This window comes from Pseudophryne corroboree, chromosome 11, assembly GCF_028390025.1.
Source record: "Pseudophryne corroboree isolate aPseCor3 chromosome 11, aPseCor3.hap2, whole genome shotgun sequence".
Lineage (NCBI taxonomy): Eukaryota > Metazoa > Chordata > Amphibia > Anura > Myobatrachidae > Pseudophryne > Pseudophryne corroboree.
Window position 1 is genome coordinate 25,071,878 of NC_086454.1, and position 144,179 is coordinate 25,216,056.

The 144,179-nt window shown below is 47.9% G+C and overlaps 2 protein-coding genes across 2 annotated transcripts in view; both read right to left on the bottom strand.

The window, feature by feature from the left end:
* The window catches only part of PRMT3 (protein arginine methyltransferase 3), a 251,556-nt gene extending 225,142 nt beyond the window's left edge, over positions 1-26,414 (bottom strand). Inside the window, exons 1-3 of the mRNA XM_063946376.1 lie at positions 26,149-26,414; positions 21,967-22,078; positions 6,173-6,255 (exon numbers count right to left, since the gene is read on the bottom strand). Of these exons, the coding sequence (XP_063802446.1) occupies positions 6,173-6,255; positions 21,967-22,078; positions 26,149-26,170 (217 nt within the window). The 5' untranslated portion in view covers positions 26,171-26,414. The remainder of the gene's footprint in view (positions 1-6,172; positions 6,256-21,966; positions 22,079-26,148) is intronic.
* A 23,301-nt stretch (positions 26,415-49,715) lies between these two features.
* HTATIP2 (HIV-1 Tat interactive protein 2) lies at positions 49,716-114,816 on the bottom strand. Its single transcript, XM_063946377.1, has 6 exons — positions 114,616-114,816; positions 62,623-62,812; positions 62,288-62,395; positions 54,320-54,457; positions 53,517-53,578; positions 49,716-51,317 (listed from the first exon to the last, which is right to left on the bottom strand). The coding sequence occupies exons 1-6, from the start codon at positions 114,726-114,728 to the stop codon at positions 51,092-51,094; spliced, it is 837 nt and encodes a 278-aa protein (XP_063802447.1). The 5' UTR covers positions 114,729-114,816; the 3' UTR covers positions 49,716-51,091.
* Positions 114,817-144,179: the final 29,363 nt, after the last annotated feature.

Consider the following 144,179-nt stretch of genomic DNA (forward strand, 5'->3'; position numbering starts at 1 on the left):
TGGGGATTATACCAAAGCTCCCAAACGGGCGGGAGAGTGCGGATGACTCTGCAGCACCAAATGAGAGAACTCCAGGTCCTCCTCAGCCAGGGTATCAAATTTGTAGAATTTTACAAACGTATTTGCTCCTGACCAAGTAGCTGCTCGGCAAAGTTGTAAAGCGGAGACCCCTCGGGCAGCCGCCCAAGATGAGCCCACCTTCCTTGTGGAATGGGCTTTTACAGATTTTTGGCTGTGGCAGGCCTGCCACAGAATGTGCAAGCTGAATTGTACTACAAATCCAACGAGCAATAGTCTGCTTAGAAGCAGGAGCACCCAGCTTGTTGGGTGCATACAGAATAAACAACGAGTCAGATTTTCTGACTCCAGCCGTCCTGGAAACCTATATTTCCAGGGCTCTGACAACGTCTAGCAACTTGGAGTCCTCCAAGTCCCTAGTAGCCGCAGGCACCACAATAGGTTGATTCAGGTGAAACGCTGAAAACCACCTTAGGGAGAAACTGAGGACAAGTCCTCAATTCCGCCCTGTCCGAATGGAAAATCAGATGAGGGCTTTTACAGGATAAAGCCGCCAATTCTGACACGCACCTGGCCCAGGCCAGGGCTAACAGCATGACCACTTTCCATGTGAGATATTTTAACTCCACATATTTAAGTGGTTCAAACCAATGTGACTTTTGGAACCCAAAAACTACATTTAGATCCCAAGGTGCCACTGGAGGCACAAAAGGAGGCTGTATATACAGTACCCCTTTCACAAACGCCTGAACTTCAGGGACTGAAGCTAGTTCTTTTTGGAAGAAAATTGACAGGGCCGAAATTTGAACTTTAATGGACCCCCATTTCAGGCCCATAGACACTCCTGTTTGCAGGAAATGTAGGAATCGACCTAGTTGAAAATTCCTCCGTCGGGGCCTTACTGGCCTCGCACAACACAACATATTTTCGCCAAATGCGGTGATAATGTTTTGCGGTTATATCTTTCCTGGCTTTGATCAGGATAGGGATGACTTCATCCGGAATGCCTTTTTCCTTCAGGATCCGGCGTTCAACCGCCCTGCCGTTAAACGCAGCCGCGGTAAGTCTTGGAACAGACAGGGTCCTTGCTGGAGCAGGTCCCTTCTTAGAGGTAGAGGCCACGGATCCTCCGTGAGCATCTCTTGAAGTTCCGGTTACCAAGTCCTTCTTGGCCAATCCGGAGCCACGAATATAGTGCTTACTCCTCTCCATCTTATAATTCTCAGTACCTTGGTTATGAGAGGCAGAGGAGGGAACACATACACTGACTGGTACACCCACTGTGTTACCAGAGCGTCTACAGCTATTGCCTGAGGGTCCCTTGACCTGGCGCAATACTTGTCGAGTTTTATAAACATGTGGAAGACTTCTGGGTGAAGTCCCCACTCTCCCGGGTGGAGGTCGTGTCTGCTGAGGAAGTCTGCTTCCCAGTTGTCCACTCCCGGAATGAATACTGCTGACAGTGCTATCACATGATTTTCCGCCCAGCGAAGAATCCTTGCAGCTTCTGCCATTGCCCTTCTGCTTCTTGTGTCACCCTGTCTGTTTACGTGGGTGACTGCCGTGATGTTGTCCGAATGGATCAACTCTGGGTGACCTTGAAGCAGAGGTCTTGTTGAGCTTAGAGCATTGTAAATGGCCCTTAGCTTCAGGATATTTATGTGAAGTGATGTCTCAAGGCTTGACCATAAGCTCTGGAAATTCCTTCCCTGTGTGACTGCTCCCCAGCCTCGCAGGCTGGCATCCGTGGTCACCAGGACCCAGCCCTGAATGTGCGGCCCTCTAGAAGATGAGCACTCTGCAACCACCACAGGAGAGACACCCTTGGGCTTGGTGACAGGGTTATCCGCTGATGCATCTGAAGATGCGACCGACCATTTGTCCAGCAGGTCCCACTGGAAAGTTCTTGCGTGGAATCTGCCGCATGGGATTGCTTCATAGGAAGCCACCATTTTTCCCAGAACCATCTCATTGATGTACTGAGACTTGGCTCGGTTATAGGAGGTTCCCGACTAGCTCGGATAACTCCCTGACTTTCTCCTCCGGGAGAAACACCTTTTTCTGAACTGTGTCCAGGATCATCCCTAAGAACAGAAGACGAGTCGTCGGAATCAGCTGCGATTTTGGAATATTGAGAATCCAATCGTGCTGCCGCAACACTACCTGAGATAGTGCTACACCGACCTCCAACTGTTCCTTGGATCTTACCCTTATCAGGGAATCGTCCAAGTAAGGGATAACTAAAATTCCCTTCCTTCGAAGGAGTATCATCATTTCGGCCATTACCTTGGTAAAGACCCGGGGTGCCGTGGACCATCCATACGGCAGCGTCTGAAACTGATAGTGACAGTTCTGTACCATAAACCTGAGGTACCCTTGGTGAGAAGGGTAAATTTGGACATGAAGGTAAGCATCCTTGAGGTCCCGAGACATCATGTAGTCCTCTTCTTCCAGGTTCGCAATCACTGCTCTGAGTGACTCAATCTTGAATTTGAACCTCTGTATGTAAGTGTTCAAAGATTTTAGATTTAGAATCGGTCTCACCGAGCCGTCCGGCTTCGGTACCACAACAGTGTGGAATAATACCCCGTTCCCTGTTGCAGGAGGGGTACCTTGATTATCACCTGCTGGGAATACAGCTTGTGAATGGCTTCCAAAACTGTCTCCCTGTCAGAAGGAGACATCGGTAAAGCCAACTTTAGGAAACGGCGAGGGGGAGACGTCTCGAATTCCAATTTGTACCCCTGAGATATCACCTGAATGATCCAGGGGTCTACTTGCGAGTGAGCCCACTGCGCGCTGAAAATCATTGAGACGGGCCCCCACCGTGCCTGATTCTGCTTGTAAAGCCCCAGCGTCATACTGAGGGCTTGGCAGAGGCGGGAGAGGGTTTCTGTTCCTGGGAACTGGCTGATTTCTGCAGCCTTTTTCCTCTCCCTCTGTCACGGGGCAGAAATGAGGAACCTTTTGCCCGCTTGCCCACGAAAAGACTGCGCCTGATAATACGGCGTCTTCTCATGTTGAGAGGCAACCTGGGGTACAAACGTGGATTTCCCAGCTGTTGCCGTGGCCACCAGGTCTGAAAGACCGACCCCAAATAACTCCTCCCCTTAATAAGGCAATACTTCCAAATGCCGTTTGGAATCCGCATCACCTGACCACTGTCGTGTCCATAACCCTCTACTGGTAGAAATGGACAACGCACTTAGACTTGATGCCAGTCGGCAAATATTCCGCTGTGCATCACGCATATATAGAAATGCATCTTTTAAATGCTCTATAGGCAATAATATACTGTCCCTATCTAGGGTATCAATATTTTCAGTCAGGGAATCCGACCACGCCAACCCAGCACTGCACATCCAGGCTGAGGCGATTGCTGGTCGCAGTATAACACCAGTATGTGTGTAAATACCTTTTAGGATGCCCTCCTGCTTTCTATCAGCAGGATCCTTAAGGGCGGCCATCTCAGGAGAGGGTAGAGCCCTTGTTCTTACAAGCGTGTGAGCGCTTTATCCACCCTATGGGGTGTTTCCCAACGCACCCTAACCTCTGGCGGGAAAGGATATAATGCCAATAACATTTTAGAAATTATCAGTTGTTATCGGGGGAAAACCACGCATCATCACACACCTCATTTAATTTCTCAGATTCAGGAAAACTACAGGTAGTTTTTCCTCACCGAACATAATACCCCTTTTTGGTGGTACTCGTATTATCAGAAATGTGTAAAACATTTTTCATTGCCTCAATCATGTAACGTGTGGCCCTACTGGAAGTCACATTTGTCTCTTCACCGTCGACACTGGAGTCAGTATCCGTGTCGGCGTCTATATCTGCCATCTGAGATAACGGCCGCTTTAGAGCCCCTGACGGCCTATGAGACGTCTGGACAGGCACAAGCTGAGTAGCCGGCTGTCTCATGTCAACCACTGTCTTTTATACAGAGCTGACACTGTTACGTAATTCCTTCCAACAGTTCATCCACTCAGGTGTCGACCCCCTAGGGGGTGACATCACTATTACAGGCAATCTGCTCCGTCTCCACATCATTTTTCTCCTCATACATGTCGACACAAACGTACCGACATCCAGCACACACACAGGGAATGCTCTGATAGAGGACAGGACCCCACTAGCCCTTTGGGGAGACAGAGGGAGAGTTTGCCAGCACACACCAGAGCGCTATATATATATACAGGGATAACCTTATATAAGTGTTTTTCCCCTTATAGCTGCTGTATCTTTAATACTGCGCGTAATTAGTGCCCCCCCTCTCTTTTTTAACCCTTTCTGTAGTGTAGTGACTGCAGGGGAGAGCCAGGGAGCTTCCCTCCAACGGAGCTGTGAGGGAAAATGGCGCCAGTGTGCTGAGGAGATAAGGCCGCCGATAAGGGGGCGGAGCCTATCTCCCGTTTTTCTATGTATTCTGGCAGGGGTTAAATTCATCCATATAGCCCAGGAGCTATATGTGATGCATTTTTTGCCATCCAAGGTGTTTTATTGCGTCTCAGGGCGCCCCCCCCCCAGCGCCCTGCACCCTCAGTGACCGGAGTGTGAAGTGTGCTGAGAGCAATGGCGCACAGCTGCAGTGCTGTGCGCTACCTTGTTGAAGACAGGACGTCTTCTGCCGCCGATTTTCCGGACCTCTTCTGCCTTCTGGCTCTGTAAGGGGGCCGGCGGCGCGGCTCTGGAACCCATCCATGGCTGGGCCTGTGATCGTCCCTCTGGAGCTAATGTCCAGTAGCCTAAGAAGCCCAATCCACTCTGCACGCAGGTGAGTTCGCTTCTTCTCCCCTTAGTCCCTCGATGCAGTGAGCCTGTTGCCAGCAGGTCTCACTGAAAATAAAAAACCTAAAACTAAACTTTTCACTAAGCAGCTCAGGAGAGCCACCTAGTGTGCACCCTTCTCGTTCGGGCACAAAAATCTAACTGAGGCTTGGAGGAGGGTCATAGGGGGAGGAGCCAGTGCACACCAGGTAGTTCTAAAGCTTTACTTTTGTGCCCAGTCTCCTGCGGAGCCGCTATCCCCCTGGTCCTTACGGAGTCCCCAGCATCCACTTAGGACGTTAGAGAAAGGGGTATTACACCTATAGTATAGTACATAGGTTCTCAAACTCGGTCCTCAGGACCCCACACAGTGCATGTTTTGCAGGTAACCCAGCAGGTGCACAGGTGTATTAATTACTCAATGACACATTGTAAAAGGTCCCCAGGTGGAGCTAATTATTTCACTTGTGATTCTGTGAGGAGACCTGGAAAACATGCGCCGTGTGGGGTCCCGAGGACAGAGTTTGAGAACCTGTGGTATAGTATATATAGGGGGATATCCAATTATCCCCGGTAAAACATCGGGTCCAAAAAAAAGCAATTTTCTGACGTTTTTCTGACTTTTTTTCCCGATGTTTCACCAATTATTTTTTTTTACAGGCTATCCAGATTGATCGCCTGTAAAAAAAAAAAAAAAAAACCTTTCTCCCGATAACACACAGGTTCAGTGAAACCTGTGTGTTTTCGTGTGAAACAGCCCCGTTTTCAGACTTCAACGGGGCTGTTTCCGGGGATTCTGCTTCGCCTGCCGGAAGCAGGTGAAACAAAATCCCCGATAAGCCGCGGCACGATTAGAGAGCCCCCGGCGGGACAATTAGCCCTGGTAAATTACCGGGGCTAATTGGATATCCCCCCTAGTATTTACCGGCCATGCAGAGTCAGTTTGCATGGCCATTTAGATACACACATGGGGTCTTTATGCAGAACAAACTGTTATCAAGACAGTTGTACACATTAACAAAACAAAAATATATAATATCTGACTGTTTCTATACATAAGCACTGGGAGGAGCACTGCTACAGGTGTAACGAGGAGGGCAGAGGCAGGGACAGCAAAACTACAGAGGAAAATGGTGAATTAATTTTAGAGTATTTAAGACATGCGGCTAAATGTAACACCTCCGAGTTCCGGATGTGCGGGACTTTTGTGAGAGTCTGTCCATTTGTATAAACCAGCAATCATTTGAAAATGATTGCTTCTTTAAAAAAAATGGACAGACTCACACAAAATTCCCACACCTCCGGAACTCTATTACACATAGCCGATGTGTGCCAAATTACAGAAACCCCCTTTTAACCAGACACAAAACCTAACACAGCGTACCGTGATCTGTGATGACCTTGTTGATGTTAAACTGATGCTGGGAGCTGCAGTGGCTATACGTCTCTTCCGCAGAACTGTATATCCTGAGACAGAAAGAGAGGATTGGGATTACTCAGTATATATACAGTACTGTGCAAAAGTTTTAGGCAGGTGTGGAAAATATGCTGCAAAGAAGAATGCATTAAAAAAAGTGTTACTAGTTTCTTTTTATCAGTTAACAAAATGCAAAGTGAATGAACAAAAGAGAAATCTAAATCAAATCCATATTTGGTGTGACCGCCCTTTGCCTAAAAAGCAGTATCAATTCTTCTAGGTACACTTGCACACAGTTTTTGAAAAAAAAAACTTGGCATGGAGGTTGTTCCAAACGGGATGTAGTTAATATAGGTAGTTAATATCCCAGCGGTCAGAATACCAACGCCAGGATCCCAACCGCCGAAAATGGCGACAGCTGCGCCAGGGCTATTCCCACACGTGGGTGTCCACGACACTCATAGACTGGGAACAGAACCTGTGGCAAGCGCAGCGAGCCCGCAAGGGGCTTTCTAGCGCTCGCCCCGCTGCCGTCATTCCGGTGGCCGGGTTCCCGGTGTCTGTATTTTGACCTCCGGGAACCCGGCCGCCGGGATTCCATCCCCAACCCGTTCCAAACATCTTGGAGAGCTAACCACAGATCCTCTGTGGATGTAGGCTTGTCTCTTCATGTAATCCCAGACATTCTCAATGATGTTGAGAACAGGGCTCTGTGGGGGCCATATCACTTCCAGAACTCCTTGTTCTTCTTTACGCTGAAGATAGTTCATAATGACATTGGCTGTATGTTTGGGGTTGTTGTCCTGGTGCAGAATAATTTGGAGCCAGTCAGACGCCTCCCTGATGGTATTGCATGATGGATAAGCACATGCCTGCATTTCTCAGCATTGAAGACACCATTAATCCTGACTAAATCCCCAACTCCATTTGCTGAAATGCAGCCCCAGACATGCAAGTGTCAAAGTCGAAAAATATCATAATGCATATGCCTTGTACTAACCCCATGCACATGCCCGCTGCTCGTGCACTCAGTCCGCCGTGCGTGCACATATCCGCAATTTGCGTAAGATCGTTCCGGCGATCATTCGCATGATATGGGTATTTACGGTAGAGTTTGTGAGCGTGTAGCGTGTTATTAAAACATAGCATATTTAACCCAAATAGCGTATATTGTAGATATAGTTCCCCTAGACTAGGGGTGGGCAAAATACGGCCCGCGGGCCGGATGCGGCCCGCAAACTGATCCTGCCCGGCCCACTGCCTCCCACCAGCGAGCAATGACAAGCGGCCTGAACGGCTGAGCTGCTTGTCATTGCTCTGAGCTGCAGTACCTCCAAGCTGCCAGCGGCGCCTCTCTCCCCTGCTGCTGCGTTGTAGCAGCCTCCTCCTTCCTCCAGAGTCCCCAGTGACAACGGCTGGGTTCATCCGAAAAGGGGCGGAGCTATGTGCAGAGGAGGGGCGGGGCTACACGGGACACCAGGGGGCGGAGCTACACGGGACAAGAGCCTGACTTGTACAGTATAGATCCATCCTTCCTGCCACTGCCAGCCAGATCAGTAAAGTTAATGGGAAAAGTGAGTGAGTGAGAGAAAGAAAGGGGGGGGGGGGGGTGTGTGTGTGTGTGTGTGTGTGTGTGTGTGTGTGTGTGTGTGTGTGTGTGTGTGTGTATATTTGTGTGTGCGGGCAGTGGCGTCAGTCTGTTTTTAGGTTTGGGGGAGAGATCTTTAGCTCTCGCTGTACCAACCCCTCCCGTGTTCTGTCACCATGTCACCCCCCCCCCCCCGTGTTCTGTCACTGTGTCACACCCACCGTGTTCTGTCACCGCGTCACACCCCCCGTGTTCTGTCACCGCGTCACACCCCCCGTGTTCTGTCACCGCGTCACCCCCACCGTGTTCTGTCACCGTGTCACCCCCACCATGTTCTGTCACCGTGACACACACCCCATGTTCTGTCACCGTGTCACCCCCACCGTGTTCTGTCACCGTGTCACACAACCCGTGTCCTGTCACTGTCACCCCCCCTCCCCGTGTTCTGTCACTGTGTCACACCTTTCCCCAGGGGCCATAAGGCACTGGATAATTTGTTTGCTGCACAATAATTATCCTAAATAAAATGTTAATGTGTAAAAGGGGGCTCTACCTGCTGTAATGTGCAAAAGGGGCTCTACCTTCCATACTGTGTAAAAGGGGCTCTATCTGGTGTAATGTGTGTAAGTGGCGCTGTGTGGCGCAATTTGAATAATGGAGACTATTGTGCAGCCTAATATGAATCTGTATTATTTTTTGCCCACACCCCTTCCACATGAAGCACGCCCCTATATTTTTGGCAAGTGGGGGGAGCTGCTATTTTGTATGTGGCCCTCGGATACTGACAGGAAATGTGAAATGGCCCCTCAGCTGAAATAATTGCCCACCCCTGCCCTAGACCATGTCAGCGAGTATTGATAGTTTAAACAGTTCCTGGACAGAGAGATTCCTCTTTGCATGATAGGAAGGGTCAGATAAAGGTTGGAAGGTGATGTCTAGTATCCAGCTGTAGGGTATTTTGAGAGTAACATTCCGGTGTTAGTTAGAGAAAGATCGCTTGCTCCTGCGTATAGTTATGTACAAAAGTAGATTATGAACATTAACTGTATTTGCTGTAAATTACACATGCGGCGGGAATCCGGAGGATACCACCCACAAGAGCAGTTGGAAGGGACATCGCCCACCTTTTCAAATCCACCTATGACCTTTACTGTAATGTGGAGACAGATCTCTGTGTCCAATGAACAATGAGATTACAGTGACCATTGTATTGTGTATGCATGTTGTGTATAAAAGGACCATTGTTGCCTGGCCGGTCAGAGGACTCTAAACGCTATCTGTATGACCAGCGGAGGACCGGATTCGGGTTGCGCTTGCGAATATTCTCACGTACGTACATTCTCTGTAGCCATTATTCTGTTTAGATTTACTTGTTAGCCTGTAGTGTATAAATTGTATTGTTTTATCTTTTGGAATCAATCCACGGTGGCCTTAGAACCCTGTGGTTTCAACTACAAAACAGTGTTGTGTTTTCACTTTCCTGCATGGGCTTTAAAGTAGTTTAACCTGTTTAAGGTGTATAAGCATGGTTAAGGTGTACGCACTGCGGATACTTTGTATCACCAGCGCTACTTAAGGTTTAAAAGGTATAACATCGTTGCAGTACTTTGCTGCCAAAGGTTTAAAGTGTAAGCATATCATTACATTGCATCATTAACAAGGTTTAAAGGTTATCAATTGTGTGTGCGCTCGCTGTGTGTACTCCGTACACTCAGCACAGCGTGCGTACGCCAAGTGCGTACCACGTTACGGACTCTGTACGCAAATAGCGTACAAAGTACGTAGCACGTGCACGTAGTCTAGCGGCTCAACGGTAATAGTGTACAAAGGGGTATAGCTTTGCGGTCTAAGATAATATCGACATTATCAATTGAGGGCTCGTCCGGTTCCTTCTCATACCCGCAGCCTAGCAGAGTTTTCGCAGACTTTATCTATCAGCAAAGGGCGGAGTATCCCCTGTGAACCTTCTCTTGGTCAGGGGATATAAGTGCTGATTAGATAAGCGTCTGCCCTGCACGGTTTGAAGGGATGCTGGAGGGATCCGTAAGGTAAGAACGCAAAAGCTTTTTTTTTTTCTTTTTTAAATCTGTAAATTTCTGTTTTGGCGCCAAATGCGCACGCAACACACGCATACATCTGTATTTTGTACTTTGCATATCTGCTTACACCGTTGCCATAATCACTGATTACTAGGTTTATTTTGACCTATACTGGAAAATTTGTTGCTATTTAGTTAACATATAGAGTTAATATTTAAGGGAGTAAGTGTAAGACGCACACGCAGCCTGGCCTAGTTGTAAAGGTTTATACAGTAGAAACTGTGTGTGTGTTTAGTAAGTGATTATAGTTAAATATCGCTTACATTTATAGAAGTGTGGGATTTGTAGTACTGCGGACGTACGGCCTTTGTACACGTGTATCGGACAGCGTTCGGGACTGCGTACGCAACGTAAAGGCCTACACACATGGCGTGTTTACGCAACGTGCGTACAGGTACGCCCACTAAATACAAATCACACAATAGCATTGTTTTAGTTTAGGCGATACGGTAGCCACGCGAAAATAGCACAAATTTGTTCAGTTTCCAATATTTAGTTTAAAAGAACCTTCTCTTACTGTGTCACCTCTGGGACTAGGCTGTTTTATCTGAATGAAAGTTAATTTTCTGTACAGAAAAATCAAAGTGTATATGAGTGAACGATCGTGAGTGTGCAAATAAAGGTTTTGTGAACCCAGAATTCGGGATCCCGTAGGAGACCACATCAGGTGAGTGGACACTTGGTGGCGTGGGAGTGGCTTTCTCACGTTATTGATTAAGGTATAAAGGAGCAATTAGTATAACAGCAGACCAAGAGGTCAGCGAAGTCAGAAATCCGCTAAGTCAAGCGAAGCTCTGAATACCGTGGCCTGAAAAAGGTCAGCGGTGAGAGCGCAGCCCCGGGGGTTAGCGTAGTACCCATATAGGCCTGTTCTGAAAAGCTCCGGCTGAGGTTTCGCAGCCTGAAAAACTATTCCATTGGTCGTATAGCTGATAAGTAAGTTACTTATCCGCCGTGCGATTGTACCGCGCGTTAGTTTGTGCAATAGTTAGTTCAACTTGATACCCATTACGCCATTTGCGTAAAATCGCGGGATCATAGACGCTAATTGTACACGCAACGTGATTTGTGTAACAGTTTTTTATTTTAAGGGAGTTTCGCTGGTCACTCAGGAAATCTCCAACGACTGATATTTACTGGGATGGGTAAGTCACTCCCACACACTCTCAGTAAATAGAGGTTACGTAGGGCCCCAGGTTGGGTACGACCAGTGCAGCGGACAGTACTCAGGTGTATTGGCCAACGTGGGCGTGAGTGGGTGAGAGCGCTCTGAGAACTTTCACCGTCGCCTTACCTCTGAGTAATTTGGTTTTTGTAGGAATTAGCTGAGAAGGCAATACCTGCAAAGAATGGGGGCCAGTTGCTCAAGTAAGGGACGATCAACCAGGGTTCAGGTTGATATTCCGCGGCCCAAAGGGTCGGCGAGGTACATAATGTGTGAGAAATATGGATCACACGCAGAGGTTTTATGCAATGAATGGGAACGTATGACTGCGGAAGATAGGGAACCGTTCCCTAGGGTAGGCAGTTTTAGTCCTGAGGTGTTGCAAAATTTAAGGAGAAGGATATGTCTAATAAAATCCAGAAAACAAAGGATTAGACATTATGATTGTTTACATTTATGGCAACAGGAGGGTGATATGCAAAGGGGATTAGCTCAAGCGGCTGGTTCCAACCCTAGCAGGAAACTGATAGCAACTGCACCACCACCACCGTACATTACAGGAGAGAAAGTGGCTACAGAGAATGGTATACTAATATATGATAAGAGTGAACTTAATAAATGTATTAATACTAACCCGTGCAAGTTGTATCCCATCTTAAACTTCCTTCAGGACTGCGACCAAGAAGATGAGCCCAGTACGATATCGGCACTCTCTCTAGCAGCCACCATACAAGACACCCAAGTGGGCACGGCCCAACCAGTAAGAGCAGTAGCAAAGGCCCCTAGCGGAGGGACAGGTGAGGTCGTGTCCACAGGTAAGTACGGTACAGTACATTATGCAGAGACAATTGCCCCTCACATTGTAGAAGCAACCCAGAATGATGTAATTGAACTGAATCCTGTCAGGGTGATCGCAGTCCCCAATGGGAAGACTGACGCTCTGGGAATCACTCCCGTCAGGAACATTGCTATGCATTGCCCCTGGTCCCGGACAGAATGGAGGACAATTATGTCTGAATTTCCCGATCCCAGGAAAAATCTAGCCGCATGTCAGAGGTTTATTAGAGAACTAGGTAACGACACCGAACCCAATAACAAAGATTGGCGGACAGTGCTACGGGCATGCTTGCCCTCTAATATTGACCCTGTGAAATTCATTGCTGACTGTAGATTAGATGCAGAGGTACCTCTCACTGATGAATACAATCAGGAGAACGTAAAACAGATCAATATGCAGTTAGGAGTATATTTCCCAACTGTTGTCAAGTGGAATAAAATCTTCTCCATTAGACGAAAAGAAGGTGAAACGGCTTCTGACTATTTCCATCGAGCACTGCAGGAAATGGCTAGAAACACTGGGGTCGCGGACATTAAGGAAAATGTGCATCATAGGGAGGTAGCTGTGTCCGTATTAATGGACGGCTTAAAGGAAACGTTCAGAACAAGGGTACAAACCACTCAACCAAGTTGGAGAGGTATCTCGGTGGCTGCATTAAGAGAGTCCGCTATTGAGCATGATCGGAACATCATTAGGCACAGGGAGTCACAGGGGGATAAGCTGATGACAGTAAGTATAAAAGCCCTGACAACGAAGCCACATCAGCCTAAACCCCAGACCCCTGATGGTAAGTCGTATGTGGTAAAATGTTATAAATGTCAGAAGGAAGGACATTACGCACGGAACTGTAATTTTAAAGACCCACATAAGGTATATCAACCTCCTAGACCAGAACATGACTCACAGTATGACACACGTAATTGGGATCAGGGACCGCAGAGGAGGAATTACGAGCCACATGCAGGGGAAACAAGGAGGTACCCACCTAGGAAGGACTGGCAAACCTCTGAAAATTTTCAGTTACCCCCCTCACATATTGTAGCTGCCACCGCGCTGCGGGAGGGTCACAACTTACAATAGGGGTTGGGCCACACCTGTAGTTTGCAGCCAGTGAAGTTGATTGCTAGCCTTGGAAATGAACCCAAGGTCACAGTTGATGTAGCTGGTAGATCACTACCTTTCCTTGTAGATACAGGGGCGGCCAGGTCAGTGTTAAATTCAACGGTAGGTATGAAAACCACGGGTAAAACAATTTCAGCAATGGGGGTAACAGGAGTAGTGCAGCACTATCCTTTAAGTAAACCAGCAGAGATTACGATAGGGCCTTTGCAGACCAAGCACTCCTTTTTGCTAGCTGCATCGGCTCCGACTAATCTACTCGTGAGAGATTTATTGTGCAAGATGAGGTGTGTCATATATTGTACTCCTGAGGGTGTCTTCTTAGATATACCCGAGAATCACGTTCAGGAAGTGCAGGATATGTTAGACACTCCACAAAGGTTAATGTCACACTCTGCTGTTATAGACAGGTGTCCATCCAAGGTAGAGGAAATGATCTCCCAGATACCGGAGTCCCTCTGGACCAAAGATGGACAAGACACTGGATTGATGGCAAATGTAGCTCCTGTAGTGGTACAAGTAAAAGATGGTAGGATAGCTCCAAAAATCCCACAGTATCCTCTGAAGCCAGAGGTGGAATTAGGAGTGTACCCAGTCATAGAGCGCTTGCTACAAAAGGGCATCCTAGTTAGGACGTCCAGCACTGCCAATAGTCCCATCTTCCCTGTGAAAAAGAGTGGGGGGAGGGGTTACAGGCTAGTGCAGGATCTAAGGGGGATAAACAAGATAGTTGAGAGCCAATTCTCCGTAGTGCCAAATCCAGCTGTCATCCTCATGCAAATTCCTCCTACTGCAAAGTTTTTCACTGTCATTGACCTCTGTTCTGCTTTCTTTTCAGTCCCTCTGCACCCTGACAGCCAATACTTGTTTGCATTTACATACAGAGGAGTACAGTACACCTGGACTCGCTTACCCCAAGGTTTCATTGACAGCCCAAGTATTTTCTCCCAGGCTTTGCATGACTGTTTACAATCCTTTCAACCTGAGAGCGGATCAGTATTAATACAGTATGTAGATGACTTACTGCTGTGTTCTGACTCACTCGAATCGTCCTTGAGAGACACGAAACAGCTTCTGTTTCACCTTTCTAATACGAGACACAAGGTTTCAAGGGATAAGTTACAGTTGTGTCAAACCAAAGTGAAATACTTGGGACATTGCTTAACACAAGGACTGAGACACCTCACCGCTGATAGAATGCAGGCGATTCGCGACATGACTCTGCCACAAACCCAGCAACAGATCCGCACTTTGCTAGGAATGTGTGGGTACTGCCGAAACTGGATCCCAGGGTTCTCCATACTGGCTTTACCTTTGCAAGAGATGGTCTTGTCAAACAAACCAGATCGGATTTCGCACACAGATGAGTCCGAACTGGCATTTGAGAGACTCAAACAGTGCCTATCACAGGCACCAGCATTAGGTATGCCAGATTATGGGAAACCCTTTGAATTGTACGGTACGGAGAGTGCTGGGTGTGCGGCAGGTGTTTTAACCCAGAGACATGGTGATGCCAGCAGGCCGGTAGCCTACTACAGTGCACAGTTGGACACCGTAGCACGGTCTCTCCCCACATGCTTGCGAAGTGTTGCAGCAATAGCATTGCTAGTGAGTAAAAGCGAAGATGTAGTGTTAGGACACAACCTGACCATCCATACACCTCATGCAGTGTCAGCCTTACTGAATTCTGCCCAAACCAGACACGTCTCATCAGCACGGTTTACAAGGTGGGAATTAGCACTAATGGCCCCTGTAAACATCACCATAAGGAGATGCAGCGCACTAAATCCTGCAACGTATCTCCCAGGTGTGCCTGGACAGGCACAAAGGGTGGAGGATGAGAGTGATGGTGAAGGAGGATTTAGTATAGACACTGACACACATAATTGTATGGAATATTTGAACCAAACTTTCACTGCAAGGCCCGACATTAGTGACAACCCACTGGAAGGCGTAGATTTTACTTTTTACACTGACGGTAGTTGCCACAGACAGACTGACTCGGGAGACTTGTGTACTGGATACGCAGTCGTAGATGACAAAGGTATCATAGAAGCCGAACCCCTGGGCCCACCACACTCAGCACAAGTTGCTGAGCTGGTCGCCCTAACCAGAGCGTGTGAATTGGCTAAGGGTAGGTCAGCCAATATCTACACGGATTCTAGGTATGCCTTTGGAGTAGTGCATGATTTCGGGGCCCTATGGCGCCTCAGAAATTTCATGACGGCAGCTGGCACACCCGTGGCGCATGCGACCCACATCAAAAGACTTCTAACAGCGATACAGGAACCTGACAGAGTGGCTGTTATCAAGTGCAAAGCCCACACGTACAGTCAAGACCCAGTGTCACTTGGTAACCGCCGGGCAGACGAAGCTGCTAAATCAGCAGCCAGCACCCCCATACAGACAGATATCACACAACTGATGGTATTCAATACCGTCAACACACAAAAACTAAGTGAAATGCAAAATTTGTGTTCTCCACAGGAAAAGGCAGTCTGGAGGTCAAAGGGGTATGGCCAGGAGTCTTCAGGACTCTGGACAGGGTAAGCCAGTAGCTCCCAGAGCATACCTTCCAAGTTTAGCTGAGGCGGCACATGGTCTGACTCATCTGGGCAAAGAGGGAATGTGTAAGCTGGTAAGAGCCTACTGGTGCGCGCCAGGATTCTCTTCTCATGCGGGTAAGAGAGCAATGACATGTGTTACCTGCTTGAGGAAGAATATTGGAAAGTCAATACCAACAGAACCATCCCATATCCCGCCAACAGACGGCCCTTTTCAGGTAATACAAATTGATTTCACACAGTTGCCACCCTGCAGAAATTTAAAGTATGTGTTGGTTTGTATTGATGTGTTTTCAAATTGGGTAGAAGCATTCCCCGCTACCACAAATACTGCTACATTTACTGCAAAGAAAATTGTGCAGGAATTTGTGTGCAGATATGGTATCCCTAGGATAATTGAAAGTGATAGGGGTACCCATTTTACAGGTGAAGTCTTTCAGGTTATGTGCAAACTAATGGGCATACTCCGTACCGCCCACAGGCGAGTGCGAAAGTGGAAAGAGTAAACAGCACTATTAAGAACAAGCTGAGCAAGGTGATGGCTGAAACTGGATTGTTGTGGCCAGAAGCTTTGCCACTTGTATTGTACAGCATCAGAACCACTCCCAGGTCCCCTCTTAACCTATCACCCTTTGAGATTCTTTTTGGTCGACAACCCCATGTAATGATTGACCCCCAGGATGATTTGAAATGCAATAATGAAGTAACTGTAAAATATTTGGTTAAGATGAGCAAGCAGTTGAGGAATCAAAACAGCAATCTAAAGCTAGCGATTCCTGACCTGCCAGACAGTAATTGTCATGACATTGAACCTGGGGATTATGTAATGATTCGAAATTTTCTACGCTCAGGTTGCCTTATTGACCGGTGGGAAGGACCGTACCAAGTCTTACTAACCAGCACGACAGCATTGAAGGTTGCCGAGAGAGAGACTTGGGTCCACTCGTCCCACTGTAAGAAGGTCGCTGACCCAGAGAAAGCCCGTGACAAAGAGCAGTGTGTGGAGGAAATCGTATCACTGGAGTGCCTGTTCCGGGAAGGTTGAGAGGCAGGACTGTTGTCACGGCACCTGAGCACAAAGAACTACAAGACCAGAGGCGGTTGTCGCACCAAATTTCTTTTTCCTTTTTATTATTCTCTCCATCTCCCATTACCCTCCTTTCCCCCTTCCTTGCTCCTTTTTCTCTCCCCTTAGCAAGATGGACTTACCCCAAGAGACTGCATTCCGGGTTTTCCTGTTGACCCTGTTGTTGACCAGAGCAGTCTGTTTCGGTGAGAGTACCAGAGAGGTCGAGAAAGGATCTGGAATGGGTTCTGATGGCAAGGACGGATTGATAGAATTCCAAGAGCAACACATTCACCGAGCAAAGGCGAGTATCAGAAAATGATCTGGTAGTCACGAAACTAGGAGGCATTGTGAAGGGTTATTGGCTGAGGAAAATTGTATTTGTAGAAACTGTGAAAACATAGTTGAGGACGGGTGCATCCAGAGATGTCAGTCCAGCCTTAATATCAACATGGACCGTCATCCATTGAGCGACTATCACTCATTAATGGGTAAGGTTTTAAACCAAACAGAATGCTGGGTGTGCTCACAAGTACCTCAAGGCCAGAGCAAGTCAGGACTAGTACCGTATCCCTTAACAATAGATGAGGTACTTGAATTAAGGGGTGGGAGACCGGTGGACAAGAAATTTAATATTTCTAGGCCCTCTAGTATGAAGCTCCACCAATATCATGTGGATAGATCCTTAGTATGTTTCAACATTTCCAATCCCCGAAAGCCGGGAAATTGGGAAGTGACATGGAATAACCAAACCATGGCATTTTCACACAGAGCCGATAGAATGCCCGTATACTCAGAACTTATACGCCAAATAGCCGACGGTGGAAGATATTTTCGGTATAGGTATACTCTAGGAAGTAGAACCATGCGGGTTGGAGAAGTATCTCCAGGGTACTGTGCGCATATCATACAGCCTGATACGTGTACTGAACAGATGAGAGACTTAGGGATAGGATTTTTCACCTGGAAGGTTTGCAATATGGTAATGTCATATTCTGTCCCATATGTTCTCCCCGATGATGCATATTTCATATGCGGGAGGAAGGCGTATAAGTGGCTTGCCCCAAACTCAGAGGGATTGTGTTACATTGGAAGAGTGTTGCCAGAAGTAATGACCATAACCCATAATAAGATGAAAGACGTTCACCGCAATGCTCAAGCTCCTTACACTCATACTCATTATGAACACATCGTTAAGAGACACCTTATAGATAGGACAGAGCACGCAGCCTCTGATTTGATCCACGAATCCACCGGGATTCAATTCCTACTCGCGTTAGATATCACCCGTACCGCCAGAGGAATTATAAATTTTAGGTATATTCATGCGCTAGCGAACCTGATAGACAATATCACCGAGATGTATGATGACACCTTCAGGTATACTGGGAGGGAATTGCAAGCTTACAAAACGGAACTGATCCAGCACAGGATGGTTCTCAATTACATCACAGCGGTGACAGGCGGGTATTGTGTCACCCTAGCAACTCAGTATGGTGTGAAGTGCTGCACGTACATTACAAACAGCACTGATGACCCCACCGAGGTCATAGATCAAAAGATGGACGTTATCTTGCAATTAAAATGGGAGTTCCGAAGGAGACACAACCTTACCCTTACTGCTGTGAGTAATGAACTGACCGGCTGGGTCTCATGGTTGAACCCACACAATTGGTTCTCTGGTTTAGGAGAATGGGCTCAAAATGTTATCGTGAGTGTAGGAAAGTTTCTCCTTTGTATCCTGGGAGTTGTCATAATGATTGGTTTGATATTTAGATGTGTTCGATTTTTAACGCAGCGCAAGCGCAGTACCAAAGTGATGAGTTTGAGGAGCGGGGGCATTGTTACACAAACTAGTTTAATTTATGACCCATCAATTGAGACAATGTTGTGATAAAATGTGATTCCACGGTCCGTTTCTTTCACCCGTTTATCCTTTGTTTTTCTCCCAAGCAAAAATACATCAATTCGGAAGAAGACTTTGATGGACATTCTACAGACTTTGATGGACATTCTAAAGACTTTTAAAGACTTTTTATGGACACTTGAAAGACTTTGATTACCACCCACAGCAAGGATACACCCATCCGGACAAGACTTCAACCAACACCCAAGGACGATTGCACACATTATGTGAATATATTTGTGATATGTTTCTTATCTTCATCTCTACAATCTTCAGGTAGTATCACACATAGTCGACAGGTGATATCCACATATTAGCATTCACATGTTTTTCCCCCTCCATGTATCATCAACTAAATGTGCACCTCATTTGTTGGAACAAGAAGCCGAAAAGAGCTCGGTAGTGTTTGTTGGCCCACTTACAGACCCTTAATACGGGATAAGAAGGATTTAATGTATACTTCGCAATACCTCGAAGCTTATCTAGAACATGTACGGCACGATGATACATGCCCCTCAGACATGAAGTTCATACATGCATGCTTTTACTATCCCACTAGGTCATCCATTTCCTGCCTACTCCTCTCTTCCTACCACCCAATCATTTATAGGTATTGTATTGTATTGTATATTTTTCTGTTTAATGTTTAGATAGTGGCAGTTATTGTTGACTGCCAAAGGGTGGACTGTCAAAGTCGAAAAATATCATAATGCATATGCCTTGTACATGCCCGCTGCTCGTGCACTCAGTCCGCCGTGCGTGCACATATCCGCAATTTGCGTAAGATCGCTCCGGCGATCATGCGCATGATATGGGTATTTACGGCGGAGTTTGTGAGCGTGTAGCGTGTTATTAGAACATAGCATATTTAACCCAAATAGCGTATATTGTAGATATAGTTCCCCTAGACCATGTCAGAGAGTATTGATAGTTTAAACAGTTCCTGGAAAGAGAGATTCCTCTTTGCATGATAGGAAGGGTCAGATAAAGGTTGGAAGGTGATGTCTAGTATCCAGCTGTAGGGTATTTTGAGAGTAACATTCCGGTGTTAGTTAGAGAAAGATCGCTTGCTCCTGCGTATAGTTATGTACAAAAGTAGATTATGAACATTAACTGTATTTACTGTAAATTACATATGCGGCGGGAATCCGGAGGATACCACCCACAAGAGCAGTTGGAAGGGACATCGCCCACCTTTTCAAATCCACCTATGACCTTTACTGTAATGTGGAGACAGATCTCTGTGTCCAATGAACAATGAGATTACAGTGACCATTGTATTGTGTATGCATGTTGTGTATAAAAGGACCATTGTTGCCTGGCCGGTCAGAGGACTCTAAACGCTATCTGTATGACCAGCGGAGGACCGGATTCGGGTTGCGCTTGCGAATATTCTCACGTACGTACATTCTCTGTAGCCATTATTCTGTTTAGATTTACTTGTTAGCCTGTAGTGTATAAATTGTATTGTTTTATCTTTTGGAATCAATCCACGGTGGCCTTAGAACCCTGTGGTTTCAACTACAAAACAGTGTTGTGTTTTCAGTTTCCTGCATGGGCTTTAAAGTAGTTTAACCTGTTTAAGGTGTATAAGCATTGTTAAGGTGTACGCACTGCGGATACTTTGTATCGCCAGCGCTACTTAAGGTTTAAAGGTATAACATCGTTGCAGTACTTTGCTGCCAAAGGTTTAAAGTATAAGCATATCATTACATTGTATCATTAACAAGGTTTAAAGGTTATTAATTGTGTGTGCGCTCGCTGTGTGTACTCCGTACACTCAGCGCAGCGTGCGTACGCCAAGTGCGTACCACGTGCAGGACTCTGTACGCAAATAGCGTACAAAGTGCGTAGCACGTGCACGTAGTCTAGCGGCCATAGCGCCTCAACGGTAATAGTGTACAAAGGGGTATAGCTTTGCGGTCTAAGATAATATCGACATTATCACAAGGAACCTCCACCATGCTTCACTGTTGCCTGCAGTGGATGTAGTTACATTGCCGGAGAAGGGATCCTGTCGGTCAGTATAACGACGCCAGAATCCTGACCACTGACAGTGCCGCCAACCGGAACCCAGGCTAACAGGGGCTATTCCTACTAGTGGGTGTCCATGACACCTAGAGAGTGGGAATAGAACCACTAGAGAGCACAGTGAGCCACCGAGCCCGCAGTGTGGCGAGTGCCGCGAGCCCGCAAGGGACTTCGTTGTGCTCGCCCGCCTAACGGAATTCTAGCGGCCGGGATCCTGGCATCGGTATACTGACCGCCGGGATCCCGGCCGCCAGCATCCTATATCCAGCGCGCCTGCGGACACTCATTATTTTACCGCTTTCCAGCCCTTCGGCAAACAAACTGCCTTTTGTTACAGCCAAACACAATTTGACGCATCACTCCAGAGGACCTGCTGCTTTTTTCTGCACCCCAGTTCCTGTGTTTTCGTGCATAGTTAAGTCGCTTGGCCTTGCTTCCACATGGAAGATATGGCTTTTTGACCACAATTCTTCCATGAAGACCACTTCTGGCCTGACTTCTCCAAACAGTAGATGGGTGTACCTGGGTCTCACTGGTTTCTGTCAGTTCTGAGCTGACGGCACTGCTGCACATCTTCCGATTTCGAAGGGAAGTAAGCATGATGTGTCCTTTATCTGATGCACTAATGAGCCCTACACAAAGCGCGATGTGCCGCCGAGGTGCCCGACAGCCCATACGGCCGACGGACGACTCGGCGTCTAATATGAACGACATTGTCCATACTGGCATGCATGTATAAACGAGCCGGCACCAATGACGAAAGAGAGCGCAGGGCCGCGCATCGTTGGTGAATACACACTGGACGATATGAACGAGTTCTCGTTCAAACGTTCAGTTGGATCTTTAAGTGTGTAGGGCCTATATGTTTCCTTGGCCAACCTCAACGTTGCCTGTTTCTTTGTGCTTCAATGCTGAGATACTGTATATAGGCAGGTACTTACCCATCATGCAGTACCGTACTGTACCGGCCACAAAGGTACAGTTGGAGGGTATGGATATGGCCACATCTTCGAGTCTGTCTGGGATAATATGAAGACACACAAGGATTTAAGCAAGCTACATCCACAGAAGATTTGTGGTTAGGATTCAAGGATGATTGGAACAACCTCCCTGTGGAGTTCCTTCAAAAACTGTGTGCAAGTGTACCTAGGAGAATTGATGCTGTTTTGAAGTCAAGCGGTGGTCACGCCAAATATAGATTTGATTTAGATTTATGTTCACTCCCTTTGTATATTTATAAAAAATAAACTAGTAACACTTCTATGTGTGAAAGCATTCTTACTCTGCAGCATTTTTTCCACACCTGCCTAAAACTTTTGCACAGTACTGTAGGTTACATGTCCCATCTGATGACACCAGGCCCTAAGTGATTCCAGGACAAATACCTCTCACAGAACAGGCAGCGGACCTCTCTTTTAACATCGTCATCTTCCCAAGCATCATCATCCTCGCACTCCACCAATTCCGGGACATCATCAAACTCTTCATCCTCAAAAGCTGACAAAACAAAACACTCTCTGTATAACACTCGTCTGACGGAGGGCGGAGACGGTCCCTGGGTACAGCACCCGTCTGATGGAGGGGGGAGACGGTCCCTGGGTACAGCACCCGTCTGACAGGGGGGAAGACGGTCCCTAGGTACAGCACCCGTCTGACAGGGGGGAAGACGGTCTCGGTGTACAACACCCGTGGGGGGACGGTCTCGGTGTACAACACCCGTGGGGGGACGGTCTCGGTGTACAACACCCGTGGGGGGACGGTCTCGGTGTACAACACCCGTGGGGGGACGGTCTCGGTGTACAACACCCGTGTGACGGAGGGGGACAGTCTCTCTGTATAAGGGTAAGGGGACACGGTCTGTGCATATAACACCAGTGTGACAGGAGGTACAGGGTCTCTCGGTATAAGGGTAAGGGGAGATGGTCTCTCTGTATACCAGCTGTGTGACAGGGGGAGACAGTCTCTGTGTATACCAGCTGTGTGACAGGGGGAGACAGTCTCTGTGTATAACACCTGTGTGACGGAAGGCAGACAGTCTGTGTATAACACCCGTGTGACGGAAGGCAGACAGTCTCTGTGTATAACACCCGTGTGACAGAGGGAGACTGTCTCTGTGCATAACACCCGTGTGATGGAAGGGACACAGTCTCTGTGCATAACACCCGTGTGACGGAAGGGAGGCAGTCTCTGTGCATAACACCCGTGTGACGGAAGGGAGGCAGTCTCTGTGCATAACACCCGTGTGACAGAAGGGAGGCAGTCTCTGTGCATAACACCCGTGTGACGGTAGGGAGGCAGTCTCTGTGCATAACACCCGTGTGACGGAAGGGGGACAGTCTCTGTGGACAGTCTCTGTGCATAACACCCATGTGACGGAAGGGGGACAGTCTCTGTGTATAACACCCGTGTGACGGAAGGGGAACAGTCTCTGTGGACAGTCTCTGTGCATAACACCCGTGTGACGGAAGGGAGACGGTCTCTGTGCATAACACTCGTGTGATGGGGGAGAGAGTCTCTGTGTATAACACCCGTGTGTCGAAGGGGGACAGTCTCTGTGTATAACACCCGTGTGTCGATGGGGGACAGTCTCTGTGTATAACACCCGTGTGTCGATGGGGGACAGTCTCTGTGTATAACACCCGTGTGTCGATGGGGGACAGTCTCTGTGTATAACACCCGTGTGATGGGGGAGACAGTCTCTGTGTATAACACCCGTGTGATGGGGGAGACAGTCTCTGTGTATAACACCCGTGTGATGGGGGAGACAGTCTCTGTGTATAACACCCGTGTGATGGGGGAGACAGTCTCTGTGTATAACACCCGTGTGATGGGGGAGACAGTCTCTGTGTATAACACCCGTGTGATGGGGGAGACAGTCTCTGTGTATAACACCCGTGTGATGGGGGAGACAGTCTCTGTGTATAACACCCGTGTGATGGGGGAGACAGTCTCTGTGTATAACACCCGTGTGATGGGGGAGACAGTCTCTGTGTATAACACCCGTGTGATGGGGGAGACAGTCTCTGTGTATAACACCCGTGTGATGGGGGAGACAGTCTCTGTGTATAACACCCGTGTGATGGGGGAGACAGTCTCTGTGTATAACACCCGTGTGATGGGGGAGACAGTCTCTGTGTATAACACCCGTGTGATGGGGGAGACAGTCTCTGTGTATAACACCCGTGTGATGGGGGAGACAGTCTCTGTGTATAACACCCGTGTGATGGGGGAGACAGTCTCTGTGTATAACACCCGTGTGATGGGGGAGACAGTCTCTGTGTATAACACCCGTGTGATGGGGGAGACAGTCTCTGTGTATAACACCCGTGTGATGGGGGAGACAGTCTCTGTGTATAACACCCGTGTGATGGGGGAGACAGTCTCTGTGTATAACACCCGTGTGATGGGGGAGACAGTCTCTGTGTATAACACCCGTGTGATGGGGGAGACAGTCTCTGTGTATAACACCCGTGTGATGGGGGAGACAGTCTCTGTGTATAACACCCGTGTGATGGGGGAGAGAGTCTCTGTGTATAACACCCGTATGATGGGGGAGAGAGTCTCTGTGTATAACACCCGTGTGTCGGAGGGGACAGTCTCTGTGTATAACACCCGTGTGACCGGGGGAGACGGTCTCTGTGTATAACACGGTCTCTCTGCCTAAGGGTAAGGGGAGATGGTCTCTCTGTATAAGGGTAAGGGGAGATGGTCTCTGTATAAGGGTAAGGGGAGATGGTCTCTGTATAAGGGTAAGGGGAGATGGTCTCTGTATAAGGGTAAGGGGAGATGGTCTCTGTGTATAACACCCGTGTGGCAGGGAGAGAGAGAGGTGGGCGGCCTGTGTGTATAAGGAGAGACTGTCTCTGTATATAACACCCGTGTGACAGGGAAGGGAGGTGTGCGGCCTGTGTGTATAAGGAGAGACTGTCTCTGTGTATAACACCCGTGCAGCAGGGAGAGAGAGAGAGGAGGGCGGCCTGTGTGTACAAGGAGAGACTGTCTCTGTGTATAACACCCGTGTGACAGGGAAGGGAGGTGGGCGGCCTGTGTGTATAAGGAGAGACTGTCTCTGTGTATAACACCCGTGCAGCAGGGAGAGAGAGAGGAGGGCGGCCTGTGTGTATAAGGAGAGACTGTCTCTGTGTATAACACCCGTGTGACAGGGAAGGGAGGTGGGCGGCCTGTGTGTATAAGGAGAGACTGTCTCTGTGTATAACACCCGTGTAGCAGGGAGAGAGAGAGGTGGGCGGCCTGTGTGTATAAGGAGAGACTGTCTCTGTATATAACACCCGTGTAGCAGGGAGAGAGAGAGGTGGGCGGCCTCTGTGTATAAGGAGAGACTGTCTCTGTGTATAACACCCGTGTGACAGGGAAGGGAGGTGGGCGGCCTGTGTGTATAAGGAGAGACTGTCTCTGTATATAACACCCGTGTAGCAGGGAGAGAGAGAGGTGGGCGGCCTGTGTGTATAAGGAGAGACTGTCTCTGTGTATAACACCCGTGTGACAGGGAAGGGAGGTGGGCGGCCTGTGTGTATAAGGAGAGACTGTCTCTGTATATAACACCCGTGTAGCAGGGAGAGAGAGGTGGGCGGCCTGTGTGTATAAGGAGAGACTGTCTCTGTGTATAACACCCGTGTAGCAGGGAGAGAGAGAGGTGGGCGGCCTGTGTGTATAAGGAGAGACTGTCTCTGTGTATAACACCCGTGTGACAGGGAAGGGAGGTGGGCGGCCTGTGTGTATAAGGAGAGACTGTCTCTGTGTATAACACCCGTGCAGCAGGGAGAGAGAGAGAGAGGAGGGCGGCCTGTGTGTATAAGGAGAGACTGTCTCTGTGTATAACACCCGTGTAGCAGGGAGAGAGAGGTGGGCGGCCTGTGTGTATAAGGAGAGACTGTCTCTGTGTATAACACCCGTGTAGCAGGGAGAGAGAGAGGTGGGCGGCCTGTGTGTATAAGGAGAGACTGTCTCTGTGTATAACACCCGTGTGACAGGGAAGGGAGGTGGGCGGCCTGTGTGTATAAGGAGAGACTGTCTCTGTGTATAACACCCGTGCAGCAGGGAGAGAGAGAGGAGGGCGGCCTGTGTGTACAAGGAGAGACTGTCTCTGTGTATAACACCCGTGTGACAGGGAAGGGAGGTGGGCGGCCTGTGTGTATAAGGAGAGACTGTCTCTGTGTATAACACCCGTGTGACAGGGAAGGGAGGTGGGCGGCCTGTGTGTATAAGGAGAGACTGTCTCTGTGTATAACACCCGTGTAGCAGGGAGAGAGAGGTGGGCGGCCTGTGTGTATAAGGAGAGACTGTCTCTGTGTATAACACCCGTGTGACAGGGAAGGGAGGTGGGCGGCCTGTGTGTATAAGGAGAGACTGTCTCTGTGTATAACACATGGATGAACACCAGAATGACATCACCACTGGGTATCATGCTATTGCGGCACTACAAGTCCCAGCCTGCCCACGTGCTGGAGGCACAGTCTGCATGTCCTCTGCACCCTTGTACCCCGGATGACAAGCATTCCAGCCTCCGCCCCATACCTCGCCGAACACCCCGGCATCACATCACTCACATGGGTCCGTGTACTGCGCCATGTTCCCGGTGACACGCAAAGACTGTCAGCCCATCAACATCCGGGACCCTGGCACTCCATTGAGCAGCGGACACGCCCACCGAGTGAGGGATTGTGGGGGAGCGCTGGGTGTGTTGTCATGGAGACCAGTGCTGCTGTCAGTCCTCTCCCTCATCTATATTAATTATACTACGTTATTATATCACACCTCAGTCATATCACACCCCAGTGTCCTCCCTATACAGCCAATACACCTCCCCTGTGCCTTCCTGCCCCCCAGCTGCTCTCAGTCCTCTCCTGCATCTATATTATATACTACATCTTATTATATCACACCTCAGTCATATCACACCCCAGTGTCCTCCCTGTACAGCTAATACCCCTCGCCCTGTGCCTTCCTGCCCCCCAGCTGCTCTCAGTCCTCTCCTGCATCTATATTATATACTACATCTTATTATATCACACCTCAGTCATATCACACCCCAGTGTCCTCCCTGTACAGCTAATACCCCTCCCCCTGTGCCTTCCTGCCCCCCAGCTGCTGTCAGTCCTCTCCTGCATCTATATTATATACTACATCTTATTATATCACACCTCAGTCATATCACACCCCAGTGTCCTCCCTGTACAGCTAATACCCCTCCCCCTGTGCCTTCCTGCCCCCCAGCTGCTGTCATTCCTCTCCCTCATCTATATTATATACTACATCTTATTATATGACACCTCAGTCATATCACACCCCAGTGTCCTCCCTATACAGCCAATACCCCTCCCCCTGTGCCTTCCTGCCCCCCAGCTGCTCTCAGTCCTCTCCTGCATCTATATTATATACATCTTATTATATCACACCTCAGTCATATCACACCCCAGTGTCCTCCCTATACAGCTAATACCCCTCCCCCTGTGCCTTCCTGCCCCCAGCTGCTGTCAGTCCTCTCCTGCATCTATATTATATACTACATCTTATTATATCACACCTCAGTCATATCACACCCCAGTGTCCTCCCTCTATACAGCCAGAGTGGGAGATTGTGGACTGCATTTGGAACCACCCCCCTCTAGAAATCCTGCAGTTGCCTCTGCTATGCCCCGCCTGCAGACTCAGTTTAGAAAATGTGCCAGGGGAGCCGGGTGCATTCTGTTGCTCTCCAGAGGGTTTTCTTCAGAACTTTTATTTAGTTTTTTATTTTCAGGTAGTCCTGGCTGGCAACCAGTCTACCTGCGTCGTGGGACTTAGGGGGGAAACCGAACCAACCTCCCTAGGGTTAATTGTTCATAATTCCCGCTGACAGGACATTAAGCTTCTGAGGCTCTGTTTCACATACCACACTGTGGGCGGGATGTACTAAAGGGAAAATGCGGAAAAAAAAAAAGTTTTCAGGGGTTTTATTGCATTTTCGTATGTACTAACATCCGACTGCCGTGTTTTCGCCGCACAGGGTATCGCCATCTATAGAAGCCTATGGGCTTCTTATTGCCGGCCGCCGCAACCCGCCGCCCCCCGCCGCAGATTCCCCTCCCCCCCCCCCCCCCCCCCCCGGCATACCTTTCTCCAGGACGCCTGGTCCCGGAAGGTAATCTCCTCCTTCCCCTAGCAACGCAGACAGAGGTCCTTCCGGCTGCAGGGAGGAAGAGGCGCCAGGGACAGCCTGCTGCCTTGTTCCCTGCATCTGAGGAGAGCCCACGGAGGTGACAGAGACCCCTCGCACACCACCTTACAGGTATCGCGGGGGGCCTCCGTCACCGCATTGTGATGTTGATCGCATATGTTAGTACTGGTGATGAGCGGGTTCGGATCCTCGGGATCCGAACCCGCCCGAACTTCACCTTTTTTTCCACGGGTCCGAGCAACTCGGATCCTCCCGCCTTGCTCAGTTAACCCGAGCGCGCCCGAACGTCATCATCCCGCAGTCGGATTCTCGCGAGATTCGTATTTTATATAAGGAGCCGCACGTCGCCGCCATTTTTCACTCGTGCATTGGAGATGATCGTGAGAGGACGTGGCTGGCGTCCTCTCAGTTTCTATATTCAGTGGGCTGCAAATATCTGCTCAGTGTGCTGCAAATATCTGTGCTCAGTGTGCTGCAAATATCTGTGCTCAGTGTGCTGCAAGTGCAAATATCTACGTTCTCTGGCTGAAAAACGCTCCATATCTGTGCTGCATTGTAGTATATAGTAGAAGGACAGTGCAGAATTTTGCTGACCACCAGTATAACTATATATATAGCAGTACGGTACAGTAGTCCACTGCTCTACCTCTGTGTCGTCAAGTATACTATCCCATCCATACCTGTGGTGCATTTCAGTTTTGCACAGTTTGCTGACCACCAGTATATATAATATATAGCAGTACGGTACAGAAGGCCACTGCTCTATCTACCTCTGTGTCGTCAAGTATACTATCCCATCCATACCTGTGGTGCATTTCAGTTTTGCACAGTTTGCTGACCACCAGTATATATAATATATAGCAGTACGGTACAGAAGGCCACTGCTCTACCTACCTCTGTGTCGTCAAGTATACTATCCATCCATACCTGTGGTGCATTTCAGTTTTGCACAGTTTGCTGACCACCAGTATATATAATATATAGCAGTACGGTACAGTAGGCCACTGCTCTACCTACCTCTGTGTCGTGAAGTATACTATCCATCCATACCTGTGGTGCATTTCAGTTTTGCACAGTTTGCTGACCACCAGTATATATAATATATAGCAGTACGGTACAGAAGGCCACTGCTCTACCTACCTCTGTGTCGTCAAGTATACTATCCATCCATACCTGTGGTGCATTTCAGTTTTGCACAGTTTGCTGACCACCAGTATATAATATATAGCATTAAGGTACAGAAGGCCACTGCTGTACCTACCTCTGTGTCGTCAAGTATACTATCCATCCATACCTGTGGTGCATTTCAGTTTTGCACAGTTTGCTGACCACCAGTATATATAATATATAGCAGTACGGTACAGTAGGCCACTGCTCTGCCTACCTCTGTGTCGTGAAGTATACTATCCATCCATACCTGTGGTGCATTTCAGTTTTGCACAGTTTGCTGACCACCAGTATATATAATATATAGCAGTACGGTACAGAAGGCCACTGCTCTACCTACCTCTGTGTCGTCAAGTATACTATCCATCCATACCTGTGGTGCATTTCAGTTTTGCACAGTCTGCTGACCACCAGTATATATAATATATAGCAGTACGGTACAGTAGGCCACTGCTCTACCTACCTCTGTGTCGTCAAGTATACTATCCATGCATACCTGTGGTGCATTTCAGTTTTGCACAGTTTGCTGACCACCAGTATATATAATATATAGCAGTACGGTACAGTAGGCCACTGCTCTACCTACCTCTATGTCGTCAAGTATACTATCCATCCATACCTGTGGTGCATTTCAGTTTTGCACAGTTTGCTGACCACCAGTATATATAATATATAGCAGTACGGTACAGTAGGCCACTGCTCTACGTACCTCTGTGTCGTCAAGTATACTATCCATCCATACCTGTGGTGCATTTCAGTTTTGCACAGTTTGCTGACCACCAGTATATATAATATATAGCAGTACGGTACAGTAGGCCACTGCTCTACCTACCTCTGTGTCATCAAGTATACTATCCATCCATACCTGTGGTGCATTTCAGTTTTGCACAGTTTGCTGACCACCAGTATATATAATATATAGCAGTACTTCCAGAAAATGTGGAGAAGATGATGTTCATCAAAATGAATTATAATCAATTCCTCCGTGGAGACATTCACCAGCAATTGCCTCCTGAAAATACACAGGGACCTGAGATGGAGGATTCCAGTGGGGACGAATTAATAATCTGTGAGGAGGGGGATGTACACAGTGAAAGGGGTGAGGAAGAGGAGGAGGTGGACATCTTGCCTCTGTAGAGCCAGTTTGTGCAAGGAGAGATTGATTGCTTATTTTTTTGGTGGGGGCCCAAACCAACCAGTCATTTCAGTCACAGTCGTGTAGCAGACCCTGTCGCTGAAATGATGGGTTTGTTAAAGTGTGCATGTCCTGTTTATACAACATAAGGGTGGGTGGGAGGGCCCAAGGACAATTCCATCTTGCACCTCTTTTTTCTTTCATTTTTCTTTGCATCATGTGCTGTTTGGGGACTATTTTTGGAAGTGCCATCCTGTCTGACACTGCAGTGCCACTCCTAGATGGGCCAGTTGTTTGTGTCGGCCACTTGGGTCGCTTAGCTTAGACACACAACTACCTCATTGCGCCTCTTTTTTTCTTTGCATCATGTGCTGTTTGGGGACTATTTTTTTGAAGTGCCATCCTGTCTGACACTGCAGTGCCACCCCTAGATGGGCCAGGTGTTTGTGTCGGCCACTTGGGTCGCTTAGCTTAGTCACACAGCTACCTCATTGCGCCTCTTTTTTTCTTTGCATCATGTGATGTTTGGGGACTATATTTTGAAGTGCCATCCTGTCTGACACTGCAGTGCCACTCCTAGATGGGCCAGGTGTTTGTGTCGGCCACTTGGGTCGCTTAGCTTAGTCATCCAGTGACCTCGGTGCAAATTTTAGGACTAAAAATAATATTGTGAGGTGTTCCGAATAGACTGAAAATGAGTGGAAATTAACTAATGCAGAGGGCTGACCACTGTTTCTGGCTAAAGGATATATTTGGTAACTAATGCAGAGGGCTGACCACTGTTTCTAGCTAAAGGATATATTTGGTAACTAATGCAGAGGGCTGACCACTGTTTCTAGCTAAAGGATATATTTGATAACTAATGCAGAGGGCTGACCACTGTTTCTAGCTAAAGGATATATTTGGTAAATTGTTAAGTGGATTAATATCTGTAGTCAGCAAAAACTTTGTAATTGACTGTGTTTAGTGATCTCACATTTGGTAGTGATTAACACCTTTTGGAGGAGGGTTGCTGTGTGGGGGAGGGGGTTGTAATCACAAGGAGCTTGTGTTTGTAGACTTACTTAACCAGTACAGCATAGGACGCCAGGCCTATTAGGACGCTGCAGTGGCTAGTTATTAAGTGGCAGCTAATATCAATAGCAGTGTTATACCTGTGTTAAACAGAAGGCAAACAAACTAATAAGATAACAAACGACTGCATTACAACCTAAATACTCTGGAACTTTATGTGGCCTCTCCTCGCCTCAAACATGAGAACACCAAGACCAGGCTTACCACCTCTCTGGCTGAGAACATCAAGTCTGCCCCTGGGCCTAACCATCAAGATGAACAGGGAACTGTGGGGGAAGAGGACCAGGATCAGCAGGGACATCACCATTGCGTCTGAGTATGCCCCCCACATTCTTCTTCCCACCCGTACTAAGATCTGATCAAAATGTTATCCCACTCCTACTTCTGCCACTAGTTACCTGCTATTTTTTGTTTTGTTTTGTTTTTTCCTCTTCATTGCTCGCTTCCACCCCACCATGTGTTTTCCTGTAATGTTTACATCCACTGATTGCACACCTTTCCATTGTGCCCTACATGCAGGGTACATCATACTGCTACATAAGCATCAGTTTTCCAATATATGAACTTGGCCTTGTATGGCTCACCTTCCACAGTGTAACCTTCAAAGTGCGCCCAACATGGCTGCCCCATATGGTACACTTGTGGATGGGATGAAAAATACATGGACCTTGTGGTTTTGTTGGAACCCTACTCTAAACTGTAGGACTCTGAAATCACCCCCATTTTGTGTCATCTCTTCTAGGGGTAGACTATTCCACCCTGGGTAATCCTACGCGGAGCGCTCAAGATGGCTGCTGCACTTGGTACCTGTGAGGGTAGAATACACACCCTTGGAAGTTATTACCCAAAATACCTATACCAATCCTGCATTATGCTTTCTGTGTGCTTAAGGTTATTCTTTTATGTCTGTGTTGCTTGTCTATTGTTGTATTACTTAAATCCTCTGTATCATGTGTATTGTTTTTGATGTCTGTAAAGCGCCTTGAGTCCTGTTGGAGAAAGAGCGCTATATAAATAAAATTATTATTATTATTATTATTGAGGTTAATAATACTATGGGATCAAAATGACCACCAAATTCTATGATTTAAGCTGTTTTTGAGTTTTTTTTGTAAAAAAACACCCAAATCCAAAACACACCCGAATCCGACAAAAAATTTTCAGGGAGGTTTTGCCAAAACGCGTCCGAATCCAAAACACGGCCGCGGAACCGAATCCAAAACCAAAACCCGAAAAATTTCCGGTGCACATCACTAGTTAGTACATATGTGATCAACATCGCTGCGAGGGGCGGCGATGTATGTTACTACATCTCGACCTGTGAGCTCACAGGCCAACAGCACGCCGCCACCCTCTAACATGCTGAATATGACGACCAATGCGGTGTTTTCACCGGGGTCCCAGTTAGCGGGTCCCCAGTGTCATGTGGCGGCTGAAGGGCGCGGCGGTCACGGGCTGCGAGCTGCGGTGCCCGCCTCAGACCCCAAGACTGGCAATTTCAAGAGGGTGAGATGCTTCCTTATATATACACTAAATGTGTTTGTAAAAAGGTTATAGCCAGTATAAATAACAGGATGGGACTGCATACCATTGAAGGGGCGGGGCTTCCCTGAGAGCGGGACCAGCGGCTGAAAGGCGCCATTTCCAGCTGCTGCTGACTGAAAGGTTGCACGAGAGAGCTCCTCTACAGACCTTGCCGAACACCTATAGTACTGGTACCAGGGGGTTATAGAGAAGGGGGATCATATCAGCGGTGATTCATTGCTTCAACTACTATAGATAGATAGATAAGATATATACATACATATATTATTTCTAGGGGAGTACTGCTTGCCTGGATATTGTGTGCAGGTCCAATTCCTCTCTGTGTCACTCCAGTAGGGCTGTCTGGGGTGCGGGTGCTGTCTCACTGTTTGTGTTGTCACTGCACTGTATTTGTCATAACTCTGTGTGTTTCTGCAATAACATGTCTGGGAAAAAGGCTGTGTGTCCTTCATGTAATACTAAGTTTACTCCCTCCCCAGATGGGTCTCTTCTGTGTAATCAATATTCCATACCCTCTAAGGGTAGTAGTATGCAGGAACCAGAATGGTTAGAATCAGTCAAGAGCATGATTCGTAACATTAATACAGAGTTGTCCATGGCTAGACAAGAACGACAGTCCCTAAAACAGATGGTAGATAATAAGAATTTACTTACCGATAATTCTATTTCTCATAGTCCGTAGTGGATGCTGGGGACTCCGAAAGGACCATGGGGAATAGCGGCTCCGCAGGAGACTGGGCACAAAGTAAAAGCTTTAGGACTAGCTGGTGTGCACTGGCTCCTCCCCCTATGACCCTCCTCCAAGCCTCAGTTAGGATACTGTGCCCGGACGAGCGTACACAATAAGGAAGGATTTTGAATCCCGGGTAAGACTCATACCAGCCACACCAATCACACCGTACAACTTGTGATCTGAACCCAGTTAACAGCATGATAACAGAAGGAGCCTCTGAAAAGATGGCTCACAACAACAATAACCCGATTTTTGTAACAATAACTATGTACAAGTAATGCAGACAATCCGCACTTGGGATGGGCGCCCAGCATCCACTACGGACTATGAGAAATAGAATTATCGGTAAGTAAATTCTTATTTTCTCTAACGTCCTAGTGGATGCTGGGGACTCCGAAAGGACCATGGGGATTATACCAAAGCTCCCAAACGGGCGGGAGAGTGCGGATGACTCTGCAGCACCGAATGAGAGAACTCCAGGTCCTCCTCAGCCAGGGTATCAAATTTGTAGAATTTAGCAAACGTGTTTGCCCCTGACCAAGTAGCTGCTCGGCAAAGTTGTAAAGCCGAGACCCCTCGGGCAGCCGCCCAAGATGAGCCCACTTTCCGTGTGGAATGGGCTTTTACAGATTTTGGCTGTGGCAGGCCTGCCACAGAATGTGCAAGCTGAATTGTACTACAAATCCAACGAGCAATCGTCTGCTTAGAAGCAGGAGCACCCAGCTTGTTGGGTGCATACAGGATAAACAGCAAGTCAGATTTTCTGACTCCAGCCGTCCTGGAAACATATATTTTCAGGGCCCTGACTACGTCCAGCAACTTGGAATCCTCCAAGTCCCTAGTAGCCGCAGGCACCACAATAGGTTGGTTTAAGTGAAATGCTGAAACCACCTTAGGGAGAAATTGAGGACGAGTCCTCAATTCTGCCCTGTCCGTATGAAAAATTAGGTAAGGGCTTTTATAGGATAAAGCCGCCAATTCTGATACACGCCTGGCTGAAGCCAGGGCTAACAGCATTACCACTTTCCATGTGAGATATTTCAAGTCCACAGTGGTGAGTGGTTCAAACCAATGTGATTTTAGGAATCCCAACACTACATTGAGATCCCAAGGTGCCACTGGAGGCACAAAAGGAGGCTGTATATGCAGTACTCCCTTGACAAACGTCTGAACTTCAGGAACAGAAGCTAGTTCTTTTTGGAAGAATATCGACAGGGCCGAAATTTGAACCTTAATGGACCCTAATTTGAGGCCCATAGACAGTCCTGTTTGCAGGAAATGCAGGAATCGACCCAGTTGAAATTCCTCCGTAGGGGCCTTCCTGGCCTCGCACCACGCAACATATTTACGCCAAATACGGTGATAATGTTGTACGGTTACATCCTTCCTGGCTTTGATCAGGGTAGGGATGACTTCATCCGGAATGCCTTTTTCCTTCAGGATCCGGCGTTCAACCGCCATGCCGTCAAACGCAGTCGCGGTAAGTCTTGGAACAGACATGGTCCCTGCTGGAGCAGGTCCTGTCTTAGAGGTAGAGGCCACGGGTCTTCCGTGAGCATCTCTTGAATTTCCGGGTACCAAGTCCTTCTTGGCCAATCCGGAGCCACGAGTATAGTCTTTACTCCTCTCCTTCTTATGATTCTCAGTACTTTTGGTATGAGAGGAAGAGGAGGGAACACATACACTGACCGGTACACCCACGGTGTTACCAGAGCGTCCACAGCTATTGCCTGAGGGTCCCTTGACCTGGAGCAATATCTGTCCAGTTTTTTGTTGAGGCGAGACGCCATCATGTCCACCTTTGGTTTTTCCCAACGGTTTACAATCATGTGGAAGACTTCTGGGTGAAGTCCCCACTCCCCCGGGTGAAGATCGTGTCTGCTGAGGAAGTCTGCTTGCCAGTTGTCCACTCCCGGAATGAACACTGCTGACAGTGCTATCACATGATTTTCCGCCCAGCGAAGAATCCTTGCCACTTCCGTCATTGCCCTCCTGCTTCTTGTGCCGCCCTGTCTGTTTACGTGGGCGACTGCCGTGATGTTGTCCGACTGGATCAATACTGGCTGACCCTGAAGCAGAGGCCTTGCCTGACTTAGGGCATTGTAAATGGCCCTTAGTTCCAGGATATTTATGTGAAGTGACGTTTCCATGCTTGACCACAAGCCCTGGAAATTTTTTCCCTGTGTGACTGCTCCCCAGCCTCTCAGGCTGGCATCCGTGGTCACCAGGACCCAATCCTGAATGCCGAATCTGCGGCCCTCTAGGAGATGAGCACTCTGTAACCACCACAGGAGAGACACCCTTGTCCTTGGAGACAGGGTTATCCGCTGATGCATTTGAAGATGCGATCCGGACCATTTGTCTAGCAGATCCAACTGAAAAGTTCTTGCGTGGAATCTGCCGAATGGAATCGCTTCGTAAGAAGCCACCATCTTTCCCAGGACCCTTGTGCACTGATGCACTGACACCTGGCCTGGTCTTAGGAGTTTCCTGACTAGGTCGGATAACTCCCTGGCTTTCTCTTCCGGGAGAAACACCTTTTTCTGTACTGTGTCCAGAATCATCCCTAGGAACAGCAGACGTGTCGTCGGAATCAGCTGCGATTTTGGAATATTTAGAATCCATCCGTGCTGTCGTAGTACTATTTGAGATAGTGCTACTCCGACCTCTAACTGTTCTCTGGACCGTGCCCTTATCAGGAGATCGTCCAAGTAAGGGATAATTAAGACGCCTTTTCTTCGAAGAAGAATCATCATTTCGGCCATTACCTTGGTAAAGACCCGGGGTGCCGTGGACAATCCAAACGGCAGCGTCTGAAACTGATAGTGACAGTTCTGTACCACAAACCTGAGGTACCCTTGGTGAGAAGGGCAAATTGGGACATGGAGGTAAGCATCCTTGATGTCCAAAGACACCCTGTAGTCCCCTTCTTCCAGGTTCGCTATCACTGCTCTGAGTGACTCCATCTTGAACTTGAACCTTTTTATGTAAGTGTTCAAGGCTTTCAGATTTAAAATGGGTCTCACCGAGCCGTCCGGCTTCGGTACCACAAACAGCGTGGAGTAATACCCCTTTCCCTGTTGTAGGAGGGGTACCTTGATTATCACTTGCTGGGAATACAGCTTGTGAATGGCTTCCAATACCGCCTCCCTGTCGGGGGTAGACGTTGGTAAAGCAGACTTCAGGAACCGGCGAGGGGGAGACGTCTCGAATTCCAATTTGTACCCCTGAGATACTACCTGCAGGATCCAGGGGTCCACTTGCGAGTGAGCCCACTGCGCGCTGAAATTCTTGAGACGGGCCCCCACCGTGCCTGAGTCCGCTTGTAAGGCCCCAGCGTCATGCTGAGGACTTGGCAGAAGCGGGGGAGGGCTTCTGTTCGTGGGAAGAAGCTGTCTGTTGCAGTCTTTTTCCCCTTCCTCTGCCCCGGGGCAGATAGGAGTGGCCTTTTGCCCGCTTGCCCTTATGGGGACGAAAGGACTGAGCCTGAAAAGACGGTATCTTTTTCTGCTGCGAGGTGACTTGGGGTAAAAAGGTGGATTTCCCAGCCGTTGCCGTGGCCACCAGGTCCGATAGACCGCCCCCAAATAACTCCTCCCCTTTATACGGCAATACTTCCATATGCCGTTTGGAATCCGCATCCCCTGACCACTGTCGCGTCCATAATCCTCTTCTGGCAGAAATGGACATCGCACTTACTCTTGATGCCAGAGTGCAAATGTCTCTCTGTGCATCTCGCATATATAGGAATGCATCCTTTAAATGCTCTATAGTCAATAATATATTGTCCCTGTCCAGGGTATCAATATTTTCAGTCAGGGAATCCGACCAAGCCACCCCAGCACTGCACATCCAGGCTGAGGCGATTGCTGGTCGCAGTATAACACCAGTATGAGTGTATATACTTTTAAGGATATTTTCCAGCCTCCTATCTGCTGGCTCCTTAAGGGCGGCCGTTTCTGGAGACGGTAACGCCACTTGTTTTGATAAGCGTGTGAGCGCCTTATCCACCCTAGGGGGTGTTTCCCAACGAGCCCTAACCTCTGGTGGGAAGGGATATAGTGCCAATCATTTTTTAGAAATTAGCAGTTTTTTGTCGGGGGTAACCCACGCTTCATCACACACTTCATTCAATTCATCTGATTCAGGAAAAACTACGGGTAGTTTTTTCACACCCCACATAATACCCCTTTTTGTGGTACTTGCAGTATCAGAGATGTGCAAAACCTCCTTCATTGCCGTGATCATGTAACGTGTGGCCCTACTGGAAAATACGTTTGTTTCTTCACCGTCGACACTGGAGTCAGTGTCTGTGTCTGGGTCCGTGTCGACCCACTGAGGTAACGGGCGTTTAATAGCCCCTGACGGTGTTTGAGACGCCTGGACAGGCACTAACTGAGCTGCCGGCTGTCTCATGTCGTCAACAGTTTTCTGTAACGTGCCGACACTGTCACGTAATTCCTTAATTACGGCCATCCATTCAGGTGTCGACTCCCTAGGGGGTGACATCACCATTATAGGCAATTGCTCCGCCTCCACATCATTTTCCTCCTCATACATGTCGACACACACGTACCGACACCCAGCACACACACAGGGAATGCTCTGATAGAGGACAGGACCCACTTAGCCCCTTGGGGAGACAGAGGGAGAGTTTGCCAGCACACACCAGAGCGCTATATATGTATAGGGACAACCTTACAATAAGTGTCTATCCCTTATAGCTGCTTATATCTGTTATTTTGCCAAATAAGTGCCCCCCTCTCTTTTTTACCCTGTTTCTGTAGTTGCAGGATGCAGGGGAGATTCTGGGAGCCTTCCTACCAGCGGAGCTGTGTGGGAAAAATGGCGCTGTGTGCTGAGGAGATAGGCCCCGCCCCCTTCACGGCGGGCTCTTCTCCCGCTTTTTTTCTGGAAAACTGTCAGGGGTTAAATACATCCATATAGCCCAGGAGCTATATGTGATGTATTTTTTGCCAAATAAGGTAAATTCATTGCTTCCCAGGGTGCCCCCCCCCAGCGCCCTGCACCCTCAGTGACCGATGTGTGAAGTGTGCTGAGAGCAATGGCGCACAGCTGCAGTGCTGTGCGCTACCTTATGAAGACAGGAAAGTCTTCTGCCGCCGATTTATGGACCTCTTCTTGCTTCAGCATCTGTAAGGGGGCCGGCGGCGCGGCTCCGGGACCCATCCATGGCTGGGCCTGTGATCGTCCCTCTGGAGCTAATGTCCAGTAGCCTAAGAAGCCCAATCCACTCTGCACGCAGGTGAGTTCGCTTCTTCTCCCCTTAGTCCCTCGATGCAGTGAGCCTGTTGCCAGCAGGTCTCACTGAAAATAAAAAACCTTTTACTCTAAGCAGCTCAGGAGAGCCACCTAGATTGCACCCTTCTCGTTCGGGCACAAAATCTTAACTGAGGCTTGGAGGAGGGTCATAGGGGGAGGAGCCAGTGCACACCAGCTAGTCCTAAAGCTTTTACTTTGTGCCCAGTCTCCTGCGGAGCCGCTATTCCCCATGGTCCTTTCGGAGTCCCCAGCATCCACTAGGACGTTAGAGAAAATATGTTTATTAAGACTGCTGACCTCAGACAGGTTCCTCAGCCCCCTCTGTTGGTCTCACATAAACGCTCATTTCCACAGATTCTCCAGCTTCACCTGTAGCAAGGGTTACCTTGCAGGACGCCATACAAAAGCTACTGCTAACAGGGGTTATTGTTCCAGTGCCTCCCCTGTCTCACAACAGGGGGTTTTGTTCAACTCTGTTTGTTTACAGAAACCAGACGGTTCGGTACGCCCAATACTGAACCTTAAATCTCTGAACCCCTACCTACGTGTGTTCAAGTTCAGGATGGAATCCCTACGGGTGGTGGTCTACAGCTTAGAGGAAGGGGAGTTCCTGGTATCCTTGGATATCAAGGATGCATATCTACACATCCCCATATGGCCTCCTCATCAGGCTTACCTCAGGTTCGCTATACTGGACCGCCACTTCCCATTTCAGGTGTTACCCTTTGGTCTTTCCACAGCTCCAAGGGTGTTCACAAAGGTCATAGCAGAGATAATGCTGCAATTGCGCAGGATGGGAGTGAACATTGTTCCCTATTTGGATGCTCTCCTGATAAAAGCTGCGTCCAGAGAACGTCTGCTGCACGCCATCAATTTGACTACACGTCTGCTTACGGACCACGGGTGGATCCTGAATTTCCAGAAGTCTCACCTGGAACCATCACAGAGAATTCAGTTCCTAGGAATGATACCGGACACAGTGTCTCAGAAGGTATACCTTCCCATGGGCAAGGCCTTGGCGATCCAAGCTATGGTTCGCTCGGTCCTCAAATCTTGCAGGATCTCGGTCCACCTTTGCATTCGTCTACTGGGCAAGATGGTGGCCTCATGCGAGGCAATCCAGTATGGCAGGTTCCATGCCCGCCCGTTCCAACTGGATTTACTGAAGTGGTCAGGGTCTCACCTACACATGCACCAGCTTGTGTCTCTGTCGCCAAGAGCAAGGATTTACCTGTTGTGGTGGCTGCAAGTCCCCCACCTAGTGGAGGGTTGGAGTTTCAGTCCCCAGTCATGGATACTGCTAACAACGGATGCCAGCCTCCGAGGTTGGGGGGCAGTGACCCAGGGGGCCCAATTCCAGGGGAAGTGGTCAAATCCGGAATCTGCACTTCCGATAAATGTACTGAAACTCAGGGCGATTTACAATGCCCTTCTGCAGGCCTCCTCTCTTCTCATGCATCAAGCCATCCAGGTGCAGTCGGACAACGCCACGGCAGTGGCATACATAAACCGACAGCGAGGAACAAGAAGCAGGGCAGCAATGCGAGAGGTGTCAAGGATACTCCTATGGGCGGAGGCCAACGAAGGGCCATCTCAGCCATATTATTCCAGGAGTGGACAACTGGGAAGTGGACTTCCTCAGCAGGCACGACCTCCATCCGGGGGAATGGGGCCTTCATCCTCAGGTATTCCAACAGCTGGTTCACCGGTAAGGCTGTCCTCAGATAGACCTGGTGGCTTCTTGTCTCAACAAGAAGCTCAGTCGCTACTGTTCCAGAACGAAGGACCCCCAGGCGGCTGCTGTGGGCGCTCTGACGTCACCGTGGACTTACCAGTTCGTGTACCTGTTTCCTCAAATTCCTCTCATTCCAAGAGTTCTAAAAAGACTCAAAAGAAAAAGCGTCCTGGCAATTCTGATTGCCCCGGATTGGCCTCGACGGGCCTGGTATGCAGACCTCCTGACCATGTTTCTGGAGGAACTCTTGCATCTGCCGCTGCTCAAGGACCTTCAACCAACAAGGACAATTCGTCTATCCAGACTTACTGCGGCTACATTTGACGGCTTGGAGGTTGAGAAGGAAATTCTAGCCAGAAAAGGTCTCCCCTCCAAGGTGATTTCCACGATGGTCCAGGCCCTGAAGGTGGTCAGTCACGTCTAAACATTACCACTGTATCTGGAAGAAATATGTCTCCTGGTGTGAAGGTAGAAAATATACTCCTGCGGATGGCCTACGGTTAGGCTCCATCAAAGTCCAGATTTCGGCTCTCTCCATCTTCTTCCAAAAACAACTTACTGTTTTGCCAGAGGTTCAGACTTTCCTGAAGGGGGTTCTTCACATTCAACCATCCTTCGTCCCTCCCACGGCTCGGTGGGATCTAAATGTAGTCTTGGACTGTCTCCAATCGGTCGGATTGGTTTGAACCCTCACAAAGGGTGGATTTGAAATATCTGACTTGTAAGACTCATGTTGCTGGCGTTAGCCTCGGCAAGACGTGTCTCAGAATTGGGGGCCTTATCTTGTAAGAGCCCGTATTTGATATTTCATGAGAATAGAGCGGAGCTCAGGACTCGCCCGCAGTTTTTGCCAAAAGTAGTGTCGGCTTTTCACGTAAATCAACCTTTAGTGGTTCCAGTGTTGCCTGACATAGCAATTGCTCCAAAGTCCTTGAACGTGGTGAGGGCTTTGAAAATTTACGTTAAGAGGACTGCTCATCACAGAAAATCTGACTCACTTTTTGTCCTTTATGACGCTACCAAGATTGGTCGTCCTGCTTCTAAGCAGTCCATTGCTCGTTGGCTTAGGTTGACCATTCAACAAGCTTGTTCTTCGGCAGCTTTGCCGCTGCCAGCTTCTATCCAGGCCCACTCCACTAGGTCAGTGGGTTCTTCCTGGGCAGCTGCCCAGGGTGTCTCGGCCTTACAGTTGTGCCGTGCAGCTACTTGGTCTGGTTCGAACACGTTTGTGAAGCTCTACAGGTTCGACACCTTGGCCTCAGATTACCTTCAGTTTGGTCAGGCAGTTTTGCAGGGGTCTCAGCACTCTCCCACACGTTTTGGGAGCTTTGGGACTTCCCCACGGTACTAAAGTACATTCCGCAGTATCCACTAGGACGTTAGAGAAAATAGGTATATGATACCTAACGGTAATTCCTTTTCTCGTAGTCCGTAGTGGATACTGGGCGCCCACCTCAGCGCTTCGTGTTTCCTGCTTACTACATTGTAGGTGTTCCTGGTTGGGTCTGCTGTTGCTGTCCCTGTTCCATATTTGGTTAGCCTTGCTTCCCTCTGTTTGGTCAGCGCTGCTATCCTTTTACTGTTGTGTGTTGGTTCGTTACCTCACCGCTGTTTATGTGTATATCCTTCTCTCAAGGTATGTCCGTCTCCTAGGGCATAGTTTTCCTAGACTGAGTCTGCAGGAGGGGCATAGAGGGGAGGAGCCAGCACACACTAATGATTTTTAAAGTGCCAGGCTTCTATGGACCCGATCTTTACCCCACGGTACTAAAGTACATTCCCCAGTATCCACTACGGACTACGAGAATAGGTATTACTGGTAGGTATCAAATTCCTATTATATCACACCTCAGTCATATCACGTGACCTCCAGCGTCCTCCCTCTGTACAGCCAGTATACTATATATTATAATATATTATATACAGGTGTATATATATATATATATATATATATATATATACATACACTATACTATCGGTTAGTGGATAAGAAAGGTGTTTCAGTATAGGTGATGGCAATCATATATTAAGAGGGAAGTCCAGGAGCAGAGCGTTCTGTCCCTCCTGGAGAGGGTTATGTTGGGAGGTATGCTTCTGTACATGCAGGTGCCCTTCAGAGCTTGGAGGCTGGAGGCCAGTAGCGGATCTTTCCACGGGCAAGCAGGACTTTTGCCCGGGGCGCCGCCTTCCGGAGGGCGCCGCACCATGGCAAGATCCACTACTGCTGCCCGCTGTGTCCCCCGTTGGTTCGCCGCTGTGGTACTGCTGCCCGCTGTGTCCCCCGTTGGTTCGCCGCTGTGAAGGGAACTAGACGCTACGCGTCTAGTTTCCCTTCATGGAGAGGACCTTTGCTGTGCGGTGCGCGATGACATCATCGCGCACCACACAGCATTGTGGGACTGACAGACGCTAGGGGTCATAATTGACCTCTAGTGTCTGTCTATGCCAAATCTGAGGACAGGCGCGGCGCCGCTGGAGGTCTGCAGCGGTCGGGAGCGGGGATAGTAAGTATACATTTTTTATTTATTTTTTTATTTTTCAGCGGCGCTACTCTACTGTACAGGGGGCGTAATTGACCATGCCCCCTGTATGAAGCCACGCCCCTATTTCCCACCCGGGGCTCAAAAGGGCAAGAACCGGCCCAGCTGGAGGCATGAGTCTCCATTGCCTCTGGGAGTCCCCCCCCCCCCCCCCCCCCCCCCTCTCCCCTGCTTACCATACTATCCCTTTAAACTGGGACACTCATGAATTACACAAGTGTTATGGCTGATTAAACCCAGGTGAAATGAAGAGTTGAAGACATCCAGCCACAGAACCTGTGTAATTCATGAGGGTCCTGGTTTAAAAGGATAGTATGGTAAGCCTAGTCATATCACACCCCAGTGTCCTCCCTCTATAGTCAATACCCCCCCCCCCCCCTCCCCACATGTGAATTCCTGACCCCCAGCTGCTGTCAGTCCTCTCCTACAGCCTTTATTATCTATTTTATACATGTTATTATATCACACCTCAGCCGTATCACACCTCCAGTGTCTCTGCACTCTGTGCCTTCCTGCCCCTCAGCTACTAGAGTAATTTCTTGCGGCTTTCTATTCTGATATACTATAGTGCTTTCATATCATCATACCCCTGCATCCCCACTTCCTGAGTTTGTACAGGGTCATCTTACCAAATGGGTTTACTGTGCAGCTACCAAGGGGCCCACCATTCTAGGGGCCTTCAAGTGGGGCAGGCACCAGTCTGGTGTTTCTGGTGCAGCGAGGCAGCATTCTCTACCTGCCTCCCAGCCTGCAGCCAGACAGTGAATTGTGGACAGCATGCTGACTGGTGGCTTTAGATATCCACCAATCAGAGTGCTGATAGGCATTCACTGTATGGAAGCATGAGGAGAGATGGCACAGGAGTTTTTATTCCTGTGAATGGGTGGGTAGGGGCCCCAGAGCATTGCTTTGCCAGGGCCTACAATGCTATTAGGATGGCCCTGAACAGCGATGGACTGTGGCCTTGATTCAGCCCTGGCATTTGTGAACGCTCGTGTGCCGAGGGCGCGAGCACACGAGCACACATCACAGGGGGCGCTCCGTACGACGTATGGGGGCGTGCCACGAGTCATGGGGGCGTGGACTCGTGGCACGCCCCCATTACCATGGCGACGGTTGCTGGGGGGGGGGGGGGGGCGGGATGCGCAGCGAGTCCGGGGGCGTGGACTCGTGGCACGCTCCCATTTCCATGGAGACCATGGAACCAGAGAGCCAGAAGTGCCAGATGGCCAGTCCGGCCATGGCCCTGAGGCTATAGTCATCTCCCCCGTTGCCTTCCCGTTCCCTTTTCCTACTGTACAACTGTCCTTATTTTACATTATATTTGTATTATAAACATCTTTCTGCTGCGGGGTACACTGGGCTCCACAAGGAATGGACAATGGGGTGTAGAGTAGGATCTTGATCCGAGGCACCAACAGGCTCAAAGCTTTGACTGTTCCCAGAATGCATAGGGCCGCCTCCTATATCACTCCCTGCACAGGATCTCAGTTTTGTCGTTGGTGTTACAGTAGCAGGCACATTATAGAGGGGCTGCTCCAGGCAGCCCTAAGAAGAGCTTTTTTTCTGAGGAAAAAAGTGAAGACTTCAAGGGCAGCAGCAGTGTTACATGTCAGTGGACATTCACTGCTGCAGCTCCAGCTCTCCCCAGCGGCGCTGTACACTCCCGAGCCCTGGTTGCCGGGTAACTACAGCAGGAGGCTCCGGTTTTCTTCTTGTCAGGCACACACGACGGGGGCTCTCCGGGATCGCGTGGCCGCGCTTCAGGAGGTGGTAATTGGGTCTCACTTGCGGGACCCGGTCTTTATCGCGATCCGGCGCGGTCAGTGGGAGGCGCGCTGGCGGTGGACACTGTGGCAGTACAGGCAATCCCACTAGATCACCAGGGCATGGGACAGGTCAGGTTTTTACTATGCCGGCGAGTGGGGCCTCCATCCAGAAGTGTTTCAACTCCTAGTGGAAAGGTGGGGCCTTCAAGACGTAGATCTGATGGCGTCTCGACACAATCACAAGGTTCCGGTCTTCGGAGCAAGGACAAGGGATCCTCAAGCAGCATTCGTGGATGTGCTGGCGGTACCGTGGAGGTTTCGGCTGCCGTACGTGTTCCCTCCGGTGTCACTCCTGCCCAGGGTAATTCGGAAGTTCAAGCAAGAAAAAGGAATTCTGCTTCTCATAGCTCCAGCGTGGCCCAGACGGCACTGGTTCTCAAACCTGCAAGGCCTATCGTCAGAGCGTCCATTTCTACTTCCACAACGCCCAGACCTCCTCGTTCAGGGCCCCTGTGTCTACCAGGACCTAGCCCGGCTGTCTTTGACGGCGTGGCTCTGGAAGCTTCCGTCTTAAGGGCTAAAGGGTTTTCTGAGGCGGTCATTCAAACTATGTTGCGGGCCCGGAAACCGGCTTCGGCTCGGATTTACTATAGGGTCTGGCATTCTTACTTTGTTTGGTGCGCATCTAACGATTATGACGCTTCCAAGTTTAGTATAGCCAAGTTGTTGGCTTTTCTTCAGCAGGGCCTGGACTTAGGCCTGCGTCTGGCCTCCCTCAAGGTTAAAATATCTGCCTTGTCGGTGTGGTTTCAGAGAAAAATTGCGACCTTACCTGATGTGCATACCTTTACTCAGGGCGTGTTGAATATCCAACCTCCCTATGTCCCGCCTGTGGCTCCTTGGGACTTGTCGGTGGTTTTGGAGGCGTTACAAGAGTCTCCGTTTGAACCTCTTGGTTCAGCTGACCTTAAGTGGCTTTCCCTTAAGGTGGTGTTTCTGCTGGCTATTGCCTCTGCTAGAAGAGTGTCGGATTTGGGTGCCTTGTCCTGTAGTTCCCCATATCTGATATTTCACCGTGAGCGGGCGGTTCTTAGGACTCGTCCCGGCTATCTACCTAAGGTGGTTTCTTCGTTCCACCTTAATCAGGAGATTGTAGTTCCGGCACTTGTTTCTCCTGATCTGTCTCCCAAAGAGCGGTCTTTGGATGTGGTACGGGCTCTCCTTATCTATGTGAAGAGAACTGCTCCTATTAGGAAATCTGATTCTCTTTTTGTTGTGTTTGGGTTTCACAAACGTGGCTGGCCTGCTCACAGGCAAACTCTGGCCAGATGGATTAAAATGTGATTGCACATGCTTATGTGAAGGCTGATCTCTCTGCTCCTGATCACATTAAGGCCCATTCTACTCGGTCTGTTGGACCTTCTTGGGCGGCCCAACGTGATGCGACCCTTGAACAATTGTGCAAGGCAGCTACGTGGTCCTCTGTGAACACATTCATAAGGTTCTATGCCTTCGATACTGCCGCTTCCCAGGATGCTTCCTTTGGACGCCGGGTTCTTGTGCCCGCTACAGTGCGTCCCCTCCCATAAGGAACTGCTTTAGGACATCCCCATTGTCCATTCCTCGTGGAGCCCAGTGTACCCCGCAGCAGAAAACGAGTTTTATGGTAAGAACTTACCTTTGTTAAAATTCTTTCTGCGAGGTACACTGGGCTCCACAAGGCGCCCACCCTGACGCACTCAACTTCTTTGGGTTAGTATGGCATTAGCCGCTGACACGTCTCCTGTCGTGAGAATGCGGTGTTGTGGCTACTAACCGTTGTCGTCTCTTTTCCTGCTACTGCATTGGACTGGTTAACTAAAAACTTAGATCCTGTGCAGGGAGGCGGGGTGATATAGGAGGCGGCGCTATGCATTCTGGGAACAGTCGAAGCTTTGAGCCTGTTGGTGCCTCGGATCAAGATCCTACTCTACACTCTATTGTCCATTCCTTGTGGAGCCCAGTGTATCTCGCAGAAAGAGTTTTAACAAAGGTAAGTTCTTACCATAAAACGCGTTTTGTAGTACACCAAGGCTCATCACCACACGTTTACCTGTGATGTGCTGGGATGCGTCTTCTTAGCAGCTGTGTCCCTGGCGATTGATCAGTAGATTCATTTAGTTTATTATTTTCTAAACATAAATTGCTCTCCAACTGTTTTCCTGGCTCCTGAAAGAGATGTATTAGCTTTGGTGCTGCCCATTTTTGCAACTAATTGTAGTTCCATGACGGTTGGCGTCCTCTAAATCATTCAGTAAGATTTGGGAACCTTGGGCCTCTCTCAGTCATCTACAGAAACGTGCAGCCAGCCCGAATGTAGTCTTCCACCTCATTTACTCCTACCCCCTCCCTTTAGTCCTCTTGGATCCTACCCTTTCCTTCTCCCTACACCCAACTGTAGCATTTAGCATGGTGATCTCAATGATTTCCGCCCTGTGACCTACTGTATTTGGTTTCAGACTGCAGGATGTAAGTCTCATGTTCTGATTCTGTATATACTGCATGGAGAATGGCAGAACATCTAAACCACATTGTCCGCTCCAAGGGTTCTGCAACATTTCTATCTGTATTATTTGTTTATGCAGATGCCCTTTATTTGTTATTGGGGTTTAGAGGATGATCAGATCATATTTTAGGTCAACTACAGAAATTTCTGTATATACACACATTACTGAACTGTCCATACGCAGCAGCACAGGACGGTGTCTAGATTTGTCTGAGGGACCATTTTTGACCATTTTCCAGTGTTTGAGAACAAATGGACGATTGTCATCTGCTCCCATACATTACCAGATTTTCATTCCAACCAGCCGGATTGGACAGATGGTCTGACAGAATTGTACAGTGTGTACCCAGCTTTAGACTTGCATTTGAGGAAGGGCATTAAGGGTTGTAACTGTACTTTGTGCACACGAAGGGTAAATACACACAGGGGGGAATTCAACTGGGCAAGAGTTTAGGCAGCAAAAAAAAATTTTTTTCAATTGGATTACTGTGTGTATGCACGCTACCAATACTCGTGGTATCCAATTTAAAAAAAGATGCGTGTTCAAAGCTGAAAACCCCGCTGCGCAAGACAAAAAAAATACTTACCGGTCCGTTGTTCTCAGCGACTCCTGGTGGTCTCCCCTCCATCTTCCTACTGGAGAGGCGGCTGCTGGGAGGCTAGTGGACTGCAGGGAAGGGAGGTGGCTGCTATGAGATGTAGTTCTCCCTGCCGCTGCCTCCCAGGGGTGTCACACACACACAGGGAGGTCACACTGATATCAGGGGTCACACACTCGCTCACACATACTTATACACAGTACACACCACTACTGCAGTCTCCCGATGGTGGATGAAGAAGACACCGATTTGGAAAGTAATTACCAAATAAGCTAACCGCAAACTTCCAATGACTTAATTAGTTCTTAGGATTTTAAGAAAAAACAGACTTGCTCTGGAGGTGCAAGAAAAAAAGACAGTGGGGGTCATTCCGACCCATTCGCACGCAGCGGTTCTTCGCTGCGGTGCGAACGGGTGAGAACTGCAGCTGTGCGCGGCCCGCATTGCGCCAGGCAACGACGCCGGGAGCAAAGAAAGCGATCGCAGGCCCGATCGCAAGAAGATTGACAGCGGGAAGGAGGATCGGGACGTCTACTCACCGTTTCCCGGGCGTAATAAGGCAAACGCAGGCGTTTGGAGGGCGGATGTCTGACGTCACAGCCGGGACCTTCATCGCTGGATCCGTCGCACTGGGTAAGTATGTGCAGGGCTGGTCTTGTTCTGCACAAAACCTTTTTAGCAGAGCAGGGCTGCACAAGCGATCGCAGCCCTGCTATGCTAAAATACACTCCCCACATAGGGGATCGCACGAACAGCAAATAGTTGCTACGTGCGATCAACTCGGAATAACCCCCAGTGTCTCACCTAGAAATCACCACATCTCATTTTCTCTCCTTAGGAAAGCTCAGAGCCACAGGGTTTTTAAATCTCCTGTGCGCTATTTAATTCTCCCCATAGTGTAGAAAGCTTCTGGAGGTACGGCGCACATTACTGAAACATGCATGAATGAAACATTGATATCTTTACTGTGACCTCTCTGGGGGTGCAAGATGAACATGTGCTATCGCAATGTGCTGCTGCTACGACCATTCCCATTCCATTCCAACAGCACTTCACATAGTAATCAATTTCACCCCCCCCCCGTGAGGCTTGGACGCATCCCCTGATACGCATTATAGGCGCAGAAGCATCTGTTGCGGATTCTGGCAGCCAGGTGTACAGATCTGTGATGATGACCATGAGGGTAGCGCTGTCTAGATGCTTCTGATTGGCTGTGTGTATACTGACCCCTGCAGATCATAGGCCCTCATTCCGAGTTGATCGCACGCTGCCGATTTCCGCAGCGCAGCGATCAGGTTACTACTGCGCATGCACCGCAATGCGCATGCGCTGCGTACAGGTACAAACAGCATCGTTGCTGGGCAATGCTTCTAGCGACGATTCCATTCGCACGGGTGATCGCAAGGAGATTGACAGAGAGAGGGCGTTTATGGGTGTCAACTGACCGTTTTCTGGGAGTGGTTGGAAAAAAAACGCAGACGTGTCCAGGCGTTTGCAGGGCGGGAGTCTGACGTCAATTCCGGGACCGGACAGGCTGAAGTGATCGCAAGGGCTGAGTAAGTTCTGACCTACTCAGAAACTGCAAAAAACTTTTTTGTCCCGCTCGGCTGCACATGCGATCGCACACTTGCAAAGCGAAAATACACTCCTCCTGTGGGCGGCGACTATGCGTTTGCGCGGCTGCTAAAAGTAGCTAGCGAGCGATCAACTCAGAATGACCCCCAATGGCCTTTCTACTTACACAGATAAGAGTGCTTTCCACATAATACATACATTCTATCCATATTGCACATTTATTATATTAACTTGTTGTAAATAAAATGCAGTAAAAGTAACGTCTTAGCATATTTCTGCATTATATTTATTCACCAACACAGTCACTTTATTTAAAAAATAATTAAAAAGAATATCAGTTCCCCAGCAGAAGGCACTTATTCAGTATGAAAGGAACAGTACATAATAAGACATACATGCATTACATAAGCCCACACCTTAGCTGTACGTAGTTGTTATAGTATCTATACTCAGGGCCAAACATAATAGCCTGCGCCACGTGGAAAATGCTGCGCTTTCATAGGATTAAGCCATGAGATTTAAAGCGTCATTCTTTATTTTAAAAAGAGAAATCCAGGTAATTTTTGCCTCTTTAAATGTTGCGGCTACATAACGGAAAGCTCAGCACTTGGCTCACTGCGCAGGCTAATTCATCTGGCCCTCAGTCTCCATAGCAACCATACATTTCTCTTTGATTATATATTTTTATGATGATCGATCCACTCAATAGTTATTACTTAGAATTATAGGCAAATAAATTTCCCTTTTGAGTCATTAAAATAACAGAAATGTATTACCCGAGATTTCTACGCCTGTTCTTGTAATTGTTTTAAGGAGCGGTGAAGCGTATAACAGCGCTAATTGTAACCGTGCACAGAGAAGGTAACCTGGCAATAGGCGGCCCTTTAGTGTAAATATGACATGTAATTAATTGCACAAATATATTTCCCTTTATGTTAATTCCCTAAAATAACATTCAAATAAAATTTGGTATTGTACATTCAGCACCGCACTGGCAGCACCAATGCCTACTGGCTCCCATGGTACCCGGACTATAGGTCAACCATGAAAATGCCGACAACCATTAGGACGACCAATAATGGTCGACATGCATTAGATCAACATGGTCAAAAGGTTGACGCGGTCAATAGGTTGACATGTAAAAGGTCAACAGTGCTTATGGTAGACAGATACAAAAGGTTGACAGGTTCAAATGGTCGACACAATTTTTTGGTTTTTTTTTTAGCATCTTAATCAACTTTTTCATACTTTACCAGCCACGTGGACTACGATTGAGAATAGTAACCTGTGCCGAGCGCAGCGGGGCACCATGCCCGAAGAATGACGCGAAAACAACACCAAAAAAACGTAAAAATGGTGTGTCAACCTTTTGTCATGTTGACCTTTTCATGTGTCGACTTTTTGACTCTGTTGACCTTTCCTACTGTCTACCTTTTTCATGTACACCTAATGACCCTGTTGACCTTTTGACCCTGTCCACCATTAGTGGTCGACCTATAGACTGTAGCCCTTTGCTTGTGGCTCTAATGATCCACACCCGGCGCCCATCACCCCAATGACTGGGCTCGTGCCTACTGGTTCCTATCACCCCAATGACTGGGCTCGTGCCTACTGGTTCCTATCACCCCAATGACTACTTGCACTCCTGTTTGCCCGATGCCCCCAGTGTATGTATGGCTTTGTTTTCGAAGAGTTCCACTTTCTTGTCGCTCGGCAGCACAAGATTATTCACCATGGCTTTGACTAATGTAGTGATGGGCACGGAGTACGCCGTAGGGAACATGTAGGATATTGGGGCCAGCATCTTCCGGGCGAACCACTCTGATGGACGGGACTCTTGCCGGTCAACCATAAGAACTCTGCAACAGAAGCAGAAACAGAGTCAGTATCGTCCTGAGAAACAGATCACTGCTGCCAATTTGTGGATTTACAGAGCAACAAAAGAAACACTACAGTACAGTCATATCAGTGTGACGAGTGTGGACTCTGGCAAAGGTTTATACCAGCACCCTTACAGCACACATTATCGGGTGGGGGGGTGACTTGTGTGAACAGGCTAAAGATAAAGGAAACACCTGTGGAGCTTATTAAGCATAACTATGAGTAGTAGCATGCAGGCTGGGGTAAGGGGGAGAGTATAGCCAAAATGATAACTAATATATACTGCAGATACAACCCTCATACCGTAAGTTCCCGTATACCTCACTATAGCATCACCATCCTCCATATAGCCTTGTATAGCCCCAGAAACCTCAAATAACCCAATACAGCCTTGCCTGCCATCGTATAGCCTCACCTGACCTAGAACGCTTCAAATGCCCCTAATCAGACTCATAACACCTTACATAACATTGTACACCAACATCATGCCTCATGTGCCTCCCAATAGCACTATAACCAGCAAAGGTTCAAAACCACAGTCTCCACAATCCGCTGCAGCCTCCACACTCCACAATCAGCCATCACAAGGATGCATTACATTTGCACTGTGATTGGTCACACAATGTTACACATTGTGCTTCCTACTGAGCTCTGATTGGCCGCTGCTCGGTAGGAGGTGCAGCCTGGCGGGAGAGCTCCACCTACCTATTGTGGATCTCGTCACGGTCATTTCATTTTACACCGTCCGTAATTCACTGCCCCACGAGCATCAGTCACTAGTGGTCCAACGTGGTCCAAAACTGCGTGCAATACCATTTACATGTGACTGTCACCACTCTAGACTATAGATGAATGATGTGCAACAGGCTGAACATACGTGAACTCATTTACTAGAGGGTAAAATATTTGTGTAGGTCGTGCAAAAGGGTTCACAGCAAGAAGTAAAGTAAAAGGAGTAATGGGGGTAATTCAGAGTTGATCATAGCAGCAGATTTGTTAGCAGTTGGGCAAAACCATGTGCACTGCAGGTGGGGCAGATGTAACGTGCAGAGAGAGTTAGATTTGGGTGGGTTATTTTGTTTCTGTGCAGGGTAAATACTGTCTGCTTTATTTTTACACTGCAATTTAGATTTCAGTTTGAATACACCCCACCCAAATCTAACTCTCTCTGCACATGTTACATCTGCCATCCCCTGCAGTGCACATGGGTGGTCATTCAGAGTTGTTCGCTCGCTAGCTGCTTTTAGCAGCTTTGCACACGCTAAGCCGCCGCCTACTGGGAGTGAATCTTAGCTTATCAAAATTGCGAACGAAAGATTAGCAATATTGCGATAAGACTTCTCTGTGCAGTTTCTGAGTAGCTCGAGACTTACTCTTCCACTGCGATCAGTTCAGTGCTTGTCGTTCCTGGTTTGACGTCACAAACACACCCAGCGTTCGCCCAGACACTCCTCCGTTTCTCCAACCACTCCGGTGTTTTTCCCAGAAACTGTAGCGTTTTTTCAAACACTCCCATAAAACGGCAAGTTTCCGCCCAGAAACACCCACTTCCTGTCAATCACATTACGATCACCAGAACGAAGAAAAAACCGTGAGTAAAATTCCTAACTGCATAGCAAATTTACTTGGCGCAGTGCGGACATTGCGCATGCGCACTAAGCGGAAAATCGCTGCGATGCGAAGAAATTTACAGAGCGAACAACTCGGAATGACCCCCATGGTTTTGTCCAACTGCTAACAAGTTTTCTGCTGCGATCAACTTGGAATTAGGCCCAATATACCCACGTAATGTTGTATATACCCACTGCAGAGACCTGCATAGAAGCATCAGCTCTGCAGCCCAATGATTTATAGGGTTAGGGAGCACAATCGCCAATATATTTATAGTAATAAAAGCCAACTGGGCACATTAATGCTCATACATCTGCCCCGGTGTATCACAAAGCCACAGCATGCTGTATTCTGTATTGTCCTCCGCTGCATCCCGTATACACTCATTTCAATGTGCCGTTATACGGGTTAAGAGAATCTGCGGCTATAAATGTGATTTGTTAATAAACAAATCATTAATAGTATCAATTACCATAAGCCAAGCCTGTACAATAAAGATAGTCTCAATTATTGGGCAATTAAACCAGATAATTGCCTATATTTAATGGCGTGACTTTTATACTTACGCAGGTCTGAAGATGGAATACCGCTCAAAGGCCAATTCTTCTATTTCAGCTTCAACTTCTCCCTAAACAAAGATGGAATATAGCGCGTCCGCTAGTTACCATTACGTGCGTCCCATAGCGCTCAAGATACTCGCTGTAGCCCATGTTCTTGCTGAGACTAAAGCTTTTCTCTATTTAATAAGACCACGTAGGAAGAAGTATGACACTTCCCTGTCTATCATTACATATAGTAACAGTTCATATAGCATCTCAGCTTCAGAGATATTGGGGGGAATTCAAGTAGGTGCCGGGAGGATTCGCCCAACACCGCTGCCCTTTAAGGCAAGATTCAGTCAATTTATCTGTAGATTTAAAGCGCCAATAATTTAATAGGCAAAACCAGGCTGGTTTTACCTTTTAAAATTATTTCCGCTTTAACTCTGCGGCTAAATCACCTGAAACGCATGGACTTCTGCAACTCGTAGGCTATTCCATATGAGACGATGTGCTCTTTGGTCTTCTTGCTATATTGTTTATTGTAAGTAATAAGAGATCCATGATCAATATAGTCCTGGTGGAGAGCCTGATTATTATATAGTTTATCAGAATTTGTGACTTACTAAATTTGAAAGCAATAGATACCCCTGGCTGGGGCCTAACAGTATTCTTATCATACGATCTCTGGAGACGGAGATCGAACGCTGAGTCATGTGGTTAGCTCACACCCAAGTTACACTCCCCTGAATACACAAAGCCGCACTCTATGAGAAAGACGCACTCTATGCAAAGTCACTGTACAAATAATTATTCTGCTCTCTACTGACCTTAACCCGCAGGTAGAGGAAGCTGCTCCCCTTATTGGCCCCTTTAGACGATTCCAGATTGAAGTGTTTGCAGCCGCCGGATTTTGCCAGCTGCGCGGACTTCATAACGTAATCGTGATCCACGCGGATAAAGCCAGCCTGTAAAGCACAAAGCATGATATACTGTACGATATATACTATGCAAGTGACATAAATACATAGAATAGTCTGCAAAATATCCTATATAATAAAAGACTAACAGTGCTCCTCACCACTATGGGGAGAATTCAAGTGTTTTGCACGCCGGGGGGCCACTAGATGGCAGGAATACTGGTTTGGATGTTCTGGATAGAGATAAAGTTGAGCAGTTGTCCAAAGTAACCAATAAGATCCCGGCTGCTGTCATTTAACTAGCACAGTCTATGAAATGACAATTAGAAGTTGATTACTTTGGGCAACTTCTGCCCTTTGTCGGTCTCTAAGACTTGATACATCCCCCCCTTCTGTATCTAATTAGCGTAGTGTTTCGGTATTACACTTGGAACGCATAGCGTCTTGCCCCCTGTCAGGCAGAAAGCCCTCCTTTGTGAAGTGCTAGTGGGTAATACTCAACACAAGGATTGGAATATTTGGAAAGGAGACGGATGGACGTCCCCAAGTGGTGGGGCAAAGCTGTGACCTTACCACATTTGTGGCCTCGCTTCCTGCCGCCACCATAGATTCTGAGAACAAAGTAGCTTTTAGTACTATGGTGGTCATTCCGAGTTGATCGCTAGCTGCATTCGTTCGCTGTGCAGCGATGAGGCAAAAAAACGGCACTTCTGCGCATGCGGCGCAATGCGCACGCGCGATGTATTATTACAATGAACGATGTAGTTTCACACAGGGTGATTGACATGAAGTGGGTGTTTCTGGGTGTAAACACCGTTTTCAGGGAGTGTTCGAAAAAACGCAGGCGTGGCAGGAAAAACGCAGGTGTGACTGGGCGAACGCAGGGCGTGTTCGTGACGTCAAAACAGGAACTGAACAGTCTGAAGTCATCGCAAGCGCTGAGTAGGTTTTGAGCTACTCTAAAACTGCACAAAAAAAATTGCCGCCGCTCTGCGATCCTTTCGTTCGCACTTCTGCTACGCTAAAATACACTCCCAGTGGGAGGCGGCATAGCGTTTGCACGGCTGCTAAAAACTGCTAGCGAGCGAACAACTCGGAATGACCCCCCTATGTTGTTACCCAGTCACCACTTCTATGCCTGAGGAACAGCTTTATCCATTACACCCGTACATTGTATAATTATTGTTATTTATGGCTAAGTCTTTTTATGTTGGCTGCTGGGCTTTGAGCCTTTTTAACCATGGACTGAATATAAATGTAAATTTGGAATTATTTGTATACAGCAATTTTTTTCCCCGGGCAACTGACAAAACAAAGATTGGTAAATTTAAACAAAATATATTACACCTCTGACCCTGAAAGGGTTAAGCAGTCTGATACATCGTTGCCAGTAAAAGTCATCTCATTAATTAAACGCAATTCCATCAATAAATTGAATTTCCATTAATTATTTGCTTCCACTATTTTTTTTTTTTTTATGTTTTACTCCCTTTTAACGTCAGTGTATACAGAAGAAACTTTAGTAACCTCACGTTCTGTCATCGGTAACATTCATTAAACTGCACTGATTATTTGATTCGATTTCCAGCGTGGAACTAACCTTTCTATATATAAGGTCTGTGACTGTCATCGGTCCCGATTCTCACATGTAACATTCCTCCGGAGCTTTGTACCATCGGCCAATCCCGAGGGCTGCTACCCACGCTGCCGCCTGACAAATCTCTGGCTGGCTAAAGTGTCATTTGATTAAAGTGAGCCTCTACTTTCCCTGGCTTTGCTTCTGCAATAAACACTACTTAATAGAGTCCTGCCATCTTCCATTGTTTGCAAGAAATTAAAGTGACACAAATACCGTCAGCTTGGGTTCCCCCCCCCCCCCCAGTCTGATTAGTCAGTCATCTCATTTCAATGCTACCCCAGCCATCAGAAGCCAGCGTCCCTGCATTCATTGTCCTTACTTAAACTGAAACCTTCTCATTGAAGAACAAGCCGGGGAGATGCTTAGGAGCCACCCCCCCACCCCTCCCCAGCCTTAACCCATCATTTCTCCTCAATGGACACCGCTTGACAATATGTCCACACCTTTGTTCCTGCAGTTTCTTTGCTAAAGTTGAAATATTGATGTGTGAGCAATCGGCATCTCCCTAATCCCAAACACTTTCACAAATCCGCAAGCCGATGGTAAGACCTCAAGCCGATGGTAAGCCCTCTATTATCTTGCATTTAACCTATAATTACAGCATGCAAAATTTCCATGGACGAGAAAGCAGAACAGAAGAGAACTTCACATCAAACGCGTCTATGACATCGGAGGCATATTCAGCAACATGGCGCGGACAGGGAATGTATTGTAACCCGGAGCAACCAGTGCACGTTAATGTAATCATAGCTGACTTCTGCTTTCATTATTAAGGAGAAATCAAGGCAATTACTACAGACAGGAGAATGCGCAATATTATGAGGGGCCCCAATTCTCACTAAGGGGCCCATTGATCAACTAGTATTAGCTATTAAAATATTGTTTTGCTTATGATACATGGTGCTCCAGCCAATCAGCTCCCAGCTGTTACTATTCAAACACGTGACAGAAGCGGATTGGCTGGAGCACCATTTATCATACGCAACAAGTTTTATCACTCACAATGAGTTTTATCACTTGTTGATAAATGGGCCCCAAAGTCTGTGTTATACATTTGGTGGAATGGTGTTTCCTTTTAAATACACTGCAGTCCGTTTGCAAAGAGCGCACAAGGTGTGATCCCTAACGCCTTGGTTCTGGATCGCTGCGTCTCGATGACCGTCCCTGCGCACATTATAGTGCATGTATTGGCTCTGCACCAGGCAGCAGCCTTCTCTAACTACAAGTGCACCTCAGCGTGTGAGGAGGCGGAGGTATGGGAAGAGGCACGCTATGAAAAAGTGTAAACGTCACATCACAATGCACCCTGTATAGGACCCACATCTCCACCAGCCTCGTACGGCTAAGAACGCCAGTAAAAATGCACCCTGTCCCTCAGATTATAACTTTAGGGGTGTTTGCAAGGTGTATACCATGTAGGTATATAGGGGGTCATTCCGAGTTGATCGCTCGCTGACGATTTTCGCAGTGCAGCGATCAAGCTAAAAATCTGCATTTCTGCGCTTACGTATGGGCCGCAATGTGTATCCGCGTCTTACGGGTACAAAGCCCGTTGTGGTTGTGCACAGGTTGTAGCGAAGTTTTCAGTCGCACTGACGGCCGCAAGAAGATTGACAGGAAGTTACTGGGTGTCAACTGACCGTATTCAGGGTGTGTCTGCAAAACGCAGGCGTGGCTGGGCGTTCGCTGGGCGGGTGTATGACGTCAAATCCGGACAGTAATAGGCTGAAGTGATCGCAAGCGCTGAGTAGGTTCAGAGCTACTCAGAAACTGCACAAACTGTATTTGCAGAGCTCGGCTGCACAGGCGTTCGCACTTCTGCTAAGCTAAAATACACTCCCCAGTGGGCGGCGGCATAGCGTTTACACGGCAGCTAAAACTAGCTAGCGAGCGATCAACTCAGAATGACCACCATAGTTTCCACCAAATTACATTCCATATAACCCCAGACCTCGGACTTTATTCAAATTACCGGCGTACAGGTTTTTAAAGATCCTTTGGTTTTTCTCCTAACCCGCCCAAGCAGGTCAGTCAATCAACACATCGGGGGTAATTCTGAGTTGATCGCAGCAGCAAGTTTGTTAGCAATTGGGCAAAACCATGTGCACTGCAGGGGAGACAGATGTAACATGTGCAGAGAGAGTTAGATTTGGGTGGGTTATTTTGTTTCTGTGCAGGGTAAATACTGGTTGCTTTATTTTTACACTGCAATTTAGATTTTAGTTTGAACACACCCCACCCAAATCTAACTCTCTCTGCACATGTTATATCTACACCACCTGCAGTGCACATGGTTTTGCCCAACTGCTAACAAATTTGCTGCTGCAATCAACTCAGAGGGGGTCATTCCGAGTTGATCGTAGCTGTGCTAAGTTTAGCACAGCTACGATCCTTAACTCAGACATGCGGGGGGGTGCCCAGCACAGGGCTAGTCCGCCCGGCATGTCAGTGCCGCCCCCCCGCACAAATACAAAAGCATCGCACAGAGGCGATGCCTTTGTATTTGAGGAGTAACTCCCGGCCAGCGCAGCTCCTGCGGCTGGCCGGGAGTTACTCGTCGCTCCCACTGGCTGCGTGACACTTCACGCAGCGGCCCGCCCCCCAAACGGTCTGGCCACGCCTGCATTGGCCGGACCGATCCCCCTAAACGGCGGCTAAACGCCGCCGTTCAGCCCCCTCCTGCCTAGCGACCGCCTCTGTCTCAGAGGCGATCGCTAGGCAACGATGACTGCCATGCGCCGGCGCACTGCGACGCTGGCGCATGCGCAGTTCCGACCCGATCGCATGGCTGCGAAGAAGTGCAGCATGCGATCGGGTCGGAATGACCCCCATCATCTGATAAGCTCATCCTGCTAAGCTGCACGCTGTTATTTCTCCTGTAGCTTTGATTCTTCTGCATGTTCTATGATCACACATTATTACTATTCAGATTTAATATTCCTTCTGAGCCACTGGGAGCTCTCCACACCTCACCCCGTTACCTCCCTCACCCCAAGTCGGAATTCATGCCCTCTTCTCTCGTACCCTAGTTTTGCCGTAAAACAGAAATAAAAAGAAAGGCAGCTAACTGAGTATTATCTTTATACTGATAGGCTTTTTATAGTTGTAGATTTACATCGTTTTGCGTTTGTTATTCCTTGGTGGGATTTACATGTTTTTTATTTTTCTCTCTATGTCTAATTACCTGTTTGCTGCTTTGTTTGTAACGTATGCATAGGTCATAGCCTCTGTTCTGTTTATTATCTGCGTCTTCATGTCTTTTACTCTGCCTACTGCTCCGTAACACGCAGGTTTTAAATATAATACTTGGCAAAAAAAGGTGATCTTGTTTCTTCCCTGCTCCACAAAATGATTTGCACCAGTGCCAGTGGCTTATCTATAATGGTTGCTGTGTGTGCAGTGCACACGGGCTCCTGGGTCCAGAGGTTCCACACTGCACACCCTGCAGCCATGTTTACAGTATTTACCCCACAGGAGTCCAGCAGCAGTGCCTCTGAACACTAGGTTGTGCACAAGTCTCCAGGAAAATGGTGCGGTGGACATTTTCCCAGTGTTTTGCACATAAGCAGTAGGGAAAATCGCCAGGAAAATGTCCGCCACGCCATTTTCCCAGAGATATGTGCACCACCTAATGCTCAGAGTTACTGTCACTGCCTGCTAGAGAAGAGGGGTCCCGGACGGAGACTGCTCTTAATACGCCCCTGACCAGTGCACCTACTCTGTAATCTGCACAACTCCGCCCTTTTTCAAAGCATTAAATCTTACTCCACAAACGTATTCTCATCGGCAATCTAGGTGCACCCGCACATAGATTTTATGGGTAACAAAATTTCTACAAAGTTCCAATTTTGATCTTCCCCATTGCCTTTCCCTCTAACTCAGTCGTTTTGCATAATCCCGTTCTGCTGGTCTGACAGAAATACATAAACGTATGAATATATAAATGTGCATGGCTGAAAGTGACTTCCATAACCCCAGCAATCAGCCTGTATGAGCTTCCCAGATAAAGGAGCCATTAACTCAAGATCAAGGGTTACATATTGCCACCATTTAGATAACGGGCCAGAGCTCTCGAACAGGGATCAAACTCTAAGTGATACCTCTCACATAGAAAGGCATTCAGGGGCAAAGACACCTGGTCTGTAATACCCCATACACACCGCACAAATAACCCCGTATACACCCGGTATATTGCTGTCGCTGTGCGGTGTGAAAGGAGTCACTCCCGAGTTCCCGGGTCGCCTGACCCGGAATTTCAATAACCCTTCTTTATTCCCGGGTCAGGAGCAGTGTGAACGGGTTGCCGGGTCAATGTGACCCGGGACCCGTTCATAGTATAGGCAGAGGCGGTGTGAAGATGAGCTCATCTCCCAGCGTAACGCATGTCTACCATTAGTGGTAGACCTATTTAGTGTAGATCTATAGGGGGTCATTCAGAGTTAATCGCTCGCTAGCAGTTTTTAGCAGCCGTGCAAACGCATAGTCGCCGCCCACGGGGGAGTGTATTTTCTCTTTGCAGGAGTGCGAACGCCTGTGCAGCCGAGCGGCTGCAAACACATTTTGTGCAAAACAAGACCAGCCCTGTAGTTACTTATCCTGTGTGATGATTGCTGCGACGAATGACACAGTAATGACATCAGATACCCGCCCAGCAAACGCCCGGCCATGCCTGCGTATTTCCAAACACTCCCAGAAAACGGTCAGTTGACACCCAGAAATGCCCTCTTTCTGTCAATCTCCTTGCGTTCGGCTGTGCAATTGGAATCGTCGCTAGAACCAGTGCCAAAACACAATGCACTTCGTACCCGTACAACATGCGTGCACATTGCGATGCATACGCATGCGCAGATTAGCCGTTTTTTTTCACTGAACGCTACGCAGCGAACAACGGCAGCTAGCAATCAACTCGGAATGACCCCCAGAGTACGGATACCATTTGATGTATATGGTCGACACATTTTTTATTGTATTTATTTTAACCCTAACCCTCCCCCTGGTCCCTAACACATGAAAAACCATATGGCAACCTTTGTTGTGTCGACCATTTGCATGTTGAACTTTTGAACCTGTCAACCATTTAACAGTCGACCTATTGACGTCAATCATCTGGTGTAAGTACGTTCTGAGCAATCGATGTTGGGAGAGACTAATAGAACGAGGGAGCTCCATGAAAGAGAGAGAATTTTTGCAATGAAGTTTAGCAATAATGCCGCTCTGAGGGGGCAACTCACTGAGGAGCGATGCCAGTTGGAACGCCAGCATCTCACGGCTGCCAACACCATTTTACCCAAGTACCCCACAGAGGCGTGCAGGAAAATGTGCGAATGTTGGAGTCCTGTGACTCTGTTATACGCGCTGCCGCACAGTACCGAGGACTGGATTGCCCCCTATTAAAGTACTGTGTGACTGAATAATGTGTGGCGTGTGAATGAAACAAATGTACTGGATATTGGGGGTCATTCCGAGTTGATTGCTCGCTGCCATTTTTCGGAGCGCAGCAAACAGGTTACTACTGCACATGCACGGCAATGCGCAGGCGCGTCGTACGGGTACAAAGCAGATCGTTGCTGGGTGATGGATTTAACGAAGAATCCATTCGCACAGCCGATCACAAGAAGATTGACAGGAAGAGGGCATTTGTGGGTGTCAACTGACCGTTTTCAGGGAGGGTTTGAAAAAACGCAGGCGTGTCCAAGCGTTTGCCTGACGTCAATTCCGGGACCGGACAGGCTGAAGTGATCGCAGCGGCTGAGTAAGTCCAGAGCTACTCAGAAACTACAAAAAACTTTTTCGCCCCGCTCGGCTGCACATGCGTTTGCACACTTGCAAAGCGAAAATACACTCCCCCGTGGGCGGCGACTATACGTTTGCACGGCTGCTAAAAGTAGCTAGCGAGCGATCAACTCGAAATGATCCCCATAGTTGTATAACGAAAGGGTATTTATTAGTATTGAAAAATTGTGTATTGAATCAATGGAACAATTGTGTGCGTCCACTGGTTTTGTATATAGGAGTACTGGGGCGTAATGTACATCCCAATCACACTGCGGGGGGTAAGACTCTCTCTGAGGGACTGTCTTTCTACTGATCTGGCCATTAGCCATTAGCTCCCCTACTAGGTGATATGCTGTGCACACCTACAGTGTGGGGTAAGTACCTGGGGGTGTGTAGAACGTTTATACGCCGTCCTGCGCACACACTCATCCTGCACACATTACACACACACGCGGTGTACTCACCTCTCCAGATTTTGCCTTTGTGGTCCCAAGGCAGCAGAACCCTACATCGTGTCCTTGGAAAGCCGCGCTGTACTCATCTAACTTATCAAAATCGACCACCTCCTGGTTCTAGACAGGAAGAACACGAGAGGAAAGTAATCAATGCCGGCCTGTAATCCTAGCACTAGCAACAACATGTGTATTCTCCATTGTACGTGTTCATTTTCTAACAGTTTGTGTCAAAATATCAAAAACTAAATAGAGGGCAGTTTGCAAATCCTCAACCCTGGTAATATTATCAAAATAGGTATATAACATTATACACTCAATACATAATAACTATTACAAACACTTACCACATTATTATACGCCTCGTCTTCAAACGCCAACTTCCGCCGGCCAATGAGCGTTATTTTACTGAAGAGCTGAGTCTGCAGGATCTCCTTGAGCAGCGCTTTCCCCGTCTCCCCGGTAGCCCCGAGGATGAAGCAGGATCGGTTCATGTGTCTGTAGTCCTCTTGTAATGTCTTCAGGTCTTTATCCATCCTGTTCCCGGGAAGTAAATGGTAAACGCTTAGGATGGCACCAGAGGAACTATTGCTCTCAGCGTTCCACTACCATACTAATAAATTGCAGGCTAATGGAGACAAACACTCAAATCATTAGTGGTAGCACTTTTAGGTAATGAATAATTACGGAAATAAACAGGACTTTGCTGGCCACTTTGCAGACCTCAGGTAAGTGCATACAGACTGGCAATCTTCTGATTGCAATTACCAATATTATTTATATGGAGCTTACCTATTACAGAGCACTGTTCCGAAATGTTTATTTCCGATCAGTTACTGCCACGCTCTGAATCCTCTACCACAAACACTTACAGTAATCTTCCGCTATGTGTATGGGAGGAAGCCAATGCCAACTGTGGGAGAACATACAAACTCCACACAGACAGCACCTGGTGGACAGAACCGTGATGAGACAGCAATGCTGGCCACAGTGCTACAAGTGCCTTGGAACAATCTAATCTGCATTATTTGGAAAATTATCAGGCGCTGTGGCCATTTTGGGGCCAAATACGCTGCAATATAGGGACAATTATTTTAACATTGGCTGTGATATTGTATTGTGTGCTTACAGAGCCATAACTAGACTTTTTGGTGCCCCTGTGCTAGTAACAGAATTGGCACCTCCCCCTCATCACCACCTCGTGGTGAGAGGGCATGACAAAATTTGGACACAAATCCTCTTTATACCACCATCACGCACTTAACTTGAGAGCGCGTTGTTAGTCAGTTACAATGCCCTTTTAAATAACACATTTCAATATAATGCCCAGAGCCGGATTAAGGGGGGGGCTCTGGGGATAAGTACCCCATGGCCCCACGCTGTAAGAGGGCCACCCACCGCAGATCGGATCTCTATTACCGATCCGATCTGCGACGTGCGCTACCTGCTCACTTCATCAAGCCATCAAGCAGCCGCCGTTAATGCTGCAGACTTTTAGTGGGCAGCCGAGCCGAATGACGGCACTGCTGTCCAATGATAAGTGAATCTGCAGCCTGCGGCTCCGTGACTGGTTGGAGAGCAGGCTGCAGGGGAGGAAGGAGGCGGGATCCCAGGCATGCAGAGCCTCGGCGCGAGTGGACCCGCTACTGTGGACTGGAGGTTGTTGTAATAACTGGCGGAGGAGAAAGGAACATGCTCTCCTCCTGTTCTGTGTGTGTCTGTCACTCATCACAGCCTGTCTCTCATCAGCACAGCAGTGCAAGAGTAAGACAGGCTGCATTACCTTTTTTTTGTTATTGAAATTTAAGTTAATGTTATGGGTATATATATATATATATATATATATATATATACACACACACATATATATGTATTATACATATATGTATTATATATATATATATATATATATATATATATATATATATATATATATATATATATATATATATATATTTATTATAAACTACCTGATCCTCCCCTAGTTGAAATTGTAGTGTGTGTCATTATATATTATATATATATATATATATATATATATATATATATACACACACACACACACACACACACACACACATACATACACACACACACACAGGTTGAGTATCCCATATCCAAATATTCCGAAATACGGAATATTCCGAAATACGGACTTTTTTGAGTGAGAGTGAGATAGTGAAACCTTTGTTTTCTGATGGATCAATGTACACAAACTTTGTTTAATACACAAAGTTATTAAAAATATTGTATTAAATGACCTTCAGGCTGTGTGTATAAGGTGTATATGAAACATAAATGCATTCTGTGCTTAGATTTAGGTCCCATCACCAAGATATCTCATTATGGTATGCAATTATTCCAAAATACGGAAAAATCCCATATCCAAAATACCTCTGGTCCCAAGCATTTTGGATAAGGGATACTCAACCTGTATATATATATATATGTATATATATATATATATATATATATATATATATATATATATATATATATATATATATATAATCACCAGTATGTTACGTATAAGAATGAGGCAACACTCCAGGGTAAATCACAAATCCTGTGTATTAATAATTCAGCATAATTCCAAACATGTCAACGTTTCAAGGTATATATATATTATTATATATAATATTATAATTATATATATATATATATATATATATATATATATATATATATATATATATATATATATATATATATATATATATATATAAATTTAATGTTAGACCTTAGGGCCCCCTTGTTTTAAGTACCCTGGGCCCCCCGAAGCCTTAATCCGACTCTCATAATTCCATACCCAGGATTCAAACTCATAACCTGTTGCATTCCAGTCAAACTCCCTCCTCATTGGGCTATATGATCCTGCATAAAATGCAGTTGTGAAAAATGTAACATTACTAGTACGAAGTAAATCCCTAACTGGAATGCTTACCACCCATCTGCCCCAATTCTGGTGGGACAGACTCGATTTGAAGACCTTTAAAAAGGTGCAGATCACGCACAGGGAAACATGGAAACATGTAGAAAGCTATCGTGCTGAGAATGAGGTAAGTAAGGGATAAATACACTGAATAGTGAACAAAAAGAAAAACACTGTCTGCAAGCCAACATTTCCACGTCAGCTTGACAGAATTTGTTCTGCAAATATTAGTGGGATATGTAAACAAAGAATGGGGAGTGGGGGAGTTGGAGAGATTGAGAGGGGGGAAGGAGTGAGTCACCCAATGAGAGAGAGTCATCTTATGTAGTTGCAGTCACTGGAGTATTATAGAAGGAGCATCAGGGTCCCCTTACCCTGTCTAGCTGAGTGACATTGTTTTGGTGGCTAGCCATGTACTCCATTTTGTATACAAGCCATGGCTGAGGACATCTTTTTGTGAGGAACAGTGTTCTTCTAGTTGCGAGCAATTTGATATTTTGCTGCACAATATACATGTATTGTAGTAGAAGCAGAGTGTGAAACCTACCAGTGCCCAAGGTGGGGGTAGGCATTCAACACTGCCAAATAGCGGCTGGGCATGTGAGGGAAAAGCTGGCGTGCAGAGGTAAATGTGACAAAAAAAACTTGTTGCCAGGGGTGACACATGTGAGAAAAGCTGGTGAGCAGAGGGTGATATGTGAGGGAAAATATGGTGAGTAGGGGGCATGTGAGGGAAAAGCTGGTGAGCAGGGGGTGATGTGAAGGAAAATATGGTGAGCAGGGGACGTGTGAGGGAAAAGCTGGTGAGCAGGTGCATGTGAGGGACAAGCTGGTGAGCAGGGGAGGGGGCATGTGAGGGAAAAGCTGGTGAGCAGGGGACATGTGAGGGAAAAGCTGATGATCAGGGGATATGTGAGGGAAAAGCTGGTGAGCAGGGGATATGTGAGGGAAAGCTGGTGAGCAGGGGGTGATGTGAGGGAAAATATGGTGAGCAGGGGACGTGTGAGGGAAAAGCTGGTGAGCGGGTGCATGTGAGGAAAAAGCTGGTGAGCGGGGGGCATGTGAGGAAAAAGCTGGTGAGCAGGGGATATGTGAGGGAAAAGTTGGTGATCAGGAGGTGATATAAGGGAAAAGCTGGTGAGCAGTGGGTGACATGTGAGGACAAAACTGGTGAGCAGGGGGTGACATGTGAGGGAAAAGCTGGTGAGCAGGGGGTGATGTGAGGGAAAATAAGAATTTACTTACCGATAATTCTATTTCTCGTAGTCCGTAGTGGATGCTGGGACTCCGTAAGGACCATGGGAATAGCGGCTCCGCAGGAGACAGGGCACAAAAGTAAAGCTTTAGGATCAGGTGGTGTGCACTGGCTCCTCCCCCTATGACCCTCCTCCAAGCCTCAGTTAGGATGCTGTGCCCGGACGAGCGTACATAATAAGGAAGGATTTTGAATCCCGGGTAAGACTCATACCAGCCACACCAATCACACCATACAACTTGTGATCTGAACCCAGTTAACAGTATGATAAAAACGTAGGAGCCTCTGAAAGATGGCTCACAACAATAAACAACCCGATGTTATTGTAACAATAACTATATACAAGTATTGCAGACAATCCGCACTTGGGATGGGCGCCCAGCATCCACTACGGACTACGAGAAATAGAATTATCGGTAAGTAAATTCTTATTTTCTCTGACGTCCTAAGTGGATGCTGGGACTCCGTAAGGACCATGGGGATTATACCAAAGCTCCCAAACGGGCGGGAGAGTGCGGATGACTCTGCAGCACCGAATGAGAGAACTCCAGGTCCTCCTCAGCCAGGGTATCAAATTTGTAGAATTTAGCAAACGTGTTTGCCCCTGACCAAGTAGCTGCTCGGCAAAGTTGTAAAGCCGAGACCCCTCGGGCAGCCGCCCAAGATGAGCCCACTTTCCTTGTGGAATGGGCTTTAACAGATTTTGGCTGTGGCAGGCCTGCCACAGAGTGTGCAAGCTGAATTGTACTACAAATCCAACGAGCAATCGTCTGCTTAGAAGCAGGAGCACCCAGCTTGTTGGGTGCATACAGGATGAACAGCGAGTCAGATTTTCTGACTCCAGCCGTCCTGGAAACATATATTTTCCGGCCTTGACAACGTCTAGCAACTTGGAGTCCTCCAAGTCCCTAGTAGCCGCAGGCACCACGATAGGTTGGTTCAGGTGGACGCTGAAACCACCTTAGGGAGAAACTGAGGACGAGTCCTCAATTCCGCCCTGTCCGAATGGAAAATCAGATAAGGGCTTTTACAGGATAAAGCCGCCAATTCTGACACGCGCCTGGCCCAGGCCAGAGCCAACAGCATGACCACTTTTCCTGTGAGATATTTTAACTCCATAGATTTAAGTGGGTCAAACCAATGTGACTTTTGGGACCCAAAAACTACATTGAGATCCCAAGGTGCCACTGAAGGCACCAAAGGAGACTGTATATGCAGTACCCCTTTTACAAACGTCTGAACTTCAGGGACTGAAGCTAGTTCTTTTTGGAAGAAAATTGACAGAGCCGAAATTTGAACCTTAATGGACCCCAATTTCAGGCCCATAGACACTCCTGTTTGCAGGAAATGTAGGAATCGTCGAATTTCCTCCGTCGGGCCTTACTGGCCTCGCACCACGCAACATATTTTCGCCAAATGCGGTGATAATGTTTTGCGGTTACATCCTTCCTGGCTTTGATCAGGATAGGGATGACTTCATCCGGAATGCCTTTTTCCTTCAGGATCCGGCGTTCAACCGCCATGCCGTCAAACGCAGCCGCGGTAAGTCTTGGAACAGACAGGGTCCTTGCTGGAGCAGGTCCCTTCTTAGAGGTAGAGGCTACGGATCCTCCGTGAGCATCTCTTAAAGTTCCGGTTACCAAGTCCTTCTTGGCCAAACCGGAGCCACGAATATAGTGCTTACTCCTCTCCATCTTATCAATCTCAGTACCTTGGGTATGAGAGGCAGAGGAGGGAACCCATACACTGATTGGTACACCCACGGTGTTACCAGAGCCTTTACAGCTATTGACTGAGGGTCCCTTGACCTGGCGCAATACCTGTCGAGTTTTTCCCAACGGTTTATAATCATGTGGAGGACTTCTGGGTGAAGTTCCCACTCTCCCGGGTGGAGGTCGTGCTGAGGAAATCTGCTTCCCAGTTGTCCACTCCCGGAATGAATACTGTTGACAGTGCTATCACATGGTTTTCCGCCCAGCGAAGAATCCTTGCAGCTTCTGCCATTGCCCTCCTGCTTCTTGTGGCACCCTGTCTGTTTACGCGGGTGACTGCCGTAATGTTGTCCGACTGGATCAACACCGGCTGACCTTGAAGCAGAGGTCTTGCTAAGCTTAGAGCATTGTAAATGGCCCTTAGCTTCAGATATTTATGTGAAGTGATGTCTCCAGGCTTGACCATAAGCCCTGGATATTCCTTCCCTGTGTGACTGCTCCCCAGCCTCGCAGGCTGGCATCCGTGGTCACCAGGACCCAGTCCTGAATGCCGAATCTGCGGCCCTCTAGAAGATGAGCACTCTGCAACCACCACAGGAGGGATACCCCTGTCCTTGGTGACAGGGTTATCCGCTGATGCATCTGAAGATGCGACCCGGACCATTTTTCCAGTAGGTCCCACTGGAAAGTCCTTGCGTGGAATCTGCCAAATGGGATTGCTTCGTAGGAAGCCACCATTTTTACACAGAACCCTTGTGCATTGATGCACTGAGACTTGGCTCGGTTTTAGGAGGTTCCTGACTAGCTCGGATAACTCCCTGGCTTTCTCCTCCGGGAGAAACACCTTCTTTCTGGACTGTGTCCAGGATCATCCGTAGGAACAGAAGACAAGTCGTCGGAACCAGCTGCGATTTTGGAATATTGAGAATCCAATCGTGCTGCCGCAACACTACCTGAGATAGTGCTACACTGACCTCCAACTGTTCCCTGGATCTTACCCTTATCAGGGAATCGTCCAAGTAAAGAATAATAAGATTTTACTTACCGATAAATCTATTTCTCGGAGTCCGTAGTGGATGCTGGGGTTCCTGAAAGGACCATGGGGAATAGCGGCTCCGCAGGAGACAGGGCACAAAAAGTAAAGCTTTTTCCGATCAGGTGGTGTGCACTGGCTCCTCCCCCTATGACCCTCCTCCAGACTCCAGTTAGGTACTGTGCCCGGACGAGCGTACACAATAAGGGAGGATTTTGAATCCCGGGTAAGACTCATACCAGCCACACCAATCACACCGTACAACTTGTGATCTAAACCCAGTTAACAGTATGATAACAGCGGAGCCTCTGAAAGATGGCTTCCTTCAACAATAACCCGAATTAGTTAACAATAACTATGTACAATTTATGCAGATAATCCGCACTTGGGATGGGCGCCCAGCATCCACTACGGACTCCGAGAAATAGATTTATCGGTAAGTAAAATCTTATTTTCTCTATCGTCCTAGTGGATGCTGGGGTTCCTGAAAGGACCATGGGGATTATACCAAAGCTCCCAAACGGGCGGGAGAGTGCGGATGACTCTGCAGCACCGAATGAGAGAACTCCAGGTCCTCCTTAGCCAGAGTATCAAATTTGTAAAATTTTACAAACGTGTTCTCCCCTGACCACGTAGCTGCTCGGCAAAGTTGTAATGCCGAGACCCCTCGGGCAGCCGCCCAAGATGAGCCCACCTTCCTTGTGGAGTGGGCCTTTACAGATTTAGGCTGTGGCAGGCCTGCCACAGAATGTGCAAGTTGGATTGTGCTACAGATCCAACGAGCAATCGTCTGCTTAGACGCCGGAGCACCCATCTTGTTGGGTGCATACAATATAAACAACGAGTCAGATTTTCTGACTCCAGCTGTCCTTGCAATATATATTTTTAATGCTCTGACAACGTCCAGTAACTTGGAGTCCTCCAAGTCACTTGTAGCCGCAGGCACTACAATAGGCTGGTTCAGATGAAATGCTGACACCACCTTAGGGAGAAAATGCGGACGAGTCCGCAGTTCTGCCCTGTCCGAATGGAAAATCAGATATGGGCTTTTGTAAGATAAAGCTGCCAATTCTGACACTCTCCTGGCAGAAGCCAGGGCTAGAAGCATGGTCACTTTCCATGTGAGATATTTCAAATCCACCTTTTTTAGTGGTTCAAACCAATGAGATTTTAGGAAATCCAAAACCACATTGAGATCCCACGGTGCCACTGGAGGCACCACAGGAGGCTGTATATGCAGCACTCCCTTAACAAAGGTCTGGACTTCAGGGACTGAAGCCAATTCTTTTTGAAAGAAAATCGACAGGGCCGAAATTTGAACCTTAATAGATCCCAATTTGAGACCCATTGACAATCCTGATTGCAGGAAATGTAGGAATCGACCCAGTTGAAATTCCTCCGTCGGAGCACTCCGATCTTCGCACCACGCAACATATTTTCGCCAAATTCGGTGATAATGTTGCACGGTTACTTCCTTCCTTGCTTTAATCAAAGTAGGAATGACTTCTTCCGGCATGCCTTTTTCCTTTAGGATCCGGCGTTCAACCGCCATGCCGTCAAACGCAGCCGCGGTAAGTCTTGAAACAGACAGGGACCCTGCTGAAGCAAGTCCCTCCTTAGAGGTAGAGGCCACGGATCTTCCGTGATCATCTCTTGAAGTTCCGGGTACCAAGTCCTTCTTGGCCAATCCGGAACCACTAGTATCGTTCTTACGCCTCTTTGCCGTATAATTCTCAATACTTTTGGTATGAGAGGCAGAGGAGGAAACACATACACCGACTGGTACACCCAAGGCGTTACCAGCGCGTCCACAGCTATTGCCTGCGGATCTCTTGACCTGGCGCAATACCTGTCCAGTTTTTTGTTGAGGCGAGACGCCATCATGTCCACCATTGGTCTTTCCCAACGGGTTACCAGCATGTGGAAGACTTCTGGATGAAGTCCCCACTCTCCCGGGTGAAGATCGTGTCTGCTGAGGAAGTCTGCTTCCCAGTTGTCCACTCCCGGGATGAACACTGCTGACAGTGCTATCACATGATTCTCTGCCCAGCGAAGAATCCTTGCAGCTTCTGCCATTGCACTCCTGCTTCTTGTGCCGCCCTGTCTGTTCACATGGGCGACTGCCGTGATGTTGTCCGACTGGATCAACACCGGTTTTCCCTGAAGCAGAGGTTCTGCCTGGCTTAGAGCATTGTATATTGCTCTTAGTTCCAGAATGTTTATGTGAAGAGACGTTTCCAGGCTCGTCCATACTCCCTGGAAGTTTCTTCCTTGTGTGACTGCTCCCCAGCCTCTCAGGCTGGCGTCCGTGGTCACCAGGATCCAATCCTGTATGCCGAATCTGCGGCCCTCCAATAGATGAGCACTCTGCAACCACCACAGAAGAGACACCCTTGTCCTTGGAGACAGGGTTATCCGCAGGTGCATCTGAAGATGCGACCCTGACCATTTGTTCAACAGATCCCTTTGGAAAATTCTTGCGTGGAATCTGCCGAATGGAATTGCTTCGTAAGAAGCCACCATTTTTCCCAGGACTCTTGTGCATTGATGTACAGACACCTTTCCTGGTTTTAGGAGGTTCCTGACAAGCTCGGATAACTCCTTGGCTTTTTCCTCCGGGAGAAAAACCTTTTTCTGAACCGTGTCCAGAATCATCCCTAGGAACAGCAGACGAGTTGTCGGCATTAACTGGGATTTTGGAATATTCAGAATCCACCCGTGCTGTTTTAGCACTTCTTGAGACAGTGCTAATCCCATCTCTAGCTGTTCTCTGGACCTCGCCCTTATTAGGAGATCGTCCAAGTATGGGATAATTAATACGCCTTTTCTTCGAAGAAGAATCATCATCTCGGCCATTACCTTTGTAAAGATCCGAGGTGCCGTGGACAATCCGAACGGCAGCGTCTGAAACTGATAGTGACAGTTTTGTACAACGAACCTGAGGTACCCCTGGTGTGAGGGGTAAATTGGAACGTGGAGATACGCATCCTTGATGTCCAAGGATACCATAAAGTCCCCCTCTTCCAGGTTCGCTATCACTGCTCTGAGTGACTCCATTTTGAACTTGAACTTCTTTATGTACAGGTTCAAGGACTTCAGATTTAGAATAGGCCTTACCGAGCCATCCGGCTTCGGTACCACAAAAAAGAGTGGAATAATACCCCTTCCCTTGTTGCAGAAGAGGTACCTTGACTATCACCTGCTGAGAGTACAGCTTGTGAATGGCTTCCAAAACCGTCTCCCTTTCGGAGGGGGACGTTGGTAAAGCAGACTTCAGGAAACGGCGAGGTGGATCTGTCTCTAATTCCAACCTGTATCCCTGAGATATTATCTGCAGGATCCAGGGATCTACTTGCGAGTGAGCCCACTGCGCGCTGTAATTTTTGAGACGACCCCCCACCGTCCCAGAGTCCGCTTGAGAAGCCCCAGCGTCATGCTGAGGCTTTTGTAGAAGCCGGGGAGGGCTTCTGATCCTGGGAAGGAGCTGCGTGTTGCTGTCTCTTCCCTCGACCTTTGCCTGGTGGCAGATATGAATAAACCTTTGCTCTCTTATTTTTAAAGGAACGAAAGGGCTGCGGTTGAAAAGTCGGTGCCTTTTTCTGTTGGGGAGTGACTTGAGGTAGAAAGGTGGATTTCCCGGCTGTAGCCGTGGCCACCAAATCTGATAGACCGACTCCAAATAACTCCTCCCCTTTATACGGCAAAACTTCCATATGCCGTTTTGAATCCGCATCGCCTGTCCACTGTCGCGTCCATAAAGCTCTTCTGGCCGAAATGGACATAGCACTTACCCGTGATGCCAGTGTGCATATATCCCTCTGTGCATCACGCATATAAAGAAATGCATCCTTTATTTGTTCTAACGACAGTAAAATATTGTCCCTGTCCAGGGTATCAATATTTTCAATCAGGGATTCTGACCAAACTACCCCCGCACTGCCCATCCAGGCAGTCGCTACAGCTGGTCGTAGTATAACACCTGCATGTGTGTATATACTTTTTTGGATATTTTCCATCCTCCTATCTGATGGATCTTTAAGTGCGGCCGTCTCAGGAGAGGGTAACGCCACTTGTTTAGATAAGCGTGTTAGCGCCTTGTCCACCCTAGGAGGTGTTTCCCAGCGCTCCCTAACCTCTGGCGGGAAAGGGTATAATGCCAATAATTTCTTTGAAATTATCAGCTTTTTATCAGGGGCAACCCACGCTTCATTACACACGTCATTTAGTTCTTCTGATTCAGGAAAAACTATAGGTAGTTTTTTCATACCCCACATAATACCCTGTTTAGTGGTACCTGTAGTATCAGCTAAATGTAACGCCTCCTTCATTGCCAAAATCATATAACGTGTGGCCCTACTGGAAAATACGGTTGATTCGTCACCGTCACCACTGGAGTCATCGCCTGTGTCTGGGTCTGTGTCGACCGACTGAGGCAAAGGGCGTTTCACAGCCCCTGACGGTGTTTGAGTCGCCTGGACAGGCACTAATTGATTGTCCGGCCGTCTCATGTCGTCAAACGACTGCTTTAGCGTGTTGACACTATCCCGTAGTTCCATAAATAAAGGCATCCATTCTGGTGTCGACTCCCTAGGGGGTGACATCCTCATATTTGGCAATTGCTCCGCCTCCACACCAATATCGTCCTCATACATGTCGACACACACGTACCGACACACAGCAGACACACAGGGAATGCTCCTAACGAAGACAGGACCCACTAGCCCTTTGGGGAGACAGAGGGAGAGTTTGCCAGCACACACCAAAAGCGCTATATATATATCAGGGATAGCCTTATAATAAGTGCTCCCTTATAGCTGCTTTGTTATATCAAAATATCGCCATAAATGTGCCCCCCCCTCTCTGTTTTACCCTGTTTCTGTAGTGCAGTGCAGGGGAGAGACTTGGGAGCCGTCCTGACCAGCGGAGCTGTGAGAGGAAATGGCGCCGTGTGCTGAGGAGATAGGCCCCGCCCCTTTTCCGGCGGGCTCGTCTCCCGCTATTTAGAAAAATTAGGCAGGGGTTAAATATCTCCATATAGCCTCTAGGGCTATATGTGAGGTATTTTTAGCCTTTATAGGTACTCATTTGCCTCCCAGGGCGCCCCCCTCCCAGCGCCCTGCACCCTCAGTGACTGCCGTGTGAAGTGTGCTGAGAGGAAAATGGCGCACAGCTGCAGTGCTGTGCGCTACCTTTAGAAGACTGCAGGAGTCTTCAGCCGCCGATTCTGGACCTCTTCTGATTTCAGCATCTGCAAGGGGGCCGGCGGCGTGGCTCCGGTGACCATCCAGGCTGTACCTGTGATCGTCCCTCTGGAGCTTGATGTCCAGTAGCCAAGAAACCAATCCATCCTGCACGCAGGTGAGTTGACTCCTTCTCCCCTCAGTCCCTCGCTGCAGTGATCCTGTTGCCAGCAGGAATCACTGTAAAATAAAAAACCTAGCTAAACTTTCTCTAAGCAGCTCTTTAGGAGAGCCACCTAGATTGCACCCTTCTCGGCCGGGCACAAAAATCTAACTGGAGTCTGGAGGAGGGTCATAGGGGGAGGAGCCAGTGCACACCACCTGATCGGAAAAAGCTTTACTTTTTGTGCCCTGTCTCCTGCGGAGCCGCTATTCCCCATGGTCCTTTCAGGAACCCCAGCATCCACTAGGACGATAGAGAAAACTAAAATTCCCTTCCTTCGAAGGAATATCATCATTTCGGTCCTTACTTTAGTAAAGACCCGGGGTGCCGTGGACCATCCCTACGGCAGCGTCTGAACTGATAGTGACAGTTCTGTACCATAACCTGAGGTACCCTTGGTGAGAAGGGTAAAAAATTTTTTTTTTTTGACATGAAGGTAAGCATCCTTGATGTCCCGAGACATCATGTAGTCCCCTTCTTCCAGGTTCGCAATCACTGCTCTGAGTGACTCAATCTTGAATCTGAACCTCTGTATTCAAAGATTTTAGATTTAGAATCGGTCTCACCGAGCCGTCTGGCTTCGGTACCACAATAGTGTGGAATAATACCCCGTTTCCTTTTGCAGGAGGGGTACCTTGATTATCACCTGCTGGGAATACAGCTTGTGAATGGCTTCCAAAACTGCCTCCCTGTCAGAGGGAGACGTCGGTAAAACCGACTTTTGGAAACGGCGAGGGGGAGACGTCTCGAATTCCAATTTGTACCCCTGAAATATTACCTGAAGGATCCAGGGGTCTACTTGCGAGTGAGCCCACTGCGCACTGAAATTCATTGAGAACGGGCCCCCACCGTGCCTGAGCTTGTAAAGCCCTAGCATCATACTGAGGGCTTGGCAGAGGCGGGAAAGGGTTTCTGTTCCTGGGAACTGGCTCATCTCTGTAGCCTTTTTCCTCTCCCTCTGTCACGAGCAGAAAAGAGGAACCTTTTGTCCGCTTGCCAACAAAGGACTGCGCCTGATAATACTGCGTCTTATTTTGAGAGGCGACCTGGGGTACAAACGTGGATATCCCAGCTGTTGCCGTGGCCACCAGGTCTGAAAGACCGACCCCAAATGTCCCCTTGCCGTTTGGAATCCGCCTCACCTGACCACTTTACTGGTAGAATTGGACAACGCACTTATACTTGATGCCAGTCGGCAATATTCCGCTGTGCATCTCGCATATATTTTAAATGCTCTATAGGCAATAATATACGGTCCTTATCTAGGATATCAATATTTCCAGTCAGGGAATCCGACCACGCCAACCCAGCACTGCACATCCAGGCTGAGGCGATTGCTGGTCGCAGTATAACACCAGTATGTGTGTAAATACATTTTAGGATACCCTCCTGCTTTCTATCAGCAGGATCCTTAAGGGCGGCCATCTCAGGAGAGGGTAGAGCCCTTGTTCTTACAAGCGTGTGAGCGCCTTATCCCCCCTAGGGGGTGTTTTCCAACGCACCCTAACCTCTGGCGGGAAAAGGTATACTGCCAATAACTTTTTAGAAATTATCGGGGGGAAACCCACGCATCATCACACACCTCATTTTATTTCTCAGATTCAGGAAAACTACAGGTAGTTTTTCCTCACCAAACATAATACTCCTTTTTGGTGGTACTCATATTATCAGAAATGTGTAAACATTTTCCCTTGCCTCAATCATGTAACGTGTGGCCCTATTGGAAATCACGGTTGTCTCTTCACCGTCGACACAGGAGTCAGTATCCGTGTCGGCGTCTGTATCTGCCATCTGAGGTAACGTAGAGCCCCTGACGGCCTATGAGACGTTTGGACAGGCACAAGCTGAGTAGCCGGCTGTCTCATGTCAACCACTGTCTTTTATACAGAGCTGACACTGTCACGTAATTTTCAACAGTACATCCACTCAGGTGTCGACCCCCTAGGGGGTGACATCACTATTACAGACAATCTGCTCCGTCTCCACATCATTTTTCTCCTCATACATGTCGACACAAACGTACCGACACACAGCACACACACAGGGAATGCTCTGATAGAGGACAGGACCCCACTAGCCCTTTGGGGAGACAGAGGGAGAGTTTGCCAGCACACACCAAAGCGCTATAAACTGTATAGGGACAACCTTATAATAAGTGTCTATCCCTTATAGCTGCTTATATATATTTTTAGCCAAATAAGTGCCCCCCCTCTCTGTTGTACCCTGTTTCTGTAGTGCAGTGCAGGGGAGAGTCTGGGAGCCTTCCTACCAGCGGAGCTGTGTGGGAAAATGGCGCCGTGTGCTGCTCCTTCTCGGCGGGCTCTTCTCCCGCTTTTATCTGGAAAACTGGCAGGGGTTAAATACATCCATATAGCCCAGGGGCTATATGTGATGTATTTTTTGCCATAGGAGGTATTTACATTGCTGCCCAGGGCGCCCCCCCAGCGCCCTGCACCCTCAGTGACCGCAGTGTGAAGTGTGCTGGGAGCAATGGCCCTTAATGAAGACAGGAACGTCTTCTGCCGCCGATTTCTGGACCTCTTCACTCTTCAGCATCTGTAAGGGGGCCGGCGGCGCAGCTCCGGGACCCATCCAGGCTGTACCTGTGATCGTCCCTCTGGAGCTAATGTCCAGTAGCCAAGAAGCCCAATCCACTCTGCACGCAGGTGAGTTCGCTTCTTCTCCCCTTAGTCCCTCGATGCAGTGAGCCTGTTGCCAGCAGGTCTCACTGAAAATAAAAAACCTATTTAAACTTTACTTCTAAGCAGCTCAGGAGAGCCACCTAGCCTGCACCCTTCTCGTTCGGGCACAAAAATCTAACTGAGGCTTGGAGGAGGGTCATAGGGGGAGGAGCCAGTGCACACCACCTGATCCTAAAGCTTTACTTTTGTGCCCTGTCTCCTGCGGAGCCGCTATTCCCATGGTCCTTACGGAGTCCCAGCATCCACTTAGGACGTCAGAGAAAACATGGTGAGCAGGGGGTGATGTGAGGGAAAACATGGTGAGCAGGGGACATGTGAGGGAAAAGCTGATGATCAGGGGATATGTGAGGGAAAAGTTTGTGATCAGGAGGTGATGTAAGGGAAAAGCTGGTGAGCAGTGGGTGACATGTGAGGACAAAACTGGTGAGCAGTGGGTGACATGTGAGGGAAAAGCTGGTGTGCAGGGGGTGACATGCGAGGGAAAATCTGGTGAGCAGGGGGTGATGTGAGGGAAAATTTGGGGAGCAGTTGACATGTGAGGGAAAATATGGTGAGCAGGAGGTTATGTGAGGGAAAAGCTGGGGAGCAAGGGGTGATGTGAGGGAAAAGCTGGTGAGCAGGGGGCATGTGAGGGAAAAGCTGGTGAGCAGGGGGCATGTGAGGGAAAATATGGTGAGCAGGAGGTTACGTGAGGGAAAAGCTGGTGATCGGGGGACATGTGAGGAAAAAGCTGGTGGGCAGGGGGTGATGTAAGGAAAAAGCTGGTGAGCAGGGGGCATGTGAGGGAAAAGCTGGTGAGCAGGGGGTGATGTGAGGGAAAATTTGGGGAGCAGGGGACGATGTGAGGGAAAAGCTGGAGAGCAGTTGACATGTGAGGGAAAATATGGTGAGCAGGAGGTTATGTGAGGGAAAAGCTGGGGAGCAAGGGGTGATGTGAGGGAAAAGCTGGTGATCAGGGGACATGTTGTGAGGAAAAAGCTGGTGGGCAGGGGGTGATGTAAGGAAAAAGCTGGAGAGCAGGGGGCATGTGAGGGAAAAGCTGGTGAGTAGGGGGCATGTGAGGGAAAAGCTGGTGATCAGGGGACATGTGAGAAAAAAGCTGGTGAGCAGGGGGTGATGTGAGGGAAAAGCTGGTGATCAGGGGGTGATGTGAGGGAAAAGCTGGTGATCAGGGGACATGTGAGGGAAAAGCTGGTGATCAGGGGACATGTGAGGAAAAAGCTGGTGGACAGGGGGTGATGTAAGGAAAAAGCTGGTGAGCAGGGGACATGTGAGGGAAAATCTGGTGAGCAGGGGGTGATGTGAGGGAAAATTTGGGGAGCAGGGGACGTGTGAGGGAAAAGCTGGAGAGCAGTTGACATGTGAGGGAAAATATGGTGAGCAGGAGGTTATGTGAGGGAAAAGCCGAGGAGCAAGGGGTGATGTGAGGGAAAATAAGAATTTACTCACCGGTAATTCTATTTCTCGTAGTCCGTAGTGGATGCTGGGGACTCCGTCAGGACCATGGGGAATAGCGGCTCCGCAGGAGACAGGGCACAAAATTTAAAAGTTTGACCACTAGGTGGTGTGTACTGGCTCCTCCCCCTATGACCCTCCTCCAAGCCTCAGTTAGGATACTGTGCCCGGACGAGCGTACACAGTAAGGAAGGATTTTGAATCCCGGGTAAGACTCATACCAGCCACACCAATCACACCGTACAACTTGTGATCTGAACCCAGTTAACAGTATGATAACGTAGGAGCCTCTGAAAAGATGGCTCACAACAATAAACAACCCGATTTTTTTGTAACAATAACTATGTACAAGTATTGCAGACAATCCGCACTTGGGATGGGCGCCCAGCATCCACTACGGACTACGAGAAATAGAATTACCGGTGAGTAAATTCTTATTTTCTCTGACGTCCTAGTGGATGCTGGGGACTCCGTCAGGACCATGGGGATTATACCAAAGCTCCCAAACGTGCGGGAGAGTGCGGATGACTCTGCAGCACCGAATGAGAGAACTCCAGGTCCTCCTTAGCCAGGGTATCAAATTTGTAGAATTTTACAAACGTGTTCTCCCCTGACCACGTAGCTGCTCGGCAGAGTTGTAATGCCGAGACCCCTCGGGCAGCCGCCCAAGATGAGCCCACCTTCCTTGTGGAGTGGGCATTGACAGTGAAATATATATTTTCAATGCTCTGACAACGTCCAGCAACTTGGAATCCTCCAAATCGCTAGTAGCCGCAGGCACCACAATAGGCTGGTTCAGGTGAAACGTTGATACCACCTTAGGCAGAAAATGAGGACGCGTCCTCAATTCTGCCCTGTCCGAATGGAAAATCAGATATGGGCTTTTATACGATAAAGCCGCCAATTCCGACACTCTCCTGGCTGAAGCCAGGGCCAGTAGCATGGTTACTTTCCATGTAAGATATTTCAAATCTACCGATTTGAGTGGCTCAAACCAATGGGATTTGAGAAAATCCAAAACTACATTGAGATCCCACGGTGCCACTGGGGGCACAACCGGGGGCTGTATATGTAGTACTCCTTTTACAAAAGTCTGGACTTCAGGAACTGAAGCCAATTCTTTCTGGAAGAAAATCGACAGGGCCGAAATTTGAACCTTAATGGACCCTAATTTGAGGCCCATAGATAATCCTGTTTGCAGGAAATGTAGGAATCAACCCAGTTGAAATTCCTCTGTCGGGGCCTTCCTGGCCTCACACCATGCAACATATTTTCTCCAAATGCGGTGATAATGTTGTGCAGTCACCTCCTTCCTGGCTTTGACCAGGGTAGGGATGACCTCTTCCGGAATGCCTTTTTCCCTTAGGATCCGGCGTTCAACCGCCATGCCGTCAAACGCAGTCGCGGTAAGTCTTGGAATAGACACGGTCCCTGCTGAAGCAGATCCCTTCTTAGAGGTAGAGGCCACGGATCTTCCGTGAGCATCTCCTGAAGTTCCAGGTACCAAGTCCTTCTTGGCCAGTCCGGAGCCACTAGTATCGTTCTTACTCCCCTTTGCCGTATAATTCTCAGTACCTTGGGTATGAGAGGCAGAGGAGGGAACACATACACTGACTGGTACACCCATGGTGTTACCAGAGCGTCCACAGCTATTGCCTGAGGGTCTCTTGACCTGGCGCAATACCTGTCCAGTTTTTTATTGAGGCGGGACGCCATCATGTCCACCATTGGTCTTTCCCAATGGACTACAATCATGTGGAAGACTTCTGGATGAAGTCCCCACTCTCCCGGGTGAAGATCGTGTCTGCTGAGGAAGTCTGCTTCCCAGTTGTCCACTCCCGGGATGAACACTGCTGACAGTGCTATCACATGATTTTCCGCCCAGCGAAGAATCCTTGCAGCTTCTGCCATTGCCCTCCTGCTTCTTGTGCCGCCCTGTCTGTTTACGTGGGCGACTGCCGTGATGTTGTCCGACTGGATCAACACCGGCTGACCCTGAAGCAGAGGTTTTGCCAGGCTTAGAGCATTGTAGATTGCTCTTAGTTCCAGTATATTTATGTGAAGAGACGTTTCCAGGCTTGACCACACGCCCTGGAAGTTTCTTCCTTGTGTGACCGCTCCCCAGCCTCTCAGGCTGGCATCCGTGGTCACTAGGACCCAGTTCTGTATGCCGAATCTGCGGCCCTTTAACAGATGAGCACTCTGCAACCACCATAGCAGAGAGACCCTTGTCCTTGTCGACAATTTTATCCGCTGATGCATCTGCAGATGCGATCCGGACCATTTGTCTAGCAGATCCCACTGAAAAATTCGTGCATGGAATCTGCCGAATGGAATCGCTTCGTAAGAAGCCACCATTTTTCCCAGGACTCTTGTGCATTGATGCACAGACACTGTCCCTGGTTTTAGGAGGTTCCTGACGAGTTCGGATAACTCCCTGGCTTTCTCCTCCGGAAGAAATACCTTTTTCTGAACAGTGTCCAGAATCATCCCTAGGAACAGCAGACGTGTCGTCGGGATCTGTTGGGATTTTGGAAAATTCAGAATCCACCCGTGCTGTTGGAGCACTACTTGAGTTAGTGCTACTCCGACCTCCAGCTGTTCTCTGGATCTTGCCCTTATCAGGAGATCGTCCAAGTAAGGGATAATTAATACGCCTTCTCTTCGAAGAAGGATCATCATTTCGGCCATTACCTTGGTAAAGACCCTGGGTGCCGTGGACAACCCAAACGGCAGCGTCTGAAACTGATAATGACAGTTTTGTACCACGAACCTGAGGTACCCTTGGTGTGAAGGGCAAATTGGGACATGAAGGTAAGCATCCTTGATGTCCAAGGACACCATAAAATCCCCTTCTTCCAGATTCGCTATCACTGCTCTGAGTGACTCCATCTTGAACTTGAATTTTTGTATGTACAGGTTCAGAGATTTCAGATTTAGAATAGGTCTTACCGAGCCGTCCGGCTTCGGTACCACAAATAGCGTGGAGTAATACCCCTTTCCCTGTTGTAGAAGGGGTACCTTGATTATCACCTGCTGAGAATACAGCTTGTGAATGGCTTCCAATACCGTCGCCCTGTCTGAGGGAGACGTTGGCAAAGCAGATTTTAGGAACCGGCGAGGGGGAGACTTCTCGAATTCCAACCTGTAACCCTGAGATACTACCTGCAGGATCCAGGGGTCCACCTGCGAGTGAGCCCACTGTGCGCTGAAATTCTTGAGGCGACCCCCCACCGCCCCTGAGTCCGCTTGTAAGGTCCCAGCGTCATGCTGAGGCCTTTGCAGAAGCCGGGGAGGACTTCTGCTCCTGGGAAGGGGCTGCTTGCTGCAGTCTCTTACCCTTTCCTTTGCCTCGGGGCAAATATGAATGTCCTTTTGCTCGCTTGTTCTTATAGGAACGAAAGGACTGCGGCTGAAAAGACTGCGTCTTTTTCTGCTGGGAGGGGACTTGAGGTAAAAAGGTGGACTTCCCGGCTGTTGCCGTGGCTACCAAATCCGATAGACCGACCCCAAATAATTCCTCCCCTTTATACGGCAATACTTTCATATGCCGTTTGGAATCCGCATCGCCTGACCACTGTCGTGTCCATAGACTTCTTCTGGCAGATATGGACATCGCACTTACTCTTGATGCCAGAGTGCAGATATCCCTCTGTGCATCTCGCATATAAAGGAAAGCATCCTTTAATTGCTCTATAGTCAATAAAATACTGTCCCTATCCAGGGTATCAATATTTTCAGTCAGGGAATCCGACCAAGCCACCCCAGCACTGCACATCCAGGCTGAGGCGATTGCTGGTCGCAGTATAACACCAGTATGTGTGTATATACTTTTTAGAGTATTTTCCAGCCTCCTATCAGCTGGATCCTTGAGGGCGGCCGTATCAGGAGACGGTAACGCCACTTGTTTGGATAAACGTGTGAGCGCCTTGTCCACCCTAGGGGGTGTTTCCCAGCGCGCCCTAACCTCTGGCGGGAAAGGGTATAACGCCAATAACTTCTTTGAAATTAGCAGTTTTTTATCAGGGGTAACCCACGCTTCATCACACACGTCATTCAATTCCTCTGATTCAGGAAAAACTACAGGTAGTTTTTTCAGACCCCACATAATACCCTTTTTTGTGGTACTTGCAGTATCAGAGATATGCAAAGCCTCCTTCATTGCCGAGATCATATAACGTGTGGCCCTACTGGAAAATACGTTAGTTTCTTCACCGTCGACACTAGATTCGGTGTCTGGGTCTGTGTCGACCGACTGAGGCAAAGGGCGTTTTACAGCCCCTGACGGTGTTTGAGACGCCTGTACAGGTACTAACTGGTTTGCCGGTCGTCTCATGTCGTCAACCGACTTTTGCAGCGTGCTGACATTATCACGTAATTCCATAAACAAAGCCATCCATTCCGGTGTCGACTCCCTAGGGGGTGACATCACCATTACCGGCAATTGCTCCGCCTCCACACCAACATCGTCCTCATACATGTCGACACACACGTACCGACACACAGCAGACACACAGGGAATGCTCTGATAGAAGACAGGACCCCACTAGCCCTTTGGGGAGACAGAGGGAGAGTTTGCCAGCACACACCAAAGCGCTATAATTATATAGGAACAACCTTATATAAGTGTTGTTTCCTTATAGCTGCTTAAATATATATAATATCGCCAAAAAATGCCCCCCCTCTCTGTTTTTTACCCTGTTTCTGTAGTGCAGTGCAGGGGAGAGCCTGGGAGCCTTCCTAGCAGCGGAGCTGTGTAGGAAAATGGCGCTGTGTGCTGAGGAGATAGGCCCCGCCCCCTCTTCCGGCGGGCTCTTCTCACGGTTTTTCTGAGACCTGGCAGGGGTGAAATACATCCATATAGCCTCATGGACTATATGTGATGTATTCTTTTTAGCCAGAAAGGTATTAACATTGCTGCCCAGGGCGCCCCCCCCAGCGCCCTGCACCCTCAGTGACCGCCGGTGTGAAGTGTGCCTGAGCGCAATGGCGCACAGCTGCAGTGCTGTGCGCTACCTCATGAAGACTGAAAAGCCTTCAGCCGCCGGTTTCTGGACCTCTTCTTACTTCAGCATCTGCAAGGGGGTCGGCGGCGCGGCTCCGGTGACCCATCCAGGCTGTACCTGTGATCGTCCCTCTGGAGCTAGTGTCCAGTAGCCTAAGAAGCAAATCCATCCTGCACGCAGGTGAGTTCACTTCTTCTCCCCTAGGTCCCTCGTTGCAGTGAGCCTGTTGCCAGCAGGACTCACTGAAAATAATAAAACTATCAAAACTTTTACTCTAAGCAGCTCTTTATGAGAGCCACCTAGATTGCACCCTGCTCGGACGGGCACAAAAACCTAACTGAGGCTTGGAGGAGGGTCATAGAGGGAGGAGCCAGTACACACCACCTAGTGGTCAAACTTTTAAATTTTGTGCCCTGTCTCCTGCGGAGCCGCTATTCCCCATGGTCCTGACGGAGTCCCCAGCATCCACTAGGACGTCAGAGAAAAGCTGGTGAGCAGGGGGCATGTGAGGGAAAAGCTGGTGAGCAGGGGACATGTGAGGGAAAATATGGTGAGCAGGAGGTTACGTGAGGGAAAAGCTGGTGAGTAGGGGGCATGTGAGAAAAAAAGCTGGTGAGCAGGGGGTGATGTGAGGGAAAAGCTGGTGATCAGGGGGTGATGTGAGGGAAAAGCTGGTGATCAGGGGACATGTGAGGGAAAAGCTGGTGAGCAGGGGGTGATGTGAGGGAAAAGCTGGTGATCAGGGGGTGATGTGAGGGTAAAGCTGGTGATCAGGGGACATGTGAGGAAAAAGCTGGTGGGCAGGGGGTGATGTAAGGAAAAAGCTGGTGAGCAGGGGGCATGTGAGGGAAAAGCTGGTGAGTAGGGGGCATGTGAGAAAAAAGCTGGTGAGCAGGGGGTGATGTGAGGGAAAAGCTGGTGATCAGGGGGTGATGTGAGGGAAAAGCTGGTGATCAGGGGACATGTGAGGGAAAAGCTGGTGATCAGGGGGTGATGTGAGGGAAAAGCTGGTGATCAGGGGACATGTGAGGGAAAAGCTGGTGATCAGGGGGTGATGTAAGGAAAAAGCTGGTGAGCAGGGGGCATGTGAGGGAAAAGCTGGTGAGTAGGGGTGATGTGAGAAAAAAGCTGGTGAGCAAAGGGTGACTTTTGTGAGAGAAGCTGGTGGGCATTGGGTGGCATGTGAAAGATGTGTGACATTGGTGTCACCTGTATATAATGATCAGTGTATAGGGCATAGACGGATAGACCTGCAAGATGAGGTATTACTCTGGCTCTGTCTGGTGCAGTGAACTCTCCACATGAACACAGTACAGGTAGCATTAGAACAAAATCCGCCCATTGATTGCATGGCAGAGAACAAACATAAGGAGAAGTTGGAAGGGGTTGCGGTCCTGTTCCCTGACACGCCCCGTACTGAGGCAACAGTACCCTCAGAGGGCTTCTCTCCACTGAGGAAGCATGACTGAGCAAATCCAACCTGTGACAGAGACGGGTGACTGAATCTACACAAACACATGCCGCAGACACGATCACAGTACAGCGCTAGAACCTGTACACATTACACATGTGTGCACAGTTATATTCATACATAAAGCCCAGCAATCCATCTGTACAGATATTGGAGACACTACTACCTGACGGTATCCGGTCTCTAGGTCGACCACTATTGCTCAACAGTAACTAGGTTGACAGGGTTTCTAGGTCGACATGTTCTAGGTCGACAGGTCAAAAGGTCAACAGGAGTTTTATAAAAAAAATTATTTATTTAACTTTTTCATACTTAACGATCCACGCAGACTACGACTGGGAATAGTAACCTGTGCCGAGCGCAGCGGACGGAGCGAGGCACCTTGACCGAAGCATGGCGAGCGAAGCGAGGGGACACGGTGCACTAATTGGAGTTCGCGGTCACTGTACGGAGAAAACGACACCAAAAACACTAAAATAAAAACCCTCATGTTGACCTTATGACCTGTCGACCTAGCTACTGTTGACCAATAGTGGTCGACCTAGACACTGTCAACCTAAGTGTGGCTGACCTTCCATACCACACCCCTACCTGGCATACCCTCCTTCAATGCCCAAGGCTTAAGGCCCCCATCCACTAGGGAGTTTTACCTCCTCAATGAGTTGGATCCTTTTTTCCTGCAATCTGGCCGGCAGTGATTTATCTCATGCGATCTAACGTTATTAAACCTATATCTGTGCGATTGAGATAAATATAATGGTCAGCCCGTGTGATCTGCGACTGCAGTGCGAGGCACACAGGAACGCACCTCGCATCGCAATCGCACGAAAAGGACATGCGATGTGACACTTTTCATGCAATCCGTCTCAGCAATTTGTCTCAATCGCAAAAAAAGAGCCCATATCGCACTAGTGGATGGGGGCCTTTAGTTTTGGGAAGAGGACGTTACTTTCTACCGCCCGCCCTCCCCCCTCCCCCACACACACACAAACACTCACTTTCTCACGAGGCTGAAGTTAGCTTCTTATTCGGCCAGCTTCTTATTCACTTCTTATTCAAGCTCCAGCTTCTTATTCACTTCTTATTCGAACTCCAGCTTCTTATTCAGATCATTCAGTTTCGCAAGGGTTAATAAGTCTTCTGTCACAAATTTGACACCTGAAATCAACAGAGTAGGGTCCCTTGCATGTGACCCACTTGTATTTTGCCTGGCCCAACACTGTTTTGGGCATGAAATACACTGGCAAAGTGGGCACACACACCATATTTTGCCATTTTGAATAAGTAGCTGTAGTTTTGCAAGGGTTAACTAGTCTTGGGCCACAAATTTGACACCTGAAATCAACAGAGAGTGGTCACTTGCATGTGACCCACTTGTATTTTGCCTGGCCCAACGCTGTTTTGGGCATGAAATACACTGGCAAAGTGGGCACACACACCATATTTTACCATTTTGAATAAGTAGCTGTAGTTTTGCAAGGGTTAACCAGTCTTGGGCCACAAATCTGACAGCTGAAATCAACAGAGGGTGGTCACTTACATGTGACGCAGTTGTATTTTGCTTGGCCCAACGCTGTTTTGGGCATGAAATACACTGGCAAAGTGGGCACACACACCATATTTTGCCATTTTGAATAAGTAGCTGTAGTTTTGCAAGGGTTAACCAGTCTTGGGCCACAAATTTGACACCTGAAATCAACAGAGGGTGGTCAGTTACATATGACCCACTTGTATTTTGTTTGGCCCAACACTGTTTTGGGCATGAAATACACTGGCAAAGCGGGCACACACACCATATTTTCCATTTTGAATAAGTAGCTGTAGTTTTGCAAGGGTTAACCAGTCTTGGGCCACAAATTTGACACCTGAAATCAACAAAGGGTGGTCAGTTACATATGACCCACTTGTATTTTGCTTGGCCCAACGCTGTTTTGGGCATGAAATACACTGGCAAAGTGGGCACACACACCATATTTTGCCATTTTCAATAAGTAGCTGTAGTTTTGCAAGGGTTAACTAGTCTTGGGCCACAAATTTGACACCTGAAATCAACAAAGGGTGGTCAGTTACATATGACCCACTTGTATTTTGCTTGGCCCAACGCTGTTTTGGGCATGAAATACACTGGCAAAGTGGGCACACACACCATGATTTGCTATTTTGAATAAGTAGCTGTAGTTTTGCAAGGGTTAACCAGTCTTGGGCCACAAATTTGACACCTGAAATCAACAGAGGGTGGTCACTTGCATGTGACCCACTTGTATTTTGCCTGGCCCAATGCTGTTTTGGGCATGAAATACACTGGCAAAGTGGGCACACACACCATTTTATAAATTGCCATTTTGAATAAGTAGCTGTAGTTTTGCAAGGGTTAACTAGTCTTGGGCCACAAATTTGACCCCTGAAATCAACAGAGAGTGGTCACTTGCATGTGACCCACTTGTATTTTGCCTGGCCCAATGCTGTTTTGGGCATGAAATACACTGGCAAAGTGGGCACACACACCATGTTTTGCTATTTTGAATAAGTAGCTGTAGTTTTGCAAGGGTTAACTAGTCTTGGGCCACAAATTTGACCCCTGAAATCAACAGAGAGTGGTCACTTGCATGTGACCCACTTGTATTTTGCCTGGCCCAACGCTGTTTTGGGCATGAAATACACTGGCAAAGTGGGCACACACACCATATTTTCCATTTTGAATAAGTAGCTGTAGTTTTGCAAGGGTTAACCAGTCTTGGGCCACAAATTTGACACCTGAAATCAACAGAGGGTGGTCAGTTACATATGACCCACTTGTATTTTGCTTGGCCTAATGCTGTTTTGGGCATGAAATACACTGGCAAAGTGGGCACACACACCATGTTTTGCTATTTTGAATAAGTAGCTGTAGTTTTGCAAGGGTTAACTAATCTTGGGCCACAAATTTGACCCCTGAAATCAACAGAGAGTGGTCACTTGCATGTGACCCACTTGTATTTTGCCTGGCCCAACGCTGTTTTGGGCATGAAATACACTGGCATAGTGGGCACACACACCATATTTTCCATTTTGAATAAGTAGCTGTAGTTTTGCAAGGGTTAATCAGTCTTGGGCCACAAATTTGACACCTGAAATCAACAGAGGGTGGTCAGTTACATATGACCCACTTGTATTTTGCTTGGCCCAATGCGGTTTTGGGCATGAAATACACTGGCAAAGTGGGCACAAACACCATTTTATAAATTGCCATTTTGAATAAGTAGCTGTAGTTTTGCAAGGGTTAATTAGTCTTGGGCCACAAATTTGACCCCTGAAATCAACAGAGAGTGGTCACTTGCATGTGACCCACTTGTATTTTGCCTGGCCCAACGCTGTTTTGGGCATGAAATACACTGGCATAGTGGGCACACACACCATATTTTCCATTTTGAATAAGTAGCTGTAGTTTTGCAAGGGTTAACCAGTCTTGGGCCACAAATTTGACACCTGAAATCAACAGAGGGTGGTCAGTTACATATGACCCACTTGTATTTTGTTTGGCCCAACACTGTTTTGGGCATGAAATACACTGGCAAAGCGGGCACACACACCCTATTTTCCATTTTGAATAAGTAGCTGTAGTTTTGCAAGGGTTAACCAGTCTTGGGCCACAAATTTGACCCCTGAAATCAACAGAGAGTGGTCACTTGCATGTGACCCACTTGTATTTTGCCTGGCCCAACGCTGTTTTGGGCATGAAATACACTGGCATAGTGGGCACACACACCATATTTTCCATTTTGAATAAGTAGCTGTAGTTTTGCAAGGGTTAACCAGTCTTGGGCCACAAATTTGACACCTGAAATCAACAGAGGGTGGTCAGTTACATATGACCCACTTGTATTTTGCTTGGCCCAATGCGGTTTTGGGCATGAAATACACTGGCAAAGTGGGCACAAACACCATTTTATAAATTGCCATTTTGAATAAGTAGCTGTAGTTTTGCAAGGGTTAATTAGTCTTGGGCCACAAATTTGACCCCTGAAATCAACAGAGAGTGGTCACTTGCATGTGACCCACTTGTATTTTGCCTGGCCCAACGCTGTTTTGGGCATGAAATACACTGGCATAGTGGGCACACACACCATATTTTCCATTTTGAATAAGTAGCTGTAGTTTTGCAAGGGTTAACCAGTCTTGGGCCACAAATTTGACACCTGAAATCAACAGAGGGTGGTCACTTACATATGACCCACTTGTATTTTGCTTGGCCCAATGCGGTTTTGGGCATGAAATACACTGGCAAAGTGGGCACAAACACCATTTTATAAATTGCCATTTTGAATAAGTAGCTGTAGTTTTGCAAGGGTTAATTAGTCTTTGGCCACAAATTTGACCCCTGAAATCAACAGAGTGTGGTCACTTGCATGTGACCCACTTGTATTTTGCCTGGCCCAACGCTGTTTTGGGCATGAAATACACTGGCATAGTGGGCACACACACCATATTTTCCATTTTGAATAAGTAGCTGTAGTTTTGCAAGGGTTAACCAGTCTTGGGCCACAAATTTGACACCTGAAATCAACAGAGGGTGGTCAGTTACATATGACCCACTTGTATTTTGTTTGGCCCAACACTGTTTTGGGCATGAAATACACTGGCAAAGCGGGCACACACACCCTATTTTCCATTTTGAATAAGTAGCTGTAGTTTTGCAAGGGTTAACCAGTCTTGGGCCACAAATTTGACCCCTGAAATCAACAGAGAGTGGTCACTTGCATGTGACCCACTTGTATTTTGCCTGGCCCAACGCTGTTTTGGGCATGAAATACACTGGCATAGTGGGCACACACACCATATTTTCCATTTTGAATAAGTAGCTGTAGTTTTGCAAGGGTTAACCAGTCTTGGGCCACAAATTTGACACCTGAAATCAACAGAGGGTGGTCAGTTACATATGACCCACTTGTATTTTGCTTGGCCCAATGCGGTTTTGGGCATGAAATACACTGGCAAAGTGGGCACAAACACCATTTTATAAATTGCCATTTTGAATAAGTAGCTGTAGTTTTGCAAGGGTTAATTAGTCTTGGGCCACAAATTTGACCCCTGAAATCAACAGAGAGTGGTCACTTGCATGTGACCCACTTGTATTTTGCCTGGCCCAACGCTGTTTTGGGCATGAAATACACTGGCATAGTGGGCACACACACCATATTTTCCATTTTGAATAAGTAGCTGTAGTTTTGCAAGGGTTAACCAGTCTTGGGCCACAAATTTGACACCTGAAATCAACAGAGGGTGGTCACTTACATATGACCCACTTGTATTTTGCTTGGCCCAATGCGGTTTTGGGCATGAAGTACACTGGCAAAGTGGGCACAAACACCATTTTATAAATTGCCATTTTGAATAAGTAGCTGTAGTTTTGCAAGGGTTAATTAGTCTTGGGCCACAAATTTGACACCTGAAATCAACAAAGCGTAGTCACTTACATATGACCCACTTGTATTTTGCTTGGCCCAACGCTGTTTTGGGCATGAAATACACTGGCAAAGTGTGCCCACACACCATATTTTACCATTTTGAATAAGTAGCTATAGTTTTGCAAGAGTTAACTAGTCTTGGGACACAATTGTGAGACCTGCAATCAACAGAATGTGGTCACTTACATATCACCCACTTGTATTCTGCTTGGCCCAACATTGATTTGTGAATGAATTACGCTGGGAAAGTAGGCACAACCACCATATTATGATTTACCATTTTGAATATGTAGCTGTAGTTTTGCAAGGGTTAACTAGTCTTGGGCGACATATTTGATACCAGAAATCAAGGGTTAGATTAGCTCCTTATCGCACAGGGGAGTCATAGAGAGTCTATGTTGCGTTAAAGTTGTCTGAAGTCAGCTCTTATCCTTGCTTGAAGGAAGCTATACTCAGCAGGATTGGGGTGACGGGTCCCAGCAAAGCCCAAGAATATTATGAGTTGCAGCTGAACCCATCTGAGCCTCCAGTGGTCAAACTGGCATAATTGGCCAAACTGAGTAAAACCTGGTTACAGATAAAAACTCTTCTCAGTGGGTAGTGGAAGTGATGGCTCTAGACCAGGCTATACGGGTATCAGACCGTGGTGCAAAACACTGGGCCTTTGCAGGCTGACCCCAGACAATTGAGGAGCTAGCAGTGGTGATTGAGAGGTACCTGACCCTGGGAAATTTTAATAAAGCCAAGCAAGGGTTACAGCCAGTACATAAGCCCAATACCCAGATCCCCATTGTTAAACCAAACAGCCCGTCTCCAGTCATATGTTTTGAGTGCAGAGAGCCCAGTCATGCACAGCGGTACTTCCTAAAGCAGGGTGAGCTAGTGGATTGCAGCTCAGGGAAAACAGTACAACCTGTATTCAGTATGGCGCCTGGAATTATTTCCCCAGCTGAAACTACCATTTCATCTGATGGTACAGATTGAAGGCTGGGATATCTGGGCCTTGGTTGATACTGGCAATGAATTATCTATCATCTCTGCTAACCTGGTTCTTCCCGGGTCTGGCCAGGTTGTGCTTCTGGTAAAGATGCTATGTATACTTGGTGACATAGAAGAATGCCCATGAGTGCACCTGCCGGTGGTGATTAAAGTAAGACCAGTAAAAATGGTAGTCACAGTAGCTTCCAAACCTCTTTATCCACTAATCCTGGGCCAGGACTTCCCACTGTTGCAGGAGTTTGTAACCTGGCATGACATTGGCAGACAGACAAAGGTTAAGCTGTCGCAGAAGCCAAGATCTACTGGAAGCCAAGGTTGTATGACTGTAAACCCCTCTCTTGCCAGTGAGATTGAGACACATTAGTCCCCCATTTGCGAAAGAGTGTCTTTGCAGGACTTTAGGCGAGATCAACATAACGATGGCAACTTGTCTAATACTTTTTAAAATGTGGTAGTGGTAAATGGTAAGGTAAACTCTGCTTTACCACCTGAAGGTGTACCTTACTTTATGTGAAAAACATTTTTTTTTTACCTTGTAACTTATTTGCAAGGTAAAAGGGTAGACCAGTTGCTGATTCCCCGAAAACACGAGCAGCTGGTACTGAGGGCGGCTCACATGCATTTATGGGGTGGCCATTTAGGGGAGAGGAAAACTCTCCAGCTATGTTTCTCCTGGCCATGCATTCATGCTGCAGTAAAAGAATATTGTCAGGAATGCCCAGTGTACTAAAAGAATGCACCCCAGACAGAATTTAGGGCGACCTTGGTTTTCCTGACTATAATTTCCATGCCTATTCAGCCAATTTTTATAGATCTGATAGGGCCAGTAGAAAAATCGGATCATGGGCATCAGTATATATTGGTGACGGTGGACTACTCCACCGGGTACCCGGAGGCCATACCACTATGTAACATGAAATCTAGCACTATTGTCCAGGAGTTCTTGATGCTGTATACCCGTCTAGGAATACCAATAGAGGTCCTGACCGACTAAGGTACCCCTTTTGTGTCTAAATTAATGAAATACCTGTGTCGCCTGTTAAAGGTGGATAGAATTACCATTTCGGTTTACCACCCGCAGACAGACGGCTTGGTTGAATGCTTTAACAGAACCCTTATGCAGATGATGAAAAGGGCAGTGTCACAGGAGAAGCGAGATTAGGACCTACTCTTACCTTAGCTAATGTTGGCAGTTTGAGAGGTACCCCAAGCCTCTTTTTTTATTATTATTATTATTATTATTATTATTATCATCCTTTATTTATATAGAGACTTTATATAGAGACTGTATGGGGTTTAGACCCTTCAAACTCCTCTATGGTAGACAACGCAGAGGGATACTAGATCTATTAAAAGATGGGTGGGAGCAGCAATTGTCCCAAGGGGATGCGGTTAAGATCCCGCCGGACGGAATCCCGGCGGTTGAAATACTGACGCCGGAACCCCGACCGGCACAATCCCGACATATTCTGCCTCCGTGGGTGTCCACGACACCCATAGAGGGAGAATATAAAAGTGTGCTGAGCATAGCAAAGCACCGTGCCTGCAGCGTGGCGAGCAAAGCGAGCCCACAATGGGCTGCGTTCTGCTCGCCACCCCTGTCGGGATTGTGTGGTCGAAATTCCGGCGTCAGTATTTCGACCGCCGGGATCCCATCCTGCGGGATTTAGTACTGATCCCGTCCCAAGAGCCTAACATCGTTCAGTTTGTGTCCCAATTATATGGCTGTCTAAGGCAAATTGCGCCACTTCTGACCAAGCATATGGCAAGAGCTCAACAGGATCAAAAACGCAGTCATGGCGTTACTGCTGTCAACCGGACTCTCAAAAGGGGCAACAAGGTACTGATACTTGTGTCTAGGTACGGCAGGAAGGTAGAAGGAAAGAGGTAAAAGTCTACCATGTGAATTTGTTGAAGCCTTGGAAAGTGCCAGTCATCCCTCTTTAGTGGCCATGAAAACCCCAGAATGTCAGGTGCCTACTGAAGTAACTGAGTCCTAGCCAGAAACAAGAAGTGGTAAACTTAGTAGCACAGTACCAGGTTGTGTTCTCTGCCCTCCTGGGGAAAACTCAAATCATACAGCATGACAATGTTACTCCACCCAGGGGGGTGATAAAACAAAGGCAATATTGTATATCTGAGGCCCAACAGGCAGCAGTAAAACGGGAACTGGAAGTGATGCGGCGCTTGGGGGTCACAGAGTAGTCAAACAGTGAATGGAATAATCCCATTTTTTTTTAGAGCCCAAGCTTTTTGGAGCTTTGAGATTCTGTAATGACTTCAGAAAGTTAAATAAAGTTCCTCGGTTTGATTCCTATCCTATGCCCCGGGTTTATGAACTTAGCAATAAGCCTGTATCTAACTACGCTAGATTTACTGAAGGGGTACTGGCAAATTCCTCTGATGGAAGCTGCCAAAGCAACAACAGCCTTCTCTACCACAGTGGGTTTGTTCCAGTCGCACCTTCCAAAGGTGGATGCAGTGTTACAGTCTCTACAGGCACAAGGGTTCACAGCTAACCTGGAGAAGTGTGCCATCATATCTGTGGAGGCAAAGTATCTGGGGTATATTGTATGCCAAGGGTAAGTTAAACCTCAACCTGGCAAGGTGGAAGCAGTCTTCACATGGCCTAAGCTAAAATGTATGTCGCAACTCAGGATATTCTTTGGTCTGGTGGGCTATTATCGTAGGTTCAGGGGTGGAACTTGCAGCGGTGCAACCGGCAGGGCCCCTCCACGATGAAGGGGCCCACAGCCGGAGGCACTACAATGAGTGAGACTGACTCATTACATGCCACCTGCCGGCGCGCTGCAAGCCGCCGCTTCCCCTTAACAGAATGAGGCTGAGCTGCAGTCTGGCCAGAGGGGGAGGAGGATGCAGTGGAGGAGTCTGGAGAAGGAGAAGGGGCCATCTTCCCCTCTCATTCACGGGCAGCCCAGCTGTTTCTTTTTGCTACCGGAGCCGGAGCATCACGTGACCATGCGGCTAAACTGTAGAGTTAGTGCAGCAGCATTCCTTGTAAAGGCGGTAAGGCAGCTGTGTGTTTATTTATTTTTATTTTATTATACATTTTTCTAATTGTACATTTCATCCTGCAAACTCAGAATCGCGGACCTCGAAGAGGCGGAGCCTACATTGAGGGGGCGGAGATTGGGAGGTGGTGGTCTCTCTGCAAATAGTAATGGTGACTGTGCAGTGACATATAACATACAGCACAGCATAGAGTGACCCCACTAAGGCAGCCAGGCACAGGGTCATGTGTTGTCACCCAGGGTGCATGTGCTGCTGCTGGCTGCATGATGCATAGTGTGGACATCTGTCTCCATGGGCCTTGTGTATCCTTGTACAAAGGAATTGTCCCATTTTTATACAGTGAGAAGTCTTCTGAGTTTTTGTGGGAGTTGGATACAATTGGCCGACAGTTATCATATTGATATTCATTATGTCGACATAAAGAACTGTCAACAAACAGTCCCTTGTGATATAGCAGTTTCGTACTTTATACCGGTGACAGCAGTGCCTTTTTCTGGATCACATTGCATTGGCGATGTCTCAGCAGTGTTCTGGTGAGTATTTTCCCCATTATCCCTAATCCCTAAACCTTTCCCTAGTAGCTAACCTTAACCTTTACCCCTCCCCACAGCCTAACCCTAGCCACCACCCCAGTGCCTCACCCCTCCCCCCCAGCAGCCTAACCCTAAAACTTTACCGTAGTGCCTACTATATTGGCGTTATGTGTAAAAGAAGCTCTACTGTGTGGCGTAATGTGTATAAGGAGCTCTACTGTGTGGCTTAACCTGTATAAGGGGTATTACTGTGTGGTGTAACGTCTATAAGAAGCACCACTGTGTGGCGTAACGTGTATAAGGAGCACTATTGTGTGGCGTAAAGTGTATAAGGACCATTACAGTGTGTTGTAACGTGTATAAGGAGCTCTACTGTGTTGCGTAACATGTATAAGGAACAGTACTGGGTGGAGTAACGTGTATCAGGAGCACTACTGTGTGGTATAACGTATATTAAGATACTACTGTGTGGTATAACGTATATTAAGATACTACTGTGTGGCGTAACATGTATAAGAGGCACTACTGTGTGTTGTAATGTGTATAAGAACTACTGTGTGGCGTAACGTGTAGAAGGAGCTCTACTATGTGGCGTAATGCGTATAAGAAGCAGTACTGTGTGGCATAACGTGTTTCAGGAGCACTACTGTGTGGCGTAACGTGTAGAAGGAGCTCTACTATGTGGTGTAATGCGTATAAGAAGCAATACTGTGTGGCATAACGTGTTTCAGGAGCAGTACTGTGTAGCGTAATGTATATAAGGAGTACTACTGTTCAGTGTAATGTAATGTAAATCAGTGTAATGTAATGAGGTTGCACTACTGTGTGGCATAATTTGAATTGGTGGTACTATTGTGTGCCCACACCCCTTTTCAATGAGACCATGCCCTATTTTTTGACACACGTTTTGGATCTTGGGCGGGCTGGGGCAACGCATTTTGTTGCACCTCGGCCCACCATGGTCTTGTTCCGCCACTGCGTAGGTGCATGCGCGAATTTGCCACAGGGCAGCATCATTCACTGAATGTCTGAGGAAACAGTCCCCAGACAAGATCTAATCACAGATGTGCTAAATGTAGCACATCTACAATCATGTACTCTGACATGCGGGTGGATGCCCAGCACAGGGCTGGTCCGCCCTGCATGACTGGCCCTAGTCCCCCCCCATCCCCCTCGCACAGGTACAAAACCATTGCACGGTGTCGATGATTTTGTACCTGATGAGTAACTCCCTGCAAACGAAGCTCCTGCACGCTGGCAGTCCGCTACTCGCCACATCCCGGGTCGCAGAGTCTGTGTGTAACACCACACAGCTGCCTCGGGCCACCCCCCAACGGTCCAGACAGGCCTCCGTTGTCCGGACCGTGGTTCTAAAGCCGGTGGCATGCCCCTTCCCACCACATGACCGCCTCTGCCTGTCAATCAGGCAGAGGCGATCGAAGCCCTGAGATGCTGATAGAATCTCACTGGGCTCCCGGATTGCGCACTCCACAAAGTAATTCAGACTGCGATCGCTGCTGCTGCAGTGATGCAGTCTGAATTACCCCCTAGGCCCGCAGAGACTACATTGCAGAATTTAAGAAAAGCTTTATGCGCAGAGACTGTATTGATAGGCTCCTGATTCCAGGTGTCAAATTTGTGGCCCAAGACTAGTTAACCCTTGCAAAACTACAGCTACTTATTCAAAATGGCAAAATATGGTGTGTGTGCCCACTTTGCCAGTGTATTTCATGCCCAAAACAGCGTTGGGCCAAGCAAAATACAAGTGGGTCATATGTAAGTGACCACCCTCTGTTGATTTCAGGGGTCAAATTTGTGGCCCAAGACTAGTTAACCCTTGCAAAACTACAGCTACTTATTCAAAATAGCAATTTATAAAATGGTGTTTATGCCCACTTTGCCAGTGTATTTCATGCCCAAAACAGCATTGGGCCAAGCAAAATACAAGTGGGTGATATGTAAGTGACCACCCTCTGTTGATTTCAGGGGTAAAATTTGTGGCCCAAGACTAGTTAACCCTTGCAAAACTACAGCTACTTATTCAAAATGGCAAAATATGGTGTGTGTGCCCATTTTGCCAGTGTATTTCATGCCCAAAACAGCGTTGGGCCAAACAAAATACAAGTGGGTGATATGTAAGTGACCACCCTCTGCTGATTTCAGGGGTCAAATTTGTGGCCCAAGACTAGTTAACCCTTGCAAAACTACAGCTACTTATTCAAAATGGCAAAATATGCTGTGTGTGCCCACTTTGCCAGTGTATTTCATGCCCAAAACAGCGTTGGGCCAAACAAAATACAAGTGGGTGATATGTAAGTGACCACCCTCTGCTGATTTCATGTGTCAAATTTGTGGCCCAAGACTAGTTAACCCTTGCAAAACCACAGCTACTTATTCAAAATAGCAATTTATAAAATGGTGTTTATGCCCACTTTGCCAGTGTATTTCATGCCCAAAACAGCATTGGGTCAAGCAAAATACAAGTGGGTGATATGTAAGTGACCACCCTCTGTTGATTTCAGGGGTAAAATTTGTGGCCCAAAACTATTTAACCCTTGCAAAACTACAGCTACTTATTCAAAATGGCAAAATATGGTGTGTGTGCCCACTTTGCCAGTGTATTTCATGCCCAAAACAGCGTTGGGCCAAGCAAAATACAAGTGGGTCATATGTAAGTGACCACCCTCTGCTGATTTCAGGGGTCAAATTTGTGGCCCAAGACTGGTTAACCCTTGCAAAACTACAGCTACTTATTCAAAATGGTAAAATATGGTGTGTGTGCCCACTTTGCCAGTGTATTTCATGCCCAAAACAGCGTTGGGCCAAGCAAAATACAAGTGGGTCATATGTAAGTGACCACCCTCTGCTGATTTCAGGGGTCAAATTTGTGGCCCAAGACTGGTTAACCCTTGCAAAACTACAGCTACTTATTCAAAATGGTAAAATATGGTGTGTGTGCCCGCTTTGCCAGTGTATTTCGTGGCCAAAACAGCGTTGGGCCAGGCAAAATACAACTGCGTCATATGTAAGTGACCACCCTCTGTTGTTTTTGGGGGTCAAATTTGTGGCCCAAGACTAGTTAACCCTTGCAAAACTACAGCTACTTATTGAAAATGGCAAAATATGGTGTGTGTGCCCACTTTGCCAGTGTATTTCATGCCCAAAACAGCGTTGGGCCAAGCAAAATACAACTGCGTCATATGTAAGTGACCACCCTCTGTTGTTTTTGGGGGTCAAATTTGTGGCCCAAGACTAGTTAACCCTTGCTAAACTACAGCTACTTATTCAAAATGGCAAAATATGGTGTGTGCCCACTTTGCCAGTATATTTCATGCTCAAAACAGCGTTGGGCCAAACAAAATACAAATGAGTGATATGTAAGTGACCACCCTCTATTGATTTCAGGTGTCAAATTTGTGGCCCAAGACTGGTTAACCCTTGCAAAACTACAGCTACTTATTCAAAATGGTAAAATATGGTGTGTGTGCCCACTTTGCCAGTGTATTTCATGCCCGAAACAGCGTTGGGCCAAACAAAATACAAGTGGGTGATATGTAAGTGACCACCCTCTGCTGATTTCAGGGGTCAAATTTGTGGCCCAAGACTAGTTAACCCTTGCAAAACTACAGCTGCTTATTCAAAATGGCAAAATATGGTGTGTGTGCCCACTTTGCCAGTGTATTGTATGCCCAAAACAGCGTTGGGCCAAGCAAAATACAAGTGGGTCATATGTAAGTGACCACCCTCTGTTGATTTCAGGGGTCAAATTTGTGGCCCAAGACTAGTTAACCCTTGCAAAACTACAGCTACTTATTCAAAATAGCAATTTATAAAATGGTGTTTATGCCCACTTTGCCAGTGTATTTCATGCCCAAAACAGCATTGGGCCAAGCAAAATACAAGTGGGTGATATGTAAGTGACCACCCTCTGTTGATTTCAGGGGTAAAATTTGTGGCCCAAGACTAGTTAACCCTTGCAAAACTACAGCTACTTATTCAAAATGGCAAAATATGGTGTGTGTGCCCATTTTGCCAGTGTATTTCATGCCCAAAACAGCGTTGGGCCAAACAAAATACAAGTGGGTGATATGTAAGTGACCACCCTCTGCTGATTTCAGGGGTCAAATTTGTGGCCCAAGACTAGTTAACCCTTGCAAAACTACAGCTACTTATTCAAAATGGCAAAATATGCTGTGTGTGCCCACTTTGCCAGTGTATTTCATGCCCAAAACAGCGTTGGGCCAAACAAAATACAAGTGGGTGATATGTAAGTGACCACCCTCTGCTGATTTCATGTGTCAAATTTGTGGCCCAAGACTAGTTAACCCTTGCAAAACCACAGCTACTTATTCAAAATAGCAATTTATAAAATGGTGTTTATGCCCACTTTGCCAGTGTATTTCATGCCCAAAACAGCATTGGGTCAAGCAAAATACAAGTGGGTGATATGTAAGTGACCACCCTCTGTTGATTTCAGGGGTAAAATTTGTGGCCCAAAACTATTTAACCCTTGCAAAACTACAGCTACTTATTCAAAATGGCAAAATATGGTGTGTGTGCCCACTTTGCCAGTGTATTTCATGCCCAAAACAGCGTTGGGCCAAGCAAAATACAAGTGGGTCATATGTAAGTGACCACCCTCTGCTGATTTCAGGGGTCAAATTTGTGGCCCAAGACTGGTTAACCCTTGCAAAACTACAGCTACTTATTCAAAATGGTAAAATATGGTGTGTGTGCCCACTTTGCCAGTGTATTTCATGCCCAAAACAGCGTTGGGCCAAGCAAAATACAAGTGGGTCATATGTAAGTGACCACCCTCTGCTGATTTCAGGGGTCAAATTTGTGGCCCAAGACTGGTTAACCCTTGCAAAACTACAGCTACTTATTCAAAATGGTAAAATATGGTGTGTGTGCCCGCTTTGCCAGTGTATTTCGTGGCCAAAACAGCGTTGGGCCAGGCAAAATACAACTGCGTCATATGTAAGTGACCACCCTCTGTTGTTTTTGGGGGTCAAATTTGTGGCCCAAGACTAGTTAACCCTTGCAAAACTACAGCTACTTATTGAAAATGGCAAAATATGGTGTGTGTGCCCACTTTGCCAGTGTATTTCATGCCCAAAACAGCGTTGGGCCAAGCAAAATACAACTGCGTCATATGTAAGTGACCACCCTCTGTTGTTTTTGGGGGTCAAATTTGTGGCCCAAGACTAGTTAACCCTTGCTAAACTACAGCTACTTATTCAAAATGGCAAAATATGGTGTGTGCCCACTTTGCCAGTATATTTCATGCTCAAAACAGCGTTGGGCCAAACAAAATACAAATGAGTGATATGTAAGTGACCACCCTCTATTGATTTCAGGTGTCAAATTTGTGGCCCAAGACTGGTTAACCCTTGCAAAACTACAGCTACTTATTCAAAATGGTAAAATATGGTGTGTGTGCCCACTTTGCCAGTGTATTTCATGCCCGAAACAGCGTTGGGCCAAACAAAATACAAGTGGGTGATATGTAAGTGACCACCCTCTGCTGATTTCAGGGGTCAAATTTGTGGCCCAAGACTAGTTAACCCTTGCAAAACTACAGCTGCTTATTCAAAATGGCAAAATATGGTGTGTGTGCCCACTTTGCCAGTGTATTGTATGCCCAAAACAGCGTTGGGCCAAGCAAAATACAAGTGGGTCATATGTAAGTGACCACCCTCTGTTGATTTCAGGGGTCAAATTTGTGGCCCAAGACTAGTTAACCCTTGCAAAACTACAGCTACTTATTCAAAATAGCAATTTATAAAATGGTGTTTATGCCCACTTTGCCAGTGTATTTCATGCCCAAAACAGCATTGGGCCAAGCAAAATACAAGTGGGTGATATGTAAGTGACCACCCTCTGTTGATTTCAGGGGTAAAATTTGTGGCCCAAGACTAGTTAACCCTTGCAAAACTACAGCTACTTATTCAAAATGGCAAAATATGGTGTGTGTGCCCATTTTGCCAGTGTATTTCATGCCCAAAACAGCGTTGGGCCAAACAAAATACAAGTGGGTGATATGTAAGTGACCACCCTCTGCTGATTTCAGGGGTCAAATTTGTGGCCCAAGACTAGTTAACCCTTGCAAAACTACAGCTACTTATTCAAAATGGCAAAATATGCTGTGTGTGCCCACTTTGCCAGTGTATTTCATGCCCAAAACAGCGTTGGGCCAAACAAAATACAAGTGGGTGATATGTAAGTGACCACCCTCTGCTGATTTCATGTGTCAAATTTGTGGCCCAAGACTAGTTAACCCTTGCAAAACCACAGCTACTTATTCAAAATAGCAATTTATAAAATGGTGTTTATGCCCACTTTGCCAGTGTATTTCATGCCCAAAACAGCATTGGGTCAAGCAAAATACAAGTGGGTGATATGTAAGTGACCACCCTCTGTTGATTTCAGGGGTAAAATTTGTGGCCCAAAACTATTTAACCCTTGCAAAACTACAGCTACTTATTCAAAATGGCAAAATATGGTGTGTGTGCCCACTTTGCCAGTGTATTTCATGCCCAAAACAGCGTTGGGCCAAGCAAAATACAAGTGGGTCATATGTAAGTGACCACCCTCTGCTGATTTCAGGGGTCAAATTTGTGGCCCAAGACTGGTTAACCCTTGCAAAACTACAGCTACTTATTCAAAATGGTAAAATATGGTGTGTGTGCCCACTTTGCCAGTGTATTTCATGCCCAAAACAGCGTTGGGCCAAGCAAAATACAAGTGGGTCATATGTAAGTGACCACCCTCTGCTGATTTCAGGGGTCAAATTTGTGGCCCAAGACTGGTTAACCCTTGCAAAACTACAGCTACTTATTCAAAATGGTAAAATATGGTGTGTGTGCCCGCTTTGCCAGTGTATTTCGTGGCCAAAACAGCGTTGGGCCAGGCAAAATACAACTGCGTCATATGTAAGTGACCACCCTCTGTTGTTTTTGGGGGTCAAATTTGTGGCCCAAGACTAGTTAACCCTTGCAAAACTACAGCTACTTATTGAAAATGGCAAAATATGGTGTGTGTGCCCACTTTGCCAGTGTATTTCATGCCCAAAACAGCGTTGGGCCAAGCAAAATACAACTGCGTCATATGTAAGTGACCACCCTCTGTTGTTTTTGGGGGTCAAATTTGTGGCCCAAGACTAGTTAACCCTTGCTAAACTACAGCTACTTATTCAAAATGGCAAAATATGGTGTGTGCCCACTTTGCCAGTATATTTCATGCTCAAAACAGCGTTGGGCCAAACAAAATACAAATGAGTGATATGTAAGTGACCACCCTCTATTGATTTCAGGTGTCAAATTTGTGGCCCAAGACTGGTTAACCCTTGCAAAACTACAGCTACTTATTCAAAATGGTAAAATATGGTGTGTGTGCCCACTTTGCCAGTGTATTTCATGCCCGAAACAGCGTTGGGCCAAACAAAATACAAGTGGGTGATATGTAAGTGACCACCCTCTGCTGATTTCAGGGGTCAAATTTGTGGCCCAAGACTAGTTAACCCTTGCAAAACTACAGCTGCTTATTCAAAATGGCAAAATATGGTGTGTGTGCCCACTTTGCCAGTGTATTGTATGCCCAAAACAGCGTTGGGCCAAGCAAAATACAAGTGGGTCATATGTAAGTGACCACCCTCTGTTGATTTCAGGGGTCAAATTTGTGGCCCAAGACTAGTTAACCCTTGCAAAACTACAGCTACTTATTCAAAATAGCAATTTATAAAATGGTGTTTATGCCCACTTTGCCAGTGTATTTCATGCCCAAAACAGCATTGGGCCAAGCAAAATACAAGTGGGTGATATGTAAGTGACCACCCTCTGTTGATTTCAGGGGTAAAATTTGTGGCCCAAGACTAGTTAACCCTTGCAAAACTACAGCTACTTATTCAAAATGGCAAAATATGGTGTGTGTGCCCATTTTGCCAGTGTATTTCATGCCCAAAACAGCGTTGGGCCAAACAAAATACAAGTGGGTGATATGTAAGTGACCACCCTCTGCTGATTTCAGGGGTCAAATTTGTGGCCCAAGACTAGTTAACCCTTGCAAAACTACAGCTACTTATTCAAAATGGCAAAATATGCTGTGTGTGCCCACTTTGCCAGTGTATTTCATGCCCAAAACAGCGTTGGGCCAAACAAAATACAAGTGGGTGATATGTAAGTGACCACCCTCTGCTGATTTCATGTGTCAAATTTGTGGCCCAAGACTAGTTAACCCTTGCAAAACCACAGCTACTTATTCAAAATAGCAATTTATAAAATGGTGTTTATGCCCACTTTGCCAGTGTATTTCATGCCCAAAACAGCATTGGGTCAAGCAAAATACAAGTGGGTGATATGTAAGTGACCACCCTCTGTTGATTTCAGGGGTAAAATTTGTGGCCCAAAACTATTTAACCCTTGCAAAACTACAGCTACTTATTCAAAATGGCAAAATATGGTGTGTGTGCCCACTTTGCCAGTGTATTTCATGCCCAAAACAGCGTTGGGCCAAACAAAATACAAATGAGTGATATGTAAGTGACCACCCTCTATTGATTTCAGGTGTCAAATTTGTGGCCCAAGACTAGTTAACCCTTGCAAAACTACAGCTACTTATTCAAAATGGCAAAATATGGTGTGTGTGCCCACTTTGCCAGTGTATTTCATGCCCAAAACAGCGTTGGGCCAAACAAAATACAAGTGGGTGATATGTAAGTGACCACCCTCTGCTGATTTCAGGGGTCAAATTTGTGGCCCAAGACTAGTTAACCCTTGCAAAACTACAGCTACTTATTCAAAATAGCAAATCATGGTGTGTGTGCCCACTTTGCCAGTGTATTTCATGCCCAAAACAGCGTTGAGCCAGGAAAAATACAAGTGGATCACATGCAAGTGACCACCCTCTGTTGTTTTTGCGGGGCAAATGTGTGGCCCAAGACTGGTTAACCCTTGCAAAACTACAGCTACTTATTCAAAATGGTAAAATATGGTGTGTGTGCCCACTTTGCCAGTGTACTGTATTTCATGCCCAAAACAGCGTTGGGCCAAGCAAAATACAACTGCGTCATATGTAAGTGACCACCCTCTGTTGTTTTTGGGGGTCAAATTTGTGGCCCAAGACTAGTTAACCCTTGCTAAACTACAGCTACTTATTCAAAATGGCAAAATATGGTGTGTGCCCACTTTGCCAGTATATTTCATGCTCAAAACAGCGTTGGGCCAGGCAAAATACAACTGCGTCATATATAAGTGACCACCCTCTGTTGTTTTTGGGGGTCAAATTTGTGGCCCAAGACTAGTTAACCCTTGCTAAACTACAGCTACTTATTCAAAATGGCAAAATATGGTGTGTGTGCCCACTTTGCCAGTATATTTCATGCCCAAAACAGCGTTGGGCCAAGCAAAATACAACTGCGTCACATGTAAGTGACCACCCTCTGTTGATTTCAGGTGTCAGATTTGTGGCCCAAGACTGGTTAATCCTTGCAAAACTACAGCTACTTATTCAAAATGGTAAAATATGGTGTGTGTGCCCACTTTGCCAGTGTATTTCATGCCCAAAACAGTGTTGGGCCAAGCAAAATACAAGTGGGTCATATGTAAGTGACCACCCTCTGTTGATTTCAGGTGTCAAATTTGTGGCCCAAGACTGGTTAACCCTTGCAAAACTACAGCTACTTATTCAAAATGGTAAAATATGGTGTGTGTGCCCACTTTGCCAGTGTATTTCGTGGCCAAAACAGCGTTGGGCCAGGCAAAATACAACTGCGTCATATGTAAGTGACCACCCTCTGTTGTTTTTGGGGGTCAAATTTGTGGCCCAAGACTAGTTAACCCTTGCTAAACTACAGCTACTTATTCAAAATGGCAAAATATGGTGTGTGTGCCCGCTTTGCCAGTGTATTTCATGCCCAAAACAGCGTTGGGCCAAGCAAAATACAACTGCGTCATATGTAAGTGACCACCCTCTGTTGTTTTTGGGGGTCAAATTTGTGGCCCAAGACTAGTTAACCCTTGCTAAACTACAGCTACTTATTCAAAATGGCAAAATATGGTGTGTGTGCCCACTTTGCCAGTGTATTTCATGCCCAAAACAGCGTTGGGCCAAGCAAAATACAAGTGGGTCATATGTAACTGATCACCCTTTGTTGATTTCAGGTGTCAAATTTGTGGCCCAAGACTAGTTAACCCTTGCAAAACTACAGCTACTTATTGAAAATGGCAAAATATGGTGTGTGTGCCCACTTTGCCAGTGTATTTCATGCCCAAAACAGCGTTGGGCCAAGCAAAATACAACTGCGTCATATGTAAGTGACCACCCTCTGTTGTTTTTGGGGGTCAAATTTGTGGCCCAAGACTAGTTAACCCTTGCTAAACTACAGCTACTTATTCAAAATGGCAAAATATGGTGTGTGCCCACTTTGCCAGTATATTTCATGCTCAAAACAGCGTTGGGCCAAACAAAATACAAATGAGTGATATGTAAGTGACCACCCTCTATTGATTTCAGGTGTCAAATTTGTGGCCCAAGACTGGTTAACCCTTGCAAAACTACAGCTACTTATTCAAAATGGTAAAATATGGTGTGTGTGCCCACTTTGCCAGTGTATTTCATGCCCGAAACAGCGTTGGGCCAAACAAAATACAAGTGGGTGATATGTAAGTGACCACCCTCTGCTGATTTCAGGGGTCAAATTTGTGGCCCAAGACTAGTTAACCCTTGCAAAACTACAGCTGCTTATTCAAAATGGCAAAATATGGTGTGTGTGCCCACTTTGCCAGTGTATTGTATGCCCAAAACAGCGTTGGGCCAAGCAAAATACAAGTGGGTCATATGTAAGTGACCACCCTCTGTTGATTTCAGGGGTCAAATTTGTGGCCCAAGACTAGTTAACCCTTGCAAAACTACAGCTACTTATTCAAAATAGCAATTTATAAAATGGTGTTTATGCCCACTTTGCCAGTGTATTTCATGCCCAAAACAGCATTGGGCCAAGCAAAATACAAGTGGGTGATATGTAAGTGACCACCCTCTGTTGATTTCAGGGGTAAAATTTGTGGCCCAAGACTAGTTAACCCTTGCAAAACTACAGCTACTTATTCAAAATGGCAAAATATGGTGTGTGTGCCCATTTTGCCAGTGTATTTCATGCCCAAAACAGCGTTGGGCCAAACAAAATACAAGTGGGTGATATGTAAGTGACCACCCTCTGCTGATTTCAGGGGTCAAATTTGTGGCCCAAGACTAGTTAACCCTTGCAAAACTACAGCTACTTATTCAAAATGGCAAAATATGCTGTGTGTGCCCACTTTGCCAGTGTATTTCATGCCCAAAACAGCGTTGGGCCAAACAAAATACAAGTGGGTGATATGTAAGTGACCACCCTCTGCTGATTTCAGGTGTCAGATTTGTGGCCCAAGACTGGTTAATCCTTGCAAAACTACAGCTACTTATTCAAAATGGTAAAATATGGTGTGTGTGCCCACTTTGCCAGTGTATTTCATGCCCAAAACAGCGTTGGGCCAAACAAAATACAAGTGGGTGATATGTAAGTGACCACCCTCTGCTGATTTCAGGGGTCAAATTTGTGGCCCAAGACTAGTTAACCCTTGCAAAACTACAGCTACTTATTCAAAATGGCAAAATATGGTGTGTGTGCCCACTTTGCCAGTGTATTTCATGCCCAAAACAGCATTGGGCCAGGCAAAATACAAGTGGGTCACATGCAAGTGACCACTCTCTGTTGATTTCAGGGGTAAAATTTGTGGCCCAAGACTAGTTAACCCTTGCAAAACTACAGCTACTTATTCAAAATAGCAATTTATAAAATGGTGTTTATGCCCACTTTGCCAGTGTATTTCATGCCCAAAACAGCATTGGGCCAAGCAAAATACAAGTGGGTGATATGTAAGTGACCACCCTCTGTTGATTTCAGGGGTAAAATTTGTGGCCCAAGACTAGTTAACCCTTGCAAAACTACAGCTACTTATTCAAAATGGCAAAATATGGTGTGTGTGCCCATTTTGCCAGTGTATTTCATGCCCAAAACAGCGTTGGGCCAAACAAAATACAAGTGGGTGATATGTAAGTGACCACCCTCTGCTGATTTCAGGGGTCAAATTTGTGGCCCAAGACTAGTTAACCCTTGCAAAACTACAGCTACTTATTCAAAATGGCAAAATATGCTGTGTGTGCCCACTTTGCCAGTGTATTTCATGCCCAAAACAGCGTTGGGCCAAACAAAATACAAGTGGGTGATATGTAAGTGACCACCCTCTGCTGATTTCATGTGTCAAATTTGTGGCCCAAGACTAGTTAACCCTTGCAAAACCACAGCTACTTATTCAAAATAGCAATTTATAAAATGGTGTTTATGCCCACTTTGCCAGTGTATTTCATGCCCAAAACAGCATTGGGTCAAGCAAAATACAAGTGGGTGATATGTAAGTGACCACCCTCTGTTGATTTCAGGGGTAAAATTTGTGGCCCAAAACTATTTAACCCTTGCAAAACTACAGCTACTTATTCAAAATGGCAAAATATGGTGTGTGTGCCCACTTTGCCAGTGTATTTCATGCCCAAAACAGCGTTGGGCCAAACAAAATACAAATGAGTGATATGTAAGTGACCACCCTCTATTGATTTCAGGTGTCAAATTTGTGGCCCAAGACTAGTTAACCCTTGCAAAACTACAGCTACTTATTCAAAATGGCAAAATATGGTGTGTGTGCCCACTTTGCCAGTGTATTTCATGCCCAAAACAGCGTTGGGCCAAACAAAATACAAGTGGGTGATATGTAAGTGACCACCCTCTGCTGATTTCAGGGGTCAAATTTGTGGCCCAAGACTAGTTAACCCTTGCAAAACTACAGCTACTTATTCAAAATGGCAAAACATGGTGTGTGTGCCCACTTTGCCAGTGTATTTCATGCCCAAAACAGCATTGGGCCAGGCAAAATACAAGTGGGTCACATGCAAGTGACCACTCTCTGTTGATTTCAGGGGTAAAATTTGTGGCCCAAGACTAGTTAACCTTTGCAAAACTACAGCTACTTATTCAAAATGGCAAAATATGGTGTGTGTGCCCACTTTGCCAGTGTATTGTATGCCCAAAACAGCGTTGGGCCAAGCAAAATACAAGTGGGTCATATGTAAGTGACCACCCTCTGTTGATTTCAGGGGTAAAATTTGTGGCCCAAGACTAGTTAACCCTTGCAAAACTACAGCTACTTATTCAAAATGGCAATTTATAAAATGGTGTCTGTGCCCACTTTGCCAGTGTATTTCATGCCCAAAACAGCGTTGGGCCAAGCAAAATACAAGTGGGTCATATGTAAGTGACCACCCTCTGTTGATTTCAGTTGTCAAATTTGTGGCCCAAGACTGGTTAACCCTTGCAAAACTACAGCTACTTATTCAAAATAGCAAATCATGGTGTGTGTGCCCACTTTGCCAGTGTATTTCATGCCCAAAACAGCGTTGAGCCAGGAAAAATACAAGTGGATCACATGCAAGTGACCACCCTCTGTTGTTTTTGCGGGGCAAATGTGTGGCCCAAGACTGGTTAACCCTTGCAAAACTACAGCTACTTATTCAAAATGGTAAAATATGGTGTGTGTGCCCACTTTGCCAGTGTACTGTATTTCATGCCCAAAACAGCGTTGGGCCAAGCAAAATACAACTGCGTCATATGTAAGTGACCACCCTCTGTTGTTTTTGGGGGTCAAATTTGTGGCCCAAGACTAGTTAACCCTTGCTAATCTACAGCTACTTATTCAAAATGGCAAAATATGGTGTGTGCCCACTTTGCCAGTATATTTCATGCTCAAAACAGCGTTGGGCCAGGCAAAATACAACTGCGTCATATATAAGTGACCACCCTCTGTTGTTTTTGGGGGTCAAATTTGTGGCCCAAGACTAGTTAACCCTTGCTAAACTACAGCTACTTATTCAAAATGGCAAAATATGGTGTGTGTGCCCACTTTGCCAGTATATTTCATGCCCAAAACAGCGTTGGGCCAAGCAAAATACAACTGCGTCACATGTAAGTGACCACCCTCTGTTGATTTCAGGTGTCAGATTTGTGGCCCAAGACTGGTTAATCCTTGCAAAACTACAGCTACTTATTCAAAATGGTAAAATATGGTGTGTGTGCCCACTTTGCCAGTGTATTTCATGCCCAAAACAGCGTTGGGCCAAGCAAAATACAAGTGGGTCATATGTAAGTGACCACCCTCTGTTGATTTCAGGTGTCAAATTTGTGGCCCAAGACTGGTTAACCCTTGCAAAACTACAGCTACTTATTCAAAATGGTAAAATATGGTGTGTGTGCCCACTTTGCCAGTGTATTTCGTGGCCAAAACAGCGTTGGGCCAGGCAAAATACAACTGCGTCATATGTAAGTGACCACCCTCTGTTGTTTTTGGGGGTCAAATTTGTGGCCCAAGACTAGTTAACCCTTGCTAAACTACAGCTACTTATTCAAAATGGCAAAATATGGTGTGTGTGCCCGCTTTGCCAGTGTATTTCATGCCCAAAACAGCGTTGGGCCAAGCAAAATACAACTGCGTCATATGTAAGTGACCACCCTCTGTTGTTTTTGGGGGTCAAATTTGTGGCCCAAGACTAGTTAACCCTTGCTAAACTACAGCTACTTATTCAAAATGGCAAAATATGGTGTGTGTGCCCACTTTGCCAGTGTATTTCATGCCCAAAACAGCGTTGGGCCAAGCAAAATACAAGTGGGTCATATGTAACTGATCACCCTTTGTTGATTTCAGGTGTCAAATTTGTGGCCCAAGACTAGTTAACCCTTGCAAAACTACAGCTACTTATTGAAAATGGCAAAATATGGTGTGTGTGCCCACTTTGCCAGTGTATTTCATGCCCAAAACAGCGTTGGGCCAAGCAAAATACAACTGCGTCATATGTAAGTGACCACCCTCTGTTGTTTTTGGGGGTCAAATTTGTGGCCCAAGACTAGTTAACCCTTGCTAAACTACAGCTACTTATTCAAAATGGCAAAATATGGTGTGTGCCCACTTTGCCAGTATATTTCATGCTCAAAACAGCGTTGGGCCAAACAAAATACAAATGAGTGATATGTAAGTGACCACCCTCTATTGATTTCAGGTGTCAAATTTGTGGCCCAAGACTGGTTAACCCTTGCAAAACTACAGCTACTTATTCAAAATGGTAAAATATGGTGTGTGTGCCCACTTTGCCAGTGTATTTCATGCCCGAAACAGCGTTGGGCCAAACAAAATACAAGTGGGTGATATGTAAGTGACCACCCTCTGCTGATTTCAGGGGTCAAATTTGTGGCCCAAGACTAGTTAACCCTTGCAAAACTACAGCTGCTTATTCAAAATGGCAAAATATGGTGTGTGTGCCCACTTTGCCAGTGTATTGTATGCCCAAAACAGCGTTGGGCCAAGCAAAATACAAGTGGGTCATATGTAAGTGACCACCCTCTGTTGATTTCAGGGGTCAAATTTGTGGCCCAAGACTAGTTAACCCTTGCAAAACTACAGCTACTTATTCAAAATGGCAATTTATAAAATGGTGTCTGTGCCCACTTTGCCAGTGTATTTCATGCCCAAAACAGCGTTGGGCCAAGCAAAATACAAGTGGGTCATATGTAAGTGACCACCCTCTGTTGATTTCAGTTGTCAAATTTGTGGCCCAAGACTGGTTAACCCTTGCAAAACTACAGCTACTTATTCAAAATAGCAAATCATGGTGTGTGTGCCCACTTTGCCAGTGTATTTCATGCCCAAAACAGCGTTGAGCCAGGAAAAATACAAGTGGGTCACATGCAAGTGACCACCCTCTGTTGTTTTTGCGGGTCAAATGTGTGGCCCAAGACTGGTTAACCCTTGCAAAACTACAGCTACTTATTCAAAATGGTAAGATATGGTGTGTGTGCCCACTTTGCCAGTGTACTGTATTTCATGCCCAAAACAGCGTTGGGCCAAGCAAAATACAACTGCGTCATATGTAAGTGACCACCCTCTGTTGATTTCAGGTGTCAGATTTGTGGCCCAAGACTGGTTAACCCTTGCAAAACTACAGCTACTTATTCAAAATGGTAAAATATGGTGTGTGTGCCCACTTTGCCAGTGTATTTCATGCCCAAAACAGCGTTGGGCCAGGCAAAATACAACTGCGTCATATGTAAGTGACCACCCTCTGTTGTTTTTGGGGGTCAAATTTGTGGCCCAAGACTAGTTAACCCTTGCTAAACTACAGCTACTTATTCAAAATGGCAAAATATGGTGTGTGTGCCCATTTTGCCAGTGTATTTCATGCCCAAAACAGCGTTGGGCCAAGCAAAATACAACTGCGTCATATGTAAGTGACCACCCTCTGTTGTTTTTGGGGGTCAAATTTGTGGCCCAAGACTAGTTAACCCTTGCTAAACTACAGCTACTTATTCAAAATGGCAAAATATGGTGTGTGTGCCCACTTTGCCAGTATATTTCATGCCCAAAACAGCATTGGGCCAAGCAAAATACAACTGCGTCACATGTAAGTGACCACCCTCTGTTGATTTCAGGTGTCAGATTTGTGGCCCAAGACTGGTTAACCCTTGCAAAACTACAGCTACTTATTCAAAATGGTAAAATATGGTGTGTGTGCCCACTTTGCCAGTGTATTTCATGCCCAAAACAGCGTTGGGCCAGGCAAAATACAAGTGGGTCACATGCAAGTGACCACTCTCTGTTGATTTCAGGTGTCAAATTTGTGGCCCAAGACTAGTTAACCCTTGCAAAACTACAGCTACTTATTCAAAATGGCAAAATATGGTGTGTGTGCCCACTTTGCCAGTGTATTTCATGCCCAAAACAGTGTTGGGCCAGGCAAAATACAAGTGGGTCACATGCAAGGGACCCTACTCTGTTGATTTCAGGTGTCAAATTTGTGACAGAAGACTCATTAACCCTTGCGAAACTGAATGATCTGAATAAGAAGCTGGAGTTCGAATAAGAAGTGAATAAGAAGCTGGAGCTTGAATAAGAAGTGAATAAGAAGCTGGCCGAATAAGAAGCTAACTTCAGCCTCGTCGTCACTTTCTCTCTCTCTCTCTCTCTCTCTCTACTCCCCCCATAATAGTACTAAGTAATAAGAGATTTATGACAATCATGTAGATGGATGGTAAGGGGTTAACAGACAATTGTTTGCATTAATTCACATCAATTCTGTGCCTGGTGTGCTGCAGAGAAAGGGTAACACCTGGCACTTTGTGTGGGGCACAGAGGGGTTACACATGGCACTGTGGTCGGGGCACTCGAGGGGGGAACACCTGGCACTGTGGGTGGGGCACAGATGGGTAATGCCTGGCACTGTGTGTGGGGCACAGAGGGGTAACACCTGGCACTGTGTGTGGGGCACAGAAGGGTAACACCTGGCACTGTGTGTGGGGCACAGAGGGGTAACACCAGCACTGTGTGTGGAGCACAGAAAGGTAACACCTGGCACTGTGTGTGGGGCAGAGAGGGGTAACACCGGGCACCGTGGGTGGGGCAGAGAGGGGGCAACACCTGGCACTGTGTGTGGGACAGAGAGGGGGGCAACACCTGGCACTGTGGGTGGGGCACAGGGGAACCAACACCTGGCACTCTGGATTGGGTATAGAGGGGAGAAACACCTGGCACTGTGTGTGGGGCAGAGAGGGGTAACACCTGGCACTGTGTGTGGGGCACAGGGCTCATAACAACTGGCACTCTGTGTGGGGCACAGGGGGGATATAAATGGCACTCTGTGTGTGGGGGACATAGATGGGTAACACCTGGCACTGTGTGTGTGGGGCGCAGAGGAGTAACACCTGGCACTGTGTGTGGGGCGCAGAGGGGTAACACATGGCACTGTGTGTGGGGCGCAGAGGGGTAACACATGGCACTGTGTGTGGGGCGCAGAGGGGTAACACCTGGCACCGTGGGTGGGGCACAGAGGGGGCAACACCTGGCACTGTGTGTGGGACATAGAGGAGGCAACACCTGGCACTGTGGGTGGGCCACAGAGGGTCAAGACTTGGCACTGTGGGTGGGGCACAGAGGGGTAACACCTTGCACTGTGGGAGGGGCACAGGGGAACCAACACCTGGCACCCTGGATTGGGTATAGAGGGGTAACACCTGACACTGTGTGTGGGGCACAGGGTTCATAACAACTGGCACTCTGTGTGGGGCAAAGGGGGGATATAAATGGCAATCTGTGTGTGGGGGACATAGAGGGGTAGCAACTGGCACTGTGTGTGGGGCACAGAGGGTTAATACCTGGGTGGCTCCCCGGGATCAGAGTGCTCCTGGTGAACGGAGATGGCAGCACCCGACAGCCCGTGCCCAGAGCCATCACGACCGCCATAGCTACACAGAAGGGTAACACCTGGCACTGTGTGTGGGGCACAGAGGGGTAACACCTGGCACTGTGTGTGGGACATAGAATGGGGCAACACCTGGCACTGTGGGTGGGCCACAGAGGGGCAACACTTGGCACGGTGGGTGTGGTGCACAGAGGGGTAACACCTGGCACTGTGGGTGGGGTACAGGGGAACCAACACCTGGCACTCTGGATTGGGTATAGAGGGGAAAACACCTGGCACTGTGTGTGGGGCAGAGAGGGGTAACACCTAGCACTGTGTGTGGGGCACAGGGCTCATAACAACTGGCATTCTGTGTGGGGCACAGGGGGGATATAAATGGCACTCTGTGTGTGGGGGTCGGGGGACATAGAGGGGTAACAACTGGCACTGTGTGTAGTGCACAGAGGGCAGCTACCTGGGCAGCTCCTCGTGATCACAGTGCTCCTGGTGAACGCAGATGGGAGCACCCGACAGCCCGTGCCCAGAGCCATCACGCCAGCCATAGCTACACAGAAGGGTATCACCTGGCACTGTGTGTGGGGCACAGAGGAGTTACCAGGCAATGTGTGTGGGGCACAGAGGAGTTACCAGGCAATGTGTGTGGGGCACAGAGGGGTAACACTTGCCAATTGTGTGTGGGCGGGGGCACAGAGGGGTAACACATACTTGCCTACCTGACCCTCTCCATGAGGGAGAAAATGCTCTGTTCCTGGACTTTCCTGGTAATGTATGATTGCCATCACCTGTGGTGAGCTAGGTAATTGATAAGAAAGGTGTTTCACCACAGGTGATGGCAATCATACATTACCAGGAAAGTCCAGGAACAGAGCATTTTCTCCCTCATGGAGAGGGTCAGGTAGGCAACTATGGGGTAACACCTAGCACTGTGTGTGGGGCACAGAGGGGTAACACTTGCCAATTGTGTGTGGGCGGGGGGGGGGGGGGCACAGAGGGGTAACACCTAGCACTGTGTGGTGCAGAATGGGTTAATAATACCTGGGCAGCTCCCCGGGATCGGAGTACTCCTGGTGAAGGGAGATGGCAGCGAGGAGAATAAGCAGTGATCCTGCAGCCCAACAGCCCGTGCCCAGTGCTGTCACGCCCGGCATAGGTACACACAGCTGCCCGAAACAAGTCTTCCTGCCCTGAGCTGCTGGGCAGATCTGCGCATGCGTGCACCACCAGCCGCAGTTGATTGTATACACTGTATCATCACTGATATTTAAACAAACCCTAGATGTGATAGGAGAGTACACTGCCGTATATATACCTGTACAGGAGCACTCTCTCCCACCTTACCGTCTATATACACATACAGGAGCACTCGCATATTACCATACCATACTGTATTTACATAGATCGATGTATGAGGACGGGAGACCGCACCGCCGTATATACACATGTACAGGAGCACTATCCCAATGCTGTGTCAATACTTAACCGTGTCTTTGGGGGTCATTCCAAGTTGATCGCTCGCTGCCGATTTTTGCTGCGCAGTGATCAGGTTAAAAAATGGCAAAACTGCACATGCGTATGCGCCATAATGCACACGCGCATGCGTATGCACCATAATGCACACGCGCATGCGTATGCGCCGCAATGCACACGTGCGATCATGTATGGGCACAAAGAGCATCGCTGCTGTGCACTGGATCTAGCGAAGATTCCATTCGCACAGCCGATCGCAAGGAGATTGACAGGAAGAGGGCGTTTGTGGGTGTCAACTGACCGTTTTCTGGGAGTGTTTGGGAAAACGCAGGCGTGTCCAGGCGTTTGCTGGGCGGGTATCTGACGTCAATTCCAGGACCTTTGTCGCTGCATTCATCGCACAAAATAAGTAACTACAGGGCTGGTCTTGTTTCGTATAAAATATTTTTGTACCACTCGGCTGCACAGGCGTTCTCACTCTTGCAAAGTGAAAAACCACTCCCCCGTGGGCGGCGATTATGCGTTTGCACGGCTGCTAAAAGTAGCTAGCGAGCGATCAACTCGGAATGACCCCCTATATACATACAAGAGCCATGTAACCATGGGGGTCATTCCGACCCGTTCGCATGCAGTGTTTCTTCACTGCAGTGTGAATGGGTCGGAACTGCACATGCGCGGCGCCCACAATGCGCACGAACGTCAATGCCCAGCGACAGCCATCGCCGGGCAACGACCAGAAGAGAGAAGAAAGTGATCGCTAGAGCGATCACAAGAAGACTGACAGCGGGGAGGCGTTTCGGGGTGGATACTCACCGTTTTCCGTGTGAGTAGATCCGAACGCAGGCGTGTCCAGGCGTTTGGAGGGCGGATGTCTGACGTCAATCCAGGGACCTTCGTCGCTGGACCCATCGCACAGGGTAAGTAGGTCTGACCAGAGCCGGCCCTAAGCATAAGCAAACTAGGCAACTGCCTAGGGTATTTGGCATGCCTAGGGGCACCAGCAGCTTCTGCTGATTAAAATGATATGCGGCATGCCTATATTCTGTGTGTAGCATTTTGTATGCAGATACAGCCACAGTCGCACACAGTATATAAGCATGCCGCATATCATTTTATTCAGCAGAAGCTGCTTGTGCATCCTAGCCATACAGAAATGCAAAGAAGATGCATTTTCATACAAAAAAAAGGTGCCCGACGTTAGGAGAGCTGCCAGCTGACTCACACAAGGCATCTCCTGCTGCATGGTGTATTGAGGCAAGATGTATGAGGACACATCTGTATCCAAGCAGAGGCAGAGGTCACCGTGTTAGCAGCCGTGTGAGTGCTGTGTGCAGGTAGGTTGATTGTGCAATAGTATTCGGCATAAGAGGCATTATGCATGCCATGTGAATAAATGCATTAATAATGTGCAGCACATGTGTAAGGGACATTGAGGGGTCATTCCAAGTTGATCGCAGCCAGCAACTTTTTGCTGCTGCTGCGATCAACTAATCCCCGCCTATGGGGGAGTGTATTTTAGCATAGCAGGGCTGCGATCGCTTGTGCAGCCCTGCTATGCTTAAAAAGTTTAATGCAAAACAAGACTAGCCCTGCAGCTACTTACCCAGCGATGAAGGTCCCGGTCCTGACGTCAGCCATCCGCCCTCTGTTCGCCTGGACACGCCTGCGTTCTTCTTACCACTCCCCGAAAATGGCCTCCAACGGTGAGTATCCGCCCCAGAACGCCTCTCCACTGTCAATCTTCTTCCATCCAGCGCTGCGTCTTTTTTTTCCGCTTGCCGCTCCGTTGCCTGGCAACATCCGTCGCCAGGCAACGACACGCGTGTGCAATGCGCACGCCGCGCATGCACAGTTCCAACCCGTTCGCACTGCAGTGAAGAACCGCTGCATGCGAACGGGTCGGAATGATCCCCATTATGTGTATAAGGGCATTAATAAAGGTTGGCAGAATGTGTAAGGCACATTATGTTTATAAGGACATTAATAATGTGTGTCATATGTGTAAGGGGCATTACTGTGTGGTATTATGTGTATAAATGCATTACTAATGTGTGGCATTATGTGTATAAAGTGCTCTACTATGTGGCATAATGTATAGAAAGGGCACTACTGTGTGGTCTAATGTGAATAAAGAGCAATAGGGTGTGGTGTAATATGAATAAGGAGCATATCAGTGTGATGTAATGTGAATAAGGGGCTCTACTGTGAGGAGTAACGTATATATTGTAAAGTGGTACTACTGTGTGATGTAACGTGAATAAGGGACACTATTACATAATAAAATGTGAATAAAGTTGCACCACTGTGAGGCATAATTTGAATTGGGGGTACTATTGTGTGCCCATGCCCCTTCCCAGCAAAAACACACCCCTCTTTGGGATGCGCGCAGAATGTGCACACTGTTCCTATTTTAAATATAGGGGGTAGGAACATGAAAATGAGGACTGCTATGGGTGAGGGGTGATGGTGCTGGAAAAGGGGTGCAGGGTCAGAGGCGGAGCTAGCGGTGGTGCTAGAGGGCACCAAACAAAATCTTGCCTAGGGCATCATATTGGTTAGGGCCGGCTCTGGGTCTGACCCTGGTCATGTTTTGCAGGAAACTTTCTTAGCATAGAAGGGTTGCACAAGCGATCGCATCCCTGCTATGCTAAAATACACTCCCCCATAGGCGGCGTCTAGTTGATTGCACGAGCAGCAAAAAGTTCTACGTGCGATCAACTCGGAATGAGGGCCCATATGCAGTGTTTATTAGAGTACTATATAACCATTTACAGGGTATATATGTATAAGAGGCGAGCACTCGCCTATAACCATATATACAGTGTATGAATGTATAGGAGCACTCACATATAACCATATATACAGTGTATGAATGTATAGGAGCACTCGCCTATAACCATATATACAGTGTATGAATGTATAGGAGCACTCGCCTATAACCATACATACAGTGTATGAATGTATAGCAGCACTCACCTATAACCATACATACAGTGTATGAATGTATAGCAGCACTCACCTATAACCATATATACAGTGTATGAATGTATAGGAGCACTCACATATAACCATATATACAGTGTATGAATGTATAGGAGCACTCGCCTATCTCCTATATAATAGCCCAGATCTGTGATCTTGTGATTCATTTGCTAACGCTGGGCGGAGTCACAACAGTGGGCGGAGTTAGTCAAATGAGTCACAGATCTGGCCAAATCTATAGGACACTAGGAGCAGCTGCAGAAGCAGATAGTATGGACATGGCACAGGCAGGGGTGCATACCTCCCAGCTTTCACACACACACACACACACACACACACACACACACACACACAGCGAAAAGGGGGCGTGGCTTCGTCAGTGAGGGGGCATGCCCAGCGCTCTGTGAGCTGCTGGCATGCCCCCAGGGGCTGATTATGAGTCCGGGGGGCACAGGGTACTTGAGACAGGGGAGCCCTATCTCATTGCTGTGCCTGCTGTGGGTTGGGGGCGTGGCCTAATCGCGCCCCGCGAGGCCACGCCCCATTATGCAAATTCCGGGATTTTTTTTTTTTTATTATTATTTTTTATGGTATTTTGGCCCCTCAGCTAGGGGTAAATCCAGAGGAGGTGGTCGCTCCCCCCTACACACCCGCACAGGCAGAAGAAAGCAGGGAGACTGCTGCCTCCCTGCAACACCACAGACCTGCCAATACGCAGCAGCGTGTGCTGACTGTAGCACAATGCTGCCGTTGTTGCTGGGGGAGCTTCTGAGCTGGGACAGAGCTACTCGAGCCGGGGGGACCCCTAAAACTGTGGGGCCAACGGTACGTACCGCCTGCCCCCCCCCCCCCTTAATCCGGCTCTGCTGCTGGAACCCCCCCTTAATCCGTACCCCCTGATGCCCCCTCTCCCTCTGTCTCCACTATTCACCGCTGCTCTGCTAAGCAGAACAGCGAGTACAGGAGCTTTCCAACTGCCCCCCCCCCACCGCAGGACACTGCAACCCGCGGGTGGGACAGCGGGACAGACCCCAAAAAATGGGACTGTCCCGCGAAAATTGGGACATTTGGGAGGTATGGGGGTGTGTGAGGGGGTATGCCATACTTGACCCCCACATCAGCATACTCAGCAGGGTCTCTCTGGCAGGGAGGAACGTCACATTCTGGCACACTCCACGCTTCTTAGCTGTAGTTTTGTGGGTCACCAGCCGCTGTGCACTTTCCGTACTGCCTCTGTTATCTCCAGCCCCTGCGACCCCACCGCTAGCTGCAGCGCTGCCACCCGCAGTGAGTTGCGCCCAGCTCCTTCACACACTTTAGCCGGCGGGTAGCGCTGCAGAAGTCCGCGCTGCTTGCAGGCTCTGACCCCCTCCTCCCTCCAGCATCAGCGTCTCCTGGGAGCTAACCAGTCACTCCCAGTCTCCCCTTACCATAGTGCCCAGCAGCTGTGAGGTCCGCGCCACGTGCATGCTATGACCCCCTCCTCCCTCCAGCCGCAGCATCTCCTGGGGGCTAACCAGTCACTCCCAGTCTCACCTTACCACAGTGCCCGGCAGCTGCGCGAGGTCTGCGGTGTGTGACTGAGGAGGGGGGGAGTGATGCGGACGGGCAGAGGAAGCAGGAATACAGCCTAAGAGAGTCAGCCATGCCAAGTCTCCACCAGCAGCAGATGCCAACAGGTTGGAGTGGAACAGCAGCAGCCAGCAGCAGTGACTCCGGTAAGACACATCTGTCTGTCACCACTGTTTTGTCCCTAATACCAATCTCTCCCATGCCCTGTGTTCTGTCATGTCCCTGTAACCCCGGCCTTGACCTGCCACCCTTATCCTGGCCCTTTCACCCTTATCCTGGCCCTTTCACCCTTATCCTGGCCCTGTCACCCTTATGCTGGCCCTGCTACCCCTATCCTGGCCCTGTCACCCCTGTGCTTGCCCTGTCAACCCTATACTGGCCCTGACACCCCTGTCCTGGTCCTGCCGCCCCTACACTGACCCTGTCACCCATATCCTGTCCCTGTCATTTCTGTCCTGGCCCCGTCGCCCATGTCCTGGCCCCGTCACCCCTGTCCTGGCCCCGTCACCCCTGTCCTGGCCCCGTCACCCCTGTTCTGACCCTGTCACCCCTGTCCTGGCCCAGTCAACCCTGTTCTGACCCTGTCACCCCTGTCCTGGCCCTGTTACTGCATACCCTCCAACTACCTTTTTGGCAGGTACAGTACCCGCAGCACCTCCAGACCTCTCCCCAATGCACCACACCTCCGCACCTTCCCCTCCACCACATGCAGCACTCCACCCCTCCCCCACATGCTGTGCCTCCAGACCCCCTACACCACCCGCGGCTCCCACTCCTCCGCCCCTTCACCACCCCCAGCAATCTCCAGGCCCCCTCCACCATTCACCCCCCTTATATGTCTCCCCCACACCTGCCCCCCTCCCCCCACAGAATCTGCAGACACCCTCCTCCATCCGCGGTCCCCCCCTCACCCACCCCTCCCCCACCAATGGCACCCCCGCACCTGCCCCACCACCACCTGCAGCACCTCCGGACCTCCTTCCCCATCTGCCGCAACACCCGTACCTGCCCCTCCCCTACCCATGGCGCCTACGGACCCCTTCCCCCACCAGTGGCACTCCCGCCCCTTCCCATCCCACAGCACCTCCGGAACCCTTCACCCATCTGCAACATCCCCACACCTGCCCCTCCCCCACCAATGGCACCCCTGCCCCTCCCCCACCTGCAGTGCCTCCGGACCCCTCCCCCATCTGCATCCCCCACTCCTCTGCCCCTCCCCCACCCGCAGCACCTCCCAACCCTTCCCCATCCGGGCCCCACCCCCACTTCCGCCCCCCCTCCATCCGCAGCATCTACAGACACCATCCGCAGTACCCCCCGCACCCGCTACATTCTGTACATTGTGGCCTGCAGGTGCTGTTCACGCCGTCGCAAGGGGCTGCGCCTCCTTCACCATCGCACGCCCTTTCATTGTGCAATATTTAACCACTAACAAAGGAATGCAGGTAATACTCCATATAACACAAATATTGAACCCCAGAAAGGCATGCAAGGGTTAAGGGGGCGTAGCCCCTTGCGACGGTGTGAAGAGCGCCCGTAGGGCGCGATGAAGCACCTAGTAACCATATATACAGTGTATGAATGTATAGGAGCACTCGCCTATAACCATATATACAGTGTATGAATGTATAGGAGTACTCACATATAACCATATATACAGTGTATGAATGTATAGGAGCACTCACATATAACCATATATACAGTGTATGAATGTATAGGAGCACTCACCTATAACCATATATACAGTGTATGAATGTATAGGAGCACTCACCTATAACCATATATACAGTGTATGAATGTATAGGAGTACTCAAATATAACCATATATACAGTGTATGAATGTATAGGAGCACTCACATATAACCATATATACAGTGTATGAATGTATAGGAGTACTCACATATAACCATATATACAGTGTATGAATGTATAGGAGCACTCGCCTATAACCATATATACAGTGTATGAATGGATAGGAGCATTTGCCTATAACCATATATACTGTACAGTGTATGAATGTATAGGAGCATTCGCCTATAACCATATATACAGTGTATGAATGTATAGGAGTACTCACCTATAACCATGCATACAGTGTATGAATGTATAGGAGCACTCGCCTATAACCATATATACAGTGTATGAATGTATAGGAGCACTCGCCTATAACCATATATACAGTGTATGAATGTATATGAGTACTCACATATAACCATATATACAGTGTATGAATGTATTGGAGTACTCACATATAACCATATATACAGTGTGTGAATGTATATGAGCACTCACCTATAACCATACACACAGTGTGTGAATGTATAGGAGCACTCACATATAACCATACATACAGTGTATGAATGTATAGGAGCACTCACCTATAACCATATATACAGTGTATGAATGTATTGGAGTACTCACATATAACCATACATACAGTGTATGAATGTATAGGAGCACTCGCCTATAACCATATATACAGTGTATGAATGTATAGGAGTACTCACCTATAACCATGCATACAGTGTATTAATGTATAGGAGCACTCACCTATAACCATACATACAGTGTATGAATGTATAGGAGCACTCGCCTATAACCATATATACAGTGTATGAATGTATAGGAGCACTCACATATAACCATATATACAGTGTGTGAATGTATAGGAGCACTCACCTATAACCATACACACAGTGTGTGAATGTATAGGAGTACTCACATATAACCATACATACAGTGTATGAATGTATCGGAGTACTCACATATAACCATATATACAGTGTATGAATGTATAGGAGTACTCACATATAACCATACATACAGTGTATGAATGTATCGGAGTACTCACATATAACCATATATACAGTGTATGAATGTATAGGAGTACTCACATATAACCATACATACAGTGTATGAATGTATCGGAGTACTCACATATAACCATATATACAGTGTATGAATGTATAGGAGCACTCACATATAACCATATATACAGTGTATGAATGTATCGGAGTACTCACATATAACCATATATAGAGTGTATGAATGTATAGGAGTACTCACATATAACCATATATACAGTGTATGAATGTATAGGAGCGCTCACATATAACCATATATACAGTGTATGAATGTATAGGAGCACTCACATCTCCTATATATTAGCCCTGTGACTCTGTGCCTGCATTTCTAACGCTGGGTGGAGTCACAGACCTGGGCGGACTTAGCAGCTCCTGGCCTGTCCCAGTGTCAGCACACCACTAGCAGAAGGGAGCACCAGCCAGAGATTGCACCCACCATTCCCAGTGCACAGACGGCCCACACTGCCAGGTAAGCATGGCCACCCAGGCAGGCGCACCCCACACAACCCCTCCCCTCATCTGCACACACCTTCCACACCACGGCGGGACATACAGCCGCAACCGAGGCTGCCGCTAACCCTCCCTACCATCCGTCAGATTAGCATGGGCACCCAGCCAGGCGCACCCCACACCACCCCTCCCCTCATCTGCACACACCTTCCCCACCACGGGCGAACATACAGCCGCAACCGAGGACGCCGCTAACCCTCCCTATCATCCCTCAGATTGAAGCTGCCCCCCGGACACACATCACGGCAAAACGCCGTCCACGCACCGCCCGCACAGACCGCTCCCCCCCTCCCCACTACCGCGGCACAAACTATGTCAAGAAGCTGGCCGAGAGTCTACCGCCAGCCTCCCTCACTACAACGCCCGCTCCCTCTGCACTTCCACACGCCCGTCACCCGCAACTGTCTGGGTGCGGACGACAGAGCTCTCCCCACTCCCGGATCCCCCAGCGCAAATTTCAACCAACCCCCTCCCACCACCATCCACCCGCACCCCCACCCTGCCACCACCTACTCAGCCACACAATAAGATCTCTGGCTTATGAGCCAGCAGCAGCGCCCCCTTCCCCCTCACTACCTTGGCAGGATGGCTGATATTGGGGGGAGGGGGGAGAAGAGAAGGGAATGGCTGATATTTTGGGGGAAGGGGGAGAGGGGGGTGGCTTATATTATGGGGGGGGGGGGCTGATATTGGGGGAGGAGGATGGCTGATATTGTCGGGGGGGGTGGGGGTGCCCATCTATTATTGTGTGCCTGTTTAGTTGTTGCCTGGGGGTGCAGATGGATACTGCTGCGAGGGGAGCCATTTCTTTTTACAACTACCGCTGGGGCCAGGACTGCCAACAGGCCTGTCACCCGCAACCACACACGTGCGGCTGACGATGCTGTGGAAGTGCACTGGGTCCCGCCGTTGCGCTCAAGGGGGCTCCCGATACAGTGTCGGACGGAGTCGCCTGTGTGACAGTTTGTGGTGGGGTAGTGGGGAGCCCAGGAACCGTCAGTGTGGCGCCCCTGTTGCCGACACTGTGAGTCCGCCGCGCACCTGCAAGCCAACACACGGTGGGGGGGTTTGCAGCGTTCTTGCTTGCGCCTGTCTGTGCCGCCAAGGTGGGGAAGGTGGGTGTGCTACGTTGTGGCTTAGTACAGATGACCGGAGGGGTCAGTAGCGGATCTTGCCACGGGCAAGCAGGACTTTTGCCCGGGGCGCCGCCTTCCGGAGGGCGCTGGCGCCATCCGGAGGGCGCCGCACCATGGCAAGATCCGCCACTGCTGTGCCCTCCGCACTGCTGTGCCCTCTGCCCGCTGTGTGCTGTCCGCTGCTGTGTCCCCTGCGAAGGGAACTAGACGCGTAGCATCTAGTTTCCCTTCGTGGAGAGGACCTTTGCTGAGCGGCGCGCGATGACGTCATCGCGCACCGCAGAGCAAAGGTCATCTCCGCGAAGGGAACTAGACGCTATGCGTCCAGTTTCCTTTCGTGGAGAGGACCTTTTGCTGTGCGGTGCGCGATGACGTCATCGCGCACCGCTCAGCACTTAAGCGGTGCTACTACTGTACAGGGGGCGTGCCTGACCACGCCCCGTGTATTAAGCCACGCCCCCAATTCCTGCCCGGGGCGCAGAGGGCTCTCGAACCGGCCCTGGGAGGGGTACTGTGGGTACTGCTGTCTACCCACCCCTGGTACGTCGCCCTACCACGGGTGGATGTGGGAGGTGTTGCTGGGATTGTGACCCAGGTGGCTTTGGTGCTATGGGGTTAGGGTGGCAAGTGTATGCTGCTCACTTATGCAGCAGTCGGGGTGATAGCACCCCCACCCTTACCGCTGCAGGGTGGGTAGGGGCCCAGTGGCAAACGTAGGATTTCTAGAGGGGGGTTTCCAAATGAAGTCCACAATCTCCCACTCTGTGGAACATTGGAGCAAATGCAGAAGACTTCGGGAACGGTAAAAGAACCTAGTAATAACCCTCAACATAAATTTAAACATTGGTAATTTTATACACTGGATACTGTATGGAATACAGTATTAATATTTAACACTAGGTGATTCATTGCGCCCTATGGGCACTTTTCACACCGTCGCAAGCGGCTACGCCCCTTTAAGCCTTGCACGCCCTGCAATATTTTTAATATATGGAGTATTACCTTCAATCATAATTGTGTGAGTGGTTAAATATTGCACGGACAAAGGGCGTGCGATGGTTAAGGGGCCGTAGCCCCTTGTGATGGCGTGAACATCGCACGCAGGGCATGATGAATCACCTAGTAGGTGCTGTGGTTGGAGGAATGGCAGGTGCGGGGGAGACGCGGATGGGGGAGATGGTCCGGGGGTGCTGGGGTTGGGGAGAGGTGGTTGCAGGGGTGCGGGAGTCCTGAGCCACCGCGGGTGGGGGAGGGGCGAGTGCGGGGGTGCTGTGGGTGGGGGAGGGGCAGATGCAGAGGGGGGCGCGGATGGGGGAGGGGGTCCAGAGGTGCTGCGGGTGGGGGAAGGGTGGGCGGGCGTGGATGGGGGAGGGAGTATGTAGATGCTGCTGGTGGGGGAGGGGCGGGTGCGGGGGCTGCGTATGAAGTAGGGGGTCTGGAGGTGCTGTCCGTGGGGGTGGGGCGAGTGCAGGGGGGTACGTTTGGGGGAGGGTGGGATGGGATTGGGGGAGGGGTTTCAGAGGTGCTGCGGGTGGGGGAGGGGTGGTTGCGGGGTGCCACAGGTGGGAGAGGTGCGGAGGTGCCGCGGGTGGGGGAGGGGCGGGTGCATAAACTACTCACCAGAAAGTAAAAGGATCATGGCCTACAACCAGCCACCTCTCCTATATATTTGGGCAGATCTGTGACTCTATGACTCACAGAGTCAGAGATCTGGGCTATTATATAGGAGACTAGAGATGGACTCTAACTATAGATGGTCTCTAGTATAAGCAGCAGCGTTTTAAGAGAGGAGGAGGCCCGGGTGCAGCCTACTCCGTTCGGGCCCCCTCCTCTCTGCTGGCAGCGCTGAGAGTCTGAGCACTAGAGCGCTCAGCCTCTACTGCGCATGTGCAGATCTCCGGGAAAATGGCGCGGCGGCCATTTACCCTGAGATTTCTCTACTGCGCATGCGCAGAACTCCGTGTAATTGGCCACTGGGCCATTTTCACAGAGTTTTAACACCGCCGTGGACGTCGCCGCGGGACTCTGGAGGGGTGAGTATTCAGAAAATGGGTGCAGCGTGTGCAGTGGGGGCCCCCTCTGGACTCAGGAGCCCGTGTGCACCACACACACTGCACCCATTATAGAAACGCCAGTGAGTATAAGCGGTATCAAACATTTAAATAACATAAATAAGTGGTCAGGAAAAGGTTAAATATACATTAGTAAATGAATACAAAAACATAATAGAACAAGTACTGCACTTTCTAAGCACACATTCTCCCACCTCATAGTACGGCTCCTGTCTCTTCTTCCTGGCAGCTGCTCTCTGGTCCAGGGCACTGATTGTGGACTCAGATCCACACGCGCAGCAAACTTGGTAGAGTAGAAGAAGCTGCTACCATTGAGCATGTGCAGCAGCTCCGCTCTGTCATTTAAACTGCATGATGTGGTGGCAGCTTTAGTAATCGTATTATGGGGGTCATTGTGACCCGTTCGCACGCAGCGGTTTGTCGCTGCGGTGTGAATGGGTCCGGTATGCGCATGCGCGGTAGGCGCACTGCGCGTGCGCGACATTGCCCGGCGACAGGGGTCGTCGGGTTACGTCCAGGAGAACGAAGAAAGCGGTCGCAGAGCTGACCGCAAGAAGATTGACAGAAAGAAGGTGTACCTGGGCGGATCCGGACCGTTGGAGACCGTTTTCGGGGAGTGGAGAAGAAAACGCAGGCGTGTCCAGGAGAACGGAGGGCGAATGTCTGACGTCAAAGCCGGCTCCAGCATCACACAGATCGTCGCACAGGGTGAGTATGTCCAGGGCTGGTCTTCTTTTACTTGAATTTTTTTTAGCTTAGCAGGGCTGCACAAGCGATCGCAGCCCTGCTAAGCTAACATACACTCCCCCATAGGCGTGGACTAGTTGATCGCAAAGTTGCTGGCTGCGATCAACTTGGAATGACCACCTATACCATTGCTATTGTTTCATAATTTGAACCACTTGCCAAGAGAAGGAAACCCCCCCTGTGTTTGCCAATGCCCCAGTGTATTGCCTTAGCCAAGGGCCTACACTGCTGTTAAGATGGCTCCGATGGGCACGGCTACTAATGTACATTAGTGTAGGAAAGGTATAGACATCACTAGAGAGCTGGATATGATAACAAATATATTACATTTATTCACATACAATAAACATAAAATGACCGTTGCAACGTGATATAAAAATGAGCAAATTGCATAAAAGAGAGAAAAGTGGCACACATTAGCACTGCATTGAAAAAATATATTATAAAAATTGCATAGGCTGGGATTTATATGCAAAGTTGTCCATGTAGACTGGCCACAGTCCTGGGAAAGGCAAAATTGCGAGAGTGGTGTACACATGGAGAGATCCCATCTTAAATTCTAAGCAATCTGACTAGATTGCTTAGAAATCAAGCACAGATCTCTCCAAGTGTATGCCCATAGCATGCATGCCAAATCTAGTAGATCACTCGCTTCACTGCTGTATAAAGTGAGCGTCCCCCCATGTGCCGCCACCCCCTCGCTCAGCACACATCTGCCCCGTGTGTACGAGGCTTTAGTTACCAGCTTGTGATGAAATAGGTGACCTCTTGTAGCTCAATTGTGGACCCAGAATAGTTCTATTGTAAACTCTGGTCTTTGGGGGTCATTCTGACCTGATCGCACGCTGCTGTTCATCGCAGAGGTCAGAAGTGCGCATGCGCCAGCGCCGCAGTGCACCAGCGCATGCCAGACAGCCGACGGCTGTCGTTGCCCAGCGATCGCCTCTGCCTGACTGACAGGCAGAGGCAGTCGCTGGGCGGGAGGGGGCGGGCGCAGTCCAGCCAACACAGGCATGTGGCCGTACCGTTCCGGGCAGCGACGGCTGCGTGACGTCACACGCAGCCACTGCGACCCGGGCAGCGACGAGTAGCTCCCGGCCAGCACGCAGGAGCTGCGCTGGCCAGGAGCTACTCCTGAAGTACAAAAGCATCGCATCTGTGCAATGCTTTTGTACTTCTGCGGGGACGTTGGGCCTGATATGTGGGGTGGACTAGTCCTGTGCTGGGCGTCTCCCCGCATGTCTGGGTGAATGAACGTAGCTGTGCTAAATTTAGCACATCTACGATCAGGTCTGAATTAGGCCCATTGTTCTTAAATGTACATCGCAATAGTAATCCCACTTGTGGACGTCTGGCACGTCTAGGCTTCCCTCCTGATAAAGGGGGTAATTCCAAGTTGATCGCAGCAGGAAATTTTTTAGCAGTTGGGCAAAACCATGTGCACTGCAGGGGGGGCAGATATAACATGTGCAGAGAGAGTTAGATGTGGGTGGGTTATTTTGTTTCTGTGCAGGGTAAATACTGGCTGCTTTATTTTTCACTGCAAATTAGATTGCAGATTGAACACACCACACCCAAATCTAACTCTCTCTGCACATGTTATATCTGCCTCCCCTGCAGTGCACATGGTTTTGCCAAATTGCTAACTAAATTCCTGCTGCGATCAACTTGGAATTACCCCCCATGTGCAGTGCAGGTGGGGCAGATTTAACATGTGCAGAGAGAGTTAGATTTGGGTGGGGTGTGTTCAATCTGCAATCTAATTTGCAGTGTAAAAATAAAGCAGCCAGTATTTACCCTGCACAGAAACAATATAACCCACCCAAATCTAACTCTCTCTGCACATGTTATATCTGCCTCCCCTGCAGTGCACATGGTTTTGCCCAACTGCTAACAAAATTCCTGCTGCGATCAGCTTGGAATTACCCCCAAAGTCCAATATGTAGCAATAACCAACTCCTTCACCCAAAGAAAAGGCTCCAAATTAAAACTATGACAAAACAAAGTGCAGACATACTGTATATGTGAACAATAAGTGCACAATAACAAAGGAGGGACCCACTTGCTGGAACAAGATAAGTATACTCTGGAAGCAGGGTGTACAGCCTATGAGGAGAAGTAGATAGTGGAAAAGTAGAACCTATGCAATTAAATGAGATGTAATCTGCAGATAGCACTGAATGGGAGATGAGAGTTACAGCATCACAAGCATAGTAGATAATAGGTACAGCATCTGCTGTCAGGGATCTACCCGTGTCTGCACCCTGATTTATACAGAAGTGCTGAGTGACATCAGTGGGGAATGAGAGTGCCGTTTACTTGAGAAAAGAAAAGGTGTCGCAAACTCATGGATGTATATCGTGCATGCTTACCCATACTTTACGATTGGCTGATACCCAGAACAGAGGCGCAAAGTCTAACATGCAGGTGGTTTTCACCAGGGGCACATGCCAAGGGCGTAGCTACCATATGTGCAGGGAGTGCAGCTGCTATGGGGCCCAGAGCTGAGAGGGGCCACCTTCCCTGTCACAGTTACATGTGTTATATACAGGGTGCAGCTACGATAGGTGCACGAAGTGCAGCTGCTATGGGGCCCAGAGCTGAGAGGGGCCACCTTCCCTGTCACAGTTACATGTGTTATATACAGGGTGTAGTTACCATAGGTGCAGGGAGTGCAGCTGCTATGGGCCCAGAGCTAAGAAGGGCCACCTTCCCTGTCACAGTTACATGTGTTATATACAGGGTGTAGTTACCATAGGTGCAGGGAGTGCAGCTGCTATGGGGCCCAGAGCTGAGAGGGGCCACCTTCCCTGTCACAGTTACATGTGTTATATACAGGGTGTAACTACCATAGGTGCAGGGAGTGCAGCTGCTATGGAGCCAGAGCTGAGAGGGGCCACCTTCCCTGTCACAGTTACATGTGTTATATACAGGGTGTAGCTACCATAGGTGCAGGGAGTGCAGCTGCTATGGGGCCCAGAGCTGAGAGGGGCCACCTTCCCTGTCACAGTTACATGTGTTATATACAGGGTGTAGCTACCATAGGTGCAGGGAGTGCAGCTGCTATGGGGCCCAGAGCTGAGAGGGGCCACCTTCCCTGTCAAAGTTACATGTGTTGTATACAATTTTCACCATTGGTTGGTACAAAGGTGGCCTTACAAACTTTTGTCTTGGTGCCTACAATATACTGTATCTATGTATGCCCCTGGACAGGGCCAGTGCTAGGGTGTTCGGCGCCCCCTTGCAAACTATAAATTTGCGCTCTCCCATATTCAACAAAGGGTCAGTGTGCGCCTTTGGTGTGTGCCGGGAAAAGGGGTGTGGTCTCACAAGTAAGGGGCATGGCCACACAATAGTACCCCCATTTAAAATTACGCCACACAGTAGCACAATCTTATTCATCTTATACGTAATGTCCCATTCGTAGTAGTAGCGTCCTTATATGTAATGCCCCCCAGTAGTAGTAGCATACTTATACATAATGCCCCCCAGTAGTAGTAGTGTCCTTATACGTAATGTCCCCCCAGTAGCAGAAGCGTCCTTATACGTAATTCCCCCCCAATAGTAGTCGCGTCCTTATACGTAATGCCCCCCCAGTAATAGTAGCATCCTTATACATAATGCCCCCCAGTAGTAGCGTCCTTATACGTAATGCTCCCTCCCCCAGTAGTAGTGTCCTTATACGTAATGCCCCCCAGTAGTAGTAGCGTCCTTATACGTAATGCCCCCCAGTAGTAGCGTCCTTATACGTAATGCCCCCCCAGTAGTAGTAGCATCCTTATACGTAATGCCCCCCCAGTAGTAGTAGCGTCCTTATACGTAATGCCCACCAGTAGTAGTAGCGTCCTTATACGTAATGCCCCCCCAGTATTAGTAGCATCCTTATACGTAATTCCCCCCTAGTAGTAGTCGCATCCTTATACGTAATGCCCCCCCAGTAATAGTAGCGTCCTTATACGTAATGCCCCCCAGTAGTAGCGTCCTCATATGTAATGCCCCCCCCAGTAGTAGTAGCATCCTTATACGTAATTCCCCCCTAGTAGTAGTCGCGTCCTTATACGTAATGCCCCGCCAGTAATAGTAGTGTCCTTATACATAATGCCCCCCAGTAGTAGTAGCGTCCTTATACGTAATGCCCCCCAGTAGTAGCGTCCTTATAAGTAATGCCCCCCCAGTAGTAGTAGCATCCTTATACGTAATGCCCCCCCAGTAGTAGTAGCATCCTTATACGTAATGCCCCCCCAGTAGTAGTAGCGTCCTTATACGTAATGCCCCCCATTAGTAGTAGCGTCCTTATACGTAGTGCACCCCCAGTAGTAGTATCGTCCTTATACGTAATGTCCCCCCAGTTGTAGTAGCGTCCTTATACGTAATTCCCCCCAGTAGTAGTAGCGTCCTTATACGTATTGCCCCCCAGTAATAGTAGCGTCCTTATACGCAATGCCCCCCAGTAGTAGTAGCGTCCTTATACGTAATGCCCACCAGTAGTAGTAGCGTCCTTATACGTAATGCCCCCCAGTAGTAGTAGCGTCCGTATACATAATGCCCCCCCAGTAGTAGTAGCGTCCTTATATGTAATGCCCCCCCAGTAATAGTAGCGTCCTAACATGTAATGGCCCCCCCAGTAGTAGCATCCATAATGCGAGCACACACAGACACACCTCACACACACAATTCACACATATATACACACATACACCCCCACCATATACACACACCCACCCACCATACCAGTGCCGTAACTAGACATTTTAGCGCTGTGTGCAAGAAATTGCATCAGCGCCCCCCCATATGTAAAAATATATAGGGGCATGGCTTCACGGGGAAGGGGTGTGGCCACAAAATATTACCAATTCCTATTACGGTGCACAGTAGTCTCCATTATTCAAATTACGCTCACAGTAGCGCCACTACACCAGGTAGAGCCCTTTTTACACATTACAGCAGACAGTCCCCCATTTTACACTTTTACGGCAGACAGCGTCCGCCTTTTTTACACATTACGGCAGACAGCATCCCTTTTTACACATTGCGGCAGACAGCGTCCACTTTTTTACACATTACGGCAGACAGCGGGGGAAATTTACTAAGCTCCCGATTTTGTCTGATTTTGCGTTTTTTCTTCAAAGTGTCATCTCAGGAATTTACTAAGCACAAATCTCGGCAGTGATGAGGGCATTCGTATTTTTATTACGGCTGTGTAGTAAAAATACGAATGAATACACCATCGGTCAAACACGGTTGTTTAGGTATAGAACTCAGTCATTTACTAAACATTCGTATTTGAAATCTCTTCCGTGAAAATGCATGTGCGGCCGTGAAAAAATACTAATCGTACAAAAAGACTAAAAAAAAGTAGACCTGCTTTTGAGAAGCGTGTTTACATGTGTTGCCAATTCGACATTACTCACACCTGACTTTTTGGGCCTTTAAAAGGGGCCCCAACACATTTTTCTCCTCTCTCACTCTGAAATGGCTGCTACTGTGTGTAGTACTGCTTTTTTGTTTGCTGGGGGATACCTGACACTGCTCCATGAGGCTACAATAAACCAAGTCCAGGAAAATGAACATGGTCAGCAGGTTGTACAGGTTCCGCGTAGGATGGGCATGTCTGTTTTTTTTAGTGGTCGTTTAAACTGTAACAAATTGTCTGATGACCAGGTTATATAGATGCTCCGACTAAATGTAAATAACCTTTTCCGTCTGTATGACCTTGTCAAACTGAACCTAAACCCTGAGACAGCACGCTCTCGCTCTGTCTCAGGCCTGCACAAACTCCTGCCTGTGTTGCACTTTATGGCTACTGGCAGCTTCCAGTCTGTGACTGGCGATGTCATTATTATCTCACAGGCCACTAGAGATGAGCGGGTTCGGTTCCTCGGAATCCGAACCCGCCCGAACTTCATGTTTTTTTACACGGGTCCGAGCGACTCGGATCTTCCCGCCTTGCTCGGTTAACCCGAGCGCGCCCGAACGTCATCATCCCGCTGTCGGATTCTCGCGAGGCTCGGATTCTATCGCGAGACTCTGATTCTATATAAGGAGCCGCGCGTCGCCGCCATTTTCACACGTGCATTGCGATTGATAGGGAGAGGACGTGGCTGGCGTCCTCTCCTTTTATAGAGAAGAGAGTGAGACTAGAGTAGAGAGAGACACAGTATTTACTTTAGTAATTTTGGGGAGCATTAGGAGGAGTACTACTACTTGCTGAAGTGATAGTGTGACTGTATATCTGACTTGTGGGGGAGACAGTGGGGAGCAGTTAGAGTCTGAGAGCAGGAGTACATATTTTAACGTACAGTGCACACTTTTGCTGCCAGAGTGCCACACTGCCATTGTGACCACACTGACCACCAGTATATATTGTGATTGTCTGCTTAGGAGTACTACTTGCAAGTTGCTGATAGTGTGACCAGTGACCTGACCACCAGTTTAATTAATCACCACCAGTTTAATATATATATATATATATATATATATATATATATATATATATAATTGTATATAATATATATATAATTGTATACCACCTACCCGTGTTTTTTTTTTTTTTCTTTCTTCTTGATACATACTACTATAGTAGCTTACTGTAGCAGTCTGCGGTGCTGCTGAGCTGACAGTGTCCAGCAGGTCCGTCATCAGTCATTACATAATAAATATATATACCTGTCCGGCTGCAGTACTAGTGATATTATATATATATATATATATATATATTAATTTCATCTCATTATCATCCAGTCTATATTAGCAGCAGACACAGTACGGTAGTGCACGGCTGTAGCTACCTCTGTGTCGGCAGTCGCTGGTCCATCCATAATTGTATACCACCTACCCGTGTTTTTTTTCTTTTCTTTCTTCTTGATACATACTACTATAGTAGCTTACTGTAGCAGTCTGCGGTGCTGCTGAGCTGACAGTGTCCAGCAGGTCCGTCATCAGTCATTACATAATAAATATATATACCTGTCCGGCTGCAGTACTAGTGATATTATATATATATATATATATTAATTTCATCTCATTATCATCCAGTCTATATTAGCAGCAGACACAGTACGGTAGTCCACGGCTGTAGCTACCTCTGTGTCGGCAGTCGCTGGTCCATCCATAATTGTATACCACCTACCCGTGGTTTTTTTTTTTCTTTCTTCTTGATACATACTACTATAGTAGCTTACTGTAGCAGTCTGCGGTGCTGCTGAGCTGACAGTGTCCAGCAGGTCCGTCATCAGTCATTACATAATAAATATATATACCTGTCCGGCTGCAGTACTAGTGATATTATATATATATATATTAATTTCATCTCATTATCATCCAGTCTATATTAGCAGCAGACACAGTACGGTAGTCCACGGCTGTAGCTACCTCTGTGTCGGCAGTCGCTGGTCCATCCATAATTGTATACCACCTACCCGTGTTTTTTTTTTTTTCTTTCTTCTTGATACATACTACTATAGTAGCTTACTGTAGCAGTCTGCGGTGCTGCTGATCTGACAGTGTCCAGCAGGTCCGTCATCAGTCATTACATAATAAATATATATACCTGTCCGGCTGCAGTACTAGTGATATTATATATATATATATATATTAATTTCATCTCATTATCATCCAGTCTATATTAGCAGCAGACACAGTACGGTAGTCCACGGCTGTAGCTACCTCTGTGTCGGCAGTCGCTGGTCCATCCATAATTGTATACCACCTACCCGTGGTTTTTTTTTTTCTTTCTTCTTGATACATACTACTATAGTAGCTTACTGTAGCAGTCTGCGGTGCTGCTGAGCTGACAGTGTCCAGCAGGTCCGTCATCAGTCATTACATAATAAATATATATACCTGTCCGGCTGCAGTACTAGTGATATTATATATATATATATTAATTTCATCTCATTATCATCCAGTCTATATTAGCAGCAGACACAGTACGGTAGTCCACGGCTGTAGCTACCTCTGTGTCGGCAGTCGCTGGTCCATCCATAATTGTATACCACCTACCCGTGTTTTTTTTTTTTTCTTTCTTCTTGATACATACTACTATAGTAGCTTACTGTAGCAGTCTGCGGTGCTGCTGATCTGACAGTGTCCAGCAGGTCCGTCATCAGTCATTACATAATAAATATATATACCTGTCCGGCTGCAGTACTAGTGATATTATATATATATATATATATTAATTTCATCTCATTATCATCCAGTCTATATTAGCAGCAGACACAGTACGGTAGTCCACGGCTGTAGCTACCTCTGTGTCGGCAGTCGCTGGTCCATCCATAATTGTATACCACCTACCCGTGTTTTTTTTTTTTTTCTTTCTTCTTGATACATACTACTATAGTAGCTTACTGTAGCAGTCTGCGGTGCTGCTGAGCTGACAGTGTCCAGCAGGTCCGTCATCAGTCATTACATAATAAATATATATACCTGTCCGGCTGCAGTACTAGTGATATTATATATATATATATATTAATTTCATCTCATTATCATCCAGTCTATATTAGCAGCAGACACAGTACGGTAGTCCACGGCTGCAGCTACCTCTGTGTCGGCAGTCGCTGGTCCATCCATAATTGTATACCACCTACTCGTGGTTTTTTTTTTCTTTCTTCTTGATACATACTACTATAGTAGCTTACTGTAGCCAGTGCCGTTTCTAGCGGCGGGCGAGCCGTGCAACCGCACGGGGCGCCCGCCGCGGCACTTTAAGTGTTATTTCCTCCTCTCCTCCCTCTCCCCGAGCGCTCCTGCTCGAGGGGGCGGAGTTTCTCGAAATGACGCGTTTGCGTCGTGACGTCATGACGCAAACGCGTCATTCCACGAAGCCCCGCCCCCCGAGCAGGAGCGCTCGGGGAGAGGGAGGAGAGAAGCCTGGAAGGAGGCGGCAGCGGCGGCCGGCGCGAGGGACGTCCGGCGGCGGGATCCGAAGAGCGGAACATGTAAGTATATCTCTCTCTCTCCCCCTTCCTTCCCCCCCACCACTTGACACCTGCCTGCCACACTAGGGATACCTGCCTGCCACACTGGGGATACCTGCCTGCTGCACTGTGTAAAATGGGGACACCTGCCTGCCACGCTGTGTAAAATGGGGGCCTGCCTGCCACGCTGTGTAAAATGGGGGCCTGCCTGCCACGCTGTGTAAAATGGGGGCCTGCCTGCCGCACTGTGTAAAATGGGGACACCTGCCTCACTGTGTAAAATGGGGACACCTGCCTGCCGCACTGTGTAAAATGGGGGCACCTGCCTGCCGCACTGTGTAAAATGGGGACACCTGTCTTCCGCACTGTGTAAAATGGGGACACCTGCCTGCCGCACTGTGTAAAATGGGCGCCTGCCTGCCGCACTATGTAAAATGGGGACACCTGCCTCACTGTGTAAAATGGGGACACCTGCCTCACTGTGTAAAATGGGGACACCTGCCTGCCGCACTGTGTAAAATGGGGACACCTGCCTGCCGCACTGTGTAAAATGGGGACACCTGCCTGCCGCACTGTGTAAAATGGGGATACCTGCCTGCGTACTGTGTAAAATGGGGATATCTGCCTTCCGCACTGTGTAAAATGGGGATACCTGCCTGCCACACTTTGTAAAATGGGGATATCTGCCTGCCGCGCTGTGTAAAATGGGGATATCTGCCTGCCGCACTGTGTAAAATGGGGATACCTGCCTGCGTACTGTGTAAAATGGGGATATCTGCCTGCTGCGCTCTGTAAAATGGGGACACCTGCCTGCCGCACTGTGTAAAATGGGGACAACTTGGCTGCTGTAATGTGTAAAATGGGGACTTTTTTTATTCTTTCCCCCCTGTGGTGGGCGTGATGATATCAGATGAGGCCACGCCTTGTCGGGAGCGCGCGCGCCTCCGGCGCGCGCATACTTTTTCTTTTTATAGCTATATGGGGGGGCGCAATTTTTTTTATAGCAATGGGGGGGGGGGGGCGCATTTTTAAATCTCGCACTGGGAGCCAAATTGTCTAGAAACGGCCCTGACTGTAGCAGTCTGCGGTGCTGCTGAGCTGACAGTGTCCAGCAGGTCCGTCATCAGTCATTACATAATAAATATATATACCTGTCCGGCTGCAGTACTAGTGATATTATATATATATATATATATTAATTTCATCTCATTATCATCCAGTCTATATTAGCAGCAGACACAGTACGGTAGTCCACGGCTGTAGCTACCTCTGTGTCGGCAGTCGCTGGTCCATCCATAAGTATACTAGTATCCATCCATCTCCATTGTTTACCTGAGGTGCCTTTTAGTTGTGCCTATTAAAATATGGAGAACAAAAATGTTGAGGTTCCAAAATTAGGGAAAGATCAAGATCCACTTCCACCTCGTGCTGAAGCTGCTGCCACTAGTCATGGCCGAGACGATGAAATGCCAGCAACGTCGTCTGCCAAGGCCGATGCCCAATGTCATAGTACAGAGCATGTAAAGTCCAAAACACCAAATATCAGTAAAAAAAGGACTCCAAAATCTAAAATAAAATTGTCGGAGGAGAAGCGTAAACTTGCCAATATGCCATTTACCACACGGAGTGGCAAGGAACGGCTGAGGCCCTGGCCTATGTTCATGGCTAGTGGTTCAGCTTCACATGAGGATGGAAGCACTCAGCCTCTCGCTAGAAAAATGAAAAGACTCAAGCTGGCAAAAACACCGCAAAGAACTGTGCGTTCTTCGAAATCACAAATCCACAAGGAGAGTCCAATTGTGTCGGTTGCGATGCCTGACCTTCCCAACACTGGACGTGAAGAACATGCGCCTTCCACCATTTGCACGCCACCTGCAAGTGCTGGAAGGAGCACCCGCAGTCCAGTTCCTGATAGTCAGATTGAAGATGTCAGTGTTGAAGTACACCAGGATGAGGAGGATATGGGTGCTGCTGGCGCTGGGGAGGAAATTGACCAGGAGGATTCTGATGGTGAGGTGGTTTGTTTAAGTCAGGCACCCGGGGAGACACCTGTTGTCCGTGGGAGGAATAGGGCCGTTGACATGCCTGGTGAAAATACCAAAAAAATCAGCTCTTCGGTGTGGAAGTATTTCAACAGAAATGCGGACAACATTTGTCAAGCTGTGTGTTGCCTTTGTCAAGCTGTAATAAGTAGGGGTAAGGACGTTAACCACCTCGGAACATCCTCCCTTATACGTCACCTGCAGCGCATTCATAATAAGTCAGTGACAAGTTCAAAAACTTTGGGCGACAGCGGAAGCAGTCCACTGACCAGTAAATCCCTTCCTCTTGTAACCAAGCTCACGCAAACCACCCCACCAACTCCCTCAGTGTCAATTTCCTCCTTCCCCAGGAATGCCAATAGTCCTGCAGGCCATGTCACTGGCAATTCTGACGAGTCCTCTCCTGCCTGGGATTCCTCCGATGCATCCTTGCGTGTAACGCCTACTGCTGCTGGCGCTGCTGTTGTTGCTGCTGGGAGTCGATGGTCATCCCAGAGGGGAAGTCGTAAGCCCACTTTTACTACTTCCACCAAGCAATTGACTGTCCAACAGTCCTTTGCGAGGAAGATGAAATATCACAGCAGTCATCCTGTTGCAAAGCGGATAACTGAGGCCTTGACAACTATGTTGGTGTTAGACGTGCGTCCGGTATCCGCCGTTAGTTCACAGGGAACTAGACAATTTCTTGAGGTAGTGTGCCCCCGTTACCAAATACCATCTAGGTTCCACTTCTCTAGGCAGGCGATACCGAGAATGTACACGGACGTCAGAAAAAGACTCACCAGTGTCCTAAAAAATGCAGTTGTACCCAATGTCCACTTAACCACGGACATGTGGACAAGTGGAGCAGGGCAGGGTCAGGACTATATGACTGTGACAGCCCACTGGGTAGATGTATGGACTCCCGCCGCAAGAACAGCAGCGGCGGCACCAGTAGCAGCATCTCGCAAACGCCAACTCTTTCCTAGGCAGGCTACGCTTTGTATCACCGGTTTCCAGAATACGCACACAGCTGAAAACCTCTTACGGCAACTGAGGAAGATCATCGCGGAATGGCTTACCCCAATTGGACTCTCCTGTGGATTTGTGGCATCGGACAACGCCAGCAATATTGTGTGTGCATTAAATATGGGCAAATTCCAGCACGTCCCATGTTTTGCACATACCTTGAATTTGGTGGTGCAGAATTTTTTTAAAAACGACAGGGGCGTGCAAGAGATGCTGTCGGTGGCCAGAAGAATTGCGGGACACTTTCGGAGGAAAGGCACCACGTACAGAAGACTGGAGCACCACCAAAAACGCCTGAACCTGCCCTGCCATCATCTGAAGCAAGAAGTGGTAACGAGGTGGAATTCAACCCTATATATGCTTCAGAGGTTGAAGGAGCAGCAAAAGGCCATTCAAGCCTATACAATTCAGCACGATATAGGAGGTGGAATGTACCTGTCTCAAGCGCAGTGGAGAATGATTTCAACGTTGTGCAAGGTTCTGCAACCTTTTGAACTTGCCACACGTGAAGTCAGTTCAGACACTGCCAGCCTGAGTCAGGTCATTCCCCTCATCAGGCTTTTGCAGAAGAAGCTGGAGGCATTGAAGGAGGAGCTAAAAGGGAGCGATTCTGCTAGGCATGTGGGACTTGTGGATGGAGCCCTTAATTCGCTTAACAAGGATTCACGGGTGGTCAATCTGTTGAAATCAGAGCACTACATTTTGGCCACCGTGCTCGATCCTAGATTTAAAACCTACCTTGGATCTCTCTTTCCGGCAGACACAAGTCTGCTGGGGTTGAAAGACCTGCTGGTGAGAAAATTGTCAAGTCAAGCGGAACGCGACCTGTCAACATCTCCTCCTTCACATTCTCCCGCAACTGGGGGTGCGAGGAAAAGGCTCAGAATTCCGAGCCCACCCGCTGGCGGTGATGCAGGGCAGTCTGGAGCGACTGCTGATGCTGACATCTGGTCCGGACTGAAGGACCTGACAACGATTACGGACATGTCGTCTACTGTCACTGCATATGATTCTCTCCCCATTGAAAGAATGGTGGAGGATTATATGAGTGACCGCATCCAAGTAGGCACGTCAGACAGTCCGTACTTATACTGGCAGGAAAAAGAGGCAATTTGGAGGCCCTTGCACAAACTGGCTTTATTCTACCTAAGTTGCCCTCCCACAAGTGTGTACTCCGAAAGAGTGTTTAGTGCCGCCGCTCACCTTGTCAGCAATCGGCGTACGAGGTTACTTCCAGAAAATGTGGAGAAGATGATGTTCATTAAAATGAATTATAATCAATTCCTCCGTGGAGACATTGACCAGCAGCAATGGCCTCCACAAAGTACACAGGGAGCTGAGATGGTGGATTCCAGTGGGGACGAATTGATAATCTGTGAGGAGCGGGATGTACACGGTGATATATCGGAGGATGATGATGAGGTGGACATCTTGCCTCTGTAGAGCCAGTTTGTGCAAGGAGAGATTAATTGCTTCTTTTTCGGTGGGGGTCCAAACCAACCCGTCATTTCAGTCACAGTCGTGTGGCAGACCCTGTCACTGAAATGATGGGTTGGTTAAAGTGTGCATGTCCTGTTTATACAACATAAGGGTGGGTGGGAGGGCCCAAGGACAATTCCATCTTGCACCTCTTTTTTCTTTCATTTTTATTTGCGTCATGTGCTGTTTGGGGAGTGTTTTTTGGAAGGGCCATCCTGCGTGACACTGCAGTGCCACTCCTAGATGGGCCAGGTGTTTGTGTCGGCCACTAGGGTCGCTTATCTTACTCACACAGCTACCTCATTGCGCCTCTTTTTTTCTTTGCGTCATGTGCTGTTTGGGGAGTGTTTTTTGGAAGGGCCATCCTGCGTGACACTGCAGTGCCACTCCTAGATGGGCCAGGTGTTTGTGTCGGCCACTAGGGTCGCTTAGCTTACTCACACAGCTACCTCATTGTGCCTCTTTTTTTCTTTGCGTCATGTGCTGTTTGGGGAGTGGTTTTTGGAAGGGCCATCCTGCGTGACACTGCAGTGCCACTCCTAGATGGGCCAGGTGTTTGTGTCGGCCACTAGGGTCGCTTATCTTACTCACACAGCTACCTCATTGCGCCTCTTTTTTTCTTTGCGTCATGTGCTGTTTGGGGAGTGTTTTTTGGAAGGGCCATCCTGCGTGACACTGCAGTGCCACTCCTAGATGGGCCAGGTGTTTGTGTCGGCCACTAGGGTCGCTTAGCTTAGTCATCCAGCGACCTCGGTGCAAATTTTAGGACTAAAAATAATATTGTGAGGTGTGAGGTATTCAGAATAGACTGAAAATGAGTGGAAATTATGGTTTTTGAGGTTAATAATACTTTGGGATCAAAATGACCCCCAAATTCTATGATTTAAGCTGTTTTTTAGTGTTTTTTGAAAAAAAACACCCGAATCCAAAACACACCCGAATCCGACAAAAAAAATTCGGTGAGGTTTTGCCAAAACGCGGTCGAACCCAAAACACGGCCGCGGAACCGAACCCAAAACCAAAACACAAAACCCGAAAAATTTCAAGTGCACATCTCTACTGAGGCCACCTTTTAAAAAATATTTAATTCTGGTGAGTTAAAATATACATACACGTCTATGTCTAAGTGTTGTTTCTGTAATGTAATATAACACAGTATTGTATTGATTACAGGTCATGACACTCACCTTTAATTTAGGAATGTCCACTCAGGTTTTGGATGTCTTGGATGGCCACATAGATGCCTCTCTCTGCTTCCCTACCCAGAAGTCGCAGTGGCATGCAGTCAGGGTAGCTTTCTGTGAGCTTGTGGCCATGCCCAATGTGCTGGGTGCCATAGATTACACACACGTTGAACTGAGGCCACCTAGGGGCAGGCAATATATTTATACCAATACACATCTGGGCCTAGACACTAATGTACAGGTGGTTTCAGTAGCTAATTAAACAAGAGACATATTCCGTGTGAGCAATTTATTACCTACAACAAAGGCATTTTTGCCACAACAAATAAACAGAATCTAATTTTTGAAAAAGTATTAGCTGCAGACAAGATTTGTTTTTTTTTTGGTGTGTGCTGGGTGCTGAGGATTGGGCTGGATCGTTGCTCCTGGTTTGACTGGAGCGTCTAACTGGGGATTCAACTGGGGTCTGGCTTGGTGTAGTTGTCCCTGAGCTAGAGCTGACTTGGTGTGCTGCCAAAACATTAAGGCTTTGGCTGAGAATATTGAGGCTGGCAGTGAGTTGTGTATTAGCTGCAGTGTGGCTTGCTATGATTCGGGACATGTTGTCATTGATAATTTGGTTGTGTTGGATGATCTGAATTAGTGATTGTTGTTGGCGCTGTTGTTCATCCATGATTCTTACGAGATTTGCTTGCATTTGGCAGTTGTCTGCCCTCATCTGTTCCATTGAATTTGCTATTCTTCTGTTATGCACACCAGTGCCAGCAGGAATGTACTGGTGTCTGAACGGTGAGGGATGCAAAACAAATGAACTCACAGACAGACTGGGGAATATGACATTACATACACAGAAGGTGATAGGGTAACAAAATAAACACAAAGTGAACAGAGAAGCCCAAAGGCTAAGAAACCGGGTGTCTCCCTAGTATTAGGAATGCTCAGATGGAAAGAAGCGAGATGTAGTGATTTAATACGTAGAGAACCCGAAATGCTGTTGCTAAGGGCAACAGCAAAACCCTAAAGGGTTACCAACGGGTGTGGCAGTAAACTCCTTGGTCAGAGATGGAATAATAGACACAAGGAGAGTCTCCACAATCCTAGTCCTCACTTGCAGTGCACTGGTTCATCTTACTGCCACTAAACTGACACCTGAACACCTTGCACAGTGAGAAAGGATTTTGGCAGGCAAGTCTGAGAATACAGCCGCAAACTTGCTAGGTTCACAGAGTAGCAAAAGAACCCCAGCAGGTTAAACGACTGACTCCAGTCTTACTGCTAGGTCTGGATTGGCAGAGTGTAATACCAAATCCCAAGGCCTATTTGCAGTAAGCAACAAACAAATACAAAGTTTACACAGTACTAGCTAGCTTTCAGGAACTGACTAACCAACAAAGATTCAGCAGCATCTGCCTAACCTGAGAAGAGGGTTTATATAGCAGGTGCTGTCCATGCCCCACTCAGACCTCACAGACTGTGAGCACAAAAACCAGCACCGGATCCCCTGCCGTGCACAGAGCCTGTAACCATTGCACAGCAAAAGACCCGAACCGGAGTATCAGCTACGCTCAGGTTACTCCGCTAGCACTTGTCTCCCGGTTGCCATGACGACGTGGCAGCACAGAGCAGGAGACCCTAACAGTACCCCCCCTCTGACGAGGGGTCAAAGAACCCCTACCACCGGGTTTATCGGGGAACTGCGAGAAGAAAGAGCGTAACAGTCTGGGGGCATGAAGATCACAACTGCGCACCCACGACCGCTCCTCCGGGCCATACCCCTTCCAGTGCACCAAAAATGACAGCCGATCCCGAACCATCTTGGAGTCAAGAATCCTTTCAACAACAAACTCCCTCTGGCCACGTATCAGAAGAGGGGAAGGTCTTCCACTGGAAGAAGGATTACTAATCGCCCGTTTTAAAAGGGAACAATTAAATGTTTTATTGATACCCAAAGAACGGGGTAGATCTAACTGAAATGCCACCGGATTGATAACCCTAGTGATCTTATAAGGACCGATGAACCGGGGGCCTAACTTATGAGATGGCTGTCTCAACTTCAAATTCTTGGTAGACAACCAGACGAAGTCTCCTAATTTGAAGCTGCAGGGTCTTTTCCGCTTATCAAAAACCCTTTTGGTCACTAATGACACAGACACAAGGGCTTTCTTCACTTTCCTCCAAATACCTCTAAGGACCGAAACCACAGAGGAACCACCAGGCGTGGAGTCCAGGGGGTCAAAAGAATTGGCCTTAGGATGATGCCCATACACACAAAGGAAGGGAGAGATCCCTGTAGCAGAGTGAGCCGCGTTGTTATAGGCAAACTCCGCCATGGACAGATGAGCAACCCAGTCAGTCTGACACTTGGAGACATAACACCTGAGGAACTGCTCCAAGGACTGGTTCACCCTTTCAGTCTGCCCATTAGACTGCGGATGGTAGCCTGACGACAAGCTGACAGAAATCTGGAGATCGGAACAAAATGCCCTCCAGAATTTGGCCACAAACTGGGATCCGCGGTCAGAGACCACATCAAGTGGCAACCCGTGGAGGCGCACAACATGCAGCATAAATAATTCAGACAGGCGTCTGGCCGATGGCAGCCCAACCAATGGAACGAA

Bases quoted from the DNA above. Each gene is read 5' to 3' on its own strand.
- HTATIP2 (XM_063946377.1), bottom strand. From the start codon at position 114,728: ATGCCGGGCGTGACAGCACTGGGCACGGGCTGTTGGGCTGCAGGATCA. The intron at 62,396-62,622 runs GTAAGTGTTTGT...CTTCCTGTCTAG, and splicing joins ACGAGGCGTATAATAATGTG to AACCAGGAGGTGGTCGATTT. The intron at 54,458-62,287 runs GTGAGTACACCG...TGTGCTTTACAG, and splicing joins CAAAGGCAAAATCTGGAGAG to GCTGGCTTTATCCGCGTGGA.